The sequence below is a fragment of the Miscanthus floridulus genome, chromosome 9, assembly GCF_019320115.1.
Source record: "Miscanthus floridulus cultivar M001 chromosome 9, ASM1932011v1, whole genome shotgun sequence".
Lineage (NCBI taxonomy): Eukaryota > Viridiplantae > Streptophyta > Magnoliopsida > Poales > Poaceae > Miscanthus > Miscanthus floridulus.
Genome location: NC_089588.1, coordinates 70,455,790 through 70,599,968, shown reverse-complemented (window position 1 = coordinate 70,599,968; position 144,179 = coordinate 70,455,790).

The following is a 144,179-nucleotide window of genomic DNA, read 5'->3' as shown; positions in this document are numbered from 1 at the left end:
ATGTCAGTGTGCTGTATATTGAGGTTTGTGACCCAGGCAGGGCCGAGTGGACTCATTGATGTTGTATTGGCCCTGCCTTTGGGAGGGTCTTGATTTCCTCAACCTCACACAGGCATCTGACATTGGCCATGACCTCCCATAGTTTGCCATGCGACGCGAGGATCCAAGGCTGTTTGGTCCGCCCTTGGGCCTATAAGTAAGGGCTTTCCTACAGTTCGAACCACTCTTTGTTATAAGTACAAATCGTTCCCTGTTCCCCTATTGAAGGGATGGGAGAGAGATTTGGCAAGAACCATGTGGTTTCATGCATGCAACCTTGGGGGTCATTTTCTTCTACCCATTCCAAAAGATGGTGCCAGTTGGGGACTTGCGGGCGAAGGAGGAAGGGATGGCGTGCCTCCCGTGTAGGGGGTAGTGCAGCCTTTGTGACATGGTTGTACTTTGGCCTCCCTTTTGTTCCATCTTGGCACCAAAGTGGTTGCCAAGGTGCTTGTTGGAGGTAGGCAGTCCTGCCGCTCTGTTCTTCCCCGTGTTCTATTCCCTAGGGGTTGTGACACCGTGGGAGGGCCTGCAAGCTCATTTTTTGCTTTGTCTCTCCTCCCCCTATGGTGTTGCTCCCTGAGGGTTTTTTTAGTGGTACTACCACTAGGGTGTGGTGGTATCAATTCTGTATTCCTTGTGTGTGGATCAACTGCACATCGCTTTGTAATCATGAGATATGAATAAAAGCTCAAGGAATCCTCCTTCTAGAGTTGTTGTCTCTCTTTTGCAAGGCCATAGTGAGCCCTCGGGCTAGTTGGCCAGATTTGGGCTTGTTGGTATTGAACCATGGTTTTATGAGTGGGTTATTGTCGATGTTTCACCACTGATAGCCTGCCATGGGGGTACCCGGGGTAGTATGTTTGGACTTCAGTGTATGCAGAACTCAACGGTTAACGCAAGAGATAGCCGATTTATCCTGGTTCGGACCCTCGATCGTTGATCGAGTAATAGCCCTACGTCCAATCGGCGTTAGCCTTTGCGTTGGATTGATTGTCAAGTGTTGTGTCATCAAAGAGTCCTGTCTCTAGGAACCCTTCCGTCCTTTATATAGTCAGGAGGTCAGAATCCTAGTCGGTTTACAATGAGAGTTCCTAGTAGGATTACAGAATAATACTACTACTAAGATTACAGGGGAAGAATCCTAGTTAGACTAGATCTTCTCCCTTCCTTGCAGGGTATCCTGTGGGTCCCGCACCGACAAGCCCCCGAGCACTTCATGGTTGAGCTCTGGAAGCCTCATCTTGTTCCTTTAGGTCTTGTCAAGCAGGAACAAGCATCGTCCGAGTGCTTTCCTAAGCAAAACCGTGTAGCGCTTCGTGAGATCTTCACATGGTGTGTACCTTTTTGAAGAAAAAAGTACTCCCATTTGGGTGTAGCCCCCAAGCCTTTTGCTATTTGGCACAAGGAGCTAGAGGTTCTTCTCTTGAATTTGCTCTGATTCTTCGTCGAAGGGCTCCTGAGCATATACCCGGGTTGTTTGTCAAGAAGAGCTTGGATATAGCTATGTCTGGGTTCTTTTTGTCGTGTGGCCTTGAAGTGGTCTATCTTGAAGAAGTCTTCTGAGTGATGTGCGCTTTTTTGAAGGAAAAAGTGCACTCACTGAGTGTAGCCCCTGAGCCTCTTGCTATTTGGAACAAAAAGTTGGAGGGTCTTGAATCTTATGTTATTTGAAAAACTGCTGTCTTGAGGAAGTCTTCTGTGTGATGTGCGCTTTTTTGAAGGAAAAAATGCACTCACTGAGTTTAGCCCCCGAGCCTCTTGCTGGGTTCTTTTATCCAAAAAGAACTTGGATATAGGTTCTTGGCATGTTCTCTGGTAGTCTGCTGTTGTCAGATGTAGTTGTATGGTGGTGGGTGATAGTAAATGTTGATTGTTCACAAGTTGTACAATGTTGGTATATTCTTCCGAATATGCTCGTTCTTGAGTACTACTCCTTCACGTCTGAGTCCTCTTTCATTGAATTCTATCTTTTCACTGTGTCCTTTGTTAGGTTTGTTCCATTGGTGCTCCTGGTCTAGGTGCACCGCTTCTTTGGCCTATAAATATCCTCCTTGTGTGCTATTTTGATTCATCGAGTATTTTGTTGCATGGTCTGAAATCTCCGTAGTCATGAATATGGTAGTTTGTGAAGTAGAGCAGCCTCTGGGCATATTTTGCATTTCTTGTGTAAGTTGCCGTAGCTAGAGGGAGTCTTGTGATTGGGATTAGAGGTAGGCTAATCCCGCAGCAGCATTGTACTTGGAAGTACATGGCGGTAGTCGGAGGGAGTCTTGTGATGTGGGATATGTTCCTTCATCTGGCAGTTCTAGGTTGATCCTCATCGTCTACCCTGAGACTATCTAGTGCAGATCAACACCATATCTAGCATCACATTAGACTTGGGTAGACAGATGCCTGCCGGCCTTCTCTGCTCCATGTTGTCCTGCCGTGCTACTGATTTCCGCCTTGGATGCACTACGTCCGTCCTTTGAAGAAAACAGTGTAGCTAAGGGCGGTTTGTTCTACCGAGTAGCAATTTGGAACATGTAGTCGTTCCAGAGCCTAGCTATGTCTGAGTTCCTCTTTGCTACCTTGCTTGTCGTAGTACCGAATTCGTTGGGTCTTGTAAGATGTGTAATCTTCTATTTTTTGAAACCATTTATAATGGAAAGAATCTTGTCTTCTGAGTTGTTATTCTTTATTCTCCTAAAGTCCCGGTTATTTATGAGATTCCCGAGTTCTTTCTATAAGGACCGGGTTGTTGCATTCCTTATGAGGTAACCCTTCTTTGCTTCATGATTGATGAGTTTTTTTTGTAGCAATATGATAACTCCGCCGTGGTGCTAGATGGATAAGTCTGAAATCTACTCATTGAACTGTACCGTTGTGTGGATTTGTGTCATCCGTCATTTTAGCTGTGTCAGTAAATGGACCGTTGCATCCTCATGCCATGTTAAAACGGGCCTGGTGGGCCGCGTTTTTACTGGTGTAAAATCTATTTAAGGGCCTTTCCTCTTCTTCTTCCTTACTGCCCTAATTTTCCTTTGAAACCCTAGTCTTCAAACTTCTGTCGCCGCCATTGTTGCCGTCATCTGAGCGCTGCCGTCTGAGCCTTCTAGATTCTTAGTGCCCCATTGCTTTTGCTAGTATATGGGTAGGAAGAAGTCAGCGAGTAAGTCCCAGGCGACCTTTGTCGACGAGGAAGCATTGCTCAACGTTATTGAAAATCAAGAATTCATGGCCATGAGGGCTGCTCAGAAGATCTGGCCGGCTCCAACAATGACTGAAGATCAGCTTCGCGAGCTCATTAGCGATGGTCTGATTCAGAGCAAGGATATTGCTGATTGGAGAGCTCCAGGAGAGCATCGGGTCCCTGCTCTAGGTCCTAGTGAGATTATACTTTTCGTCTCCTTTATCCATGCCGGACTCTGCCTTCCTGCTTCTGCCTTTCTTCACCAATTTCTCAGCTATTTTGGGATTAGCCAGAACCATCTTGCTCCCAATGTTGTCCTTCATCTTTCTGTTTTCGTTCATCTTTGTGAAACTTTCCTTGGAATTCCTCCTTCTCTTTCTCTCTTTCGTTACTTCTTTCTCCTAAAGCCACAACCCCACCACGATGACACCAATGTTCTTGGTGGCTGTGGGATTCAGTTTCGCTAGGGTCTTAAGAACAAATTCTTTGACTATGACCTGGTTGATTCTATGAGGGATTGGCGTGCTGACTGGTTTTATGCCGCCAACTTGATTCCTCCTCTTTCCATTCATTCTGGATCTGGTCCCTTGGTTAATGACCGATGGGAAAATAACCCTATGACGATGGCTGAGGTCTAGGCGATCAAGCCGTTTCTTGAGAGGATTTGTACTCTAAACAACAAGGCTTGACCGGCTTCAGGATTATTTCTAGTTTTCTTCGCCGCTGAGTTCAACCTCTGAAGGAGCGAGAAAACTACGGTTTCGAGTACTCTAGGGTGGAGGACCCTTCTCGTATGGTCCCTGCCCTTGAGTTGACTGATGAGGAGGTGCTCGAGCGTCTTCAGAAGATGCTGAAAGGAGTAAGCGTCAGTCCCGCTTGCTGTCCTTGAGTATAGTGCTAACAACCCGCCCCCTGCTGTGAGTTGTTCTTTTCTTATGCGGGTACTTTTGAATGTCTTTTGTCGTATCCACTTTTTGCTTAATCTTCCTTGTCTTGTTGTTTTACTCTTTTATAGGAATTGGGGCGTAATTTCCTGATCCAATTCCCCTTGATGATTTCCCTGCAAATGTGGAGGCTGGGGGTAGTCTTGCTGGGGCATCCTTGACCAGTAAGTTTTAGACCACCACAATATTTCCTGGCGTTTCTTCTGCAAACCTTGATGTATATGTAGAGTATGTTCCTCGTCCAGTTCCTCGAGCTCCTCGTACTTTCGGGAAGAGGGGGCGAGCGGATAGTTCTTCTTCTGCTCCATCTGCTGCCAAGAAGTCTCACTAGTCGAGTACTTCGTCCAGGTACTCCAGTTGTAGCTAGCATGCTCTTAGGTGAGCATATTAATACGCTCTGTCCTTTTGTTGTTTGTTTTTATCTTTGACCGAGTACTTTTGTCCTTTTTCAGCTAGTGCTATGGTGGCCTTGGTCGAGGGTGAGGAAGAAGAGGATGATGATGCCACCCTCGTTACTCATCGGTGAGTTCTTTTCTTGTTTTCCTGTTGTTGAACCCCTCTTTTTGTTTTGACTTTGGTCTTGTTCTCTTGTAGTAAGCGGTCATCAGGTTCGAGTTCTTCTAGGGCTCCAGTACCAGCCGCGCCGCTCCCGTCGTAAGGGTGGCAGGTGATGTTTTTGCTGCTATAGTTCCCCCTCTTAGGTCCTCTATTGGTTTTTTGAAGAAGAGGGTAGCTGAGTGAGTGATTCCTTGTCATACTTCTTCGCTTCTGTTTTCTTTTTCCTGACTCATATTCTTATCATTGAGTTTTCTTATCATCTTGTAGACCCTCGCCTTCTCTTATTCCTCAGCCGCCCTCTTGTCAGCCCTTTGGTGCGCCCCCATGTACTGAGTCAAAGGACTTAGAAAGTACGGTCGGTGAGGTGGCCGTGAGGGAGATAGGCCCCCCTGGTGATCATGCTACTTTGGATCTGCTAACTCCGGGGGTGACCATGGCCATGGGAGTGGATCCGTCTATGGAGGTAGCCGGGGCTTCCTAGGATATGGCCCTGGTTCTTCCTTCTTTGCCTGCACCGACTTCTCCTTCTACCTCTCTTGGTACCAGTGCTCCACGTTTGGACAATGATGTGTTGCATCAATTTGATGCTACTGATCGGTTGTCAGAGCTAACCACCGCCTGGGGAAGCTTGTCGACCCTTGCGACTTCTTTTAGGGAAAAGCTCTAGGTAAGTTTTTCTGAAGTTCCTTCTTTAGATGTTCATTTTTCTTCTATCCTTATGTCTTGTTTTTCTCCTCTCTTTTTGCTCAGTCTTTTTCTCATGATCATACCGGCTTCTTTTTCTCGTCTGAAACCGAGAAAAAGTTGTCTTCTAAGGTGAGTACCCTAAAGGCAGAGCTTGACCTCTATCGGGCCGAGTTGGAGACCGAGCGTCAGACGCATCAGAAGGAGGAGAAGGCTCTCCGTGCCTAGGTAATTGAGGCATAAAAGCAGAGGGATGCAGCTGCCTAGGAGGCCTTGAAAAATGTGGAGGCCATGAAGAAAGAGTGCACTAGGTATTGCGAGTTCTTTTTGTTTCTTTTGTATTCAAACTTGCCTTTCTAGCTGACTTGTTTTTTGTTGCCTGGCCTAGCTCTCCGAGTTGAAAAGCAGAAGCTCTCGGAGGGTATCGAGGAGATGAAGACACTTGTTCGTACTAACCACAATAAGGCTGAGGAGGTAATTACTCGAGCTGAAGAAGAACTCGCGCTTGCTAAGTTGATTAGGCGTGGAGCTGACAGGGATCTTGTGCAGGCCCTAAAAAACTAGTCGAAGCCTTGACTGGCAAGTTGGCGATGGCTACTGAGAACTAGAATGCTTTGTGGAAATCCTTTCGGTCAGTAGCCGGTCTTCTCCGGACTTCAGCGGATGATGGTCAATCTTGGGCTCAGTTTATTCCCCAAGTGCCGACCCATTTCTAGGAGTTCATGAAGAGGTGCGCCCAACTGTGTACCAGGAATGTTCTTGCCCAGGTCCGGGTTCTTTCTCTAGAGTTTCCTTTGTCTAAGGTTGCTGATGAAGCCGAGAGTCAAGAATACCTGGATGCTGTTGAGAAGGTGGAGCCCGAGGTCGAAGATTTAGCCAGGAGGATTGTTGATAATCTTAACATTGATATCTCTTCTCCTGATGACAATGCTTGATGTAATTGACCTTTGTGCTCCAGCTTCTGTAATAGAACACTAAACTTCTTTTTGAATGAAGATTGAATGAAGATTCTTTATTTTTTGTTGATGTCTTCTTGATCTGTCGAGTGCTTTTATGGCTTTTGTTTGTGTCGTGTAAGCAACTCGGTATATGTAGATCGTTGTTTTGATAGACTTTCTTGATTTGATGAGTGCTTGTCTAGCTTTCATCTGTGACTTGTAAGCAACTTTGCCTGTATTTCTTTATCTTGTAAACAATCTAGTTTAGGTACATCATTGTCTTGACAAACTTTCTGGATCTATCGAGTGCTTTTCTAGCTTTCATTTGTGCCGTGTAAACAGCTCGGTATAGATCTTTGTGTTCTTGTTAGTGCTGAAAAGACTTAGGACTGGCGATCTCAAGTATCTTTAGCTTCTTCTTTTTGGCTTAACTCGGGATGTGGTCATCATTTGGTCCTTTCCCTAGTTGCAAAAACATCCTAGGATCGACAATCAGCCCCCGAGCACTTCATGGTTGAGTTCTGGAAGCCTCATCTTGTTCCTTTAGGTTCTGCCGAGTAGGTACAAACGTTGTCTGAGTGCTTTCCTGAGCAAAACCATGTAGCGCTTTTTGGGATCTTATGAGTGTGGCCCCCGAGCCTCTTGCTATTTGGAACAAGGAGCTGGAGGGTCTTGCTCTGGCTTAATTTTAGTCGTTTTGTTTTTTTGGTTCGGGTGTCAGCTTATTAGCTTCCCTCATTAGCGGGCTCAAGCATCTTTTTAGCTCTTTTGCTCTCGGCCGGTATGCTCAAACGTATTTTCAGCCATTTTGCTTTTTGGTTCGGGTGTTAGCTTATTAGCTACCCTCATTGGCAGGCTCAAGCATCTTTTCAGCTCTTTTGCTCTCAGTCGGTATGCTTAGGTGTATTTTCAGCTATTTTGCTTTTTGGTTCGGGTGTTATCTTATTAGCTACCCTCATCGGTGGGTTCAAGCATATTTTCAGCTCTTTTGCTCTCGGCCGGTATGCTCAAGCGTATTTTCAGCCATTTTGCTTTTTGGTTTGGGTGTTAGCTTATTAGCTACCCTCATCGGTAGGCTCAAGCATCTTTTTAGCTCTTTTGCTCTCGGCCGGTATGCTCAGGCGTATTTTTAGCCATTTTGCTTTTTGGTTCGGGTGTTAGCTTATTATCTACCCTCATCGGCGGGCTCAAGCATCTTTTTAGCTCTTTTGCTCTCGGCCGGTATGCTCAGGCGTATTTTTAGCCATTTTACTTTTTTGGTTCGGGTGTTAGCTTATTAGCTACCCTCATCGGCAGGCTCAAGCATCTTTTCAGCTCTTTTGCTCTTGGCCGGTACGCTCAGGCGTATTTTTAGCCATTTTGCTTTTTGGTTCTGGTGTTAGCTTATTAGCTACCCTCATTGGCGGGCTGAAGCATCTTTTAGCTCTTTTGCTCTCGGCTAGTATGCTTATTGGAAACAACTCGGGAAAAGCCATAATAAGACATATGTTGTCGAGAAAGAACCATCTTTATTGATCAAGAACATTGATAAGTCATAATAGTACATATGTTGTCGAGGAGCACCATCTTTATTGATCATAAACATTGATCTCTTGTGGCTTGTATATATATTCTTCCTTGAGTTGTTTTCATGTGTAGAATCTTCTTAGCTGGCTGATGTGCCATGTATTGTTGACTTCTTTCCGTCTTCAGTTATCAACTTGTATGTGCCTGGTCCGGTGACTTTTGTGACGATAAAAGGACCTTCCCATGGACTGAGTAGTTTATGGCGTCCGTCAGTTTTTTGTATTCTTCTTAGTACTAGGTCTCCGACTTGTAATGATCGAGACTGGGTATTCTTGTTGTAGTGGCGTCTTAATCCTTGGAGGTATCTTGCTGATTGAAGGGTAGCGTTTACTCTGACTTCTTCTATACTGTCGAGCTCTAATCTTCGGGTGTGTTCTGCTTCTCCTTCGTCATATTGTTCTATCCTTGGTGACGTCCAGATCAAGTCGGCAGGTAGTACGGCTTCTGATCCATAAACTAGGAAGAAAGGTGAGTATCCGGTGGCTCTGCTTATTTGAGTCCGTAGCCCCCATACGACCTTGGGTAATTCTTCAATCCATTTTGATCCATAGTCCACTAGTTCTTCATACAATCTTGGTTTTAATCCTGGCTAGTATGAGTCCATTAGCCCTTTCTACCTGTCCGTTGGCCTCTAGATGTGCGACTGATGCGTAATCTATTCTGAAGCCGTAGTCCTGTGCCCAACTTTGGAATTCTGTGGCTGTGAAGGGAGAACCCAAATCTGTGATGATTCGATTGGGCATGCCGAAGCGGTGCATAATGTCTTGGATGAACTCGACTGCTTTGGCTAGCGCTGTATTTTGCGAGTGGTTTGTATTCAATCCACTTGGTGAACTTGTCAATTGCTACGAAGATGTACTCGAAACCGCCTTTTGCTTTCTTGAGAGGTCCTACTTGATCCAGCCCCCAGCAGGAGAAAGGCCAAGCGGGTGGGATGCAGATGAGATTGTGAGCTGGCACATGAGCTTGTCTTGCGAACATTTGACAACCTTTGCATCTTCTGACAAGTTCTTCTATGTCTTTCAAAGCGGTTGGCCAGTAGAATCCGGTGCGGAATGCTTTGCCGACTAGTGTTCTTGAAGCGGCGTGATTTCCACAGCAACCTGAGTGTATTTCGTCTAGGATCTCTTTGCCCTCTTCAAATGAGACACATTTTAGGAGTACTCCTGATGATGCTGGCTCTTCTATAGAGTTTGTTTCCCACTAGGACGTAGTTCTTGCTTCTGCGAACAACTCGGGTAGCTTCCTCTTTTTCCGCTGGCAACTTATTCTCTTTGATGTAATCAATAAAAACCTGGGTCCATGAAGTGGTGATTACCAAAATCTGGGTACCTTTAGCTGAGATTTAGGGGTTATCTCACCGGGTTGTTTGATAGAGGGAGCTGATAACTCCTCTATGAATACACCAGGTGGGACCTTCGCCCTGTCTGATCCAAGCTTGGCGAGGACGTCTGCCGCAATATTAGAATCACGCAGGACGTGTAGAATTTCTAATCCTTGAAAATGTTTTTTGAGCTTTCGTATTTCAGCACAGTAAGCGCCCATGTTTTCTTTGGTGCAGTCCCAATCTTTGTTGACTTGATTGATGACTACTGCTGAATCGCCGTAAACGAGTAAACGCTTGATTCCGAGGGTAATTGCCACTCGTAGCCCGTGGATGAGGGCTTCGTATTCTGCTTCATTGTTTGTAGCTTGCCATAATATCTGAAGGACGTACTTGAGTTGTTTTCCATCTGGAGAAATGAGGAGAACGCCTGCACCGGCTCCGCCTAGCTTGAGTGATCCATCAAAGTACATCTTCCAATGATCAAGGATGGTATTTGACATAGGTTGTTGAATTTCTATCCACTCGGCAATAAAATCAGCCAGGGCTTGAGATTTAATTGCCTTCCGTGGGGTGAAATGGATATTGAGAGCACCAAGTTCAACTGCCCACTTAGATATGCGCCCTGTTGCGTCTCTGTTGTGTAGGATGTCTCCGAGTGGGAAATCTGTCACCACGGTAATCTTGTGGCTTTCAAAATAGTGGCGAAGCTTGCGTGAAGTGATCAGGAGGGCGTAGAGTAGTTTTTGCACATGCGGGTACCAGATTTTTGATTCTGACAGTACTTCGCTGATGTAGTATACGGGGCAGTTGTACTTTATATACACGCCCTTCTTCTTCTCTTTCTACGACAATCGCTGTGCTGATCACAGTAGAAGTTGCCGCAATGTACAGCATCATGTCTTCGTATTTCTTTGGAGGTGTGAGAACGGGCGAGGAAGTTAGGTATGCCTTGAGCTTCTTGAAAGCTTCGTTGGCTTCTTCTGTCCACTCGAATTTGTCTGTCTTCTTTAGCAGTTTAAAGAAAGGTAACCCTTTTTCGCCGAGTCTTGATATGAAATGATTTAGGGCCGCCATGCAGCCTGTTAGCTTCTGCACATCTTTGACACTTCGAGGAGGGCCCATCTCTGTTATGGCTCGAATTTGCTTGGCGCTTGCTTCGATTCCGCGATGACTGACCAAGAATCCGAGTAGTTGTCCTGAAGGAACTCCGAATACACACTTGTTTGGGTTCAATTTCCACCTCCATCTTTTCAGGTTTTCGAAGGTTTGCTTTAAGTCTTCAATTAGTGTATCCGGGTTCTTTGTCTTTACTACTACGTCATCCACGTATGCCTCTACGTTTTCGCCGATCTGATCACCAAGGCACTGTTTGGATAGCTCTTTGGTAAGTGGCACCAGCATTCTTGAGTCCAAATGACATGGTTTTGTAGCAGTAGGCACCGAATGGAGTGATGAAAGATGTCTTGCTCTGGTCTTGTTCCTTTAATGCGATCTGGTGATATCCTGAATAGCAATCAAGGAAGGATAATAGGGCAGATCCTGCTGTTGAATCAACTATCTGATCAATGCGTGGTAGCCCGAACGGATCTTTCGGGCAGTGTTTGTTGAGATCTGTGTAGTCGACACACATGCGCCACTCGTCCGTATTCTTTTTCTGTACTAGAACTGGGTTTGCTAGCCAATCTGGATGGAGGATTTCTCTGATGAATCCGGCTGCCATTAGTTTTGTGATTTCTTTTTTAATTGCTGCCTTCTTGTCGGGTGAGAATCATCGTAGTCGTTGCTTCACAGGCTTGGAGCCTTCATTGATATCAATTCTGTGCTCAGCCAACTCTCTTGGGACCCCTGGCATGTCGGCCGGCTTCCAAGCGAAGATATCTTTGTTGTCCCAAAGAAAGTTGGTGAGCGCGAGTTCCTATTTTGCCGAGAGGTGGGCGCTGATGGTTGCCGTTTTGGAGGGATCACCGGTGCCCAGGTCGATTTGCTTGACGTCGGCTTCTTTTGGTGGTGCTAGGATGCTGGGTTTTTTAGCCGGTATCTCTAGCTCTTCTGGGCTCATTTCTGCTGCAACAGTGGCTATTTCTTTTCTTCCATCGGCGGCCTATGCTTTTGCTGCAATTTGGATTGCCTGAACATCGCAGTCAAAAGCGCGCTTCAAATCACTCCGAAGAGAAAGGACACCGTTAGGCCCTGGCATCTTAAGCAACAGGTACGGATAATGTGGTATCGCCATGAATTTTGCTAGTGCTGGGCGCCCGAGGATTGCGTGATATGATGAATCGAAGTCCGCAACTTCAAACTTGATGAACTCTGTACGGTAGTTCGAGGGAGTCCCAAAAGTAACCGGTAGAGTGATTTGTCCAAGTGGCATTGCTGCCTTGCCGGGTACTATGCCATAAAAAGGCGTGCTTGTTGGTGTAATCATCCCAGCGAGTTGTAGTCCCATCTTCCTTAGAGTTTCTAAAAAATGATGTTGAGTCCGGCTCCCCCAGTCGATTAGTACTTTCGTGACAGTCATACCGGCAATAGTTGGATCTAGAACCAGTGGGTAATGGCCTGCGTTTCCTACGCTAGTCCATTGGTCTTCTCTTGAAAATTGGATTGGATACTGTGACCAATTGAGATATCTTGGTGTAGCCGGTTCTGCTGCCATGATGGTTCGTAACGCTAGCTTTTCTTGATGTTTGCTTCTGGAATCTGGAACCCCGGCAAAGATTACTGCTACTGTCCCCCTGGATTTTTGGAATCCCTTGTCTTCGTGGTTGTCTTCTTCTTTTTTCTGATTGCCTTCTTTGGTATTCTCCTTACTATCTTTTCTTGTGTATCGATCTTTGAAGGTGTAGCAATCTCCGATGGTGTGATTTCCTTTGGGGTGCAAGATGCAACGCATGTTTTCAATGTCGTCATACCTTCTAGGCTTGGAAAACTTCCTTGATTTGTCAGTCACTGCTATGGTGTTGTCTGGTCCACGTTTTCTTTCCTGATGTCTGTTGTTTCGATGATTTTGCTTGTCCGGGTTGTCTCGGTTGTTTCTATCCGGGAATCTTTCTCGTGTCTTTTCCTCTGCGGTAATCATCTTTTCCACTGTTCATCTGAATTCTTCATTGTTTCTTGGGTTTTCTTTGCAGAAGTCTTGAAATTGCCACCTAGCCATGATTCCAGTGAGAGAAAGCTTCGATTACTTCTCGTTGGGTGATGTCATGTACTTGAGCTCGTAGTTCGCCAAATCAGTCGATAGTAATTTCTGAGACTTTCACCTCCTTTCTGCTTGAGTCCTTTTAACTCTGCGTGGGTGATTGGGTGTGTAATGATACCCGTGAAATTTTCATAGAAAGCTCTTTGCAAGTCCTCCCAATTTCTGATTGATCCTGGATTCAATTTGTCAAACCATTGAAGGGGCATGGTTTCTAGGGCCATGGGAAAGAACAAGGTCTTGATGTCATCGTCTCCTCCTGGCCAATTCAATCGATTGCGAGTAAATCCTGAGCCACTGCTTTGGTTCGGTCTTGCCATCATACTTGGAGTGGTTGGACGGCTTGAACTTGTGAGGCAGTCGTATTGAAGCAAGTCTAGTTTGCAAAACAGGGGAATCTATCGTGCGTTCTGGCTTCTGTGTATTCTGATTCAGCGCCCCCTTCTTGCCAACTGTTGTCTTGGTGAGAGTAGTTTTGCGTGGCTGTCCGAGTAGGTGCTTTGCTTCTGGCCTTTCTTGGTTGTTCGACTCGGTCGTTTTGACTATGGTTTCTTCTACTTTCTCTGTTGTGACTTCCACTTGGTCCAAGTCTCTCGAAAGCAGACTTCCTTTGATTTTGATCTTCCTGCTCATGAGATGTTGACCTGTCAGGTAGTCTTGAGCGGGCCCTTCCGTCGTGCGTCCTTAGGACTATTGATCGGAGGAAGTCCTCGAGCTGTTCTTGTTTTTCACTGGGATGTGAAGTCGCCCTGAGTTCTTCTAGTGCTTCTCGGATCTTATCGTAGGGTGTATTCGCCGCTCAGTCCTTCTTCGACCTCTCGCTCTAATTTTCTTCTATTGTACTAGCTAGGTCTGACTCATATCTGATCCAAGCTTCCTTGCGCTGCTTAGCACGGCATTGACGTCCTTGTTTCAATTTGTTCTTTCTCTCTCTGGCTTGCCTCTGACTCTCGGTCTCACCATCGTGCCCCTAGGGTAAATGGTGATATGTTGGACTCAGATTCATCTGAAGACCTGACGTCGGGCGCTTCTAGGGGGACCAATGGTGATCGAGGATGGCGAATCATGAATACTTCTCGAGCGTGAGTTGTTCTGTCATCGGCGTTGGTTTCCGTACTAGTCAGAGTTGTTGATAACTTCAGTAGAGGCTTCAAGGTCGCAGATCGAGTCTCCTTCTTGGTAGGGTAGAGCTGTTGTCGTTGTTGTGTCAACTAGCCGGGTACTGCTATCCTCAGGAATAGAACCTGGCCTAGTGGATAATGCAGTCTTGAGATGTTACGGTTAGTACGAGACCTTCTTGAGCTCCTGTCAGTGGTATCCCAAGCACTGGATTAAGAGATCTTTCGAGCTATGCCCGATAAGACGTTGCCATGTTGCCGAGACCAAACGAAAAGGACCCGTCTTCTTTAAAGTACTCTGAGTGTACTCCGAGTTGTATTCTTGATAGGTTGATGTCGTGTTCTGGAGCCTTGTCGGAAAAGAACTCGGTTTTCCGAAAGAACTCGGATAAGACTCCATCTCGGAAGCGGAACCTGAGTTTGAATCGGATGCGTGAAGCCGTGAAATCTGAGTTGGATCGGACATCGCGAGCTGCGTGAATCTTCCAGCAAGTTGATCTATCGTAGTCACCGAAATAGAATGGTCTTCATGGTGATCCGAATTTTCGAGGAGACGGCTTTGGAGCTTGCCATTGTCACCTGCCTCGTAGATCCATGAACCGAAGATGAAGGTTGATCCTGTCGAGAAGATCATGTTGTCGAGGTCCATCGAGCTCTCGGATGCAAAGTCACCGAAAGCCCCTACCTGGCGCGCCAGCTGTCGATGTTTGACCACCGATAGCCTGCCACGGGGGTACCCGAGGGTAGTATGTTCGGGCTTCAGCGTATGCGGAACTCGACGGTTAACGCAAGAGACAGTCGATTTATCCTGGTTCGGACCCTCGATCGTTGATCGAGTAATAGCCCTACGTCCAGTCGGCGTTAGCCTTTGCGTTGGATTGATTGTCAAGTGTTGTGTTGTCAAGTCCTGTCTCTAGGAACCCTGCCCTCCTTTATATAGTCAGGAGGTAGAATCCTAGTCGGTTTACAATGAGAGTTCCTAGTAGGATTACAGAATAATACTACTACTAAGATTACAGGGGAAGAATCCTAGTTAGACTAGATCTTCTCCCTTCCTTGTGGGGTATCCCATGGGTCCCACACCGATAGTTATAGACCTCTCACCATGTAGGGTGGTGAGGTTGCGGGGCAACCTTGGGCCTTTTCATTTGAGTCCCTTGGTTGAGGTTGGTCGGGTACTTGGTCCTCTTTTGTGTTCGTGAGCTCGAGGATGTAGGCTTCAAGCGAGTCATTGCCCTCTCACTGCACACAGCGACGAGGTCATCGAGCGATCTTGGACTTCTCCTAGATGTCTACGAGCCTGAGGATGTAGGCTTTGGGTGACTCATTGGCCTCTTGCTGCTAGGGCGATGAGGTCGTCGAGTGACCTTGGACCTCTCTTCCTAGATGTCTGCGTGCTTGAGGATGCAGGCTTTGGGTGAGCATTGGCCTCTTGCTACAAAGGGTGGTGAGGTCATCGAGCGACCTTGGACCTCTCCTCCCATGTGTCTGTAGGCTTGAGGGTGTAGGTTTTGGGTGAGTCATTGGCCTCTTGCTGCATAGGGCGACAAGGTCGTCGAGCGACCTTGGACCTCCCCTCCTGAGTGTTGGTAAGCTCGAGGATGTAGGCTTCGAGTGAGTCATTGGCCTCTCAATGCGTAGGGTGGTGAAGTCATCGAGCGACCTTAGACCTCTCCTGCTGAGTGTCTACGATCTTGAGGGTGTAGGTTTTAGGTGAGTCATTGGCCTCTCACCGTGTAGGGCAATGAGGTCATCGAGCGACCTTGGACCTCCCCTCCCTAGTGTCGGTGAGCTCAAGCATGTAGGCTTCGAGTGAGTCATTGGCCTCTCGCCGCATAGGGCAATGAGGTCGTCGAGCGACCTTGGACCTCTCTTATTGAGTGTCTATGAGCTTGAGGGTGTAGGTTTTGGGTGAGTCATTGGCCTCTCTCACCATGTAGGGCGACAAGGTCATCGAGCGACCATGGACCTCCCCTCCCGAGTGTCGGTGAGCTCAAGGATGCAGGCTTCGAGTGAGTCATTGGCCTCTCGCCTTGCAGGGTGGTGAGGTTGTCGAGTGACCTTGGACCTCTCATCCCATATGTCACTTCACAAGGAAGGCATTGTTGTGTGACCTTTAGCAGCCCATGGTGATGATCCCTCCTAAAAGGGTCGCCCGCTCTCATGGCTATGAGAGGCTTCACAGTCTGGCTTCAACTCATGGTTTTAGGACATGGGGAGGAATCATCTGCAGCTTGGTTCTAGTTCCACTCGGGCCTGGCTCAAGCTTCCTCCCGCTTCCCTTTCTCAACCCTGAAGGGTCGTACTGCCTTGTTACATGTAGGTTTCAGTTTTTGCCCCATGTGAGGAGAGGCTTGTCCACCGTTACCATGCGGTCGGAGCAGTGTGCCTCGTCGGGGTCGATGGGTAATTCGAGTAGGATCCAATATCCTCCCCAATCAACCTATAGTTCGGCTATGCCTCATCAAGAGACATCCCATAAATCATCGGCCATCAAGCCCATTGGTCCCCGACTGTGTCCACAGCAGCCAGAGGGCAAGATGCCTCCCCCAAAGGGGGTCAACCTAGGTGACTTCGAAGCAGACGACTCGAACACAGGGTGAGATAGTCATGTGGCTTTGCACCACCAATTAGAGTTGCGGGGGGCCATATCATCCTACTCCTATCCCTTTGTGGCATCAAGCCCATCTAAGGACCGACCCAAGAGTTGGTTTCCTAAGCATGACACGGGGTCACGTTCATGATGGGTCACTCTTGCATGCTGATTTAGGGGTGCGTGACCTCCTAGATCATGTGGCATTGAGGATGTCCACTACAGTCATTTCTAAACGCAATCACCAAGTATGGTGATAGAATCCATCCCTAGCAATGGCGCTAGAAATGCTTGTCGGTATTTCTTAGCGTCATCACTAATGATTAGCAGTGCCACTAAGTAATAGCCTTGATAGGTCCTTAACAATTTTAGATATTTATCCACAAGCGCACGGAGCTATCATTGTAGCATTTCACCCAGAAGTATTAAGGGTATCGATATTTATATTTTCCCAAAGGAAGGCATTTGATTAAGAGTCTAGTATGGATATGAACTTGAATAATAATGCTTGCAAGTACACCAATTGTTTATACCAAGGGTAAAAACTGTGAATTCAAGATAGTGGACACAAACTTGACATTCCTCAAAGGATAAAATAGAAAATAAAGAATAAAAGAATAATCTAAGTCGAGCAAGCATTGGTCTAGTATAGTCATACAAAGATTAGTTAATGATCATACAAGTTACATAATTAGTTTTAGGGCTAAGTGTGAAGTAGGTCAGGAGGCTAGCGAGTACTGGTCTACCAGCAACCTCATGTGACAATTTTGACTCCTACACCCCAGTCGAACGTGGGGGATTATACGGGATGAATAGGGATGTCACCATCTGTCACCTACCCCTCAACCGTGGAAAGGGACAATGCATTCACCTATCTCTCCATACCCAAGCACCACGCTTGTGTATAGAAACTACCCAAATCCCCCTGGGTCCCCGACCCTATGGATCGACAGGTAAAGAACTTGGGCACACCTAACAGCACAATGAACAACCATCTTATATGAGAGTTTAAGCATAAAGTCATGTGTGCTACTTTCATGACATACAAACTATAGACTAGTTCATATATCAAGATTATAACACGATAACTATACTCTAGTTCATAAGTATGACTATAAATATCATATGAGAGCATAACTTTGGAAGAACTCATATCTCTATTCCTACCCAAAGGTCTCTTCTTCCAAGGAGCCAAGGTCTCCAAGGTAGCTTTGCCTTGCTCTAAAGCTACTAAAAATCAAAGCTACTACTACTAGAGACTGAGGTGTGTGAGGTGATGCTCAAGGTGAGTGTGTTGAGAGAGGCGGGGGAACCCTCTATTTATATAGGAACTTAAGCGGTGCTTCGTCAATTCTTGGCGCGAAACTCTAGGCTGCACCGCCTTAGCATGGTGGCATGCCACCACCTATCAAAGGAGGGGCTGAGCAGCACCGGCAAGGGGTCGGGCGCCCCATGACCGTGGCCTCTCACCACCGCCTTCGCCTGGCAGGGGTTTTGCCCCATTTGAATTGATTTGATGGGCATCTCCCTTGTTTCTTTGCGCAAATCAGTGTCGAAAAGCGCCTTTTGGTGAATTATTCCATGTATTTGTGTTTGTGACCTGCAAAATAATGTTCTAAAAATGCATATGGAACTTGGTTAGTTGTAAATGCATATGTGATCAAGATTGCTTATTTCTCCTCTTTTTGTGTCTTAATTGGTGGTCGGATTTGAACGGTTAAGACTGCCAACAAGATTCCCCAAGCATAACCTTTACTCGTCCCGAGCAAATAGCTAAGTTATTGGTTATTGATCAGTAGTTACTACGATGATGAATATAATTTACAGGTGCCATGCCTATAAAAAAGTATTCTTCCTCAATTTAAATAAGTTGGCATTCTATCTACCCTTTTAATGTAATCCATGTGGGGCTTATTGCGTTTTCAAGTCTTAGGTGGTTGCAAGATAGAACGGTTTTAAAAGAATTACCAATCATTCAATCTTTGATCAACCTTCTATCTAGAGTTTTTATGAGTTTTGCAAAATAAAACATAAGTTCCTCAAAGTATTCACTTGATCGCTCAATGTGTATGATCCTCATCAAGGCATTTGATTGTTTTGCCTTCTTTTCATTCTATCTCTAAAAGCTTTGAGTGGAGTTTTAGGTAGGTACGAATGAGAGGCATACTTACATCATATATATTGCTAAGTCAAAAACCAGATCCAAGGAGATTCAAGTCATACACTTTGATCAAAATGTGTAAGTGTGTGGAATATTTTCCTAATCCTAATATTTTTTGTACTCCTTTGATGATGACTTTCTCTCTTTTGATAATTGCCTTGGAAGTATGGGCTATATTTCTCTTTTTTCAATACTTTGGAACCTTCATGTGCTCCTTTCTTTTTCTTCTTTTCTTTTACTATTTTGAGAGCTTCATGTGTCTCTCTTCTTTTTTTAGCATAGCCCCATACTTTTTGTTGGCATATGAAAACTTTGGAGAGAAAGACTAATGACAAATGAATGGAGTTTTTATTTTAGGTGGATGGAAAACATGTTTTTGCGTAACTCTCAGTGTAATAGTTAGCATTTTTATATGTGGTTGTACGTGAATCTTGATCATGGGTGCATGACGAGAATCTCAACAAGGGTCATAACAATTTGACAAAACTCAATGTGAATATAAGTAGCATATGACTAAGGTTTTAAATTTGAATCATGTCATATGGTCGTGGTAGGAATTCATAATCATTGAGGAACTTTTGATTTTAGCATTTTTAAAAGAAACTCCAGATGTCAAGTTTCTCTTAGAACAAAGTCATAGCATATCCTATTTACCATATTATAACTTGCAACAAGTTAGAAAAGGATCATGCTTTTGCATCCCACAAGTTCTAAGTTTTTAGGATGAGATATTTTTAGCCATCCAACTTAAATCTTGGAGAATACTAAGTTACAGCCTAGGCACAGATGAATTATAGACAGAGCAACTATTCATTATTTCAACAAAGGAGAAACTAAACATTCTTAAGTCACATATGAGAGTGAAAATCATTTTTGAGTCATATCTCATCATTTTTAAGATAATAAAATAACTAAAAGAAATGTTAGATACAAGTTATCTCTATGGGAGTCCTCCACTAAGCTAGCTCCTAACTTATGGTTTGTGGTTTAGCAAGGAACACTGGTAGTTGGTGGACACTGTGGCCCGATTTGTGATTCATGGCCTCCTTTTGAGCGTGCTAGGAGGCTCTCCCCCAAGCTTGTCTTATGGTGCCATCAAGATAACAAGACAACCATACTTGGGGTCAAAAGTTTTTATTATTATTATCATCATTATTGTCTTAATTATTATTATTATTATAATTTTAATCCCAAACAAGTTTTCCTCTCAGTTGTCATCTCAAAGACTTACCCTCATGAAGTTGATAAATTCCTGCAAGGGTCAGTCCATATGATCAACCAAACTCTACACTAGCAGTTTTGGTTCAATGAGCAAACTAGAAGCCATGTCTAATTTGATTAAGGCAGGCATATTAACCTAAGCACCATGCTTAATTCAAAAGATGTATGACCAATCCCCAAACCAAAACATACCAGTGTAGAGAAAGGAAGCATGAGAAGATAAACAAGATTCATCCAACGGAGGCGAAGACATTGAATGGTGAATAAGAGAACTAAAGAATTTTTTTTAATTATTATTATAGTTTTATTTTCTAATAATTTTAGGCCACTTTTAAATCAGAAATACGAAGGATACCTACCGATTTACCATTAGCAAGGACTCACCATTTTAAAGTCCAATAAGCAGGACCCTTCTCCTTTCACTTTTTGCTTGATGGAGGTTCATCCGTGTTAGAAGAAGTAGATGTGGATGTTGATGCTTCTACCTGCCATACCTGTTTGATCCCTTTACATGGTTGTTTCTTGGGCTAGTTTGTTTTAAAATGTTTATGCATTTTAAACCCATTAAATGCAGAAAATAAATAATGTGAAAATTAAAATGCTGAAAATAAAAGATACTACTTACCTCTGCGGGGGGTCCTCCCCCAAGCTTGCTCATTGCCAGATGATGACTTCAAGGTAGGTTATTTTATTTTGATTTAGTGTATCGACTAATGTTCATACTAAGTATTTTTGGTTCAATAATTAATTATCTAATCAACATAGGCTGAATAACCTAAGCACCCTGCTTAATTTTAAAAAGCCTACGAAGACACGATCCTATACTAACCATGCCTCAAACTAAAGTATACTTTGTATAGAACAAGCGGGATTTATTTAATGGAAATAGAGGTAAAGAGGTAAACTTTATTATTATCATTTTCATTTATTAATATATAAACTAGAAATTCAAAATTTTAGTATGATTATAAAGATAACTATCAATTTACCTTTGGTAAGGACTCACCTTTTCAGGCCCAATGAGTAGGACCATTCTCCGTTCATTTCTTGCTTGTTGATGGAGCGCCCGATCCCGGAGAAGTGGATGTGGAGGGCTGCTCTTTCTTTGGCCTCCACACCATCTTGTTTGTTCTTGGTGGTGTGATGGTGGCCTTCAGAGCATCTTTGGGTTTCCACACCGGCTTGTTCTTCTTTGGTGGTGTGGGAACGACTTTTGGGATCTTTTCTTTTGTCATTTTTTAACTTTTTTCTTCTCTAGCTTCTTTTTTATTTCTTTTTTGTTTTTCATAGGCCTTTCCACCATTTTAGGTTGGATATGGACCTCCCTTAGGCCTTGTGGGTTTGGCCCGTATTTGATATAGATCATGGAGCATTGCTCCTTCCTGGGCCTGAATGTGAATTTTTCTTCGTTACCATGGATATTGAAGTAGATTTCTCCAGCTCCAACATCAATTTGAGCTCCTGCAGTGCTTAAGAAGGATCGCCCAAGGATGACGGTTGATTCTTTAGTGACCTCCATGTTGAGCACCACAAAGTCGATAGGGATGTAGCAATCCTAGATTTTCACCAGAATATGTTCAGCTATCCCTACCGGGTAGCGGACCGTTGAATCGGCCAGCTAAAGTATCATTGGTGTTGGCGTCAATTGCAAGAGGTTTAGCTTGTCGAAGATAGCTTTAGGCATAACACTTACGCTAGCCCCAAGGTTGCAAAAGGCATGGTCGAAGTACTAGATCCTGATGGAACATGAGATTGTGGGGCACCCAGGATCCTTTTTCTTTTCAGGAAAGTTGAGTAAAGCAGTGCTACACTCTTCTGTCAGCTTGATGACCTCCTTGGATGGTAGTGGTCGCTTGTTATTCATGATATCCTTGATGTACTTTGTGTAGGAAGGTACATGCAACATGTCCATTAGGGGGACGCTTACATGTATCTTCTCGATCATCTCAACAAAATGAGTGAGCTTTAGGCATAAGGCTTACGCTAGCCCCAAGGTTACACAAGGCATGGTCCAAGTACTAGATCCCAATGGAACATGAGATTGTGGGGCACCTAGGATCCTTTTTCTTTTCAGGAAAGTCGAGTAAAGCAGTGCTACACTCTTCTATCAGCTTGACGACCTCCTTGGATTTTAGTGGTCGCTTGTTGTTGATGATCTCCTTGATGTACTTGGTGTAGGAAGGTACATGCAACACGTCCATTAGGGGGACACTTTCATGTATCTTCTCGATCATCTGAACAAAACAAGCGAATTGCTCGTCCACTGCTTGCTTGCGGTTCCTTGTGGGAGATGACAGGTAGTTGGTGTCAACAAAGTCCTTTGGTGTCGTCTCCTCTTCTTGTTCTTTTTCTTTTGTCAAAGGTTCGGCCTCCTAGGCGCTCTTTTGCCTTTCCTATAGATTGGTTAGGGTTTGGTGGATCATGAGTGGTCTTACCACCCCTCGTGGTCATTGCTTTTACATTTTCACGAGAATTTTTAGGTTGAGCAGGAATTTTTCCATGACTATCTACAAGAATTGCAGAAGCTATTTGAGCTAGTTGTGTTTCTATCATTTTATTAAAACTCAATTGTTTTTTAACAGCAGAAGTTAAGCCATCAATTTGAAAATTTATATTTTCAAGAATTTTATCATTGGTTGTAAGCTTTTTAGTTAGACTTTCATTTATTTTGGCTTGGCCAAATACCAAGTCTTTTAGTGAAGGCTTGTAACACCCTAAATTTTTGCATATTTTTGGAAATAGGAGAAAGTGATTAATTCTGCATATTGTGGGAATTTGAATTTAGGAAATAATAATTATATAAAAAAAATAAAACCAAATATAAGGTCAACATCAATGAGTGTGCATTCATGCTATTGCATGATATTTTATATTGCTTGATTTGAAGTCGGATTTCGAATTGAGTTGAAATTGTATTTTGAATTGCTTTGGGAAAAATTGAAAAGAAATAAATTTTCTTTTCCTTTTCTTTCCCTTGCTTTTGGCCCACTAGTCTTCTCCCTCCCACTGGCCATGTTGGCTGCTGGCCCAACACCTCCGTGCCAGCTAGCACAGCCTTCTCCCTTGCTCACCGCGACGGCCTGCTTCCCAGGCCCGCTCGCCTCCTCCCGTTCCCTTCTCCGTTTTTCCTTCCTAGGCCAGCCCACTCGGGTGGGCTAACAACCACCACTGCCGCGCCCCTTTCCCCTCCTGCTTTGCCGCTGACCTCTCGGGCCCACGTGTCAGCGCCATCCCCAACCTCCCGCACCGCACGCGTCAGGCCGCAACCGTCGCTCCGCGCCCACGTCGCACGTCATGGGAGCGTCCCCCCGTGCCCGGCCTCTACAAAAGGGAGCCAAGACTCTCCGCCATCCTCCCTGCTGCCTCCCCGCTCCAGTTTCACACTCGCTGAGTGCTGTGGAAGCCGAAAATCACCGCACAGACGAGCCAAGGTCCACCATTCGCCCCTCCGCGTGGGCAGCCGTCCCCGAGATGCCTCCGCCTCCATTTTCCCCGCGATGAGAACCCCTTTGCTTCCCTCTTTCTTCCCATGCCATTTATTTCTTGTTTCTTGGCCTCTAGGGCCCTACACGAGAGCGCCTGGAGCTCCTTGCCGCCGGCCATGGCGACCTCCGCCTCAGCCGCGTCCACCGGCCGCTCTCTCGGCCTAGACGAGTTGGCCTGCACCCCCTCTCTCCCCCGGTGCTCTCGGATGTGCAAACCGAGGCTCGTAGGCCAAGTTACCCGCTCGCCGGTGACCTCCTTGCCGCCAGCCATGGTGCTCCGCTGCCGAAGCACTGTTCCCGGCCGCTACCTCCTCTCTCTCCCTCCTAGATCTAATCCGAGCCGTTCATTTCCAATCCAACGGCCTAGAGTGGTCGATACCCCTTCATGGGTCCTTTTGCAAAAGAGACCCTCAGGTTTTGTGATTTAGAACCCATAGTCCTCAGCTGTTTAATTATTCCGAAATTGATTTATTTAATCTGAAAATAGTTCATCCTATTTACAAAAATGCCACTGGATTTGTTTTGCTCATAAAAACTTCATTTTAGCTCCGAATCAACCCGTTTAAATTGCGTTAGTTTTGTAATTGCATAATCTATGTGTTAGTACCACTGTTAATCATGTTTGCAACTTTTAAATTTCATGGTTAGGTTTACTTAATTAATTTGCTATAGGAAATCATGTTTAAATTATAACTTGCGTTTTAGCTCTGATTTTCGTGAACTTCGCGTTGACGTGATCGTAGCGAGACATAGATTCTTTTCATAAACATTTTATCTTGTTTTCTATACTGCTGGTGTACTATTCTGATTATAGGATTGTTTGCTTTGCATGAATGCCTTTGGAATGTTGTATGTTGTCGTGTTGGTCACGTTTAGACGGTGAGGAGAACGTTGGAGACCAAGAGTTCTTCGACGGCCAGCAGGACTAGCAGGAGTTTGCTAACCAAGGCAAGTATAGTAGGGGATCTACCTTGATGCCTATTCACATTTATTAATTACTCATTTGCATGTGTCTAATTTTGATACCCGTAAGGACATCCTAGTGTTTGATTATCCTGTTCCTTGTTCTCCTATGGGTTATATGCATATGGGTAGTTTGCTAGCGCTCAAAGTAACTATACATGATCTACATAATGAAATAATGGTCCTATGGAATGAAAGGGTAAAATTGACTTTTAAACAACTGAATTATAGGGCTAAGGAGAAAATGACTTTCGATCATGATGCTCTCGGCCCTCCATAAGGACTTATCTATCGGCAAAAGCTGGGACGGATAGTGCAACCATGAGGGTCATATGACTCTGACATTAGCTTAGTAATAGGACCTTTTCTAGCTTGTTAGAGGTTACCTTTATGGCACAAAAAGGGCTTGCCACGTTCGGTATAGGACTGCCCCTATTCTTATGTGTATAGCCGCAAAGGATTTGTGCCATAGGAAAGGGGGGGGTTCCTACATCTGCCTACCAAGGAAACCTAGTGGCCCTAACTTGTTAGAGAAACCTAAGAAATGACTTCATAATGTACCCCACCCGCTCACCTTGGCAGTGATATGGGAGTAATTAACCCGGACATATGGGAATCACGACTCGCAATGAATGTGCACAACCTCTGCAGAGGGTTACAAACTGTTATAACAGTCGTTCTCACGGTCATGAGCGGCCCGGAAAACTTACAGAATAATTGGTTATTTATTGTTGTTCATTTATGATGTTCTATGATGATAATATGATACAATTGATACTGATATCTGATTATGTGGGTTTAAATGGGAGCTTAAGCATAACTTGATAATAGTTGATGATAAAATCTTGACCTACTAAAAGTGCTAACTGTAGTAAGCCAGTGTCATCCTTTTTGAGTTTTCATAACCCCATGTTAACTTGTTAAGTATGGGAAGTACTTACGCTTGTTTACTTTCTATATTTGGATAAAAACCCTGGATGGGTAATAGATGACAACGTGTATGAGGAGTTTCCTGAGGACTATTAGGCTTGTGGTCAACTAGTTGACCGTCCCTATGTTGGAGCTACCACGAGAGAGCTATCTTTTTACTTTCCGCTGTGTTGTGTAGGACTATGTGATGTTATTAATCGTGATGTAAGATACACCGTGATGATACTTCTTATAATTTGTCAACTTGTGTGTGTGACTGATCCCTGGGCACACATGAGTTTAGTGCATTCAATTTTATCCTTAAAATTGGGTGTGACAAATTGGTATCAGAGACGTGTTGACTATAGGACACAAGCCTAGTTAGAAATGGTCGTTTTAGCATCTTTGCTCCACTGGTTTCCTGCTTACTGTCTCATTCTTGTTATTTTATTAAAGTATTTATGCTATTCATACCTTAATCTATTATATAAAATTTTTTATTCTAATTCTATCTTACTCTAAATCTATAGATGTCTCGTAACCCGAAGACCACCCGCCTCAGCACTGCAGGCTACCATGCCATGTTCGCCCCCCGTGCTCCATAGGCGGAGAAGGAGATTGTGATCATCTCCGATGATGAGGTGGAACCCTTGATCGAGGATGAGGAGGAGTGGATGGCTACCCCGACACCTGCACCTGCTCCTACTCTAGCTATTGCACCTGTCTATGCTACTGTAGCTACCCCAGCGGAGTCATCAGCTACTTCACCTACGCCTGTGCCATCCCTAGTTGTCCCTGTGGTGGATGACGAGATAGGCTGGAAGTGCAAATACTACTTCAAGCCAGCCCCGGAGACGACCTACTACCACACCCTCCTTACTCATGTGCTGGATGACTACTACCCTGATCTGCATGCCTCCATCAACTATCACTGTGTAGAGTACCAGCATCCTTTGGAGGCAACCTTTTGGAAGGTAGAGCTAGTTGTCACCGCCTGGTATGACATAAAGAATGGACATGAGGTGGAGACTGTTCATCGTGCCACTGCCAGACGGGCCCATGCATTGGATGGCATGGAAGATGCAGCGCAGGACGCCTACATCTACTACCATGGTCGTCGTTTTGAGGCCATGAAGGAGGATCGTTTTAGGTTCCTTCCTCGCAATGATCATGAGGGTAATTGGTAGGTCCTGGCACCACCAGAAGGTGATCCAACTCTGGAAGCTACTGTGCAACATGTCCATGCCATGCAGGGGTAGATGAAGAGTTCAAGGGAGAGCTGCGAGCATCGTAGAGGCCCAAGAGGGGCCTCCAGAAGCAAGTTGATGAACTGCGTGCTCAACTTGGGCTGCCACTGATCTACAAGAAGAAGCGCCGGTCATTCATCATGATTGACACCGCCCCGTAGGTGTTAGGTTCCTTGTTTAAAGTTACTACGTTGTTAGTTCGTGTGTCATGTCTAGTCTTGTTTCGTCTTTGTGAACTTTAGTGCTTGGATGTTTTAATTGTGAACTTCGATGATTTGGAGTTTGTTTGATTGCTGGAGGTTTGTGGGTATGTCCACAAAATTCCATAGATTTGAACCTTAAGTTTAGATGAAGTCTTAATGCAGATGGGTTTGCTTTATCTTATCTCTGCTGTGCTGTTTTCTAGAGCAGCCTGTGTTCTTTATCTTGTATCTCAAAATCTGGGCTGCCAAAAATTCTGAAATTTTTGTGGAGATAACTAGACTTCTGTATCTTTCAAATGTTTCTAGAATCACGTCAATATCTGTTCAGGTTTGTGAGATCTAGTTATCACAAGTTGATATTTCTGCGCACACTGGAAACCAGAACAGATTCGGTTTAGCTCTGTTTTTGACCATGTATACACTAGAATCTGTAAAAGTGTTCTAAATAAAGGTTGTAGCTAATCCCCTAAGCTTTCCAACCTTTCTTGGTACACCTCTGTGGGATCTCTAAAACTCAAGTTATGACAGATTTACCGAACTGCTGCAATTGAATCTTGTCCAGAAAGTTTTCAGCATTGTTCATTATCTTTTATAAGCTCTCTATAATTTGGAAATCTCTAAAATTTTGCCCATTTGTTGGAAAACAGATGGCCGCAAGAGGAGGAAGAGGCAGAGGCCATGGTCATGGACGTGATGCTCTCATAAATCCACCACCACCGCCACCAGTGACTATGGAACAATTGATGGGAATGCAAGCGCAGTTGATGCAAGCCATGATGCAACGCTTGGATAATGAACCTACAAGAGGACCACCGCCTGTTCAGGTCAGAGACAAGCGTGGAGAATTCATGAAGGGTTGCCCTCCGGTGTTCACTCACGCCTTAGACCCCTTGGAGGCAGACGATTGGTTGCGTGCTATGGAAAAGCAACATAACATAGCACAATGCAATGATCTTGAGAAGGTGTTGTATGCTTCTGGTCAACTCCAGGGAGTAGCTCAGGATTGGTGGGATTCTTTCCAGTATGGACGCCCCAACGATGCTCCTGCTATCACCTGGCGGGAATTCAGGGATAATTTCTGGTCTTATCATATCCCTGATGGACTCGTGGAATTGAAGCAGGAGGAATTCAGGTCCCTTAAGCAAGGATCCATGACTATGGCGGAGTATCGTGACAAGTTTGCTCAATTATCACACTATGCTCCAAATGATGTAGCTAAGGACAAGGAGAAGCAATGCCATTTCCTCAAGGGACTTTATGATGGATTGCAGCTCCAGCTGATGTCCAACACCTACCCTAACTTTTCAGTCCTTGGTGAACCGCGCTATTGTGATTGACGATAAGCACAAAGAGATGGAAACCAAGAAGAGGAGACTTCAAGGGCAAGCTTCTGGAAGCAACACCCGCCCGCATGCCTATCCCTAGCAGGGTTTTCAGCAAAGGAATCAAGGACCATCTAACCATGGAAACTGTGGTCAGTATCCTCAGCGTAATCAGTTCCAGCAGCGCCCTCAGTACCAGCAACAATTTGGTAATTAGCACCCCCAGCAACAGACCGACAATTTGGCATCACGCCAGGGAATGCCCAACAATGCTCCTATGAAGAGTGGTGCAACCAATAACCCCAATGCATGCTACCACTATGGAGAAGTAGGTCACTATGCTCATCAGTGTCCAAAGAAGTAGAACCAGCAAGCTCCTCAGAACCAGAATGACAATCCGAAGTTCAACGCCCGACCACCTCACACTACTAAAGTGAACTATGTGTAATCTGATGTAGCTCAGGAGACACTGGAGGTCATGTTGGGTACGTTCAGTGTCAACTATATCTCTGCTACAATACTTTTTGATTCTGGTGCTTCACATTCTTTTATTTCCCAAGCTTTTGTTAGAATGCATAGCATACCTTTATGTGCCATGAAAATCCCCATACTAGTAAATTCATCGGGAGGTAGCATGCCAGCTTCTTATTGGAGTCCCTCAACTAGCATTTCCTTAAGGGGGGTAGACTTCAAAGTGAAACCTATTGTGTTGAGAACAGCGGGAATTGATCTTATTCTAGGAATGGATTGGATGAAACAACACCGAGCAGTGATTCAATGTTAGGAGAGATCTATTGTTGTGACATCACCCAATGGAGATAGGACCTGTGTAGAACTGGTAGTGCAAGCTCAGCCAACAGCCACTGTGAACCAGCTGGATGGTGATGCTAATAAACAAGATCGTGTTGTGGAGGAGTTCCTAGATGTCTTCCTTGATAACTTGTCAGGTATGCCACCTGACCGTGACATTGAATTCATTATTGAATTATTACCTGGAACTACACTAATAGCTAAACGTCCATATAGAGTGGGGGTTAATGAATTAGAAGAGCTTAAGAAACAACTAAAAGAGTTGCAAGAAAAAGGTTTCATACGCCCTAGTTCTTCCCCATGGGGAGCACCTATGATCTTTGTGGATAAAAAGGATGGTAGCCAACGGATGTGTGTATATTACCATTCACTTAATGAGGTTACTATCAAGAATAAATACACTTTGCCTAGGATTGATGATTTGTTTGATCAGTTGAGAGGAGCCTATGTGTTCTCCAAGATTGATCTCCGCTCAGGTTACCACCAGCTTAAGATTCAAAACTCGGACATACCCAAGACAACATTCACTACACGGTATGGCTTGTATGAGTATACCGTTATGTCTTTTGGATTGACCAATGCACCTACATACTTCATGTATCTGATGAATAAGGTGTTCATGGAGTTTCTTGATAAATTTGTGGTGGTATTCATTGATGACATACTGATATTCTCCAAGACTGAAGAAGAACATGTTGAACATATAAGGTTGGTCTTGCAAAAGCTTAGAGAACATAAGTTGTACGCTAAGCAGAGCAAGTGTGAGTTTTTGTTGAAGCATGTCTCTTTTCTGGGTCATGTTGTCTCCAATGGTGGAATAGCAGTGGATCCAGGCAAAGTGCAAGATGTATTGAAATAGAAACCACCAACCAATGTAAGTGAGATTCATAGCTTTTTGGGATTGGCTGGATACTATAGGAGATTCATGAAGGTTTTTCCAAGCTTGCTAAGCCTATGACAGATTTATTGGAAAAGAATGCTAAATTTGTATGGTCTAATAAATGCCAGGCAAACTTTAATGAGCTAAAGAAGAGATTGACTATAGCTCCAGTATTGATTTTGCCTGACTTAAGCAAGAACTTCTCTATATATTGTGATGCATCCTATTTGGGCCTTAGATGTGTGCTTATGCAAGAAGGAAGAGTAGTGGCATATGCATCTAGACAATTGAGGAAGCATGAGTTGAACTACCCTACTCATGACTTGGAATTGGTAGCTGTGGTTCATGCTTTGAAAATCTAGAGACATTATCTAATTGGCCATATGAGTGATATTTATAAAGATCACAAGAGTATGAAGTATATCTTTACCTAGTCAGATCTAAATCTGAGACAATGTCGTTGGTTAGAATTGATGAAAGAATATGATTTGGAAGTGCATTATCATCCAGGAAAAGCAAGTGTCGTAGCTAATGCACTTAGTAGGAACAGTTATGTCAATGGGCTTCGAATGACATTTTTGTCAGTAGAGTTGTGTGCTGAAATGGAGTATCTCAACCTGAGTTTTGTCACTAATGCAATGGAATTGGTGATAGAGCATACATTGGAGCAAGAGATATGCAAAGGTCAATTGGAGGATGAAAAACTTAAGGAGATAGCAGAGAATGTAGTGCTTGGAAAGGCACCAGGATTCAAGATGGATGAGAATGGTACTCTTTGTTTCGGGAAAAGGATATGTGTACCTGAAGTGAAGGCTATCCATGATGCAATTCTACAAGAGGCACATGAGTCTGCTTATTCTATACATCCCGAAAGTACCAAGATGTATTTGGATTTCAAAGAGAAGTATTGATGGTATGGTTTGAAGAGAGATGTGGCAGAGTATGTGGCTTTGTGTGACATTTGTCAAAGAGTGAAAGCTGAGCATCAAAGACCTATAGGGTTGCTACAACTAATGAAGATTCCTGAATGGAAATGGGAAGAAGTTGGTATGGATTTTATCGTAGGTTTGCCCTGCACTCAAAGAGGTTATGATTCAATATGGGTAATAGTGGATCGACTCACCAAGGTTGTTCACTTTCTACCAGTCAAGACTACCTATATAGGTGCAAGGCTAGCAGAGTTGTACATGGAAAGGATAGTGTGCTTACATGGTGTTACCAAGAAAATTGCGTCTAATAGAGGCACTCAGTTTACGTCGCAATTCTAGTAGAAAGTACATAGATCTTTGGGGACAAAGTTGAATTTCAGTTCTGCTTACCACCCACAAACTGATGGACAGACTGAAAGGATCAACCATATTTTGGAAGTTATGTTGAGAGCTTGTGCACTACAGTATGGTACTAGTTGGGACAAGAGTTTACCATATGCTGAGTTCTCGTACAACAACAGTTACCAGAAGAGTTTCAAGATGGCACCTTTTGAGGCGTTGTATGGACGTAAATGTAGAACACCTTTGTTATGGAATCAGACTAGTGGAACTCAAGTGTTTGGACCCGATGTCCTTAGAGACGTAGAAGAACAAGTGAGAATGATTAGAGACAACTTGAGAGTGGCTCAGTCCCAACAGAATAGTTACGCTGATACTCACAGAATAGAGCTAACTTTCGAAGTTGGAGTGCCGTGAAATCTCGATAGATTTCCCGCTCTTCTTTTCCTCTGATTTACACATTGGGAAGTGTGTTCGTAGTCTTTAACTCTTTTTATGACAGCGGTAGCTTTCTCGCTGAGGATGGAGTCTAGGGTTTTCCTCATATGCTTCCAAGGGAACAGCTTCAACCGTTGATTTAGGCACTAGCTCAACAATGCACAAGCATTGGACTGGTGGGCTATTTTTATAGGGCACAATGCATACTTCACGTGGAGGGGCAATCCTACAAAGATAAGGGACCATTGCTAACTACCCTTCTATGCTTTATCCAATAGAGTCCTAAACAAATCCTTTGATAGCACCATATACATAATGATGCGGACCAAGACTAGGGACGTGCTTTCTCTAGCTCTTTACCTAGCCAATATAGTATCTTGCATTACTTGTGTGATTGTCCAAGATGGAATTGACTTGATGACATAGGGCTTGGAGAAGAAAGTAGTACTGGCATCGCTGACCGGCTTTGCTGTTTCTTTGCTTAACATTGTTCTGTGAGATCTAGCCTTCGGATCTACCAAAGAGTTATTACCTAGCTATAACTTAACTTTCCTATTGGTAACTAATTAGTTGTCTCTCAACATTAAAAGCTCCAAAAGTTCCTTTTTGACGGCAACAATTGTATTTGATGTGCAAACAGACAGTCACCATGGAAGTCAGCAGAAAAGGGGTCACTTAAGAAAGTCGGTTTTGACTGCAAAATCACATTGCACATAAAGATCAAGACTTGGATAGAAAGTTCATGAGCACTAGGTGACCTATTACAGCACATAATATCCTAGTCCATTTATCATCCAACTGATAACTTGTTCAACCTTAAGTGTGGTGCACCTTTCTGATCCAATGGAGATGACATAAGTTGCTTACTAGATGACCGACATCATTACAGGGATAGTAGAGTAGAGTCACTTGTCTGCCACCTCTTGCAGTCTATTAATGTTTATGTGAGTGACCTGTTCTTCAAGGTTATCCTCTGGACATCTTCAGAAGGAAGCTTTACTACTTTTGGTCCGATATAAGGATCTTCTGATAAGATATGGGGATCTTCTAATAGGATCAGGAGAGATAATGGAGGAAAAGCTCACGATGAGATGACACATCGGCATAGTTCCATAATGGATCATGATTAGAAACCTCGATACTAGCGCGCACCCAGTAGCACAACCATGTGCCGGCTAGCCACAAGGAGGCCCTAGGTTCCACCACGGCACCGTTAGTCATTAACCAAGACACCATTACCCAACATACAACCTACAAGAAATCTCACATGGCACAAATTGGTTTGCATAGGAGCAAGCACTATGCGAAGGAGGGATAGCAAGCAAAGGTAGTCACAAGGTTAGGAGTCAACAAGGGGGCGATCCAAAGATTAAAACACAATGCAAGAGAACATAGCTTAATTGCCAAAGACAACTGAGTAGGGGACTCTTGCTTAATTTCCATATACGCCTTGTGTCCACAAAGGGGATTGCTAGATAAAGATTAACATGAGATTTGGTCTTGCTGAGCAACAACATGAGATCAAGACTGATAAACATCTAGAGACTTAAAAGGGTTGGAGACAAAACCAGCAAGATTCGAGGAACAGAACTGATACAATGACTAGGGATTGAGTTGATAAAGCAATGACATGATCTATGAGGTAAAGGTTCCAAAGCCAGGGCAGATAGAGATTAGCATTGCACCAGATCATCTATAGGAGAAGGAGCAATGAGGTCCGACAAAGATTTTTGAGCAGGGTCTTCACACATAGGAGCAAGACATCCACGACACATGCAAGCATTCAAGGGAACTAAGCTTGGGCTTAAGGTCAAGCAGAGGCATGGATATAGGTCTTTGTAGTGCAATGTTCAAGGGCTAGCAACCACGTGTACAGGCTCAGGCTCCTAAGAGAGAACTTAATTGGAGACAACAACCATGAGATTATCCAAACTTGGACGCTGTTCTAGGATAGCACTCTTCAACACTCGTATGCTTACCGAGGACCAAAGGGGTGACAGCTATGGCACTACCTAGATAATGAGCATCCACACATCTAAAGAACTAATGTGAAGATAACTTGAAAGGAAGAACCTAACATTATATTTAAAAGAAAAGCATGTGCAGGCTTCTAACAAGGTATCACTACCTGTTTTAGTTTTCAAAGGAGTGAAGTTTTTGCTAACTACTAACTTGTCATCTATTTCCTTTGGAAGCAAACATACAAGGCAAAGCTAATCACACACTATCTTCAAGCATAGCTATTCAAGCGGCATGGAACAAGGCATTTTACCTAGCTTCACACAAGGAAGATAGTAACATCACATTGATCACAAGTTACTTAGTATTAGGACAAAGTGAGGGAAGCATATTTATACATAAGCACAATCATGATGCATGACTGTCCTATTCACCCTCACAAAATTGCTAGCCTAAGGTGGCAATCACGTTCTATGTTGGTGGCATAACACATACTCTCTCGATATATAGCTAGTCGTCAGCTACATTCAATCTACGCATTCATGGTTAGCGTACCTGCAGAAGGATTTCATTTCAGCCCAACCCCACAATTATATATGTAGAAATGAAAGTCTAGGCTCTAGGTTGCAAGCTAAATACTTCCATATATATATATATACCCATATATATACTTCCGTATCAAAGCTACCCAAAAGTAAATACGTCTATACATACATATAGAATATGCATATATAGTTGTACGAAAGCAAACCCACAATTAAATACTTCTGTATATATATGAGATATATATACTTAAGTATCAAAACTACCTCTCCCCTTTGACCGCATGCTCACATCTTGCCGTCATGCCACTCACCATCTTACCTGGGTGTAGAGGTATATTGATCCATACATTACCACTCAAGCGAATGGCATCCATACAATAGCATGTCGTATGGACGATGAAATAAAAATTACAATTAAGTAAATCTCCCATAGTTTGTATCAGTTTACTTAGCCACCTAGTAGTCCTTAATTGGGCTTAACTAGAGGTTGTCGCTAGCATAGTTTTGCAAATTAGTTTTGACAAGTTTGCCTGTAGCTAAAGTTTTAGTCAAAATAGGCTTTTTAAAACCAAAACTTTGTTTTTAAAACTATGTACATGACAATATTATGCTTAATCTTGCTCTGATGCTAGGTGTGACAGAACCACCCAATTTATACAAGATCAAGTATGGTTGTCCCCGCTAACACATTGACACACGCATACTTTCACTTATATAAACCCGGTAGTCCACCGAGTGTCACGAAGGACGTCGGTAAATCAACATCATAACCAAGATCACATGATTAAGCAAACACACATCACATATATAGAGTTGCAACGCAAATAATATTACAAATGGGTTCACAAATAATAGTGCAAGTTTGGGTTTCAAAACCGGTTAATGGAAAACAACATAGCTTTCAAATGATTACATTAATATAAGTTCCAAATACATTGCTAGCATAACTGACATCCTCTAATAAAAGCATATAGATGAGAAATAAATTTAGAGTCACTGAGCCCATCGGCAATTAGCCACCATCTTCAGCAAGCCGAGAACTTCACCTGCAACATGGTGGGATAAACCCTGAGTACTCAAATGTACTCAGCTAGACTTACCCATCATAAACCAGAAATAAATTGACTCCAAGGAGTATGCAAGGTTTTATAGGTGTAGTTAGCTTGACAAAATTTGCATAAAAGCCACTAGTTGAGCTATACATTTTATAATTCGGTAACCAAATTAATTATATATATTCATCTCTAGATTAGCAACTAACCTATACCAAACATGTGGAATATCATTTAGTATCATGCAATAGTAACCATAGCCAGTGTAATATTTCTATATTCATCATAACCATCAAGTTCGATCAATTAATGCTATGTTACCGCTGCTCAGTCAAGTTCTCACTATCCGAGAGAGACGGTGACTTGAATCGATTCCAACCAGCTAGGGAGTTATTCCAAACACAAACCTAGACATACCTATGCCAAGGTAGTCTTAGGTCACCTTCGGTACAACTCAGGTATAGTCAAGGGCCCGATCAGCGCCACACCCTTAGAGATTCTACCAGTCTACCAAGAAGTTCAGGCTTGGCCTGCCCTTAGACTCATGCCACTAGCTCCCCTCACATCCTTACTGCCCCTAGTGTGCACACTTTCACTTACTAGGTCTCGGCTTGAGTTGAGCTACTTGGCTTCGTGGTCGGAATGACTTATCTGGCCAACTAAGTGTTAGCCATGCGTGCAACATGACATGAGGAAGTACAACAAATCGGTCCTTAATCAACATAGACGAGGATAAATAGGCACCAAGACCTTCATGCCTTGTTGCTTCTCTATCACAATCCCGCCTGGTCTCCTTTTACTTATCAACACATGGTTATTTCCACGATAGCAAATATAGCCAACCGTGCTTTGGTATCCACCTATATCTCGCAGATGATAGGAAATCACCCAACTTCTATCAGTCTAAGCATTGCTAAGCATATATTCGATCCTAGACCTACATAGGGTTCAAGGTATATTTCTGGACAAGGTAGTTCTATGCATCAAGTCGTTCCAATCAACTCTTATATCCTAATGCATCAAACATAAAGGACTCAAGTGATATTTGTAAAAGAGTAATATGCATCATAGGCCCTTGAACTTGTCTTGGGGTGCCACTTAGGTCCACAAACTCTCAAATCGTACTTTCTGGCACCCTAATGTTGTTTAAGTATGCCACTTAGGTCCATAACTCATCGGAACAACGTTTTGGCCGACATGGCATGGACAGCGTGGCACTAACTGTGTCCAAGCACACGTGAGCCACGTGTGAGCCTAGTTTGGGGCGTGAGCCTAGTTTTTAACTGGCTTGTACGGCGGTGGCCATTGCCGAAGGCAAAACCTCGCTGGTGGACACAGAGAAGGGCATACAGGCCATGATTCATCTTGGTAAAATCACGGGATGAAAGAGGAGATGAAAGCGAGCTCACCATGGGACTTCTCGTGGCCGAAGGCAGCTTCAAATATGGCGTACGGCTTGGCGAGCGGATGACAACTCACGCCCTGTACTTTTCTCCTGTACTTTTCAAAGACGGCGGATGGCGTATGGCTCGACGAGTGTCCGAGCGCCATTATGGCATGTGCTCGCACTGCTGCTACTGCACTTGTCTCGCTACGCGCTACCGCTATGTCGCTGGCTCGCTGCCGCACTACTGCCCTACCGTCCGCCACGACTTTGCTGAGCTATGCCATGCGTGCGTTCACACCCGCCTGAGGTAGTGCCCTTTGTCCAACTGAGTCACGATGAACCATCAATGCCTAGCTCGCCTGCTCGTAAGTGGATGCCCTGCTCCAGCCATTATTGGCCTTAACCGAGCCAGAGTAGTTGACGCTGTCTCCACCGGGTGTAGCTTAGAAAAACCGCACCTCTTCGCATTTCAAATTCACGCTGCCCCAAGCCTCCCGGTCCAATTCCTCGCACTAGAGAGTATCCATGAAAGTTGCCTAGCCATCCAAACCACGTCAAGCCTCAACCGTTCACTATCCCCAGCCAATTTCGGAGTTTCCAAGCTACCGGTCATCTCGCTGCCAAAATAGAGCATCCTTGGGGGTAAGCCTCTACGGTGGGAGTTAGCTCGATTCCTTGGACCAGTCGATTGATCCTAACCATATAGTGTTGCTAGGGCCAAGCTCGCCCGGCTGTGCAGCCACTAGGGGTGCCGAGCTCGAACATAGACAATGAGGGTGCAGCTAGTGAGGGCCACGACCGCAAGCAGTGGGAGGCGTGCATGTCGCTGCCCCATGCTGAGCGCGTGCGGGCACCATACATCGACTTCCTCAAGCCTGCATCGTCATGATGTGATCCGGCAATGGGGTGCGCGACATCCACCAAAGCACGGCGTGACATGGTGTGGGTCGGTGTTGACGCCCACGCATGGTGGAGCTTCTCGTTGCCCTCCATTGACCGTCAGCATCTGTGGCTGAGGGCCATGTTGATGCTCGACACCCTCAGCCTCACCAGAAGCGCCCGTCACTCCGGCTCGTGCAGGCATGCGATGCTGTCGGTGGAGGAGATGATGAAGGGTGACAATGACCACGCCCATGAAGCTCCGCACGCCGATGCTAATGCCACCCAATGAGCTCAAGGTGATCAACATGTGGGAGCTCATGCCAGGGCTCGAGGACGATGTGCCAACACTGCGCACCATGTACAAGAGTCTACCACTCAATGAGTTGCCCACAAGAGTTTGCCTTAGAGGCGCCGCTGTTGCTGTAGTGGATGCAGGCCGACATGGACATGCCCATCACCTTGGTGTCACCCTTGTGGCCACCAGGAGGTGAGTGGAAGGCTGTGGTGTACTTCATGAGCCTCCACAGCATGCGCAAGACATTCATGGACTGCTGCGTCGTGCATAGCTACGGCGTGCGCCTAGACGAGCGCGATGTCTCCATGCACGCCGTCTTCAAGGCCAAGCTCATGGAGCTCCTCGGGCCTAGCTTCGTAGGCGTCATGCTCCCGTGCATGTTCATCAACGACCAGTACCTCAATGGCTAGTGCCGAGGACATGCACTTCCTGAATGAGGTGGGTGAGCTTAGGCGCACCCTAGAGGGGTGCGAGGCCACGCCCTCGTGGAAGCTCGGGTACATGGAGGCATGCACCGCCTACGGCGACGTCCGGTTCATGCCATGCAGTTCATGCCGTGAGAGAGAAGGAAAGGTCTATTTCTTTAATAAGAAAACGCACGGTTCACGTGCGCTTGCGCCACGTTGTCTAAGTCAAGTCGGCCAAAACATTGTTCCGATGAGTTATGGACCTAAGTGGCATACTTAAACAACATTAAGGTGCCAGAAATAGGATTTGAGAGTTTGTGGACCTAAGTGGCACCCTAAGACAAGTTCAAGGGCCTATGATGCATATTACTCTTTGTAAAAACATAGGAGGCTTAGAATGCTTCGGGGCTTGCCTAGGATCCAACACTAGGTTAGTGTTTGTTAGACGACACTCGCTTGGTGATCATCTCCTATTCAGGCATGTACTCTAGGGGTCCTTCCATCGTTAGGATAGGTCCTCCAACATCGTCTTCTGGTTCGATTCCATCATCACATCCTTCACATGGTGCATCTAGCGTACCTAGATGAGATGCAACAATGCAAGTGCATGAATGGGAAGAATGGCAATATGAGATGCCTCACATAAAAGTATTCAAGATGAGCACAAGGTTACACCGAACATATATAAGCACTCCACGTTACTTAATTAAACATCCCACAACCTATCATGCTAGGATAGCAAGGAAGGTAGCACCAATCATGACACAAGTTTCACAAGGTTTTTGGTATATTAACTTAATACCATCAAAGGCATGAGCCACACTTAGCAACACACAAAGCAAAGCAAGGTGAAGCAAACAATTTTAGGTACAAACACCGATTTTGAACAGCAGCACCATAGTCACTTGTTTTAATCATACCCAAAGTTATATTCATGCAAAAAGTGTGATTCAAGACTTTATGGAAAGATAATGAAATTATCTAAAACTTTGTTATTAACACCAAAAGCTGATTCAACAAATAACAAGGTCAAAATACATCATGAAGAAGAGCTTATATAACTATGGACAAAAACTGATATTAAATTTAGAAATGCATAACTGGAGTTCTAGACAATCAGCAAACATGATTATTAACTTTATGGAAAGCTTATTAAGTTATCTATAATATTCTCATTATCATTTTAAGATGATTCTACAGCTAACAAGGTCAAACAACACCAAGAAGGCATCTCTGTCTAGATTTGGACAGAAATCTATCATTCCACTTTGAATAGCTATAACTGGAGTTCTAGATCACCAAAAGTAGTGATCTCAGACATTTTAGAAATCTGAGAAAAACACTACAACTCTCCTATCATCACAACAGATAATGTATATGTGGCCATTTCAGAATGTAACAATTTGATGTTTCACTTGTTTTGCTAACAAAGAGCATGCACACATGAGCCATTCAAGAATCTCAACCACCACTAACATACTTAGCAACACTTTATTGAACAGCAATCACTCAAAGCATCACCAAATACAATTACAAGCTTTATCTACAATTATGCTTTTATTAATCTTTTGTTCTAATAAACATATATATAAATTTTAGTGATGTATGAGAACAACTAATTTGGGGCTGATATTTTTATGAGTGGTATATGTTATTAAAACATGTCCACTGCACAAATTTCACGTACTCAGATTTTATAATTTAATTACTATGAAAAAGACAAATTGCTATTGCAAGAAAACATGTAAAAGCAAGATAAATCTAAAGATCATCATTTTCTATAAACACATAGACATATTATATATTATTATGGTATCACAACATCATACAAAGGTAGTGGAACCACATTTTCCAATTTTTACACCTACATAAAAATTATAACTTATTTAAAACCATTTATCAAGCATTAAACTAGTAAAATCAATAACTCAATCATACTACATCCAATGAACATGAAATTTTTTCCATAGCACACATATAGTATCAGTAGCCTACTATAAAAATTTCACAACAATTGGAGTACCACAACTTTAGATATGAGAATAGCAATCAAAACATGCTCAAATGGCCTATTTAAAAAGATTAAATCAAAACATTATAAAAATAGTACACAACTAGCTGCTTAATATTTTTATTACATAGAGCATGTCATCACAAGATTAACACAACTGGAATTACCATTTTTTAACTTCTATAACTCAAGATATGCATCTGTCCAACTTAAAAGCATTTTCAAAAGCACTTTATAAGAATAAATAAAAACATCAGAAACCTTCTACTAACACATATTATATTATGACTCTAATGTGTAGATATACTCACAAGGATTCCAAAAAGTCCTCATTTTCTATTTTATGATTTTTCTACAATTTATTTTGATTTTCCAAAGTTTCAGCCATAAATTAAAATATATTTGCATCGAGGACCCTGAACTTCCTTCAAATGCTGATTATAGTGAACAGGTCAATATAGGCACTATTCATATGAGTCTATGGTTCATAGTTAGGTCCTTCCCTTTTATCAAATTCCTACGCGAGGTCCCCCTTCGTCTTCTCCTCGTCGGGTAGAGTAGAGGAGGCCGACGGGCCAGCGACGGGGAAAGGTCACGGCCGCATAAGGGTGGGCCACGCCCATGGGTGGCCTCAGCCCAGACTGAGGCCGACCATGGCTCCCTGGCATGGGCATAGGTGGCAGCCTAGTGATGGCTCCGATGGACTAGCGCTGGAGGAGCTTCGGCTGCGGGAAAGAGGCGGTGGTGCACCACATCGACCGCGCGCATTCGTAGGGCTACTCAACATGGTCAGAGACGGACTAAGGCGGCTCGGTCACACACATGCATGGCATGCAGAGGTGTAGCTCCGGTGATGGTGGGGGAAACAACGGTGAGCGTCCATGGTGAGGAGCATGGAAGGCGAGGCACGGCAAGGGAAAGGAGGTGTGGCTGCTTGTTGGGTGGTGGGAAGTTGGAGGAGGCAGGAGCAGTGGCGGCAGCGAGCTTTGCCTGGCCGTCAATGGCAGACGCGGTCGCGCCCAGCCCATGCGAGCACTAGAGAGTGAGAGAGAGGGAACAGAGAGCGAGAGAGAGAGAGAGCGGAGGGTGAGCGTGAGTGGAGGGGAATGTGCCCGAGCTCTTCCCATCGATGCAGGGGCACAGGGACGTGCGACAGCAAGGTGGGGCGGTGTTTACACCAAAATTTGGGAAGAATTGCAGGAACTCGAAAGCTCCCAAGATCATGTCATCGAGGAATCAATTGCATAAAGGTCGGTATCAGCTGATTCGAATGCAGTACTAGAATTAGCTCTCTTCAGATAGCACCAGCAGATAATGATAAAAGTTGCGGTTGTCGTCAGGAAAAAACATGTTGGACTCTACAAAAAGGGAAAGATTAGGGTCCAAGTTATCTTAAATTAGGAATGTTTTCTCTTATGCCAAAGATTGTAATGAGTCATGCTTAAGTAGGATTCATGCATAGGTTCCAAGTATAAATATTGGACCCCGACTATTGTAAAACACATACAATCAATCAAATACAAGTTACTTACTTTTTTTGCTCTAGCCACCCTTAGGAGTAGAAGTAGAGTAGATCTCGGTGAGTTCTTCAGCGAGCAGGGCTGCATTAGTCCAGCTGACCTCCGGCTTGTCTATAAGTACCGTCATGGCTTATACTTCTGTTCATACGGCTGCATCGATCCGACCGACCTCCACTGTGACTCTGGTATAAGCTAGTTATCGACTCTTTTCTAGTTCAAGTACAGCTGCATCGATCCGGTCGACCTCCACTGCTCGAATTAGATTAAGGTCAAGTTATCAGCTCTACCTAAGAGTGGCAACCTTTGAGTAGATTCACTAAGTTATCGATCTTGTTGATGTTCTTATCATTATTAGTTTATAGCAACATCAACCTGCCCGGTCGAGATCAATTTAGATTGGCCTCATATCCTTTGGGTCCGTCGTTTGCTTTGTCACAACACGATACTTTTTACAATGAACGACGGGTTATGTTTTATCGGCTGTTCTATTTTGATCTTGGTCATGCATAGCATGCAGTTAAGGCATGTATGATCTTGGAGAGGTTTGCTGGTTAGTCAAATCTAGTCTATAGTTCACTATTATGGCTGTAACGATCCGGTCGATCCCCACTAATAGCACTATATATTGGAGGATGCTAGTCAGTAGATCTATTCTTGATTAGGCGCAACCTTAACTGTTTGTTATGCTGGCATCAGCTAAATAGCTGATCGCCTATGCATTAACGCCTACAACATGTTTACATGATTCTGTTGAACGTCAATAGATCTATTTACTTTAAAGGTTTGATTTATTGTCTTTATCACGGCTGCATCAATTCGGTCGAACCCCACTATTAGAGATAGCAGGTTAGGTATGATGAGTCCATAGGTCTATCCACATGAAATAGTCGATTGTTCACACGCTATAGTTCTCTTCACCTGAATCGGCTATTTTAGCGGATTCATCTGAGCCTTCACGTATAGCATGTCTTTCGGAAAGCCTATCGAAGTGTATATGGTTTTACGGATTCTTCAGTTTTAGTTTGTTATTATCATCATAGCTGCCCTCGATTCGGTCGAACCTCACTGTTGATGGTAACAGATTAGATTCAGAGCGTCTGTAGATCCGTTTGTATTAGATAGTCGATTTGTTCTCATGTTATATCCTTTCTCGTTAGATTCATTGGCTCAATGATTTATACTGGTAATATCCACCCAGCTGGTGATCTCATTTACATATACATGTATTGTACTTGTTAATATAAAATCAATCGCTACCCATGAGCTTTACAGTCCGTAACAGCCAATTTATGTGCGTATCGGCTATTTAATCATTCTTCCCGTATGGCTGCTCCCGAAGTGGCACACTTGGAACTGTCTGGGCATAGACTAACACATTCCACCTTAAATTACTAATAAACTTTCTCTCCTTGTCAATTGCAAGGTCAAATTGACTGGCATGTCTTGGGAGGAATATGTAGGATTGATTATCCCTACGTTGAAGCCAGGCAGATCTCCAGCGCCGTTGAGCAGACCCTTCCGACTTGCTCATGTGTTGACGCGTTTTCATGCCGACACATATTCTAGCATGCCCGGTTGGACCCCACAATCATCATGGTGGCTTACAACAACAACATCCTTATGGTACCTTATGAAGACCTACCTGATGGAGATAAAGATATCATCAGCAAAGCTATAGAAGAATTTCATAGCAAGTGTTTGTTGTCCTACACCAAGACACTTGATAATACAATTGTTCAGAAATATCCACTATCAAGGATTCTATTACATGTGCAGACAGATGCACATGAAGCTGAAGACATGCGTTTCTTCATAGAAGCTGTAAACAAGTCCGTTCATGATGCTATGTCGAATCATAATGAAGTTTTCTTAAACAAATTCCACAACACCATGAAAGAGGTGTTTCATAGGTTTCCAGTTGATTAGGTTGGGCTGGCTTATTACAACATTCCACATCCGTCGACTCAAGGGACTAATAAACCGGTACTAGCCATCAAGAAATAGCATCCGCTAGTAGTAATGATGTCCATGTGGTTCAGAGCTCATCTGAGCAAGTTCAGGGTGCTAATGCTAATCCAATACAGTATAATCCTGGATCGTCATAACAGCATGTGCAACAGTCGACAGGGCAAGCTCAGAATCAAATGGTCAATTTTGGCATATTAGGCTAGATACCATCATCGGCTCAAACAATAGCGTCATCAGTTCAAAGGATTCATAGAGATATAGATCCTAACATCTACAACCAGAGACTTCAAGCAGTAAACCAGCAGAGGACCCAGTAGATGGAGATTCCACAAGGGTATCATTATGGCATAGATTATAACACCCTTTGCATGATTCCAAATCCATGGTGTCAAGGTACTCGAAATTTTAATCCACAGATGGGTCAGCAATTGTAGAGAGATTCAAATTCAAATGCTGATGAGTTGTTGCTTAGAGCGACCGAGATGATGAAGAATCAGTTCGGTTTGAAGCCAAAAGGGCAGACCTTTTCATACAAACGCCCATATCTAGAATGATATGATTTGGTTGCTCTTCCTACAAATTATAGGCTCCTAGAGTTTACTAAGTTCACTGGCCAAGACAGCACAAGCACAATAGAACATCTCAGTTGATATCTTACACAGTTGGGTGAAGCATCCACTAAAGAGGCCCATCAAGTTCATTTCTTCTTCTTGTCTCTATCAGGGCCAGCCTTTACTTGGTTTTCACCACTGCCAGATAACTCCATTACTAATTGGGCTGACCTAGAGAAGAAATTTCATACATATTTTTATACTGGGACTAGAAAAAAGAAGGTTACCAATTTGATGACCATAAGGCAGAGAACTAATGAATCGGGCATCGAGTTTCTTCAGAGGTTCGGAGAGACTAGAAATATGTGCTTCTCACTGAACTTGACTGATGATCAACTAGCTACTTTGGCCGTTCAAGGAATGTTGGCAACATGGAGAGAGAAGCTGCTAGGACAAGAATTTGACAACTTGGGTCAGTTAGCTCGATGAGTGGCAGCGCTCAATAGCCAATTCTAGAATATGCGCAGATATACCCGATTCTAAAAAAGTACCACAATGGTCGAAGCCTATAATCCATATTCAGTCGATGATGGTTATGAAGACGATGAAGAAGAAGAGGTTGCTGCGGCCGAATGGAATTGGGGTAAGAAGGCAGTAATGGTGCCAAATCCTTGGGGAAGAGGAAACGAAGAGAGCTATAACTTCGATATCACAAAATCAGACAAGCTCTTCAATTTCTTGCTTGAGAAAGGACAAATCAAGTTACCCGACAATCATGTTATGTTGCCTCCTGATCAGTTGAAGATTAAGAAGTTCTGCAAGTTTCATAATGCTATATCTCATTCTACTAATGAATGCAGAGTTTTCTGGTAGCATATATAGAGGGTTATCCAGCAAGGAAGGCTCAAATTTGATACACCTCAAAAGATAAAATTGACGATAATCCTTTCCCAGGAGATCAATACATGGTCGATGCTAGGCTGCTCAAGGGGAAGACTAAAGTCCTAACATTAGTTAGATCAAGAGAAACTAGAACAGTCAATCCCAAGATGCAAATATCAGCAGATGAATATAGAAAGATTAGAAGGCATCGTGATGAGCAAAAGAGATGATATGAGCGCAGAGGGACATCAAAGGATGGGGCGATAAAGCCGCGTGTCACATCTTGAATTCTGTTGAACAAATGGCAGCAGCGGAAGGAAAAGGATTATTAGCGTTGGTTAGAAGAGAAAGAAAACCAGCGTCAGCATGAAAAAGAGAGGTATGAAAGAAAGCAAGCTGAGTCACATTAGAATTGTCCTTTCTTTAGACATTGCTAGAATGAAGGTTTGAAATTGCCTACCAAAAATAACTGTCTGGAATGCAGCAAGCAATATTGGGAGTTTAGGCAATCTCAAGACAACCGCTGGTCTATCCATGCTCAAGATGCGTATCATCATAATAACATGGATCAGCGCTTAAAAAATAGAAGTGTTCATGATCGGTTAGGAAAGCGAGTTGTTGATCAAAACTAGGCTGATCATGGAGAAGAGAGTAATGAGGAAGAATATGTTTGGCAGGAAGGCCAATGGTGTCCAGGGGGTCTGACAAGAAGCCAGAAAAGAAGAGTACAATGGCTAAGGAATAGAGAACTAGAACATGTTCAAGCATCTAGTAAACCTCAAGTGTGGCGTGCTAAGTAAACAACCGATAGAAGGCAACCATCAGCTAATATTCAAATGACTTTTCTGTTGCCATCAAAATTTAGAGCTCCAGCAGATCAAGAAGTTTATTCAGATTTCAATGAATCAGAGTATGAAGAAATAGTTGCCAAGTTGATAGTTATACAGCAGGCTATATTCGATAAGCCAGTCAAGCATCGACACTTAAAGGCTTTATATGTAAGAGGTTTTATTGATGGGAAGCCGATGAACAAGATGTTGGTGGATGGAGGTGCTTCTATCAATCTTATGCCTTACACCACTTTTTGTAAACTTGGCAAGGGACTAGGAGATTTGATTGAGACTGACATGTTGCTTAAGGATTTTGGGGGTAATGCGTCTAAGACCCGGGGGGCAATGAACATCGAACTGACAATCGGGAGTAAGACTCTGCTCACCACGTTCTACGTCATCAATGGAAAAGGGTCATACAGTTTACTCCTTGGTTGTGATTGGATTCATGCAAACTATTGTGTGCCATCAACCATGCATCAGTGTTTGATTCAATGGCATGGAGATGATGTTGAGCTAGTTTGCGCTGATGAGTCTATGAGTATCGCAATAGCCGATCTAGTATTTTGAGAGCTAGAAAACTTTGAGTGCTTTTCTGGCAAGTTATGGGAATGAGGCTTCATTAGAATCAATAATGAAAGCCAACAGTTGATCCAAGCAGTTGGCTTTGAAAATTCATTTTAGTGGATAATCCAATAGATGGTACAGATGGCAAACTAGGACATGGCTTTACGTTGGCCGATGAATTAGAAGAGGAGATATTGGTTCTGGAGATAGGCCTAGGCCGATGTATGTAAGTGCCAAGTTGGATCCTGAGTATAAGCAAGAGTTAGTCAATTTATTAAAGGAATTTAAAGACTATTTTGCTTGGGAATACTATACTATGCCTGGTCTAGACCGATCGATTGTTGAACATCAATTGCCAATCAAACCTGGATATTGGCCATTTAAACAAGCTCCGAGGAGATTCAACCCAAACGTACTTGATGATATCAAAAAGGAGACTAAAAGGTTACTAGAAGCAAAGTTTATTCGATCGTGCTGATATGTAGAGTGGATATCGAATGTTGTTCCTGTGTATAAAAAGAATGGAAAGTTAAGAGTTTGCATCAATTTCAGAGATCTGGACAAAGCCACACCCATGGATGGTTATCCGATGCCAATAGCCGATATGTTGGTAGATGCAGCAGCCAGGCACAAGGTTATTAGCTTCATGGACAACAATGCAGGATATAACCAAAATTTCATGGCTGAGGAAGACATAGCAAAGACCGCTTTTAGATGCCCTGGTGCAATCGGTTTATTTGAGTGGGCTATGATGACCTTTGGTCCGAAGAATGTCGGTGCAACTTATCAGAGGGCAATGAATTATATTTTTCATAAGTTTATCAATAGGATTGTTGAAATCTATATTGATGATGTGATGATAAAATCTAAGGGGTACAAGGAGCATCTAGCTGATTGGTGGGAGACTCTAGAATGCACAAGAAAACATGGTCTAAAGATGAATCCTAATAAGTGTGCCTTTGGAGTATTAGCTAGACAATTCTTGGGTTTCATGGTCCACAAGAGAGGAATCAAAGTTGGTCAAAAAAGCATGAAAGCAGTTGATGAGGCAGTGCCCCCAACTACTAAAATAGAGTAATAATCTTTGCTTGGCAAAATTAATTTTATCAGGAGGTTTATTTTGAATTTATCGAAGAGAGTTCTATTGTTTTCTCCCTTGTTTAAGTTGAAAATGATCAAGAATTTAATTGGGGTGATGTACAACAAAAGGCGTTTGAGGTGATAAAAGAATATATGAAATGTCGCTCATGCTGGTCCCTCCTTAGCAAGGTAAGCCTTTTAAGTTGTACATATCGGCCGATAACCTGACAACTAGATCGGCCCTGATGCAAGAGTTCGAAGGGAAAGAGCGAGTTGTTTTCTATCTCAGTAGGAGGCTTCTGGATCCAGAGACAAGATATTCTCCCATCGAGAAATTATGCTTATGCTTATATTTCTCTTGCACTAAGTTATGGCATTACTTGTTGTCGGCTGAGTGTATAGTTGTCTCCAAGACTGATGTGATCAAGCACATGCTATCAATGACAATATTAAATGGAAGAATGGGAAAGTGGATTCTTGTGTTGTCAGAATTTGACTTGAGGTATGAATCGGCTAAAGCGGTCAAAGGGAAAGTAATAGCCGATTTTTTCACCCAGCATCATAAGCCAATTGTTGGCTATGACGAGCCGATACCCTGGATGTTGTTCTTTGATGGGTCATCATGCAAGCAAGGTGGTGGCATTGGTATTGTTATTATTTCACCTCGGGGGGCAACTTTCGAGTTTGCTCTTCCAACTGAACCAATGATTACCAACAACCAAGCAGAATATGAGACTATTCTTTAGGGGCTTCAACTTCTTCATGAAGTAAAGGTTGAGGAAATTGAAGTATTTGGAGATTCATAGATAATTATTAATCAGTTGATCGACCTATATGAGTGCAAAGAAGATACTCTGAGGGGATATTATGATGAGTGCCAAAGGTTGCTCAAGGAATTTCCTTATGTCTCTTTTCAACATATTCCAAGAGCATAGAATCAAGAGGCTAATCGTTTAGCTTAAAGTGCGTTAGGTTGTCGGGTGTTTAAGAAGTCTTAAGTAGGGAAACCTTGAATAATGATTGGAGAGTTGAAATAGCCGATTACCTTAGGAAACCGTCATAGGGAGTTACTAGGAAGCTAAGGTATAAATTCACTAAGTATGTTTTACTGGATGATCAGCTATATTACAAGATAGTCGATGGGGTGTTGCTCAAATGCTTAAATCAAGAGGAAGCTAAAGTGTTGATGGGCGAAGTGCATGAAGGGATATGTGGAGCTCATCAATCGGCTTATAAGATGAAATGGATTATTCACGGGACTGGATATTTCTGGCCAACAATACTAAAAGACTGTTTTGAATATTATAAGGGATGCCAGGACTGTCAACCTTTTGGTAATGTCTAGGAATCGCTTGCATCGACTATGAATCCAATAATCAAACCATGGCCGTTTCGAGGTTGGGGAATTGATTTAATTGGCTAGATTTTTCCGCCCTCAAGTAAAGGACATAAGTTCATATTGGTAGCAATGGATTACTTCACTAAATGGGTTGAGACAATTCCTTTGAAGATGGTAACCTCAAAGAACATGGTTGATTTTGTCAAGGAGCATATTGTGTATCATTTTGGGATTCCTCAAACTATCACTACCGATCAAGGGACAATGTTCACATTAGAAGAATTCAGAGATTTTGCTGCCAGTATGGGAATTAAGTTGTTAAATTCTTCTCCTTAATATGCCTAGGCTAATGGCTAGGCAGAGGCATCCAATCAGATTATGATTAAGCTGATCAAGAAAAAGATTGAGGAACAGCCAAGGAAGTGGCATTCGACGCTTAATGAGGCACTATGGGCATGTAGGATGACCTGTCATGTATCGATTAAAACATCCCCTTATGAACTTGTGTATGGTCACAATGCAGTCCTTCCTTGGGAGATTCAAACTGGATTGAGGCGTGTCACGTTGCAAAATGATTTGTCAGCCGAAGTCTACAAGAATCTTATGATAGATGACTTAGAGGACTTGAGTTGCCATCGGCTGCGTGCTCTTGAGAATAACAAAGCCAATAAACTGAGGATTGCAAAATATTACAATAAAAAGGTCAAGGGTCAGCAATTTTCTAAAGGAGACTTAGTCTAGAAAGTAAAATTGCCAATCGGGTCAAAGGACAGTAAGTTTGGCAAATGGTCACCTAATTGGGAAGGACCTTATCGGATTAAACATTGTGCGCCTAGCAATGCTTATATTTTGGAAACACTAGGAGGAGAAGAAGAGTTTGGCAAAGCAATCAATGAAAAACATGTAAATAAATATTATCCTAGCATTTGGATTAATACTTTATAGCTGATTAGTTCGATCATCGGTTCTAATAGCCGATACCAGAAGGCTATCGCCTCTAGTTCAAAAAATGAACCTGAAGGGGGAAAAGTCGGTACAATATGTATCGCCTATAAGAGCAAAGCAATCATGGATAAATTGATGCATGAAACATGAAGTACGAAGCAAAAGAAAAATCACTTAAGACAAAGAAATTGTCTGCTAATGTCACCTATTACAAGCTATAGGCCAGAAAACACTTTGTTTACTGGCATTGAAGAAATCCTCGACCAGGCGCTCATGATCCCTAGGGTGTGCCATGGCTAGAAAACCATGGGGAAGAAGCCAAAGCTCGTGGCGAGAACGGGCTTGGGTAATAGCCAATGCCATGGCAGCACCATGATGAACGCCGTGAAGAGAAACCTCGCTAACATGGTTCGGGATATCGTGCAAGCAAACCATCGGAACGGCGCCTCTGGCATTGACAAATCCCACCGTGTACTCCATAGCTGATTGGAGGCTTTCTAGCTGAGCCGATAGATCTAAAAGATTCAAGGGAGGGATGATTAAGATCTTGAAGATAGAATTAAGAAGAGACATAAAGTTGTGGTAGGCATCTTACCCATGATTCTAGCCTCGGCCTTGGCCAACCTATCCTCCACCGGTTCGACCTTGGAAGGCGATCGGTATCAAACCATGAACAGAGCCAATTCTACGAGGGAGAGGCAGTCGGCGAGATTCTGGCTAGCCTGATCTATGGAGGGAAGTAGATCATCATTGTCGATCTACCTCCTCGGATAGCAGGGGAGCTGGCGGTGAGCTATTGATGAGGATGGCACCGAAGGCTAAGTGGAGTCGGCCCTATGCTCCGGGACAGTGGGGGCATCCTGAGTTGCACCCTCCTAATGATGAAGGCGCTGGCATGATGATGCAAATCCATGGAGGGCCTCCTCAGTAGTTCTCTTGCTGTTCTCCATGATCTCAAACCTATGTGAAATCAGAAATCACACCAAAGACACGAAAGATTTGGGACGAAGCAGGTTGTTTTCCGATCCACAGCCATGGCCCGTATATATAGCCCAGGAAGGTGAGAGGATAGACTTCACCAGGGTTATGGAATTGAAGTCAGATATGGAAATGGATCGACACTCAAGAAATTCAGGGGACGGATCATGAAGAGATAACAGATTCAGACTTATTGCTTTCCATAATCACAAAATATCATGGGATGGATATGAAAGATTTACATTGACCAGCAATCAACCCACCAAGGCTTCTTTGGATTGAAGGGAGTCTAGATCCCCACAAGGCTAAAGGTCGTCATGAACCAAGTAACATTGGCCCATTGATAAAATTGCATCAGGAGAAGGGGAAAGGCCGCCTGCTTAAAAAAGCCCAACCAATTTCTCGGTGACTGGGAAACAATGGGAAAGAAAGCCGCCTACTAAAAGATGCCTATTTCTCGGTGGCTGGGAAACTGTGGGAAAGAAATCTATGGTTTTCCCGATGGATATTTGATGAAGCAAACAAGGGGAAGGTGTCCACACATTTTAGCCCTTGCAAACACTAGAATAGCTCTGTGATCATGGAGAGAAGACTCGGTGATATCACAAGAATTCTTCTAACTGTAGTAGCTGATCCTCTTGCTCGACAAGGCGCTAAGATGAGCGACATAATTACCCTATGCACAAGAATTCTTCTAACCACTCAAGATCCTCATAGCAAGGAATTAGACCATGGAGGGTCCGACAAAGCCAGAGGCACTCGAGAAAGTAGGCAAAAGAGAAACATAACTGAGTTGTTGAATTGCTCTGGCTAGAGTTAGATAGACATTTTATGGTCGGCCTAAAAGATGGATCCAAGCGCCCGTGAAGCAATGATGCTCTTGTAAAGTTTTGTAGCATGGGCTCATAAGCTGGCAAGGACGGTGACAGATAGTAGACCCCAAATCAAGATTCTCTACCCATAAGCACGGACCTATCGGGGGTACAGGCATGATAATTTTGGAATAAAATTACTTTTATCCCAAAATTAGGGGGCATGTGTTTACACCAAAATTTGGGAAGAAGAATTGTAGGAACTCGAAAGCTCCCAAGATCATGTCATCGAGGAATCAATTGCATAAAGGTTGGTATCAGCTGATTCAAATGCAGTACTAGAATTGGCTCTCTTCAGATAGCGCCAGTAGATAATGATAAAAGCTGCGGTTGGTGTCAGGAAAAAACATGTTGGACTCTACAAAAAGAGAAAGATTAGGGTCCAAGTTATCTTAAATTAGGAATGTTTCCTCTTATGCCAAAGATTGTAATGAGTTGTGCTTAAGTAGGATTCATGCATAGGTTTTGGGTACAAACATTGGACCCTAGCTATTGTAAAACACACATAATCAATCAAATACAAGTTACTTACTTTTTTAGCTCCGGCCACCCTTAGGAGTAGGAGTATAGTAGATCTCGGCGAGTTCTTCAGCGAGTAGGGCTGCATCGGTCCGGCCGACCTTCGGCTTGTCTGTAAGTACCATCATGGCTTATACTTTTGTTCGTACGGTTGCATCGATCCAGTCGACCTCCACTAGGACTCTGGCATAAGGTAGTTATCGACTCTTGTCTAGTTCAAGTATGGCTGCATCAATCTGGTCGACCTCCATTGCTCGAATTAGATTAAGGTCAAGTTATCGGCTCTACCTAAGAGTGGCAACCTTTGGGTAGATTCATTAAGTTATCGATCTTGCTAATGTTCTTATCGTCATTAGTTTGCAGCAGCATCAACCTGCCTGGTCGAGATCGATTTAGATCGGCCTCATATCCTTTGGGTCCATCGTTTGCTTTGTCATAATACGGTACTTCTTACAATGAACGACGGGTTATATTTTATTGGCTATTGTATTTTGATCTTGGTCGCGCATAGCAGGCGGTTAAGGCACGTATGATTTTGGAGAGGTTTGCTGGTTAGTTAAATCTAGTCTACGGTTCACTATTATGGCTGTAACGATCTGGTTGATCCCCACTGATAGCACTATAGATGGGAGGATGCTAGGTAGTAGATCAGTTCTTGATTAGGCGCAACCTTAACTGTTTGCTATGTCTACATCGGCTAAATAGCCGATCGCCTATGCGTTAACGCCTATAGCATGTTTACATGATTCTGTTGAACGTGAATAGATCTGTTTACTTTAAAGGTTTGATTTGTTGTCTTTATCATGGCTACATTGATCCGGTCGAACCCCACTGTTAGAGATAGCAGGTTAGGTCTGATGAGTCCATAGGTCTGTCCACATGAAATAGTCGATTGTTCACACGCTGTAGTTCTCTTCACCTGAATCGGCTATTTTAGCTGATTCATCTGAGCCTTCACGTATAGCATGTCTTTCAAAAAGCCCATCGAAGTGTAGATGGTTTTACAAATTCTTTGGTTTTAGTTTGTTATTATCATCATAGCTGTCATCGATCCGGTCGAACCTCACTATTGATGGTAACAGATTAGATTCAGAGCGTTTGTAGATCCGTTGGTATTAGATAGTCGATTTATTCATATGTTATATCCTTTCTCATTAGATTCATGGGCTCAATGATTTATACTGGTAATATCCACCTAGTTGATGATCTCATTTACATAGCTTACCACAAAAATTTCATAATTTTTGGAGCACAGGAACTCTAGATATAAAATAAACAAGTTTGCATGCATTCAAAAACACATTTCAAATCTCCATTTAAATCTCCCAAATTTTCGACTATAAATGTCAAGAATATATTTTTCTTAAATACTACACTTCCTAAGGAACACTACCAAATTTATTGCACAATTTCTAAAGCTACCAAACTGGAGATCTAAAAATTACAAAACCCACTCAAATCTGAATTCAAAATGAACTAGCTTTCAAATACAGAGTCGCTGACCGGTGGGACCCACTGACAGAGGACCCCACATGTCATCGAGACAAGAACAGAGTAGGCGGCGCTACTCTACTGGCGCGGCCAGAGCTCACCGACGGCGAACTTGCCGGCGGTGACATCATCACACGATGATCTACTCGACCTTGCGCACACATTGCACTACTTGGTGGGACCTCTTGTCAGAGCTAGAGACTACGGCGGCGCCAATGGCGGGGCGGAGGTGCGGGTCGACGGTGAGACGCTGGTGGAAGCTATGGCGACTCAATCAAACGCTACGCCGAGCATCACAGAGCTATGGCGAACCTAGCTAGCGTTCTAGCGTGGCCTGGGGTGGTCTGGTTAGATGGGACCACAGCGACGGAGGTGGCGGCGGAGCTCCAGCGAGGCTGTGTGCGGGGCTAGAGCTTACCGAGCTCAATCAGTGGGCACGGGCTGGCGTAGGGAGTCGCTAGGATGGCGGTGGTGCTGTTGTGGTGATGGAGAAGCAGCTAGGCTAGCCGGTGACTGGCATGGCAATGGCGGCGAGTGGCGCTGCTGCTGCGGGTGCTGCCAGCGATGAAGGAGAAGGCAAAATGTGAAACTGGAGGCGTGGCTGAGTACGGGCGGGTGCTAGGGTGGTAATGCCGTGCTTAGGCGCGTCGTGGCCTGCGTGGTCAGGGCAACGGCGACTCACGGCCATCGTGACGTCCATGCGGTGGCTCCATCCTGGCGATGGTCAGCCACTGAACCGGCATTCAGTTCGTTCAGTTAACACCGAAGTCGAGCCTGACAGCGAGTTTACACGGCGAATTATCTGCTAAACCAAAGCTCCAAAGTGCAAACAATCTACACGACTTGTGTAATCCTATGTACTAGCTACAACTTTTGTTAAGGGAGCCTGCTCTAATTCGCAACCAACACTGAGTAATGTCATCCCCAATGTCGACCTATCAGTCTGTCAATGAACAACGACTTAGAAAAATTCATTAGTGTTGAAATGTTTATTTTACTAATTTTTGTGATCCCACTTCAAACATGTTAGGAGCTGAATCATTCAATGACCCAAAAATAAAAATTGTTCCTTATAGCAAATACTACAACTTTGCTTTAGTGACCACCTCCATGCAAGGTCTCTAACACCTAGTTCAAATTTGGTCAAACATGTCACATTTAAATAATGATACACTTCAAAGCATGGCTTAATGACCTAATTACCCTTAACCATGAATATCAAAGTTGTTCATAATGATACTCTAAACATGTTTAGGCTAATTGCAAGGTCATACAATTATTTCATGTATTAGTCACTCAGAGCTATTTAATGTAATCACATGAAACATGACTTAAGGGCTTGGTCATGGGAAGTGACATTCATGAACCATGTTCCATTGGCTAACCTAAGTATTGCCAATATATTTTTGTGACTCATATCAACCATCTACATGTATACACTCATGATCATATGCATAGACACATGGAGTCATGAAATAATGAGAAAAGTTGCATATGTTCAAAGAAACATGCGATAACAAGCAAATGTTGCAGATGTTTCAATTGTAAATGCTTGTTTATGAATGCTTGATGATCATGCTCATGTTATGCAAGTCAAGTTATGCAAGGCTAACACCCAAGGTGTTACAGCCCCTCCCCCTTATAAAAATCTCGTCCTGAGATTTGCAAGACCTACCATTCTTGGAAAAAGGCGGGATAAACTTCTTATAAATAATCTTCTCTTTCCCACGTAGCATCTTGTTCACTATGATTGTTCCACACCACCTTATAGAACTTAATAATCTTACTCCGTGTTACTCTTTCCAACTCTTCTAACACTCGAATTGGCTTTTCCTCATAGGTCAAATCCGATTGAAGCTGTACGTTGGTGGGTGCAATAGCTTCTTCAGGTACTCGAAGACATTTCTTCAACTGAGAAACATGGAAGACATCAAATATTGCACTCATCCCAGGTGGAAGTTGTAACTTATATGCAACATTTCCTTTCCATTCCAAAATCTTGTATGGCCCTACATATCTTGGTGAAAGCTTCTTTTTCATCCCAAATCTCTTCACACCTTTCATGGGCGATACTTTCAAGTATACATAGTCACCCACTTCAAAAGTCAGTGGTCTTCTTCTTCTATCGGCATAACTCTTTTGTCTTGATTGAGCTGCCTTCATATGTTGTTGGATGATACGTACTTGCTCTTAGGCTTCATTAACAAAGTCAATACCAAAGTATCTCCTTTCACCGGGCTCAATCCAATTCAATCGAGTTCTACATTTTCTGCCATACAATGCTTCAAATGGAGCCATTTTGATACTCGCTTGATAACTATTGTTATAGGAGAACTCAGCTAAAGGTAACCATTTCTCCCATGAACCTTTTGAAGATATAACACAAGCTCTAAGCAAATTTTCTAGGATTTGGTTCACTCGCTCCGTCTGTCCTGAAGTTTGCGGATGGTATGCCAAACTTTGGATTAGCTTGGTTCCCAAAGCCTGGTGTAAGTGCTCCCAGAAACGAGGTATGAACTGTGGTCCTTGATCTGAGATTATAGTCCTGGGTACTCCATGCAGTCTCACGATCTGGGAAACATATATCTCAGCGTATTTCCCAACTATATACCGTGTGTTCACGGGTATAAAGTGTGCTGACTTGGTGAGACGATCAACAATAACCCATATTGAATCGTGACCTTGTGGCGTCATTGGAAGGCCTATGATAAAGTCCATGCTGATTTCCTCCCATTTCTAACCTGGAATAGGCAATGGCTGAAGTAATCCAGCGGATTTCATATGAATAGCTTTTACTCTACTATAGTTATCACACCTAGCAACATAGGCCACGATCTCTTTCTTCATCTTAGTCCACCAAAAACGGGTTTTCAAATCTTGATACATCTTACTACTACCCGGATGGATAGATAATTTGGATGAGTGAGCTTCATCTAAAATTTGATTCCTTAGCTCGCAGTCTTTTGGTACCACAAGTCGGTCCTCAAACCATAATACACCTCTTTCGTCCAATCTAAAATGTTTGGTTTCTTGCTCTTGCATTTTTCTCCTGATGTGCCTTATTCCTACATCCATCTGCTGTAGCTCTATGATTTTGCTCTCAAGTGAACAACTGATCGTGATATTGTGTAATACAGCAGGGTGTAATAAGTTGAATCCATCTTCCAATAATGCTTCTGTAGTGTTGCAATGAGACTTTCGACTGAGTGCATCTGCTACTACATTAGCTTTACCCGAATGGTAATGCACTTCTAAATTGTAGTCCTTAATTAGCTCTAACCATCTTCTTTGTCTCATGTTCAGCTCTGGTTGGGTAAAGATATACTTGAGACTTTTGTGGTTAGTATATATATGACATACATTGCCCAACAAATAATGTCTCCATATCTTTAATGCATGAACAACTGCTGCAAGTTCTAAATCATGCGTAGGGTAGTTGACTTCATGCTTTCTCAATTGCCGAGAAGCATATGCAATAACTCTTCCTTCTTGCATAGGCACACATCCCAAACCTATTCCTGATGCATCACAAAATACATCGAAAGGCTTTTCAATGTCTAGTTGTGCTAGCACAGGTGCTGTAGTCAACAAAGTTCTGAGGGTGTGAAAAGCTGCTTCACATTCTAGTGTCCATTTGTACTTCTCATCTTTCTAAAGTAGTCTGGTCATAGGCTTAGCTATCTTTGAGAAATTTGGAATGAAACGACGATAATATCCTGCTAACCCTAGAAAACTCCAAACTTCATGAACCGAAGTTGGGGCTTTCCAATCCATGACCTCTTGTACTTTTGATGGGTCTACAGAGATTCCATCCCTTGATAAGATGTGACCTAAGAAAGGTACTTTGCTCAACCAGAATTCACACTTGCTAAATTTCGCATATAGCTTATGCTCCCTCAATCTGGATAAAACAATCCTTAGATGCTCTTCATGATTTGACTTATTTTCCGAATAAATCAATATATCATCGATAAACACGACCACGAACTTGTCGAGCTTGGGCATGAATACCGAGTTCATCAGGTACATGAAGTAGGCTGGAGCATTTGTTAGTTCGAAAGACATAACCAAATACTTGTATAAGCTGTACCTAGTAGAGAAAGCAATTTTAGGTATATCCTCCGGTCTGATCTTTATCTAATGGTAGCCCGATCTCAAGTCAATTTTGGAGAATACCTTTGCCTTCGCTAGCTGATCGAACAAGATGTCGATGCGAGGCAATGGATATTTGTTCTTGATTGTCACAACATTGAGTGGTCTGTAATCTACACACATTCTCAGTGATTTGTCCTTCTTTTTCACAAACAAGGCTGGACATCCCCACAGAGATGAGCTAGGTTGGATAAGACCCTTGTCCAATAGATCTTGCAATTGAACCTTAAGTTCTACTAACTCATTGGGTGGCATTCTATAGGGCCTTCTGGATATGGGTGCCGTACCTGGTACTAACTCAATCTTAAATTCCACATCCCTATCCGGTGGTAGACCTGGTAATTCCTCTAGAAATACATCCGGAAACTCACAAACTACTAGGATATCACAAAGTGTGGTGGTTTGGATAGCACAAGCTAAATGTTGGAGTTCAAAATTGCAGGAGAGTGGTACTAGAAAAGTATTCCCTCCTGTGGGTTCCCTCAACATAATAGTACGGGTGCTAGTGTCAATAAGAACACCATGATACTTCATCCAATTCATGCCTAAGATTACACTTATCGATAACCCGGGCAATATTATCAAATCCGTTGTGTACTCCCTCCCTTGTATAGAGATGAGTACATTTTTTACTATATTTTTGTCGCACCCAATTTTGCAAAGCAAAACCAGGTACTCATATATGTGCGCCCAGGATGTCCAAACACACACATATATCACAAATTACAGTAGTATCAAAGTAAAGTACTTATTACATCGTATATCTCATCATAAAGTTAAATACAAAGTTTGCTCGAAGGCAATATTATTACAAACACAGCGGAAAAACTAGCCCAACTGCCACAGGGACTCCAACTGGTGAACGTCTTCCTAGTAGTCCTGGACATCCTCTGGAAACTCTTCATATCCATTATCTGTTACCCATCCGGGATTTTCATTTGATGTAAAGCAAGTGTAAGCTCACCATGCTTAGCAAGTATAACAAAGGGATCTATGAGGCTCAAATAGGCTTGACACTGTTTGACTGCGGTTCGCAATTTTAATTGATTAATTTTTAGCAACCTGAATTACTACTTTAATGGACAGTCCCAAATCCCAAGTGGTATTAAAGTATCATCCAGCTTTGTCTCAATTCCCAACCATCCATCATCCACAGTAACCACTAATCTCAAAGGATCCAGACCGCTCGTATCCGTGAGCACGGCTGTTATAACAGGTTAATTATTTCTGCAGAAATTGTACATCTTTACCCACCGAGCCGTGATTCCCAATGCCGGGGTTCGCGAGACCCACTACACCTCTTCCCAGGAAGTGTGGCAGAGTTTCACTATGAAACCCTTAGCTAGTTGCACTAACAAATCGTAGCTACAAAGGAATGACACATGTGGGCATCGCAGCACGGTGCACACCCTAACAGAAAAAGGAAAGATACCCTCTTACCCCTTACTGGAGCTACAGACGAGCTAGTACAAACTAGATAATAGGTTAAAGTCAGAGCCATTTGACACTCGGGGTTGTACGGTCCCTCCTGGGTTGCCGCTTCAGGATAAAGTCCTTATGGAGAGGCACTAGAGTACTCAACCCCGTACTCCAGCCCCCTATCTGTTGCTAAAAAGCTCCATTTTATCACATTGCATATAGTCTTTAAATATGTTTAACAATTACTTCATGTTAAGCGCTGCAGCATCTATCCAAAATGCCTACCCAATAAACCCAGGTTTCAAGGATATGTGGTACAATGAATCATCTAGGTAAAGTCCTTAAAGGCAATTCAATTTAAACTCATGCATGAATGTAAGTGGTAGTAGTTCATAGGTAACAAGGGGCCTTTGATACACTTGCCTTCCTCAAAGTCGTCCTGGGAGTACTGCTGATCCTGCTAGGGGTCCTCAGTCACCTCGAATGGCTCACCCTCTAATCATGATCCAATCATCAATCAAGCATCATTCCAATCATTACATGCATACAAGATAGAACTCTATTAGAACAGTACACCAAACAGTGAAAACATATGTTGAAAAACTTACAGATCTGTTCTACGCATTCCTACGAACACATGAGCGAAAGAATCACTCAAATCGGACTTAAAACGTGAAAGTTATGCATGAAATAAGATGAAATGGCAATTCTGTAAATAAACTAACCTATTTTCGAATTAAAATAATTAAAAATCTGAATTTAAAAGAAATCTGGACCGGGCTTACTATTTCTGGAAACTTCAGGGACTTGAATGAATAAAAACAGGACTAAATAAAAATTAGTTTGAACTGGACTGGACCGCGGGTTGATTTTTGGAAAAAGCGGGGGCTTTTCTGCAAAACGCGCTCGGTTGACTGGGGTTTGACCCGACGGCTGACCGGGCTGCTGACTCATTGACACGTGGCGGCTATTCATTGGGCGCGGTGCACCACGCGGGCGTGGGCGCGCTGACGTGGGCGCTGACGCGGCCACGGTGGACTGAGTCCACGGTCCGTTGTGGACCGAACCGGTACCAGTTGATCTGGACCGTTCCTTGATGATCGGACGGCACAGGGTGAGATCCGGGCGATGGCTCGCTGGGGAAGAAAGAAGGGCCGGCGGCGCCATGGCCGATGCGTCGGGACCTCGGGCTACGGCTTCCTAGGGCGCCAAAACGAAAGCTGAGAGCACGGGAAGGTGGAGGGGCTCACCGTGAGTCACCGGGAAGGGAACGCGGCGTTCGGGACGAGCTCCAGACGCGGTGTCGACGGCGGCGGGGCTCTGGAGAGAGAAAGAGAGCGCGGGTGAGGGCGTAGCCGGGCAAAACAGCACCAACATGCGAAATGGAATGTACCTACGGGCGCGGGAAGGTCCGGCGAAGCTTCGGTTGGCCTTGGCGTCGGCGTTTGCGCTCGGAAGGGGAAGGCTCTCACCGGCGGCGGTGGCTCGGTAGCGGGCAAAGGTGGGGAGAGAAGGCGGGGTCGGCTCGGGGTTTTATAGGCCGGGTGTGCGCAGAAATAAGGAAGGGAAGCAGGGAGGGGCTCGGCACCTTCCTAATGGCGCCGGTGATTTCCATTGGGGACGCGCCATCGGTGGCCGAAGAAAGGAAAACGCCGGGGGAGAAAAAGGAAGCTCGGGGAAGAAGAAAGGAAAGAAGGAAGGGTGCTGACCGGTGGGGCCAGAGCGCAGCGAGAGAGAAAGGGAGAGGGCGAGCGTCGCGGTGAAGCCAAGCAGGCCGCACGGTGCAGTGGCGCGAAGCGGGCCGCAGCGAAGTGGCAGTTGGGCCGCCGAGTTGGTGCGTGCGCGCGGGTGGCCAGCTGGGCCGCGTGCGTTGCGGGCCGGCGCGGGAAGGAGGCAGCGGGCCTAAGCGAGCGGGCCGCGCGGGCAGGCCACCGGGACAGGCCAGCGGGAGGAGGAGGGGAAAAAGGCCGGGCTAGCTGGGCCAGAAGGTGTCCTTCTCTTTTTTTTTCAAATCAAATGTTTATCAAATTCTATTTTTCTCCATTTTCATTTTTAAGCCAAATTCAAATAAGTTTGAATACAAATTTCAAATCTTCTAACTCTACACTCAATCAAAACCCATATGACTCGGCATGAATGCAACAAACAAGTTTCTAAACTTATAGTTTATTTTATTTATTCAATATTTATTATTTGGCCTAAGTTAAAAATACCTAGAAAATGTAATAAATGCTAAGAATTAATTGCTAATTTGTGGTAAAAATTTTGGGTGTTACAAACCTACCCCCCTTAGAATGAATCTCGTCCTCGAGATTCGGATGGTTCAAAGAGATTGGGATAGTCAGTTCTCAGATCTTCCTCTCTTTCCCACGTTGCCTCATCCACTGAGTGTCTGTTCCACTGAACCTTGCACATTCTTATTATTTTGCTCCTTGTGATTCTCTCCGCTGTTTCCAGGATTCTCACTGGATACTCTTTGTATGATAGATCCCCTCGGATATCTAGTTCTTCCAAGGGTAGTTGTTCCTCAGGTACTCTCAAACATTTCTTAAGTTGCGACACATGGAAGACATCATGAACACCTGAGAGCTGCTCTGGTAACTCTAGCTGGTAAGCAACTTCTCCTCTCCTGTTAATGATCTTGAATGGTCCCACATACCTAGGTGATAACTTTCCTTTGGTATGAAATCTCGTTACTCCTTTCATGGGTGAAACTTTGAGATAGACAAAATCACCAGTTTCAAATGCCAAATCTCTTCTTCTCGTGTCTGCATAGCTTTTCTGTCGGGACTGTGCAACTTTTAGGTTTTGCCTTATTGTTTGCACTTGTTTTTCTGCCAGTTGCAAAACATCTGGTCCAAAGACTTGGCTTTCCCCCATTTGATTCCAAAACAATGGTGTTCTGCACTTTCTGCCATACAATGCCTCAAACGGTGCCATTCTAAGACTCTTTTGGTAGCTATTATTGTAGGAGAATTCGGCATAAGGTAAACTCTTATCCCAACTTGTCCCATACTGCAGAGCACAAGCTCTTAGCATATCCTCTAAGATCTGATTTGTCCTTTTGGTCTGTCCATCTGTTTGAGGATGGTAAGCTGAGCTGAAGTTCAACTTCGTATCCATTGACTCATGCAATTTCTGCCAAAAATGTGATGTGAACTGTGTACCCCTATCCGAAACAATCTTCTTTGGTACACCATGTAAACATACAATCCTTTCCATATATAACTCTGCTAACTTTGCACTCGAATAAGTTACCTTGACCGGAATGAAATGGGCCACTTTTGTCAATCGGTCAACAATCACCCAGATAGAGTCAAATCCTTTCTGTGTACGGGGTAATCCAACTATAAAGTCCATTCCAACTTCTTCCCATTTCCACTCGGGTATCTTCATAGGCTGTAGTAAACCTGCTGGCCTCTGATGTTCTGCTTTCACTCTTTGGCACGTGTCACATATAGCCACATGTTCTGCTACGTCTCTTTTTAGTCCATACCACCAGTACCTCTCTTTAAGATCAAGATACATTTTAGTACTTCCTGGGTGTATGGAATAGGCTGAGTCATGAGCTTCCCTCAAGATGGACTCCCTAATAGATTTTACTTCTGGCACACAAATCCTTTTACCGAACCATACTGTCCCTTGATCATCCATATGGAATCCTGGGGCTTTACCAATCACTATACGCTCTGCAATATCCTTGATCCTCTCATCACCCATCTGTCCTTTACGAATCTCTTGTTCCAGAGTGGATTCTACCTCTAACTCTATGGTGTTGGCCACAATACCCAAATTCAAGTATTTGAACTCCTCACACAACTCTTCAGGTAGTTGAGTTGTATAGACCATGTTCACATAACTCCTACTCAAGGCATCTGCTACAACGTTAGCCTTTCCTGGGTGATAGTGAATATCCAAATCATAATCCTTAATTAACTCGAGCCATCTTCGTTGCCTCAGATTCAGATCTGACTGTGTGAATATATACTTTAGACGCTTATGGTCCGTATAAATCTCACACTTATGACCAATCAGGTAGTGCCTCCATATCTTAAGAGCATGCACCACAGCTGCCAATTCTAGATCATGAGTCAGATAATTTAGCTCATGTTTTCTCAGCTGTCTAGATGCGTAGGCAACAACTCTGCCTTCTTGCATAAGAACACCTCCTAGACCTTGCCGTGAGGCATCACAATAGATGGAGAAACTTTTGGTGAGATCAGGTAAGATGAGCACTGGAGCAGAAGTCAGTCTCTTCTTCAACTCCTCAAAACTGTCCTGGCATTGTTTAGTCCATACAAATTTGGCATTCTTCTCCAACAACGCAGTCATGGGCTTGGCTAACTTAGAGAATCCCTCGATGAATCTCCTATAATACCCAGCCATACCCAGGAAACTCCGAATCTCACTAACATCCTTAGGTGGCTTCCAACTCAACACATCTCTAACCTTCTTGGGATCTACTGCTACTCCTCCATTAGAGATTATGTGACCAAGGAAAGATACTTCTTTTAACCAGAATTCACATTTGCTGAACTTGGCATAAAGTTGATGTTCTCTAAGCTTTTGCAACACCAATCTCAAATGCCCTTCATGTTCTTCTTCATTCTTAGAATACACTAGTATGTCATCAATAAACATGACGACAAACTTATCAAGGTACTCCATGAATACTTTGTTCATCAAATACATGAAGTAGGCAGGTGCATTAGTCAGACCAAAAGACATAACTGTGAACTCATATAGTCCATAGCGGGTCACAAAGGCGGTCTTGGGGATGTCAGTACGCCTTATCCTCAACTGATGGTATCCAGATCGAAGATCAATCTTGGAAAACACACAAGCCCCTTTCAATTGGTCAAATAGGTCATCAATTCTAGGCAATGGGTACTTGTTCTTAATTGTGACTTCATTAAGTGACCTGTAGTCTATGCACATCCTTTGTGTACCATCCTTCTTTTCTACGAACAGTACTGGTGCACCCCATGGTGATGAACTAGGTTGAACATAACCCTTATCTAGCAATTCCCTTAGTTGTTTCTTAAGTTCTGTTAATTCATTCACTCCCATTCTATAGGGTCTCTTAGCTATGGGTGCAGTTCCAGGTAAAAGTTCAATTATAAACTTGATGTCTCGGTTAGGTGGCATACCTGGCAATTCCTCGGGAAAGACATCCGGGTACTCATTTGCTATCCTTATATCTTCTAAGGTTGTGCCCTCCAACTGATTAACCCGACAGATTTCTGTAGCAGACTGAGTTGCCACAAACACCACTTCTTCTCCAGTTGAAGTGATAAGATTCACCGAGCTATTACCACAATTAATAACTGCTTTCTGCAACCTTAGCCAATCCATACCCAAGATGACATCGATACCGATGGAATTTATGACTACAAGATTTGCTTGAAATTCTACCCCCCTTATGCTGAGACTAGCAGCTAAGCATATCCACTCTGCTTTCATTACCCCACCAGGTGAGCTTACTAACATGTGTTTCTTCATAACACTTACTGGAATACTATGCTTCTTTATGAATGTGTATGTTATGAAGGAATGTGAAGCACCAGAATCAAAAAGTACTGTAGCTGAGTTTGAGTTGACCGGAAACGTACCGATCACCACATCCGGTGCCTCCTGAGCTGTTTCAGCAGTAACATGGTTCACCTTTCCCCGAACGTAGTTCTGCTGTGAGTTAGTCTTCTTGGGGCATCTATTAGAGTAATGTCCCGGCTCTCCACAATTGAAGCACTTGTTGTCATTAACTGCATTTGGCGCTTTTGGTGCGCCATTCCTTTGCGGAGCATTGGGGGCATTATTCCTCACTGGTATATTATTGGGTTGCTACTGGCGCTGAGCTGGTGCCTTGAACTGCTGTTGCTGCTGCTGTGCACGCTGCTGCTACTGGTTGCAGTTGAGACCTGTCTGACCTTGATAGCGCTGCTGAGGTTGAGTTTGTTGAGGGTTGGTACGGAAGCGAGAGTTGCTCCCAGATTGCTGTCCTTGAAATTTTCTCTTCTTGTCCTCCATCTGGCGGCGCTTGTTCTCAATCACTAAAGCTTTGTCCACCAGCTGCTGGAAGTTAGCAAAGGTATGGGACAACAGCTGGTACTGGAGACCATCATTCAAGCCCTCCATAAACAGCTCCTGCCTCTTTCCATCCTCGTCTACCTCAGTAGGTGCATACCATGACAATTGTATAAACTTGTCACGATATTCAGCAACAGTCATGCCCCCCTGCTTGAGAGCCAAGAACTCCTTATTCTTCAGCTTCATCAGTCCCGCAGGCACGTGATGAGTGCGAAAGGCACTGCGGAACTCAGCCCAAGTGATGGGATTAGCTTCGGTGCGGCCGAAGCGGAATGAGTCCCACCAATCCTGTGCAGCTCCCTGCAACTGTCCAGAAGCATATAAAACTTTCTCCCTATCATCACATTGGGCAATCTCCAGTTGCCTCTCTATGGCACGTAGCCAGTCATCAGCTTGGAGTGGATCGGCAGAGTGCTTGAATACAGGTGGGTGTCCTTTCAGAAACTCTCCCCTCTTATCCCTGACATGAGGGGGTGTATTTCCATTCCCTTGCCCCATGTTCTGCATGTTCTGGGCCATCTGCTGAAGCAACTGGGTTTGCATTATCATCAGCTGCTCCATGGAGACTGGGGGTGGTGGTGGCAGTTCCTCGCCTCCCTGGTTGTTTCTCCTGGTGTTCACCATCTGTAGAGGCATCATATAAGTCTCACATGTCCAAGCATATAACTCTTACAAGATACTGGCGTAACAAGAGTAGGTGTAGACAAGAGATATATGTAGGGTATGCAAGAAGATATTTGTTCTGAATTTTTCTAGCGAGTTGGATAGCAGCAGTGCTGTAAAACGAGCATATCTCAGTCTCTGTTTATCATATGATTGCGTAGCATACCTTTCTGGAAAGCTTATGAAATTCTCTACAACTTTCGTTTAGAATACTTTTTCAGATTCCAACGTTTACTTAGTCAAATTCAGACGATAAGAAGTACTGTTCCGGAATCCTGACAGCACAGAAACCTCGACTTACAACAGTTGTATCTCACAATTTATAATAGCTATTGAGGTGATTCCAGAGCCAGAAGAAAGATATTGAAGTCTACTTATCTCCATAAAAATTTCATGACCTTTGAGTATCTAGATTATGAGATATGAACTGATAAAGACAGACTGTTCCGAAAGATACAGAATGGACAGCATGATAAAACGAAACCCAACTATTTATTCATAATATCCCTAAACCTTAACCTTAACTAAATGACCGTGGACATGCCCACAAGTCATCACAATCATATCAAAGATCCAAATCAAACATTATTCATAATGATAAACATCCAACCATGCAACTAACACTTGTCCAACCATTAAAAGAAAGAAACTAAATACTCTCTCGCATAGCTACGCGTGCTTATTACATATTTTTAAGACTCTCCTATGGGTACGGGTCGATGGTGGTGCTGGTGCTGGGGTCTCCAGACTCTCCTCTGGTCCTCGGGGGTGACTGAGCGGGTACTCCTGAATCTTCCACATCTGGACCTCCCAGCTGTTGCTTCAGTGTAGCGTTCTCACGAGCCAGCTGCATGTAGGCCCTCCCCATGACATCGAGCTCGTCTAGGGCCTGATCCAAGTCAGTGTGGGTCTCAGCCAAGCACAACAGGGTAGGCCTCAGCCTCAAGTTTGCCTCTCCAAGTGGTGTAGCAATGTTGCACGTAGACTGTCCGCTCCGACGGCGGGGAAGATAGCGGTCATCCTCCCAAGCGATGTCGTCGAAGTGACGGTCGCGGTTGACCATCAACGCCTGTCGAGCTGCATCCCTGATGACGGCCGCACGTGTGAGCCGTGTAGTGGTGGCGCGGTGGATGTAGCGCACCCGAGTCCCCTCTCGGATGTACACTTCTGTCTCCCAGACTCCGGTGTAGTCGGGGTGGGTCCAATGCTCCGTCCTGTACTGAACAGTGCCTCCAGGGTGGTAGCGATGCACAAGTGCGAGAAGTCTAGGGTGGTAGTAGCCATCACCCTCCAAGTCATAGTGGATCTCCGCAGTCCATCCCTGATCCAACGGTGCATTGTGATCATCATCATGGTCATCATCCCCATCGTCTCCACTGTCTCCATCGTCTCCACCATCTCCACCGTCTCCACCATTACCCTCATCACCATCAGAATCATCAGAACCATCTCCATCATCGGGGTCACCTGCTCCCTCATGGCCACCTTGTTCCTATACTTCCTCAGGATCTTCCTCAGACTCCTCTATCTCAATGGGTCCCTCAAACATGGGTCCCTCCTCTGTTTCTTCATCCATCGGATCCTCCAACAAGTCCTCCAGAGGTTTCCCCATGGGTACCTCCACAGGTGGTTCCTCCTCCTGGTTCCTCAGAGCTTCCACCAGATGTGCCGAGACACGCTTGCCCAAAGTGAACCTGGTCCTCCTGGTGGGCATCGGAATGGTCCTCTTGCGCGCGGTCAGCTTGGTACGAGCCATCTATAAGAATGAAAAGGTTGAGTATTAGAACAAAATAATTTTTGGCAATAGATAAAGAACAGAATATAAGCAAAAATTTTATAGCAAATTAAAGTAGTAAAATAAAGATAATATGATCCTAGAAACGTCCATTTCTAACTAGGTTGTTCGTCCTACAGTCAGTTATAGCTCTGATACCAATTTGTCGCACCTAATTTTGCAAAGCAAAACCAGGTACTCTTATATGTGCGCCCAGGATGTCCAAACACACACATATATCACAAATTACAGTAGTATCAAAGTAAAGTACTTATTACATCGTATATCTCATCATAAAGTTAAATACAAAGTTTGCTCGAAGGCAATATTATTACAAACACAGCGGAAAAACTAGCCCAACTGCCACAGGGACTCCAACTGGTGAACGTCTTCCTAGTAGTCCTGGACATCCTCTGGAAACTCTTCATATCCATTATCTGTTACCCATCCGGGATTTTCATTTGATGTAAAGCAAGTGTAAGCTCACCATGCTTAGCAAGTATAACAAAGGGATCTATGAGGCTCAAATAGGCTTGACACTGTTTGACTGCGGTTCGCAATTTTAATTGATTAATTTTTAGCAACCTGAATTACTACTTTAATGGACAGTCCCAAATCCCAAGTGGTATTAAAATATCATCCAGCTTTGTCTCAATTCCCAACCATCCATCATCCACAGTAACCACTAATCTCGAAGGATCCAGACCGCTCGTATCCGTGAGCACGGCTGTTATAACAGGTTAATTATTTCTGCAGAAATTGTACATCTTTACCCACCGAGCCATGATTCCCAATGCTGGGGTTCGCGAGACCCACTACACCTCTTCCCAGGAAGTGTGGCAGAGTTTCACTATGAAACCCTTAGCTAGTTGCACTAACAAATCGTAGCTACAAAGGAATGGCACACGTGGGCATCGCAGCACGGTGCACACCCTAACAGAAAAAGGAAAGATACCCTCTTACCCCTTACTGGAGCTACAGACGAGCTAGTACAAACTAGATAATAGGTTAAAGTCAGAGCCATTTGACACTCGGGGTTGTACGGTCCCTCCTGGGTTGCCGCTTCAAGATAAAGTCCTTATGGAGAGGCACTAGAGTACTCAACCCCGTACTCCAGCCCCCTATCTGTTGCTAAAAAGCTCCATTTTATCACATTGCATATAGTCTTTAAATATGTTTAACAATTACTTCATGTTAAGCGCTGCAGCATCTATCCAAAATGCCTACCCAATAAACCCAGGTTTCAAGGATATGTGGTACAATGAATCATCTAGGTAAAGTCCTTAAAGGCAATTCAATTTAAACTCATGCATGAATGTAAGTGGTAGTAGTTCATAGGTAACAAGGGGCCTTTGATACACTTGCCTTCCTCAAAGTCGTCCCGGGAGTACTGCTGATCCTGCTGGGGGTCCTCAGTCACCTCGAATGGCTCACCCTCTAATCATGATCCAATCATCAATCAAGCATCATTCCAATCATTACATGCATACAAGATAGAACTCTATTAGAACAGTACACCAAACAGTGAAAACATATGTTGAAAAACTTACAGATCTGTTCTACGCATTCCTACGAACACATGAGCGAAAGAATCACTCAAATCGGACTTAAAACGTGAAAGTTATGCATGAAATAAGATGAAATGGCAATTCTGTAAATAAACTAACCTATTTTCGAATTAAAATAATTAAAAATTTGAATTTAAAAGAAATCTAGACCGGGCTTACTATTTCTGGAAACTTTAGGGACTTGAATGAATAAAAACAGGACTAAATAAAAATTAGTTTGAACTAGACTGGACCGCGGGTTGATTTCTAGAAAAAGCGGGGGCTTTTCTGCAAAACGCGCTTGGTTGACTGGGGTTTGACCCGACAGCTGACCGGGCTGCTGACTCATCGACACATGGCGGCTGTTCATTGGGCGCGGTGCACCACGCGGGCGTGGGCGCGCTGACGCTGCCACGGTGGACTGAGTCCACGGTCCGCTGTGGACCGAACCGGTACCAGTTGATCTGGACCGTTCCTTGATGATCGGATGGCACAGGGTGAGATCCGGGCGATGGCTCGCCGAGGAAGAAAGAAGGGCCGGCGGCGCCATGGCCGGTGCGCCAGGACCTCGGGCTACGGCTTCCTAGGGCGCCAAAACGAAAGCTGAGAGCACGGGAAGGTGGAGGGGCTCACCGTGAGTCGCCGGGAAGGGAACGCGGCATTCGGGATGAGCTCCAGACGCGGTGTCGACGGCGGCGGGGCTCTGGAGAGAGAAAGAGAGCGCGGGTGAGGGCGTAGCCGGGCAAAACAGCGCCAACATGCGAAATGGAATGTACCTACGGGCGCGGGAAGGTCCAGCGAAGCTTCGGGTGGCCTTGGCGTCGGCGTTTGCGCTCGGAAGGGGAAGGCTCTCACCGGCGGCGGTGGCTCGGTAGCGGGCAAAGGTGGGGAGAGAAGGCGGGGTCGGCTCAGGGTTTTATAGGCCGGGTGTGCACGGAAATAAGGAAGGGAAGCAGGGAGGGGCTCGGCACCTTCCTAACGGCGCCGGTGATTTCCATCGGGGATGCGCCATCGGTGGCCGAAGAAAGGAAAACGCCAGGGGAGAAAAAGGAAGCTCGGGGAAGAAGAAAGGAAAGAAGGAAGGGTGCTGACCGGTGGGGCCGGAGCGCAGTGAGAGAGAAAGGGAGAGGGCGAGCGTCGCGGTGAAGCCATGCAGGCCGCACGGTGCAGTCGCGCGAAGCGGGCCGCAGCGAAGTGGCAGCTGGGCCGCCGAGTTGGTGCGTGCGTGCGGGTGGCCAGCTGGGCCGTGTGCATTGTGGGCCGGCGCGGGAAGGAGGCAGCAGGCCCAAGCGAGCGGGCCGCGCGGGCAGGCCGCCGGGACAGGCCAGCGGGAGGAGGAGGGGAAAAAGGCCGGGCTAGCTGGGCCAGAAGGTGTCCTTCTCTTTTTTTTCAAATCAAATGTTTATCAAATTCTATTTTTCTCCATTTTCATTTTTAAGCCAAATTCAAATAAGTTTGAATACAAATTTCAAATCTTCTAACCCTACACTCAATCAAAACCCATATGACTCGGCATGAATGCAACAAACAAGTTTCTAAACTTATAGTTTATTTTATTTATTCAATATTTATTATTTGGCCTAAGTTAAAAATACCTAGAAAATGTAATAAATGCTAAGAATTAATTGCTAATTTGTGGTAAAAATTTTGGGTGTTACAATTTTGGTAGTAACAGTACCCCCTGCTGAACTTATGTTATAACCCCCTTTGCTTACTTTAATTATTTCTTGATCATGTCTAGATGCAAATGCTTGACTCATAAATGAATGAGAAGCTCCCGAATCAAATAAAACAACAGCAGGATGCTTGTTGACGAGAAACATACCAGCCGTGACAACTTCTCCAGCGGGCACTTCCTCAACAGCGGTATAATGCACATATCCCGGACGTGCCCTTGCGTTCGCCTGCCTCTGATTGTTCTGATTTGGGTTGCCATTCTTCTTGGGGTGGGGCATTCCTTGGCCCAATGACCCATTTGGTTGTAGTTGAAACATGGCTGATTATTCCTAGGTCATGTGGAGCTTCCCTGACTGCCAGTCCCTTTTGGTAAGGCAATAGTGAATGCCTTATGGAATGGTTTTTGTGGCTTGTTATTCTGAGCTTTAGGTGGTGGAGGCCTAAACTTGGGTGTAGGTGGATGGAATTGTGGCCTAGCTGTGATAGGCGCTTTTGACTGGGAAGATCCGGAGGCACCTGCCTCATATGCCCTCTTGCGACCCTTAGCAACGGCATGCATGTTATTGTGGTTTTCTTGGGTCAAGGCATCACTAATAAACTCATTGTACGTGGCACATCTAGAATTGGCCATGGTCTTCATCAGTTTGGTACCCAGACCCTGTTTGAAGCTCTCTATCTTTTTCTCTTCCATATCAACAAAACCTAGAGCATATCTGGATAGGTTGTTGAATGCGTGCATATATTCTGTGAGAGTCTTTGTCCCTTGAGTGAGCCTCATAAATTCAGCTGCTTTCATGCGCATTAGGCCTGAGGGAATATGATGTCCCCTAAAAGCCAGCTTGAACTGTTCCCAAGTCACTCGCGCATTAGCAGGCAGAGACAACAAGAAATGTGTCCACTAGATTCCTGCTGGTCCTTGCAGCTGATGAGAAGCATACTCAGCTTTTAGATGCTTGGTGACCCTCAGCAGACGAAATTTCTGCTCAATGGTGTTGAGCCACTCGTCAGCCTGCAGTGGTTCCTCAGCCACCTTGAAGATTGGAGGCTTCATATCCAGAAATTCCTTGAATGTATTGTGCTGATTTGGCTCGGCCCCTGGTTAATGTGGGTGGCCATGAGCGGTGTTTTGCGTGATGAGGTGCAAAGCTTCTTCCATTGTCCTTTGGCTCCCCAAGAACTGGGTAAAGAACTCCTGAGCAGACGGCGGCGGTGGGGGTGGCAAGTCATCATTATTGCCATCCTGGCTGCCACCAGCTCTAGCACGGGTGCGCGTCATCTGCGAAGTTGCAACAATAAGCGATTATTGGTTGATGTCAAGAGATTGCAGATGAATTATGTACTCATGCCAAACTGAAATTACTGGGGAGAAAATTCTCAAATTCACAATAAAAACAGAGGCATAACAATTCATTCTCGCAACATGACACCACCAATTTGACCACTTATCGCGCTCATATCGCATACAAATTTAAATCGTGATCACCAACAAAGGACTGGAATTGCATTGATGTTTAACCAATCATGCGATAGTCGTGCGATTAACAATATTACATGATAGTCGGATTACCAATACCAAATTTGAACTATAGGTCCATTACATGAATAAAGGTGATACATTAGCCCTTCCACTAAGTACTAAGCGATCTAATCCTCATCATGATCACTATCGAGGTCAGAGATAGGATCCTCTCCTCCCTTAGGCTCCACTTCTTCCTCCTCCTCGTCCTCCTCTAGATCCATCTCTGCGGCTCTAGGCAGAACATAAGGGTGGAGCTGGTTATTCAGCTAATGAACCTCCTCATGTAGGTTGTCATTGTATTATTCTGCATTGGCCAGCTGCTGCTCTAGCTCAAACTATCGAGCTCTCAGAACATCTTCCCTGGACCAGGCTTCATTCCTCTGGTGAGTTAACTGAGCCATCTCTACATTGAGCCTCTCAATCTCGGCATCGTGCTCCCTCTAAAGCTGACATCAGTCCTCACGGGCATGACCAAGAGCACCAGACACACGTCTTAGGCTACCTTCTACTCCATCTAACACCTTCATCACTGCGAACATGGCGCTCATGGTAGGGTTATCACTGTTCTACCCTTCTGCTGCACTAATCTCCAAAGATCTTCCTCTTGCCTGCTGCCATGAGTCAGTGGAGGGGTTGCCCCTTGGAAAGACTCCAACCAAAGCGGCTGCCAGCTCCTGAGGAAAATGATCCATGATATCCCTCAGTATCCCAAGGGCTGCCCTGCCAGCTGCTTCTTCAGCAGTCCTGCCAGTTGACTCATAACACCAACCTATCCACTCAGAACCATCACCTCGAGGAGAAACAATGGCCTCCACAGTAACCAAGAGACCCTCCCCCAACTTCTCATTCGCCCAGAAGTAGTGGGGCTCCATTCCATTAGGATAGCCTACATAGCTGAGCACTCTCCACAAGAGTGTAGGCATCCCAAACTCTCCAAGAAACATGTGGCGTTGACGGGTACATGGAGCAAGCTGACGGCGGGGAGCTCTGCCTCTGGTGGACTTGCGAGCGGTCTGCTTTGTGCGTGCCATCTGCACCATGAACATGTACCACTTGGTGAGAGACTAGGCCATAATGGAGAAGAGTTACATATCCGAGTAAGAAATTTATAAGGGAGGAACAATTCAATTATGTGAATGGTAATTATCATGATGCAAGCTCGTTCCGTACATCCTCACAAACTTAGGAAAAATTTGTTTCTAACAGTAGACACGGTGCCATACATACGTTCTCTCATATATAGCGTAACTAGTCGAGCTACACGTTTCGTTGTTAGTGTACCTGCATAAAATTTCATTTCAGCCCTAAACCCATAATGAAATATGCAGAATGTAATTGTAACTACTTCCATATATGTATACCCATACATATACTTCCGTATCAATCTACCCGACAATAATTTAAACCCACAATTAAATACGTACCATATACACATGCAAGCATGCATACATAGCCGTACCAAAACTATCTCTCCCCGACCGCACGCTCACATCTTGCGGTCATGTCACTTATCATCTTACCTTGGCGTAGAGGCATTTGATCCATACATTACCACTCAAGTGAATGGCACCCATACAATAGCACGCCGTATGGATGACGAAGTAAAAACCTCCATGTTAGTACTTAAATAGCCACCTAATAGTCCTTAATTCGGGCATAAGGAAAGTGATCATTGGCACACTTTAGATTTCAAATACTATAATGTAACTATTAGTTGCTAGAGAAGGGTTTTTTTGGAAACAAAAACTTTTGTTTTAAATACACATGTGATAATTAACGTTGAATCTTGCTCTGATACCAGCTATCACAGAACCGACCAATTTATAAGAGTACAAGTACAATGGCAGCCCGCAAGCGGTCGCACTGTCATACTTGAACCCATATAAACCCGGTAGTCCGTCGAGTACCATGACGGGTCTCGATAAACAATTTACAACAACCAAGATCGTACATGATTCAACATACATGCCACATATTACCTAAAGTTCACAGATACATTTCATCATCAGAGTACGAATAAAAGTTATTACAAACCGAGTTTGATAGATAAAGCGGAAGCAATTAAGTTTGAAAATAAAGTTTCCAACATAGTTTGATACAGTGCCAAGTAGGATCACGGTCCACAAAAGCAAAGATAGGGATTAATAAAGAAGCCTGCCCAAGGCTTACTCCTCATCCATGGTGGGATAGAAGCAACTCTTGCAATAACCATGATACATAGTGCCATCTGCAACAATGGGAAATAAAACCCTGAGTACGAGAAGGTACTACGCTAGACTTACCCGTCATAAACCAGAAATAAAATGACTCCAAGGATTATGCAAGGCTGTATAAGTGGGGATAACTTGACAACATTTTGCATAAAGGCAATTGACTTAGTTGTACAATTAGGATTCCTTTATCAATTAATTATGACTATCCATCTCTAGATTAGCAACTATCCTATGCCAAACATGTGGTATATCAATTTAAAAGCATACAATAGTAACCATAGCAGGTATTGTAATTCCATATTCATCCAAACCATCATGTTCCATAACACAGTTACTACGATGTTGGGACAAGCCAAGTTTCTCACTATCCGGGAGAGACGGCGATTCGAATCGATTTCAACCAGCTGGGAATTTATTCCTAACACAAACCCAGGCATACCACGTGAAGGCAGCCATAGGTCACCTTTGGTACAACTTAAGTCTACATTTCATGGGTCCATACTGTGCCGCACAATCTGGGACACCAGATGCCAGGATGTTCAGGCCTAGCCTGCCCTTGGACTCAGTCTGATCGCCCCCCCCTGCAAGGAGCACACAACAAAATGGGTCCCGGCCTAAGTTGAGCTACTGGGCTTCACGGTCGGAACGAGTTATCCGGCCAGCTAAGTGAGAGGCATACATTCAATCTTGTTAGAAGCGCCAACAATGGTACGGTCCTTAATCGACACAGACGGGGATAGATCCACACCCAAGACCTCCATGTCTTGTTGCTCCTCTATCGACATCCCGCCTGGTCTCGATTTTCTTTTACCCCATGGTTCTGTTCCACGATAGCAAATATAGCCAACCGTGCTCTGGTATCCACCTATATCTTGCAGGTGATAGGACATCACCTGACTTCTACCGGTCTAAGCATGGCTGAGCATATATTCAATCCTGGACCTATACCAGTTAATGGTGTAATATTTGGACAAGGAATGTATATGCATCAAGTGGTTCCATTCAACTCTTATAACCTAATGCATCAATCATAAGTACTTAAGTAATCATTTGTAAAATACTGGGAGACTTAGAATGCTCCGGGGCTTGCCTCGTAGAAAGGAAGTGGGGCGGTGGTCAGGACACTCCGGAAGCTCTTCAAGATTCTGCTCCACACCTTTGGAAGCTGCGACTTGAGGATTCTCCTGCTGGTCCCCTTCCTCTGCTTCTTTGAAGTCCAGCAACGTTATCTCTTCCTCTGATCCTAGATGCATGAATATGGCATAAGGTATTGTGAATGCATACATGCGTACAAGTATAGCATGATGACACATGATAAATGCATTCATATAAGTATTCGTAACAACATGGTGTTAACAAGTGCATCATGTTTATTGAGTAGGTGCATATCTCTTCTCGATTATTTAATTAACTACTTCCACAATGCATCACAAAATAGTAGCTACTTGTTTCACTCATAACTGGAGTTCTATTAATCCAAATGTAGTGATCCTAGACTTTCTGGAAAGCTTATCAAATTATCTACAACTTTGTTATTAACCATTTTTACAGCAAACATCATCCCTATCATGCAACTTATCAAACTATAGAATCTGTCCGGAATCCTTTTAAATTTGCATTTTAAAGCAACAATACTTCTACTTCATGTAATCACTCAAAGTTTGACAACATAAAGCCTACCAACAGTTTAAGCATACCAAATACATTCAAGACAATATAAAGGTGAAGCCCAAACTATTTATTTAAATGCCTTTATTATTTTATTTAGATATTTAGGTTAAATAATAAACATATACCAGATGTACTTCATAAATTCTCAAAACTTTACAGTGCTTTACTAAGGTTACTAAAAGACTACTGTAAAAGTTTCATGCCATTTTATATAGTAAAACATTCTATACAAAAATGACAAGACAGAAAGGCTTAAAGTAGCATAAATAGAAAACCCTAGTGAAAAGTGTCAAGCAACAGATTTCCTATTTTTCTTATCATCCTTATGGTACTAGGATATCCCCCAACAAATTTCAAGAATAATGGATTCACAAATAATTTATAAAAATTCATATAAGGATTCACTATTTATAAAAGAAAAATCTATAACTACAAATCTACACATGCACTGATCCTCAAATTCTTACCAGAGCTCATATATGTTAAGACTAGCTTACCACAAAAAATTCATAATTTTTGGAGCACAGGAACTCTAGATATAAAATAAACAAGTTTGCATGCATTCAAAAACACATTTCAAATCTCCATTTCAATCTCCCAAATTTTCTACTATAAATGTCAAGAATATATTTTTCTTAAATACTACACTTCCTAAGGAACACTACCAAATTTATTGCACAATTTTTGAAGCTACCAAACTGGAGATCTAAAAATTACAAAACCCACTCAAATCTGAATTCAAAATGAACTAGCTTTCAAATATAGAGTCGCTGACCGGTGGGACCCGCTGACAGAGGACCCCACATGTCATCGAGACAAGAACAGAGCAGGCGGCGCTACTCTACTAGCGCGGCCAGAGCTCGCCGATGACGAACTTGCCGGTGGTGACATCATCACACGATGATCTACTCGACCTTGCGCACACGTTGCACTACTTGGCGGGACCTCTTGTCAGAGCTAGAGACTACGGCGGCGCTAATGGCGGGGCGGAGGTGCGGGTCAACGGTGAGACGCCGGTGGAAGCTACGGCGACTCAATCAAACGCTACGCTGAGCATCATAGAGCTACGGCGAACCTAGCTAGCGCTCTAGCGTGGCCTAGGGTGGTCTGGTTAGGTGGGACCATGGCGACGGAGGTGGCGACGGAGCTTCGGCGAGGCTGTGTGTGGGGCTAGAGCTTACCGAGCTCAATCAGTGGGCATGGGCTAGCGCAGGGAGTCGCTGGGATGGCAGTGGTGCTGTTGCGGTGATGGAGAAGCGGCTAGGCTAGCCGATGACTGGCACAGCGATGGCGGCAAGCGGCGCTGCTGCTGTGGGCGCTGCCAGCGACGAAGGAGAAGGCGAAATGCGAAACTGGAGGCGCGGCTGAGTGTGGGCGGGTGCTGGGGTGGTAATGCCATGCTCAGGCGCATCGTGCCCTGCGCGGTCAGGGCAACGGCGACGCACGGCCATCACGACGTCCATGCGGCGGCTCCGTCCTAGCGACGGTCGGCCACTAAACTGGCGTTTAGTTCGTTCAGTTAACCCCGAAGTCGAGCCTGACAGCGAGTTTACACGGCGAATTATCTGCTAAACCAAAGCTCCAAAGTGCAAACGATCTACATGACTTGTGTATTCCTATGTACTAGCTACAACTTTTGTTAAGGGAGCCTGCTCTAATTCACAACCAACACTGAGTAATGTCATCCCCAATGTCGGCCTGTCAGTCTGTCAATGAACAACGACTTAGAAAAATTCATGTGTTGAAATGTTGATTTTACTAATTTTTGTGATCCCAATTCAAACATGTTAGGAGTTGAATCATTCAATGACCCAAAAATAAAAGTTGTTCCTTATAGCAAATACTACAACTTTGCTTTAGTGACCACCTCCATGCAAAGTCTCTAACACCTAGTTCAAATTTGGTCAAACATGTCACATTTAAATGATGATACACTTTAAAGCATGGCTTAATGACCTAATTACCCTTAACCATGAATATCAAAGTTGTTCATAATGATACTCTAAACATGTTTAGGCTAATTGCAAGGTCATACAATCATTTCATGTATTAGTCACTCAAAGAGCTATTTAATGTAATCACATGAAACATGACTTAAGGACTTGGTCATGGGAAGTGACATTCATGAACCATGTTCCATTGGCTAACCTAAGTATTGCCAATATATTTTTGTGACTCATATCAACCATCTACATGTATACACTCATGATCATATGCATAGACACATGGAGTCATGAAATAATGAGAAAAGTTGCATATGTTCAAAGAAACATGCGATAACAAGCAAATGTTGCAGATGTTTCAATCCAATGTTTCAATTGTAAATGCTTGTTTATGAATGCTTGATGATCATGCTCATGTTATGCAAGTCAAGTTATGCAAGGCTAACACCTGAGGTGTTATAGGTATGTCCAATGATTTATCATGCAACATTTAAATACATCCATCCAAACTTGATTTTTCTACAAAATTCAAGCTTGGGGATAGACTTCTCTAAAAACATCTCTTGCCATGTTGCTAAATTATTTTGGTTGTCTCTACCTTTAAGCCACGCTCAGTTTGCTAAATAACAATCATGCTCTTCATCTCTATTTGAATAAATCTCTATAATGTTTTCATGCTACCTTTGTTTGCTTTGGTATGCTTAAGGTTTGGAGTATGTTCATACATTTTTTAAATTAAGTATGGTGCTTAGTTTAGCAGTGCTGATCCTACTTCAGAAGGCTTTTTAAATTAAGCGTGGTGCTTAGGTTAAAATGCTTTCCTAGATTAAATTAGACAAGGTGTCTAGTTTGATTTTTGAACCAAGAATATGCTATAGTAGATACTAATCATTTTGTTGGACTAACCCCATGCAGGAAACTCTTAATTCAATATTGGTAAGTCACGAGAAGAATTCAAATCGGAAAAGAAGCAAGGCACATGATGAACCTCAATAACTTGCACAAAAAGACACAGCTCATTAATCATAGATGTAAGAACTACACATCATTCAACATGGATGAAAGAACTATAAGTACCAATGTTCATTCACTTTGTCTTTTGCTGCAAGTTACCTTTGCCTTGAGCCATGTTTGTATAAAACATGATCTTTGTACTAAAGTAATACCAAAACCATCTTTTCATTAGCATAGAGGGAAATTACAAAATTCTAGACAAACAACACATGTTTAAAAATTGTATAGTCCTTTGGGTATGTGTTGAGGCGAAAGGTCTAACAAGGAGTCAAAAGATCGAAGAGTAGAAAGATGACATGACAAAAGGATGAGAAAGAAAGGGTGCAACTTAGGAGACAAGAAGCTTATGAATAGCTCAAGCTACAAGGCTAGCCGAACAAGGAAAACTTTGAGCAAAAGGGAAAGACCATCATAAGTCATCTATCCTTCCTCATATGGTGTCATCACGCTCCAATGATAAAGGTAACATCCTAAAGTAAATGGTCATTATTTAAAAAGTTTTTCCTTGATTCTGGTAGGCTCACAAATAAGAAACAAACATGTAAGGGTTACAACTCCATTACTTGATCCAACCTGACTAACTCAACATGTTCTTTAAATTTATTCCTAGCACACTTCTTTGACCTCATAGTTTTAACCAAATGAGCTAAAAATTTACACACCTTATCTCTGGAAGATGATAGTCATAATCATGTAAAGATTGATACATTATGTAAATATAGACGTTCTTTCCATAGGTTAAGCAACTCAATCTTTTCTGCCAAATGTACTTAAATGCTACATTCATGTTCATTCTTCTGATCTTACCACCCATGTCACAATGAAACAAGCACATAACATCAACTTCGACTTGTTTAATACAACCAAGGATAGAGAAGAATGAATAAATTTTTGGTTCTGTTGGTGTTTTCCCACCAACAGAGCCCATGCACTTGATCTCTACCTTGTCTTTATGAGTAGGACATGCTTCAAGCAAAGTATGGGAGAGTCAGTTGATTCTCCAAATTTCTATAAGTATTCTGAACCTATCAAACCAAAGTCCAAACTCAAAACCAAGAGGGTTTGGCGAAAGGAGGTGACATCACCATTAAAGGCGTCATCACAAGAATCCTTCTCTTTACAGCAAACCAAGGTATTTGGTTAATAAACTTCATAAGGAGAAGTCCAATTTGAATAACTTACAACACCAAACCCTCACCGAAAGAGTCAGCTTGGGGGAGAAGCACTCTTGTGTATCCAGGTAAGTATTCTTTCCCCTTTTGTTTTAGTTTTGGTTTCTTTTAATAGTTAAAAGAATAATAAATGAAAAAAATAACCTTTGCTTTAGTCATAATGTGTGATCTAGTAAAATTAAAAAAAAACATGTGTCTTGTAACACCCTAGGTGTTAGGCTTGCATGTTTGCACTTGCATTGCATGAGCATAAGCATCATTCATTCATATATGAGCATACACATATGAAACATATGAAACATACCCTTTGTTATTCTATGTTGCAACATGTGTATGCTTTATGGTCTTGCTTGTTAATGCAAGTGGTTGACGTTGATCGCTAAAACACCTTAGACACATTAAGGATGGTACATGGAACTAGTTTTGTATTCATGACATGGACCCAAACAGCCCCCAAGTCATAGTTATTCTAGAAACTCTAATTTTCATGATCCTACTTTGACCAAAGTTGAACTATAGCATAGAGTGTTTGTATGGTAGTGCAACCTTAATAAAAGTTGTAGCTTTTCTTATGTGTAACAAACTTTATTTAAGGGTCATGAGCTAATTTAGTCCCTAACATGGTTAAATAGGGCTCACAAGAATCAACAAAATGTTGTTTTCAAACAGAAAAATTTGCTAAGTCACAAGCTGATTTTAGTTTTGATGTGACCTACTTTGGAGTTTTTCATTTTGATAACCATGATGAATTAGTGTTACACCCTAAAGCAAAGTTGGAGTTTACATGTACCTCTACAACATTTGTTAATGAAGTTTTTGCAAACGACGAACAAATTAGGAGATAGAGGTGGCAGAAGTCGCACTGTCAATCCATTCTTCAGAGCCTAATGGTCATGAATGCGCATAGCGTCAGTGGTCGACCACACCAGGCCACGGCCGCCACATGGTGGCCATATGTCGGCGACGGCTAGGCCGGTCGAGCCAGCGCATGGCTAAGAGGGCCATGTCCCTGCTGCTCCACTCCCACTCACACTCACTCTTTCTCTGCCTCACCTCGTGCTTGTTCCCTCCCACAGCCGAGTAGCGCCATCATTGCCGTGAGCTTCGCTGAGCTCGCGCGTAGCCCTCACCGCTCCATTTTCAAATTGCCCATGCCAATAGCTCCACCTTGCTCCGCTCTACCACCTCGACCCAGTAGAGCCACCGTTTGAGCCCAAGGTAAAGGCCTACGGCCGTTTTCACCGCTGCAACATCACCGGAGCACCGTCGCGCTCTCCACTCACCATGGCCAAGCCGCCCCACTACATCTCCTGCCTTCCTATCATCCCGTCGGTAGTTGCCTTAGGTCACTGTTGCTCAGGCTGGAGCTAGGATCGATGCTACTGCACCATCACATGGGAACACACCGCCACTCCTGCCATGCCTACCATGGTTGCAAGCTCGAGCTCACCGCAGCCAGCAGCCCCTAGGTCTCATCATCCCCCGCTCGAAGGTGTTTATGCATAGCGACGAACACTAGCTCCTACCACGAAGATGGAGGCCCACCTATTGCCACCGGTTAGCCAAAAAGGAGAACTCCACCATGTGCCCTGGGCACCACCATGCACGCAGTCAGGCTTCCCTATGGCTTCGCCGTGGCCTAGACCTAACCTAAGAGCTCCGCTAAAGTCTGTGTAAGCCGTAGCCATGCTTACCTGGCCGTGTCATCATTGGAGATGGTCGATGCACCACCGTGCGACCACCAATGTCCGCCATGCTCGCCGGTGAGCTTGTTTCGGTGAGCCGCCGACCCAACCTAGGGGTAGCCTTAGGTGCGGGTTGATGAGAGAAACATGATGGTGCCTAGGGTTTCACTGGAGACCTCGCCGTCGGTGAGCTTTCACCGGTCAGCGCCGTCCTCTATTTCTTTTTCACTAACTTGTGGGACCGTTGACCTATGGGGCCCAGTAGTTAGTCGCAGCGGGTGTATGAGCTGGGTGCACGTAGCGATTTTAGTTTTCAATGTTTCCTTTATTTTTTTAGAAATTGATTCAAACTTCAAAAATTCATATCTAGAGCTAGGAGTGTCCAAATTGAGTGAACCAAATTTTATTGGATTCATCATGAAGTGTACTATTTGATAAAAATATGAAACCTACTGTTTGGGATATTTTTCTAGGAGAATTAAATTAAGCTAGATAAGTGCTTTTAAAATAGTTTATATCTTATAAAATGCATAACTTGAGCCAGGAAAGTGATAAATTGTGATTCCAATTTTGCTGATCTTGTGTTGACATGCTCTAGCTAATAAAAATACTAAAACTATAGTAAGCATATTTAGAATATGGTCTTCATATTTAATCTTAAATAATTGCTAGTTTCTAGTGAAAATAGATGTCTATACTTATCCAAATGGCATGAAATTTGTACAGTAGACTTTTGAGATCATATGTAGGCTAATATAATTTTCTTAAAATTTACTATACACTTTTGATATATGTTCCTTATTTCACCTTAGTGTCCTAATAAATTAATAAAGGCATTTAAATAATTTATTTGGGTTTGACCATTATGTTTTTTAAAGTGTATAGGACGTCTATGAACTTTTGGTACCATTGGTTGTGCCCCAAATTTGATTGCTTGTATGCAGTGAAATATTAACTGCTCTATAATTCAATTTTAGTGACCATTTTGGACAGTTTCTATTGTTAAGTAAATTGCATGGGTAAAATGATGTTTGTTGTGAATATTGTCAATAACAAAGTTGTAGATAACTTACTTATCTAATAAAAATAGGCTAAATGGTTTGAGAGTTATAGCTGTTGGAAGTTGGTATCTAGAAATGCTTATTCTCTCTAGAATTTCTAGATAGATCTAGGGAATTGCTTTGTTTGACCTTGATAGCTATTGAATCATCTTGAGATGACTATAAGAAAGTTGTAGGCAGTTTTATAAGATTTCTAGAAAATCCAATATCATAGTATTTGGTTGAGTAGAACTTGGTGAGTGTTTGTTTCTTGTACTATAGAAGAGATATGCACCTACTCAGTAAGGATCAACTAGAAGAAAGTTATACATCTACTTGGTCAATGAATGTTAAACATATCATGCATCTTGCGGATAACCATGCTCATGCATATATAATTTATCATGTCATCTTATCTCTTATGCATTCATGATACTCATTTGTGCATATGCATGCAATAGGTTCCCTAGATGGAGTGACGCTACTCGAGTTCGAACCTGAGTGTCAGGAGGAGGAGCAGGCAGCCCAGGATCAGGAATTTCAGGTGGAAGGAGGAGTCAATGTGGAAGATCTTCCTAAGTTTCCTAACCACCAACCTTCATCATTCCTGAAAGGCAAACCCTGGAGCATTATAAGCCTCCTATGTTTTTACAAATATCACTTGTGTCAGTTATGTTTGATGCATTAGGTTATAGGAGTTGATTGGAAACACTTGCTGCATATATTTTCCTTATCTAGACAAATATATCTTGAATCCTTTGTAGGTCCAGGATCGAATATATACTTAGCCATGCTTAGTTTGGTAGAAGTCAAGTGATTTCTTGTCACCTGCAAGATATAGGTAGATATCTGGTCATAGTTGGCTATAATTGCTATCGTAGAAATAACCATGTGTTGATGAATAAAAAGGAGACCGGGTGGGATTGTGATAGAGAAGCAACAAGGCATGGAGGTCTTGGTGCCTATTTATCCCCATCTATGTCGGTTAAGGACCGATTCACTGTACGTCCTAATGTCATGTTGAACGCATGCCTAGCACTTAGTTGGCCGGATAAGTCATTCCAACCATGAAGCCGAGTAGCTCAACTCAGGTCGGGACCCAGTAAGTGAAAGTGCGCACAATAGAGGAAGTAAGGATGTGCAAGGAGCCAGTGGCATGAGTCCAAGGGCAAGCCATGCCTGAACTTCCTAATGGACTGGTAGTATTCCTGAGGGTGCAGCGTTGATCAGACCCGTGATTGTACCTAAATTGTACCAAAGGTGACACAACATGACCCCGATGGGGGAAGTATGGGTTTGTGTTAGGAATAACTCCCCAGCAGATTGGAATCGATTCGAGTCACCGTCTCTCTTGGATAGTGAGAACTTGACTAAGCAGTGGCAATGTAGCAATAATTGATGGAACTTGATGGTTATGATGATGCTCAAATTAGTACACCGGATATGGTTACTAATGCTTGTTAGCTTAATCACATGATTGCTCTAGTACAGGTGCCAATCTAGAGATGCTTAATTGAATAGGTATTCAAATTGATATTAAAGATATTAAATCTCCAAGTTTTGTTACTTAAGCTTTTATGCAAAATGTTGTTAAGCTAACTCCACCAATAAAGCCTTGCATACTCCTTGGTGTCATATTATTTCTAGTTTATGACGGGTAAGTCTAGCTGAGTACATTCGTGTACTTAGGGTTTATTCCCTCTTGTTGCAGATGATATGATGTATCATGGGTACTGTAAGAAATGCCTTCATCCTATCGTGGATGAGGACTAAACCATGGGGCATGGTGCTCCTAAGATATCCTCTCTGTTCTGTTTTTGCTAGAAATGACTGTGGTACTAGCATGTATTTGAACTAAGTGTGAGGTTGATGTCAAACTACTTTGCTTCTGCTATTTGAATTTGGTTTGCAATAACTATGTGAACTCCGATGTATGTGAGATACTTATGAACTATTTGTGAACTATGATGTAACATGTGACTTGTTATGTTGAATCATGTATGATCTTGCTTTGTATGTTGGGTTGTTTGTGATCCTTCGTGATTTCATCAGACTACCAGGTTTATATGGGCTCAAGTATGATAGTTTGATCGCTTCGGTGATTGCTATTGTACTTGTGCTCTTATAAATTGGACGGTTCAGTTACAGCTGGCATCGGAGCAAGGTTCAACACTAAACTTGTAATATGTGTATTTAAAACAAAGGTTTTGTTTTAAAAAATCAGTTTGACAACTTATACCTATATATATAGGTGTGTTAAAAATCTGAATTTTAAATTTAGAGTGTGCCAGTGGTCATATCCTTTATGCCCAGTTAAGGACTATTAGGTGGCTAAATAAGTACTAACATTTGAGTTTTTACTTTCATCGTCCATACGGCGTGCTATTGTATGGATGCCATTCACTTGAGTGGTAATGTATGGATCAATTGCTTCTACGCCCAAGGTAAGAGTGGCAAGACCGCAAGGGTGAGCGTGCGGTCTAAGGGGAGAGGTAGCTTTGGTACTGCGGTATATATATGTCGCATATATATATACTAAGATATTTAATTGTGGGTTACCTTTGATATGTTTATAGATGCATATTTATATGTATGTATGGTACGTATTTACTTTCGGGTAGCATTGAAATGGAAGTATATGTATGGGTATATATATGAAATTATTTAGGCTAGATTTACATTTTGATATACATAATTGTTGGGTTGGGCTGAAATAAAATTCTTGTGTAGGTACACTAACAGTGAAATGTGTATCCTGATTAGTTACGTATATTGAGAGAACGTATGTATGCCACCACGTACATCATTAGAATTTTATATTATTCCTAAGATTCGTGAGGACATACGGAACATGCATGCATCATGTTCACTCATGCATTTACATTTTTGCTTTCCTCCCTCACTTATAATTGCTTACCATTCATTAAATTTCTTCTCACATATGACACCCTCTCACCAGAGTTGCACACTTTGCTATAGATGGTAGCACTAGGAACCCCGCCTTGTAGTGACACGTTCTTGGCTATGTTTGGCACTCCTACCTTGCTATGGAGGGTGCTAAACTCAGTTGGGTATGCTAAGCGACCCCACTACTTCTGGAGGGAAGTGGCAGCTGAGGGGCAGCCATGGTATGATGTGCGGGTGACCATTCCAGCATGTATAGACAATCCACTCTGGCAGGGTTGGAGTATTGAGTTAGATGGGCAGTCTCCTTAGGAAGGTGCCCAAGTGGTAGCTTTGGAGGCATTGAGTGAGATCTGTTTAGAGTTCGGTGATGACCTCATCAACGGTGCAGCCAGAACCTTTCACCGGGTGGATCCATTGGTGATCACTTGGATGTAGCCGGGTGATAATGCACTAGTGAGAGACCGGGATGAGCGAGCAGAGAGCTCTATTGCTGCTATGAGCGCTTTGTTTGCTGTCCTAAAGATGTTCTACTTTCGCCAAGACAGCTACATCAGCTGCATGCTAGAGCTCCAGCGAGCATAGGCCGTGCAACGCCAGCTATGAGGGCGTGTGCACAGGCAATGAAGGGCAGCTAGAGAGGCTCAGCGGGAAATTGATAATGCTATTATAGCTTTAGAAGCTCGCCGGGTTTAGTTGGTGAATGCTGTTGTAGAAAGAGATGTAGCTAGGGCAGAGATACAGGATGTCCGTGCTAAGAGGGATGAGGTCATTCGCCTTGCTGAGGCTAGGGAGGTAGCTAGAATCCAGACTGTGTTTCAGGCTCCTAGGCAGGCAATGGAGTTTGATCGCAGAGAGCAGGAACTCATATGCTAGATTGAGAAGCTTCAGCTGGATGTTCATCATCTCAACAACATAGCGAACCCAATTCTTCCTCTAGCTCCAGTAGTGGAAGAAGATCCCAATGTGTTGATTGCTGAGGATGATGGCATGGAGGTGGATGCCGAGGCTAAGCCTGAGAGGAGGTTGATCCTTTTGAGGATGACCACAGTGATGATGCGTCTAACATCAATAGCAACCACTCTAAGGAGTAGCTTTGCTATAGTACCTAGCTAGATGCGCTAGCTCTCTATATTTGATCCTTTATGTAATGAACTCGTAATTTAGGTTTTGATCTCATGATGTACTCCTTTGATGTAATCTCGGAACCTTGCATGTTTAATCTATGTCATTGTTGAACCTTAATAAATGTCCAGTTGTGTGCTGGCAAGTAATTAGCATGTACGGGAATGCATTGCGTGACCGCTAAGTAATATAATTGGTGATGTTGTGTTGTGGAAATGAATTATTATGCCCCTATTTTATTGTATGAATATAAATTCTCTCCAGTAAATTAAGTTTGGAATAATTATATAATTCCTCTACAATTTTTCTAACATCATCAATAATTACTTGTGGTTGCAATTCTACAGATGATGCGCACTCGTAGGGGAGCTAGTGGAGATGATGCGGGTGGTAGTGGTTCACATGGCAATGACAATGAGGACCCCCACCACAACCGCATCCCACACCAGCAGAGATGATGGCCCAACTCATGGAAACCCAACATTCCATGGGAGAAGTGCTGCGTGGTCTTGCGCAAAATGTTGACAACGGAAGGGGAAGGGACCAACACCAATGGCCTGAACCTAACTAGTTTAGCAATTTTAAGGACTTTCTAGACACCAAACCTCCTATTTTTAAGGAAGTAGAGGAGCCATTGCATGCAGATGAATGGCTAAATACAATTGAACAGAAGTTCCATCTCTTAAGGGTCATAGAGCACCTGAAGGCAGAATATGCCACACACCAGCTGCAGGGGCCTGTAGGCATTTGGTGGAGTCCTCATCGATCCACTTTGCCTGAGGATGCTCAAATTACCTGAAACAAGTTTAAGGCTACATTTAGGGGACATTATATTCCCCCAGGTCTTATGAGCATGAAACATACAGAATTCATGAAGCTGACCAGGATACCAAGAGCCTAATTGAGTATCTACATGCCTTTAACAATTTATCAAGGTATGCCACAGAGTTTGTTAACACTAATGCAAAGAAGATTGCTAGTTTCAAAAGGGGGCTTAGTCCGAAGCTGATGAAGACTCTAGCTAACAGCAAGTGTGCCACTTTCAATGAGTTGTTAGTGATGCTTTAACTCAGGAGAATCACAACAACATCTATTTAGGATCTAAGAGTCGTAAGAGAGCTTATGAAGTAGGTGATCTCAGTCAAAAGCTCCTATTGCTGCAAGACCTCAGTTCCACCCACCTGCTCCAAAGTATAGACCACCTCAGAAGAAGGTACAAACTAGTGAGACCCAAAAGGTGTATCCAAAGGGTAGCATAGGACAAGGACGCTCTAGCATTTCACCTAGAAACATGCCATGCTAGAACTACAACAAGCCTAGCCATTGGGCAAGAAATGGCCCCTATCCCAAGTAGAACAACAACTAGAAGCAGGGTAATCCAAATGCACGATAGGGACACATGCACTATACCACCCTATAAGAGATCCCTTCAGGTGAAGTTGTTACTGCGAGTAGGTTTCTTTTGAACCAACACCCCATAGTTGTTTTGTTTGATTCTAGAGCTTCATATTCATTTATGAGTCAAACATTTGCATCCAAGCATGATAAGGGGGTAGTTACTATAGATAAGGGTGGTTATTCTATAAGTGTAGCTGGAAATAATATCTCTACCAACTAGATAGTTAGAGATGTGCACATCTCATTAAGCAATTGAGGGTATACCCTAGATCTTTTAGTATTGCTAGGGTTGGGGATAGATGTAATCTTGGGTATAAAATGGATGAGTGGCCGTGGAGTTCTCATTGACACTTCGACTATAACCATCATGTTGAGGGAACCCTAGAGTAATAATGCTTTCCTAGTGCCACTTCCTAGGAGTTTTGATCTCCAAAACTTAGCCTGTGCTATTCAAACAATGACCCTCCTTGATATTCTAGTGGTATGTGAGTTTCTGGATGTGTTTCTAGATGAATTGCCCGAGTTGCCACCCGACAGGGATATAGAGTTTAAGATTGAGTTATAACCAGGTACAACACCCATCTCTCGGAGGCCATATAGAATGCCACTAAATGAGCTAGCAAAGCTTAAGGATCAATTGCAAGATCTTTTATAGAATGGTCTCATTTGACTTAGCTCATCTCCGTGGGGTTGTCCCGCCTTATTTGTGAAGAAGAAAGACAAATCCTTGTGGATGTGTGTGGACTACCGACCACTTAACACCGTAATGGTCAAGAACAAGTATCCTTTGCCTCAAATTGATATCTTGTTTGATCAGTTGTCAAGGGCTAAGGTGTTCTCCAAGATCGATTTGAGATCTGGTTACCATCCGATTAAAATTAGGCTAGAAGACATACCTAAAACTACTTTCTCCACTAGGCATGGCATGTATGAATATTTGGTCATGTCCTTTGGGCTGACAAATGCTCCTACATATTTTATGTATCTGATGAATTCGGTGTTCATGCCCGAGCTAGATAAGTTCATGGTTGTGTTCATCGATGACATTCTAATCTATTCAGAAAATGAGGAGGATCACGCAGAGCACCTGAGAGTTATTCTAACTAGGCTAAGAGAACATAAGTTGTATGCTAAGTTTAGCAAGTGTGAGTTTTGGCTTTGGAAGGTACCTTTTTCTAGGGCCCATGCTGTCAGAAAATGGGATCTTTGTAGACCCCTCTAAGGCACAAGAAGTTATGGATTGGAAGGCCCCGACTTTAGTTTACAAAGTTTGGAGTTTTCTTGGTTTAGCAGATTACTACAGTCGGTTCATTCTGGACTTCTCCAAAATTGCCAAGCCAATGACAAGATTGCTTTAGAAAGATGAGAAGTGTGTATGGACTCCAGAGTGTGATGCTACTTTTCACACTTTACGGACTTTGTTGACTTCATCTCCTATTTTGGCACAACCTGATATCGAGAAACCTTTTGATGTGTTGTGTGATGCATCAGATACCAGTTTGGGATGTGTTCTTATGCAGGAAGGCTGGGTCATTGCTTATGCCTCACATCAGCTGAAGAAGCATGAAGTCAATTACCCAACCCATGACTTGGAATTAGCAGCGGTTGTCCATGCATTGAAGATTTGGAGACACTATTTACTTAGCAATGGGTGCCATATTTACATAGAACAAAAGAGTCTTAAGTATATCTTCACTCAACCTGAATTGAATATGAGACAGAGAAGATGGCTAGAATTGATCAAATATTACAATTTAGAAGTACATTATCGTCTTGGCAAAGCAAATGTTGTTGTAGACGCTTTGAGCAAAAAGTCTAATTGCAATTCTCTGTTAGAAGATGGCTTCAACTTGTTACATCCTGCTGTGTTGCTCAATATTATGATCACTTGTTCTCTTGAGAGCAAGATCATCGAGCTTCAGAAGACTGATTTGGGTGTGTTCCACATCAAAAGAAAAATGAAAGAGCAAGAGACTAAGCATTTCAGGATAGATGAGAATGGTGTTCTATAGTTTAAAGATAGACTAGTAGTGCCGAAAGATAAGGAACTTAGAAACCAGATCTTAGGTGAGGCTCACTCTTCTAAACTGTCCATTCATTTGGGTAGTAGTAAAATGTATCAGGACTTGAAGACCCATTTTTGGTGGACCAAAATGAAGAAGGAAATTGCAGCTTATGTTGCTAAATGTGATAATTGTTGCCATGTTAAGGCTGTTCATTTGAAACCTGATGGACTGCTTCAACCACTATCTATTCTAGGTTGGAAGTGGGAAGAAGTTAGCATGAATTTTATTGTTGGACTTCCACCTACTCATAAGAATTTTGATTCCATATGGGTGATTATGGATCGCCTAACCAAGTCTACACATTTCATTCCAGTCAGAACCAACTATCGACCGCATGAGTATGCTGAGTTGTATTTCTCCCACATAGTACATCTACATGGTGTGCTAAGAACCATTGTGTCTCATAGAGGGCCTTAGTTCATTGCTCATTTGTGGGAACATTTACACAAGATGTTAGGCACTAACTTAGTCAGAAGTTCTGCCTATCACCCTCAGACCTTTGGGCAAACTGAACATTAAATCAAATATTGGAAGACATGTTGAGAGCTTGTGTCATCTCTTCAAAGGAATAACTCCCTAGCTGGTTGGCATCAATTTGAGTCACCGTCTCTCCTGGATAGTGAGAACTTGACTGAGCAGCGACAATGTAGCATTAATTGATGGAACTTGATGGTTATGATGATGCTCAAATTAATACACCGGATATGGTTACTAATGCTTGTTAGCTTAATCATGTGATTGCTCTAATACATGTGCCAATCTAGAGATGCTTAATTGAATAGGTATTCAAATTGATGTTAAAGATATTAAATCTCCAAGTTATGTTACTGAAGCTTTTATGCAAAATGTTGTCAAGCTAACTCCACTAATAAAGCCTTGCATACTCCTTGGTGTCATATTATTTCTGGTTTATGACGGGTAAGTCTAGCTAAGTACATTCTCGTACTCAGGGTTTATTCCCTGTTGTTGCAGATGATATGATGTATCATGGGTACTGTAAGAACTGCCTTCATCCTACCGTGGAAGAGGACTAAACCATGGGGCATGGTACTACTAAGATATCCTCTCTGTTCTGCTTTTGCTGGAAATGATCTTGGTACAGGCATGTATTTGAACTAAGTGTGAGGTTGATGTCAAACTACTTTGCTTCCACTATCTGAACTTGGTTTGTAATAACTATGTGAACTCCGATGTAAAAAACTCAACCTACGGGGGCTATGACGGCCCCCAGGTTTTTCCCTTTAAGAAGAAGATCTTCTCACACAGATCGAGAATGTGAGGTACTTGTGAACTATTTGTGAACTGTGATGTAACATGTGACTTGTTATGTTGAATCATGTATGATCTTGTTTTGTATGTTGGTTTGTTTGTGGTCCTTCATGATTTCATCGGACTACCGGGTTTATACGGGCTCAAGTATGATAGTTTGATCACTTTGGTGATTGCTATTGTACTTGTGCTCTTATAAATTGGATGGTTCTGTTACAGCTGGCATCGGAGCAAGGTTTAACACTAAACTTGTCATATGGGTATTTAAAACAAAGGTTTTGTTTTAAAAAAATCAGTTTGACAACTTATAGCTATATATATAGGTGTGTTAAAAATCTGAATTTTAAATTTAGAGTGTTTCAGTGGTCATATCCTTTATGCCCAGTTAAGAACTATCAGGTGGCTAAATAAGTACTAACATGGGGGTTTTTACTTTCGTCGTCCATACGGCGTGCTATTGTATGGATGCCATTCACTTGAGTGGTAATGTATGGATCAATTGCTTCTACGCCCAAGGTAAGAGTGGCAAGACCGCAAGGGTGAGCATGCGGTCTAAGTGGAGAGGTAGCTTTGGTACTATGGTATATATATAATGTCCCATATATATATACTAAGGTATTTAATTATGGGTTAGCTTTGATACGGCTATAGATGCATATTTATATGTATGTATGACATGAATTTACTTTCGGATAGCTTTGCTTTCGGGTTGCTTTGATACAGAAGTATATTATGGGTATATATATATGGAAGTATTTAGTTGCAACCTAAAGACTAGATTTACATTTTGATATATATAATTGTTGGGTTGGGCTAAAATGGAATTCTTGTGCAGGTACACTAACAGTGAAATGTGTAGCCCGATTAGCTACATATATTGAGAGAACATATGTATACCACCGTGTACATCGTTAGAATTTTAAAATATTCATAAGATTCGTGAGGACGTACGAAACATGCATGCATCATGTTCCCTCATGCATTTACATTTTTGCATTCCTCCCTCACTTATAATTGCCTACCCCATTCATTAAATTTCTTCTCACGTATGATATCCTCTCACAAGAGTTGCACACTTTGCTAGAGATGGTAGCACCAGGAGCCCCGTCTCGTAGTGACATGTTCCTGGCTATGTTTGGCACTCCTACCTTGTTGTGGAGGGTGCTAAACTCAGTTGGGTACGCTGAGCCACCCCACTACTTCTAGAGGGAAGTGGTAGCTGAGGGGCAGCCATGGTATGATGTGCGGGTGACCATTCCAGCCCATACAGACAATCCACAGTGGCAATGTTGGAGTATTGAGTTAGATGGGAAGTCTCCTTAGGAAGGTTGCTTTGGAGGCACTGAGTGAGATCTATCAGGAGTTTGGTGATGAGCTCGTCAACGGTCTAGCCAGAACCTTTCCCTAGGTGGATCCATCGGTGACTACTTGGATGCAGTCGAGTGGTAATGCATTGGTGAGAGACTATGATGAGCGAGTAGAGAGCTCGAGTGCTGCTATGAGTGCTATGTTCGCCGTCCTAAAGATGTTCTACTCCCACCAAGATAGCTATGTCAGCTGCATGCTAGAGCTCCAGCGAGCACAAGCCATGCAATGCTAGCTATGAGGGTGTGTGCGTAGGCATCGAATGGCAGCTAGAGAGGCTCAGTGGGAAACCGATAATGCTTTTACAGCTTTAGAAGCTCATAGGGTTCAGTTGGTGAATGTTGTTGCAGAAAGAGATGTAGCTAGCGTAGAGATACAGGAGGTCCATGCTGAGAGGGACGAGATCATTTGCCTTGCTGAGGCCAAGGAGGCAGCTAGAATCTGAACTGTGTTTCAAGCTACTAGGCAGGCAATGGAGTTTGATCGCAGAGAGTAGGAACTCATATACCAGATTGAGGAGCTTCAGCTAGATGTTCATCGTCTCAACAACATGGTGAACCCAATTCTTCCTCTAGCTCCAACAGTGGAAGAAGATCCCAATGTGTTCATTGCTGAGGGTGATGGCATGGAGGTGGACGTCGAGGCTGAGCCTGCGGAGGAGGTCAAGCCTTTTGAGGACAACCATGGTGATTATGCGTCCGACATCAATAGCGACCACTCGGAGGAGTAGCTTAGCTATAGTACCTAGCTAGATGCACTAGCTCTCTATCTTCGATCTTTTATGTAATGAACTCATAATTTAGGTTTTGTCTCATGATGTACTCCTTTGATGTAATCTCATAACCTTGCTAAATCTATATCATTGTTGAACATTAATAAATGTCCAGTTGTGTGCTGGCAAGTAATTGGCATGTACGGGAATGCATTGCATGATTGCTAAGTAATATAATTGGTGATGTTGTGTTGTGGAAATGAATTATTATGCCCCTATTTTATTGTATGAATGTAAATTCTCTCTAGTAAATTCAGTTTGGCATAATTATATAATTCCTCTACAATTTTTCTAACATCATCAATAATTACTTGTCGTTGCAATTCTACAGATGACACGCACTCGTAGGGGAGCTAGTGGAGATGATGCAGGTGGTAGTGGTTCCCATGGCAATGATAATGTGGACCTCCCACCACCATCGCATCCCACGCTAGCGTAGATGATGGTCCAGCTCATGGAAACCCAACGTTCCATGGGAATAGTGCTACGCGGTCTTGCGTAGAATGCCGGCCATGGATGGGGAAGGGACCAATGCCAAGGTCCTGAACCTAACCAGTTCAGCAATTTTAAGGACTTTCTGAACACCAAACCTCCTATCTTTAAGGAAGTAGAGGAGCCATTGTAGGCATATGAATGGCTAAATACAATTGAACATAAGTTCCATCTCTTAAGGGTCATAGAGCACCACAAGGCAGAATACGCTACACACCAGCTACAGGGGCCTGCATGCATTTGGTGGAGTCCTCATCGATCTACTTTGCCTGAGGATGCTCAAATTACCTGGAACTAGTTTAACGCTGCATTTAGGGGACATTATATTCCCTAGGGTCTTATGAGCATGAAACATACATAATTCATGAAGCTGACACATGGTACCAAGAGCCTAACTGAGTATCTGCATGCCTTTAACAATTTGTCAAGGTATGCCACAGAGTTTGTTGACACTGATGCAAAGAAGATTGCTAGTTTCAAAAGGGGGCTTAGTCCGAAGACTCTAGCTAACAGCAAGTGTGCCACATTCAATGAGTTTGTTAGTGATGCTTTAACTCAGGAGAATCAGAACAACATCTATTCAGCATCTAAGACTCATAAGAGAGCTTATGAAGTAGGTGCATCTCAGTCAAAAGCTCCTATTGCTGTGAGACCTCACTTCTGCCCACCAGCTCCAAAGTATAGAATACCTCAAAACAAGGTACATACCAGTCAGACCCAGAAGGTGTATCACAAGGCCTTTTCTGTTGCCTTACAAAATGGTAGCATAGGACAAGGAAGCTCTAGTGTTCCACCTAGCAACATGCCATGCTGAAACTACAACAAGCCTAGCCATTAGGCAAGAAATTGCCCCTATCCCAAGAAGAACAACAACTAGAAGCAGGGTAATCCAAATGCACAATAGGTACACATGCACTATACCACCCTAGAAGAGATCCCTTCAGGTGAAGTGTTACTACGGGTACATTTCTTGTGAACCAACACCCCATAGTTGTTTTGTTTGATTCTAGAGCTTCACATTCATTTATGAGTCAAACATTTGCATCCAAGCATGATCAGGGGGGTAGTTACTGTAGATAAGGGTGGTTATTGCATAAGTGCAGCCGGAAATAATATCTCTACCAACCATATAGTCAAAGATGTGCGCATCTCAATAAGCAGCTAAGAGTATACCTTGGATCTTGTAGTATTGCCGGGGTTGGGGATAGATGTAATCTTGGATATGCAATGGATGAGTAGCCATGGAGTTCTCATTGACACTTTGACTAGAACCATCATGTTGAGGGAACCCTAGAGTAACAATGCTTTCCTAGGCCACTTCCTAGGTGTTTTGATCTGCAAAACTTAGCGTGTGCTATTCAGACCACGCCCCTGCTTGATATTCTAGTGGTATGTGAGTTTTCAGATGTATTTCTAGATGAATTGCCTGGGTTGCCACCAGACAAGGATGTAGAGTTTAATATTGAGTTATTACCAGGTACAACACCCATCTCTCGGAGGCCGTATAGAATGACACCAAATGAGCTAGCCAAGCTTAAGGTTCAATTGCAAGAGCTTTTAGAGAAAGGTCTCATTCGACCTAGCTCATCTCTGTGGGGTTGTCCTGCCTTATTTGTGAAGAAGAAAGACAAACCCTTATGGATGTGTGTGGACTACTGACCACTTAACACCGTAACAGTTGAGAACAAGTATCCTTTGCCTTGAATTGATATCTTGTTTGATCAGTTGTCAAGGGCTAAGGTGTTCTCCCAGATCGATTTTCAATCTGATTACCATCAGATTAAAATAAGGCTAGACGACATACCTAAAACTACTTTCTCCACTAGGTATGGCCTATGCGAGTATTTGGCCATGTCCTTTGGGCTGACAAATGCTCCTGCATATTTCATGTATTTGATGAATTCGGTGTTCATGCCCAAGCTGGATAAGTTCGTGGTTGTGTTCATCGATGACATTCTGATCTATTCAGAAAACAAGGAGGATCACACAGAGCACCTGAGAGTTGTTCTAACTAGGCTAAGAGAACATAAGTTGTATGCTAAGTTTAGCAAGTGTGAGTTTTGGCTTCGAAAGGTACCTTTTTCTAGGGCACGTGCTATTAGAAAATGGGACCTCCATAGACCCCTCTAAGGCACAAGAAGTTATGGATTGGAAGGCCCAGACTTCAGTTTACGAAGTTTGGAGTTTTCTTGGTTTAGCAGGTTACTACCGTCGATTCATTCTGGACTTCTCCAAAATCATCAAGCCAATGACAAGATTGCTTTAGAAAGATGGGAAGTTTGTATGGACTCGAGAGTGTGAAGTTGCTTTTCACACTTTACAGACTTTGTTTACTTTAGCTCCTGTTTTGGCACAACCTGATATCGAGAAACCTTTTGATGTGTTTTGTGATGCATCAGGTACTGGTTTGGGATGTGTTCTTATGTAGAAAGGCCGAGTCATTGCTTATGCCACACATCAGCTAAAGAAGCATGAAGTCAATTACCCAAACCATGACATGGAACTAGCAGCGGTTGTCCATGCATTGAAGATTTGGAGACACTATTTGCTTAGCAATGGGTGTCATATTTACATAGATCATAAGACTCTTAAGTATATGTTCACTCAACTCGAATTGAATATGAGACAGAGAAGATGGCTAGAATTGATCAAAGATTACAATTTAGAAGTACATTATCATCCTGACAAAGCGAATGTTTTTGCAGACGCTTTGAGCAGAAAGTGTACCACCCTAAAATTTGCCTCTTTCGAAAATAGGATTTAAAATGATTTATTTGTGAATTTTTGGGCACATGAGATATTAGAAAATAAAAAAAATCATTAAATTAAAATTCATCATAAGGTAGCAACATTTTTGTGCATACATGTCGGTGCATTTGTTGCTTTGAATTGTGTGGATTTGATTCAAATTGAAAATATGATAAAATGTTTTTGAAGTTGGCTTTGAAGTAAAAGAAAAGAAAATTAGGAAATCAAAGCATTTTAAAAGTTGTAAAATTTTATTTTTAAAAACTAACCAAAATTTCTCATTTTAATTTGAATTGAAAATCATATTCAAAATTTTATTTGAATTTGATGAAGGATCATATTTGCATTTGGATTGAAAAAGAAAAATGAGCAAAAGAGTTTCTTTACTCCTCTCTCCTTCTCTCTTTTTCAGCCCAGGCTCCAAGGCAGCCGGCCTTTCCTCTGTTCCTGAGCCCAGCACCCTAGCCCTCTCCCTATCTCCCTCTTCCTCTCACCCGCGTGGGCTAGCAGCCCAGCGATCTCCTCTCATACCCCGCTGACGAGCTGGGCCCACCTATCCGATGCGTCTTCTCCCTCTATGTCGTGTCTGCTCCAAATATGACTGCACCGATGCCACCCGTGTCTGACCCCGCCACGCCTTGGTGCCATGTCGCCCAAGTCCCCATGCCCCTATAAATATTGTCCGAGCCTACGTTGCCTCTCTATCCCGCCTTGCCGCATGTATTCCGCCTTGCCTCCGAGCCGCAGCTGCCAAAGGGGATCGCGTCGCCGTTCGCCATCGCCCAGCCAAGCACAGCACCATCTCCTCTTGCTCCACACCACCAAAATTCCCCTAGGTGCGTTCGCCATCTCCTCCTCTCTTCTCCCATGTCTTCCCCGTCGGAAACTGTGGTCCTAAGGCCATTTTTGAGTTTTGCCGCTGATCTTCCTTTGTCGGCCATGGCGCCACCGCCGGCTCACCTCGTCGCTGGCCTCACCAGTCCTCCCTCGTCAGCCAATTCAATTTCGTTGATCTGATTCAAGACCAAGAGCCAGGATTAGATCGTACCCCTTCGCTGGTGTTTTTGTCAAAAGGCCATTACAACTAATTGAGTCTCAACCCGCCGTCCCTATTTTTTTTAAAAAAAGAGCCCTCCAGTTTTATGTTTTCAAACCTGTAGTCCAAAGCACTTTTTTAGAATCCGTTTTCTTCTTTGGAAAGCGTAGTTTCTTCGGTTTAGATCCAAAATACGTTTTCACTTATTTACAGATTTGCCACTAATTTTGTTTTAACCATAACTTCTCCGTTTTAACTCTGATTTGACCCGTTCAACTTGTGTTAGATTCATAATTTCATAATCTACATGTTCATAGTATTGTTAGATATGTTTTAAACTTTTGAAATTCGAGGTTAGATTTAATCTATTATTTTAATAAAGGAAATCTTGTTTATTTCATATCTTCTGCGTTTTAGCTCCATTTTGACCCATTCAAGTTGTGTTAGATTCATAGCGATGAGATCTACACGTTAGTCATAGTGGTTACCATGTCACTATTTCCAGAATTTCATGGTTTAAACTCTAATTTGAATAATAATTATGCAACTGGGTTTTATAAATAAAATAGGGTTATTTGGATTGCTACCATTGTAATTTTTAAAGTTTCGAGAACTGCCATTACTATTCACCAATTCTGAATCTTACCATTATAATTCTTCCCCTCTTTGAAATAAGCCACGGTATACACTTGGAAAGGATTTAGGCCCACTTGCAGACATACACTACATCATCATATTTTTATATGGACAAAACTACACCTCCACCTTCCTTTCTCTATAAATCATTGACGTGTGGACCCCACTAGTCATCTCCTTCCTCCTTTCCCGTCTCCTCTAGAATAGCTTCTTCCCCACCCATGCTGCCATTGGCCATGCCTTGCACGCACACCGCTGCTAGCTGGCTTAGCCCCCGTGCGCCACCGCTGGACATCATGGCAAGCACGAGCGGCGACAGCTAGATTCATGGTGGCAGCGGGTTCGGCGAGCGACATGGCAAGCATGACCTCACCTACTCCATGGCAAGCACGAGCACCGAACAGGGATAGAGGCAGGAGGTGTCGCACGCCCTCAACCGATCCCATGCCTCATGCTGCATGCCCGCGCCTATGTTCGCCAGCACCTGAGCTCGCCGTCCCGAGTTTAGCCGCGGCAGCACAGGTCGGAATGCGCTCGGCCGTCAGCCTGCCTAGATCTGCTTCTTTGGCAACAGGGCTAGGAACATGGTAGTGAGCTTGTGCATGATGGGGAAGAAGGCTATTGTGGTGGAGGTGCCCACTCTGGCTTTCGTGGCGCCGGCAGCCACAGCATGCTCCCCTCCGACGTCATGGGCTCTACCTTCACCTCTTGCACCTGGGCCTCCGATCTGGCCTCCCCCTACACATGGCGTCAAGCATCGATGAGCTTGAGAGCAGCCCTAGTCGCCTTGGTGAACCTACAAGCGGGCGGTGCCCTGTGTAGCCAAGCACCAGTGGATGGTGGAAGAATGGAGTAGGATGACACGTGGGCCCTCTAGGTCAGTGGGTGGACAGAGAAAAAAATGACAAGGGCATTTTAGGTCATATGAAAATACAGTGTGGTCCCATTATGGTTTCAAACCTAGAAATGGCACAAATGAGGTAGAGACAAAATTGTAATGGTAAGTTTTCAAATAGACGAATAATAATGGTATATTTTAGAAACGCAAAAATTGTAATGGTATGGATCAAAATAACCCAATAAAATATGATTTGTTTTACTTTAGTATTATATTTCAAACTTAAATTTGACTTAATTTATATTATTTATAAAATATCTTATATATGTTTTGATATAATTAAAACACATGAAGCTAATGGTTTTATGATTAGATCTCTCGGTAGTTGTATCTTTTCAACGGTAGCTCCGATTAGTGTGCTTTTCGCATCTATGTGTTCGTAGCGAGATGTAGATTCATTTTACAAATCTTCCACCTTGGTTTTATGTTTGGTCTATTGTTCTAATTTAGATCTATTGTTTGCTTCATGTATGATTGCATGAATGCTTGTGTGGTGCTTTATGATTTCATCTAGTCGGTGAGATATACGTGGTGATCAAGAAGAAGAAGAACAACGTTGAAGATTAAAGCTTACCGAAGGATCGGTGTTTAAGGCAAGTATAGCATGGGATCTTCCTTGCCCTATACACCTTTAATCATTTAATTCATGTTGCATGTGTCTACCTTGACTGCCATTAAGGATTTTCTAGTACTTTGTTACCCTGTACCTTGATGCCTTTGGGTTATTGCATTGGGTAGAATGATGCTAGTGCTCAATTAAAGACCATGATCTTGTAACTTGGCTAATGGTATATGCAATAAACACTAAAAGATGTTTTTAGCAACATGGAACAAGGGGGCTAGAGCATTGGGCTATTTATGGTGCTCTAGATTCCTCTCCCTAAGGACTTATCTGTAAGTGATCATCCATGACTTATAGTACAACTGTGAGGGCTATGTGGCTCTGGCTTTAGCTCAGTATGAGGACCTTTTCTAGCTTGTTAGTGGTTACATTTATTGGTGGTAAGAATGGCTTGCCGAATTAGGTATAGGACAGCCTCTACTCTTATGTGTATAGCCATGATGGAATTGTGCCATTCGACAAAGGGGTTCCTATATCTATTTGCCAAGTGAATCTAATGGCCCTAACTTGTTAGACAAACCTTTGAAAGGCTTCATAGTGAACCCTACCGACCTTCCTTGGTAGTGGGTCAAAAGGTTGGCCGCCTCGGGCAAAAGGGTAAATCACGACTCATAATGAAAGTGTACAACCTCTGTAGAGTGTAAAACTAGTATATCAGCCGAGCTCACGGTCACGAGTGGCCTTGGAACATTTACGGAATAGATGATGAACACTAATGATATGAATGATGAAGATGCTCACTAATGGTTAACTATTTATGCTATTCATTCTTCATGATTACCTGATCATGTGTTTATATGGGCTTATGATAAACTTGTTGCTACTCAATTGCTAAAATCATGATTCATTAAAAGCTAACCATAGTTAAACCAGTGTCAGCCTTTTGAGCCTCATGAATACAAATGTTATATTTGTTGAGTATGGCATGCACTTACGCTTGCTTTATTTTTCAATTATTTGGAAAAATCCCGGATGGGTACCAGATTGCTAGAGTTTGGAGGAATTAGGCTTGTGGTGAACCATTCAGTTGTCCCTATGGAATTGGAGTCTTCACTTGAAGATCAGAGTTGTCTTTTCACTGTCTATACTCTGAGGTTATAATATTTATAATAATACGCTATGTATTTAAGCATTGTCTTTTGATATTACCCTTATTTGTAGCTATAGGTGAGATTTGACTTCCTAGGCTAACATATGGTGTGTATCTGGTTTTATCCTTAAAACCGGGTGCTACAGAAAGTCTCATTGCAATTCTCCATTAGAAGGTGGCTTCAACTTGTTACATCCTGCTATGCTGCACAATATTATGATCAGTTGTTCTCTTGAGAGCAAGATCATCAAGCTTCAGAAGACCGATCCGGGTGTGTTCCATATCAAAAGAAAGATGAAAGAGCAAGAGACTAAGCATTTTAGGATAGATGAGAACAGTGTTCTATGGTTTAAAGATACACTAGTAGTGCCAAAAGATAAAGAACTTAGAAACTAGATCTTAGGTGTGGCTCACTCTTCTAAACTGTCCATTCATCCAGGTAGCAGTAAAATGTATCAGGACTTAAAGACTCATTTTTGGTGGACCAAAATGATGAAGGAAATTGCAACTTATGTTGCTAAATGTGATAATTGTGTCCGAGTTAAGGCTGCTCATTTGAAACCTGCTGGATTGCTTCAACCACTGTCTATTCAAGGTTGGAAGTGGGAAAAGTTAGCATGGATTTTATTGTTGGACTTCCACCTACTCATAAGAATTTTGATTCCACATGGGTGATTGTGGATCGCCTAACCAAGTCTGCACATTTCATTCCAGTCAGAACCAACTATCGATCGCATGAGTATGCTGAGTTGTATTTCTCCCATATAGTACATCTACATGGTGTGCTAAGAACCATTGTGTTTGACAGAGGTCTTCAGTTCACTGCTCGTTTTTTGGAACATTTGCTCAAGATGTTAGGCACCAACTTAGTCAGAAGTTCTGCCTATGACCCTAAGACCTCCGGGCAAACGAAACTTGTAAATCAAATATTGGAAGACATATTGAGAGCTTGTGCCATCTCTTCAAAGGGTTAATGGGAAAAGTGGCTACCTTGAGCTGAGTTTTCCTACAACAATAGTTATCAAGAGAGTATTAAGATGGCTCCTTTTGAAGCTTTGTATGGATATAAATGTAGAACTCCTTTGAATTGGGTTGAACCTAGAGAAAGAAGATACTATGGTATTGATTTTGTCAAAGAGGCTAAAGAGAAGGTGCATATCATTCAACAACATATAGAAGCCGGTCAACCAAGGCAGAAGAGTTATGTGGACAAGAGAAGAAGACCCATTGAATTTGAAGTAGGTGATTATGTAAACCTAAAAGTGTCACCAATGAAAAAGGTAAAACGGTTTGGGGTAAAAAGAAAGCTTGCACCCAGATATGTAGGTCCATATCCAATCATTGAGAAAAGCGGAAGAGTAGCCCACAAGATCTAGTTACCTCTAGAAATGAGGGATATCTTCAATGTTTTTCATGTATCCTAATTAAAGAAATGCTTACGTGTTCTAGAAGAAAGAGTGGAGGTTAGAGATATCAAGTTAAAATTGGATCTAGCCTATGAAGAGAAGCTGGTGCAAATTATAGATAGCAAGGATAGAGTAACTCAAAACCATGTGATCAAGTTTCACAAAGTGATGTGGAATAATCATAGTGAGCAAGATGCTATGTGGGAACGGCAAGATTATTTACGTGAGGTTTATCCCGCCTTTTATGAAAAAATGGTAGGTCTTTTGAATCTCGGGACGAGATTTCTATAAGGGGGAGGGGCTGTAACACCCTAGGTGTTAGGCTTGCACTTTTGCACTTGCATTTCATGAGCATAAGCATCATTCATTCATATATGAGCATAAACATATGAAAGATTCATATGAAACATACCCTTTGTTATTCTATGTTGCAACATGTGTATGCTTTCTGGTCATGCTTGTTAATGCAAGTGCTTAATGTTGATCACTAAAACACCTTAGGCACACTAAGGATGGTAAATGGAACAAGTTTGGTATTCATGACATGGACCAAAATAGCCCCCAAGTCATAGTTAATCTAGAAACTCCTATTTTCATGATCCTACTTTGACCAAAGTTGAACTATAGCTTAGACTATTTGCATGGCAGTGCACCCTTAATAAAAGTTGTAGATTATCTTATGTGGAACAAACTTTATTTAAGGGTCATGAGGTAATTCAGTGCCTAACATGGTCAAATAGGGCTCACAAGAATCAAACCAATGTTGTTTTCAAACTTAGAAAAATTTGCTATCACAAGCTAATTTCAGTTTCGATGTGACCTACTTTGGAGCTTTGCATTTTGATAACCATGACAAATTAGAGGTTACTCCCTAAAGAAAAGTTGGAGTTTACATGTAGCTCTAAAACTTTTGTTAATGAAGTTTTTCAAAGGACGAATGGATTAGGAGATAGAGGTGGAGGAAGTCGCGTTATGAGTCGATTCTTCAGAGCCTGATGGCCATGAACGCACACGGTGCCAGTGGCCGACCGCGCCAGGCCACGACCACCACGTGGTGGACGTATGCCTGCGATGGCCGAGGCGGTTAGGCCAGCACGTGGACAAGAGGGCAACATCCCTGTGCTCCACTCCACTTGCGCTCACTCTTTCTCTGCCTTGCCTTATGATTGTTCTCTCCCATAGCCGAGCAGTGCCATCATTGCTGTGAGCTTCGCTGAGCTCACGTGCAGCCCTTACCGCTCCATTTTCAAATTGGCCACGCCAATACCTCCGCCTTGCACCACTCTACCACCTTGACCCCGTAAAGCCGCCATTCAAGCCCAAGGTAAAGGCCTACAGCTGTTTCCACCGCCGCGACATCATCAGAGCGCTGCCACGCTCTCAGCTCGCCATGGCCGGGCCACTCAACTGCATCTCTTGCCTTCCTATCATCCCATCTATAGCTGCCTTAGGTCACTGTTGCTCTAGTCAAAGCTTGGATCGAAGCTACCACACCATCACACGAGAACGCACCACCGTGCCCACCATGGCTGTAAGCTCAAACTCACCACGGCCAGCAGCCCCTAGGTCTCGTCATCCCCCGCTTGAAGGTGTTTATGCATAGCCATGAATGCTAGCTCCTACACGAAGACAGGGACCCACGTCTCGCCACCAGTTAGCCAGAATGAAGAGCTCCACCATGTGCGCTGGGCGCAGCCATGCACGCGGTTAGGCTTCTCCACTGCTCCGCTATGGCCTAGACCTAACCCGAGAGCTCTACTAGAGTCCGTGGAAGCCGTAGATGTGCTTCCTTGGCTGTGTCATCGCTAGAGACAGCTGGCACACCATCGTGCGACCACCACCATCCGCCATGCTCATCGGTGAGCTTGCTCCGGTGAGCCACCGACCCAACCTGGGGTACCCTTGGGTGCGGGTTGACGAGAGAACACGATGGTGCCCGAGGTTTCACCGGAGACCTGATCATTGGTGAGCTTTCACCGGTCAGTGTCGTCCTCTGTTTCTGTGTCGCTAACGGGTGGGACCATTGACCTGCGGGGCCTAGTAGTCAGTCGCCGCGGGTGTATGAGCCGGGTGCACATAGCGATTTCAGTTTTAAATGTTTCCTTTATTTATTCAGAAATTGATTCAAGTTTCAAAAATTCATATCTAGAACTAGGTGTGTCCAAATTGAGTGAACTAAATTTTGTTGGATTAATCATGAAGTGTACTATTTGATAAAAATATGAAATCTACTGTTTGGGATATTTTCTAGGAGAATTAAATTGATCTAGATAAGTGCTTTTAAAGTAGTTTATATCTTGTAAAAAGCATAACTTGAGCTAGGAAAGCAATAAAATTGTGATTCCATTTTTGTTGATCTTTTATTGACATGATCTAGCGAATAAAAATACTAAACCTACTGTAAGCATACTTGGAATATGGTCTTCTATTTAATCTTAAATAATTGCTAGTTTCTAGTAAAAATAAATGGGGTAAAAATACATAACTAATGATCATGCAAATTTTAACATAGTGTTATGGTGCTAGGATGAAAGTAAGAAAAATGTGAAATCTGTTGTTTGATACTTTTCACTAGGCTAAACTATTTTTGCTAAAATAAGCCAATGCAACTTGTCATTTTTGTAGAGATGGCTGTACTTATCCAAATGGCATGAAATTTGTACAGTAGAGTGTTGGGGTCATATGTAGGTTACTTTAATTTTCTTAGAATTTACTGTGTAATTTTGATATATGTTCCTTATTTTCACCTTAGTGTCCAAATAAATTAATAAAGGCATTTAAATAATTTATTTGGGCTTGGCCATTATGTTTTCTAAAGTGTATAGGATGTCTATGAACTGTTGGTACCATTGGTTATGCCCCAAATTTGATTGCTTGTATGTAGTGAAATATTAATTGCTCTATAATTCAATTTTAGTGACAGATTTGGACAGTTTCTGTTGTTAAGTAAATTGCATGGGTAAAATTATGTTTTCTGTGAATCTTATAAATAACAAAGTTGTAGATAATTTACTTATATTGCTTGTGTCAAGTTTTCATGGCAATAGGCTAAATGGTTTGAGAGTTATAGCTGTTGGAAGTTTGTATCCAGAAATGCTTATTCTCTAGAATTTCTGGATAGATCTGGGAAATTGCTTTGTTTGACCTTGATAGCATTGAATCATCTTGAGATGACTATAAGAAAGTTGTAGGCAGTTTTATAATCTTTCTAGAAAGTCCAAGATCATAGTATTTGGTTAAGTAGAACTCCAGATATGGCCAAAATAAGTAGTTGCTGTTTACAGTCCAGGAAATGACTAAGTCAAATTGTAATTGTTTGTCTTATGTGATGCTTGTGTAGATGCTTAGGCTAATTGAGATTACTTGTTAGATATAGGTTCTAAGCCTCTTACTAATGATGAACAACTTTACCTTAGGTTACTAGAAATTGGTGAGTGTATGTTTCTTGTACTAGAGAAGCAATATGCACCTACTCAGTAAAGATCAACTAGAAGAAAGTTATACATCTACTTGGTCAATGAATGTTAAACATATCATACATCTTGCAGATAACCATGCTCATGTGTATATAATTTATCATGTCATCTCATCTCTTATGCATTCATTATATTCATTTGTCCATATGCATGCAATAGGTTCACCGTTAGGAGTGACGCTACTTGAGTTCGAACTCGAGCATCAGGAGCAGTAGCAGGCAGCCCAGGAGTAGGAGGTTCAGGTGGAAGGAGGAGTCAATGTGGAAGATCTTCTTGAGTGTCCTGACCACCAGCCTTCCTCGTTCATGAAAGGCAAGCCCTAGAGCATTATAAGCATCCTATGTTTTTACAAATATCACTTGCGTCCGTTATGTTTGATGCATTAGATTATAGGAGTTGATTGGAAACACTTGCTGCATATATTTTCCTTATCCAAACAAATATATCTTGTATCCTTCGTAGGTCCAGGATCGAATATATGCTTAGCCACGCTTAGTCCAATAGAAGTTGGGTGATTTCCTATCACCTACAAGATATAGGTAGATATCTGATCACGGTTGGCTATAATTGCTATCGTGGAAATAACCATGTGTTGATGAATAAAAAGGAGACCGGGTGGGATTGTGATAGAGAAGCAACAAGGCATGGAGGTCTTGGTGCCTATTTATCCCCGTCTATGTTGGTTAAGGACCGATTCACTGTACATCCTCATGTCATGTTGAACACATGCCTAGCACTTAGTTGGCCGGATAAGTCATTCCGACCGTGAAGCTGAGTAGCTCAACTAAGGCTAGGACCTAGTAAGTGAAAGTGCAAACAATGGAGGAAGTAAGGATGTGTGGAGAGCCAGTGGCATGAGTCCAAGGGCAAGCCAGGCCTAAACTTCCTAGCGGACATGTAGTATCCCTGAGGGTGCAGCGCTGATTAGACCCGCGACTGTACCTGAATTGTACCAAATGTGACCCGACGCGACCCCGACAAGGGATGTATGGGTTTGTGTTAGGAATAACTCCCCAACTAGTTGGAATCGATTCGAGTCGCCATCTCTCTCGGATAGTGAGAACTTGACTGAGCAACGGCAATGTACCATTAATTGATGGAACTTGATGGTTATGATGATGCTCAAATTAATACACCAGATACAGTTACTAATTCTTGTTAGCTTAATCACATCATTGCTCTAGTATAGGTGCCAATCTAGAGCAGTGTTATCCTAAACACTAAACGGTAAACAGTCGGTCACCTACCATTCAGCCTATTATTCAGGCAAAACAGGTGTTTAAATGGGATAAACGGCCATTTAAATGGTCAAACAACCGATTAAACGAAAATGGTGTACCATTGTGTAGCGTTTAAACTGTGTGTAAACGGGCTAAACGGCTGTTTAGGCGAACAGTGATCAAGAGATGATTAATTGAATAGGTATTCAAATTGATGTTAAAGATATTAAATCTCCAAGTTATGTTACTTAAGCTTTTATGCAAAATGTTGTCAAGCTAACTACACTAATAAAGCCTTACATACTCCTTGGTGTCATATTATTTTTGGTTTATGACGGGTAAGTCTAGCTGAGTACATTCTCATACTCAGGGTTTATTCCCTCTTGTTGCAGATGATATGATGTATCATGGGTACTGTAAGAACTGCCTTCATCCTATCATGGATGAGGACTAAACCATGGGGGCATGGTACTCCTAAGATATCCTCTCTATTCTGCTTTTGCTAGAAATGACCGTGGTACTGGCATGTATTTGAACTAAGTGTGAGGTTGATGTCAAACTAGTTTGCTTCCGCTATTTGAACTTGGTTTGTAATAACTATGTGAACTCTGATGTATGTAAGATACTTGTGAACTATTTGTGAACTGTGATATAACATGTGACTTGTTATGTTGAATCATGTACGATTTTGTTTTGTATGTTGGTTTGTTTAAGATCCTTCATGATTCATCGGACTACCAGTTTTATATGGGCTCAAGTATGATAGTTTGATCGCTTCGGTGATTGCTATTGTACTTGTGCTCTTATAAATTAGACGGTTCTGTTACATGTCTAGTTTGCTCTAATTTGTTTTTAAGAGATGAATAAAATAAAGAGGACTCAGAATAAACTCTTAAATAGAAATGATGAATAGTTTCTCTATTGTAATTCCTTTCAAGTACCTAGCTTTCAGCCTCGAATTCTCCCAAGTTTTGGATAAGATTATTTTGACATAAGGATTTACTGTCAACTTGAAACTTGTGGGTAGCATATGCTTGATCTAGGTCTAGTTAATTGATGGATATGATATGAGAAGGTCTGAGCTACTGTTTATCTTGTTCCAAGTGACACTAAAGTTCTACAGAATTATCTTTTAAAAAACAAAAATGCTAGATGATGATTTTCTGTGTGATAAAGCTTGAATCCCCACTAGAGCCTCACATATTATTTAGGCTAGGAAAACTTCCGCATATATGCTGCTTGCTTTTGCATTGAGTTTTGTCAAGCTTTGTCGACCCTTATGAGAGATTTGTCATGCTCTTAAAATCAAGATCACATACACACCACCCACATATGCACTACTCCTACACTGGGGGTAGGCGCAAAAACATGCCTTCCATCTAGATCCACCCAAAAATGTTCTACTCCTACACTGGGAGTGAACAACAAAAACATGCTTGATAGGTTTTCCATTCACCAAATAAGTGCTCTAAGTTTTTGTTACTATCTCTCAAAAGTTTTGTTGCGGAAAAGAGGCACGGGGCTATGCAAAAGTTATTCATAAAAAAGGAGAGAGTTGAAAAAAAGGACACAAAAGTGTTCGAGATATTTAAAACAATAGATACTTAGATGCCCGCCTAAAAAAAGAGAGATGAATAAGATAGCCCCTGCTCTCTCACAAAAATGTTTCCAAGTTTCAAGAAGAGATATGTTTTTAAGGAACATAGTAGAATTATGTCAGCCACCATATATGTATCCACCATATATCCACACACATGCACATCTTGATTTAATTGTATGAGTCAACTCTCTTTGGATCCATCATTTGACTTTACAATATATGCATTGCAAGTATGCTCTAGCTTTCTCCCTACCTATGAACTCCACAAAAGCCCTAGTAGTAGGAAGAGAAAAGGCATAACATCTTTATTGCTTGGTGAGGATCCACAAATACCACATATATTGAGAGACTTCAGAGTATCATACAATGGAATCTTTGAGTTTTATTTTGAAAACTTATAAAAACTCTGAAACAATGGTGGAACAATGAACTTGAGACATAGTGCTTGACTTGATCATTCTGTCTTTAAATTGCACTAGACCTAAGTGAAGGTTAAGAAGCCCCATAGTGGAAGGTAGTATAGGTAAGTTTGAAAGTTAGATCAGTTTATTCTAATTCGGAGGAGAATTCTTGATTGAATGCATGTGTACTTTTGAGGCGTGAAAATATTATAGCAACTCCTGATCCATTTGCTGAGTTTAGCTTTGCTCAGGGACTAGAAAAGGTTAAGCTTGGGAGAACTTGTTGACGGTCACTAACATCAATTATAAACCATCAACATAATCTATATTTATACTTAATTCCATCACTAAACATAGGTATAGGGGTTTAAACTAATAAATTTCACAAGTTTTGGTGAATCTGTGTTTTCAACAGGGTTTATCTAGAAAACCGCCAAGGGGGACCTATTCGTCGAAGGACATCGCGTAATTCCACAACGAAACCAATGTGGGAAGACTCTAGAAGACTCCAGGATGCTCTCCACCGAAGCAGAGCCGGAGACACTGACAGGTGGGGCCACTCAGCCCCACATGCAGGCCACCTGGCCCCTAGGGTCCACTAGTCAGCCCCACATTGCTAAGTCAGTTCTCCACTGCCTCCTAGGTTGCATCAATGCCATTCTTTAAGTTAGTTTGATCCAAGGGCTCACGTTAGATGCTTCAGGCTTTATATACCAGCCCTTGCCACCCTCCCTAGAGCCATCCTGAAACCCTAATTCATATTCTCCTCATCAGGATCAGAGCCAGCTATCAAGAGAAGATTAGTCCTCTATAGGATTTAGTCTTATAATAGAAATAGTGAGATAGAGAGTGAGGGAAGAGTTTGGAGGAAGTGCCGGCCTATCGGTGCTCTCTCTACGGCTTGTACCTTGGTGGATTTAAGTTCTACCTGAGCTTGCTTCTGAGATTTCTCTAGTAATCAACTTCTGATTCAAGTAAGCATCTTGTTTATATTGTTCATCAGGTTTGTGACTCTTTTGAGTGCTTTATTCTCTACATAGGGGAAGTAAAGTATTAATCGTAAGTGTAAGCGTGGTGCTTAGACTTGGGTTAATCATATGCACCCCGCATTTCAGAAGGTGGTAGATCATGTGAGTGACATAAGTTCTATATAGCCTATACTATATAGCTCCATTGATCCTTTTTAGTGCATTGCCCGTCTGTAGGTGCACGTAGGACGCAGTTACAAAGGAAAGCATCCTCTGCTGGTGTCTTTTCCTAGTAATGTCCCTAGTTGAATAGTAGAAGACATAAGCTTACCCAAGTCAAAACTAGAGAATTTTAGGTATCCTCTCTATGCTCCTATTTATCCTAACCTTGTTGCTACCCTTAGTTAAGTGAGACCATAGTTAGTCTCACATGTTTCCCTATGGATACGATACTTGGAATACCTCCAGGTGAAAGCTACAGCGGTATCCGTGCACTTGTGGATTTATCTGTGTGCATTAAATATACCAACAGTCGACCCTATCGCCACAACCTTGCTCTAGTGGGTTGTTGGCTAGGCCTGCATGGCTCCCATGCTGGTGTTCTGGCCCAAGTGTGGAGTTTGGATGGGCTTTCTTGTTGTTTTGCTTGAATGTGCCTTCTTGATTGCGCATTTTGGTGTATTTTCATGTATTTCCCTACAAAACATATACATACCAAAACTCATGGAAAATGTGAGCTGTAAATCTTAATTCTATGTTTCGGTATTCAAATTTGTTTTATTTTGTTTAAATGTTGATAGTAGTAATATGAGTTAAGCACTGCCAACAAGGTCCCCCACACTTAGTCCTTTGCTCGTCCTTGAGTAAAGTTCTAAGGACTAAGCGGGTTCATCTCATTGATTTTAAAACTCTGCATACAGGTTATTCCAAGCTTCACCTGCACTTGTGAACTTCCAAGTGTCTATTGAAGTATCTTGGGTAATTAAAAAATGGCATAGCTTGGATTCAAATCTCCTCACTCTATTCATGATCAGAAACTTGGATTTTTGTATGTTTTTTAAAACATAAAGATAGCTTTTGTTCCTTGAATGATTCTCTTGGGTAACTCAAATTTGTAAGTGGTTCCTCACCAAGGCGTATTTTGAAATTTTGCCTTCTCTTTTAATCATCCTACTTCTAATAAGCTTATATGGAGCTTTAGGTAGGGATGAAAATTTGTGAGGCACTCTTACCTTGCATTTGTTGTAAAGTCAAATCCCAGACCGCACCAGAGAGAAGTGTCATACTCTTAAATCAAAATAGTACAAGTGTGTGGAATTTTTGGTGGAATTATACTCCTCTATTTGATAAGATATCTTCCTCTAGCTTTTGTTTTAAGACATGGCTATCTTATTCTGCTATGAGCCTTGACTCGCATGGGTGGCCGCGAATGTCAGGGACCTTGACTGTTGCCTTCCCTGTCGCGTCTTGAGGTGGGGCTATTAAAGGCAAGGTAAGGGGAGCCTCTCTAGCAAACTCCAATCCTTCTTCCTCCCTAAGCATTAGAAAAACTAGAGGAAAACTTGAGTTGCACGTAGTCTCACGTCGCCATGGCCTCGCTCGTTCCATCGACTCTAGTGCTGCTAAGGGATGGCCTTCTAGATCAGCGTCCGCCAACACTTACGCACGGCTATATGTCCGCTCATCCTAGGTGTTAGTGGAAGTTTCACAAAGATAGGGAGGAATGCTACCATGGCACGGTGCCCTGCTCAAGCATGGTATCATGCTTCACTTGTGTGATCTGTGGCAGCTTCGTACGTGATGGCAAATCAACCACACCATGGCTGAGTGCCTCCATGCATGTAAGTTCCACCTCATACCCGTAGTTGACCTCAGCGAGTGGGGTAGTCCATGGGGTTCTAAAATATCATAAACCCATGCCCTACGTGGCCCCGTTTATCAATTCGATGACTTGGGTCTTGTTTGGATATAGTCGAATTCGCATCAATCCATATATGTTGGGGTGGATTAGAGTGGAACTTAAACTAAATTCCACCCTAATCCACCCTAACTCATGTTGATTGAGGTGAATCTGGCAACATCTAAACAAGGCCTTGGTCGTCCATCGACACTGGGTGTCCTCTGTCCTGTGGAGTTGGGTATGGCTAAACCCCAAACTTGAAAGGTCTTTGTTATTGTACATCTAGTAGTATTCGATAGGCCTTTGTTATTGTACACATATCAAAATATCGAAAGTAATAGAGTTTATCAATAAAAATTTCCTTTACTAACTTTATTGTTGTATGTTTGATGCGGTTATGTCAAATGACACTGGTTTCCAAAGTAACAAACAATGATCAGTTTAGGTAAATAGCCATATCAAACGGTGAACATGTGTGATATTAGATCAAACACCATTGGTTCTCTTACTACTAAGTAGCAATAACATGTGCAAGGGAATCTGAACCGCATTGTTTTCTCTGCTCTGTCGTTCTATAGTAGTGATATATTAACCGCCACGATCTTGTCTGCAACTCTGCTTGTTTTCCTATCTTCCCGGAGCTCTCCCATTCCCACTACAGATCTAAAATCACTAGGAATGTGCAGTTGCCTTCTCCAAACCTACTTCACTCTTAGCCACCACCAGGGTGAAGGGCGAGCCTTCTGCGAAGTGCACATGGGAGGGGGATGACATCATGCCTATGGTGAAGGAGGATGATGTTGTGCCCATAGTCAAGGAGCATGACATCGTGCCCGTGGTGAATCGAGATGAAGCTCCATTGGATTCCTTTGGAGATAGAGACAATTCGGCTATTGGCATCCTGAGTAAGGGTTTCCTAAAGATTAGGTGTGTGGTACATAATACCAATCTGGGCACCCTCACCTACCTCAGGAGGAAAAGGTGAGTAGTTACATCTTTATTTTTCACCAACTCATTGATGTCCTGGAAGAACTATCAACCTACCTAAACAAGAGTCGCATAGACAACGTGGAGTACATCCTCGCCTGCTACTAGAGCTAGATAGATGGCTTCAACACTAGCATCATGACATAGGGAATCAACATCGTCAACAACATCAAGAAGCACCAGCATAGCCTAGTTCATGCTATTGCTAAGTAGGTGTCCAACCACATCACCACTGATGAGCAAGAGGGCCTCCTAGCTATAGAGGATGATGACGACGATGTTGATACCAAAGACGAGGATGAGCATGGTGATACCGATGATAAGGAGTAGAGGTAATTTGTTATTTGTTCAATGATTTGTGTCAATAGTGATTCATGAGATAGAGTGACACTGCTTAATTGTTGTGCTACTTTGTAAGTAACAGTGATACATGTGCGCTATTAGGTCAAACGACACTGGTTCTCATAGTAAGTAACAGTGATTTGATTTGAAAAATCATCATACCATATGTTGTACACGTGTGAGGGTATTTGAATCTTCCCTGTGGACTCTGACTTCCCATGTACGCATGCGCGCATCCTTTAGTTTGCTAGGTATTGCACGCCATTAAGTCATGTTTTAAATGAGGATGAAATGTGGTAGGGAATCAAATGTGCCAGTGAGTCTGGACCGCATTGTTTTCTCTACTCCGTCACCTATGACTCGCGTGGGTTGCCGCAGAAGTCACCCACTATGACTATTGCTTTCCCCACTTGCATCTTGAGGTGGGGCTATTTAAGACAAGGTAAGGGGAGCCTCTCTAGCAAACTCCAATCATTCTTCCTCCCTTAGCATTAGAAAAACTAGAGAAAACCTTGAGTTGCATGTAGTCTCACGTTGCCATGGCCTCCCTCCTCCTGCATCGACTCTAGCGCCGCTAGGAGAAGGCCTTCAAGATCAGCTTCCACCAACACCTACACACCCCTATATGTCCACTCATCCTAGGTGTTAGTGGAAGTTTCACAGAAATTGAGAGGAATACAGCCATCAAACGACCCTCTATCGGGACTCCGGTTGTAGCATTACAGCCAGAGCACCGGTGGTGGACCTCGGCGACTGGGATATTTTGCAATGGTGTGTTCCTCTCTTCCACTTGGTTTCCTGCATAGGTTAGTCTCCTTGCGAGGCTCCTTATGCTCCCAGGGGGTGTTAGTGGAAGTTTTGAGCGACCCCTGGCCGCACCGCCTGCCTCCAACTTGCATGTGGGGCCTCCTCATAACTCTCCCAAGGCGATTGTGCGTGGATCCTTGGAATATTCCTTTGTCAACAAACCATTCCACTATTATAAGTAGAGGAAGATGCTCCCCCACTCACACACACCGCACTTGAAGCCTCTCTCCCTCTCTACTCTTGTAATTTTCCTTTGTAGTATTTGGAGCTAGGCTAGAGCTTTGTTGGAGAGCTTAGACATCTCAAAGTTGCTTGGTATGACAAATATCATTTGCTCCCTTATGGCCTTGTCCTCAATCTATCATTGTTATGCTTATGGTTTGGAGCTTAGTTCATTTGCTATTAGGTTAGAACATGAGTCTCTATGCTCAATCGGTTATGCAACATACATGTTTAGGCTAGTCAATCTAAGCTACGATGGCAATTCATCATCCATTCTTGTAACTAGGGATGAAAACGGTACGGATCTTTTCTGACCGTATTCGAAACCGAATCCGTTTAGAGGGGTTGAGATCTGTTTGTATCCGAGTCCGGATATCCAACATCCGATACCGTATCCATATCCGAATACTCAAATCGCATATTTATGATGTCGATATCCAATCGTATCCTATCCAACATAGTTGACACTATCCATATTCGAATCTGAATTCAGACAGAAATATGAAAACAAATGTAATATCAGTGATATCCGTCCGTATCAGATCCGTTTTCATCCCTACTTGTAATGGGTCCTCTAGTAGAGGACTCCTAATGAAGACGAAAGTTCCTGGTTGACGCTAGTGTAGTAATTGGTAGCATAGACGTGGTGTCTAAGCAAAATGTTACCTTCGAATATGACTATGCTCCATGGTAGAGGGGTAGGCAGCCGATGGTGATCGATAGCCCTGTTTGTCCCTTGTAATCCCCCATGTTTCGGTATAGTGTAGGAGTCTAAATTGCCTTCCATGCTTGTTGGTAGACTAGTGCTTGATTGGACTCCCTGGGTGTATGGGTGCTTACAACTAAGTCCTAGTCATGTGTTTGTATGATTATCTGCTAATCTTTGCATAGCAACACTAGGATTCTTGTATGTCTGCTCTTGTTTAGGTTTTATTCTTTATTTCTTTATTCTTTAGTTCATTCATGATACTGGCTTGTGTGTGTCACACTATCCCTATTTTTATGGTTTACCCCTACTATGAACTTTGGTATATTATAGAGTATGTTATCTTTTTCATGTACCTAATTGAGACTTTTACTCCTATGCCTTCCCTTGGGAAAATATAAATCACGATACCCTGAATACTTCCAGGTGAAATGCTACAAACGACATATCAGTGTGCTTGTGGATTATTCTATAAATGTTAAGAAATACCAACACTTATCAAGCTCATCAAAATCATAAATAGCTTCACATGCATCAGTCTTAGAAGATCGATACTGCTCAACACGATGTTTCAACCACTCTAAGTTAGCATCCATTGATAATTTGATAGCTACATGATGATATTGAGTCAATTATCAATTGGCTCTAAAGGATAGCTACAAAACCATCCTTATTGACACTAATAAATTAAAATTAGCAAGATCACATTCGATAAGCAAGCAATACCATCATGCCCCCCAAGCAAAGGAGCATTGGTCGTGGCAACTTGGGCTGATGAGTCTGCGTGGACAATCTCTACTTCATCATCCACCCAGTGAATGAGGAGCTGGTGCAAGCTAGAAGGCACACACCAATTGGCATGGATCCAATTGCATCCAATAATCTAGTAATAACTCTCTTGCACTTCCAAAACAAAGAAAACGGAAGCCAAGCTCTTGCTTCCAATAGTAAGCTCCATCAATGCAATGCTCTTCGCCAAAATTGGCTGACCTCCTCCAATGCCACTGATCATCATATTAGTCTTGATTAGCTCCTCATCCATGCCACCAAGCTTCTTGTAAAGTGGATATGGCATCAAGTACATAGTTGCTCCACTATCCACCAACATGTTATGGACCGGTGTGTTGTTGATGTGACCCTTTGCATGCAGTGTCTTGAGATGTTCATCTAATATTTTGGCTTGTCAAAGATGGCACTCTGCATAGCAAAATTGAATCAAGCAATCATCTCCAATAAAATCACCCTCGGATGAAAAATAGACCACATTGACATACAAGCATTTTAGGGATGGCTCATACTCAACCATCTCATCATATTGGCCCTCTTGGAGCTCCTCAAAAACTGCAAAAACAACAAGAGAAATAGTAGGGGTGGAACCACTTGGAGGTGTGTCAGCCACTGCTAGAGGTAGTAAAATCGGCCTGGCTAGTCCAGACCTGGTCTAGCTGGTTCCAGGCAGTGGAACAGAGGGGGCCAGAGAAACTGGCCTGGCCAGTTCATGTTGCACCGACGACCTTTGCTACATTCTTCGATGTTGGTGGAAAAGAGGATGTGTTGCATTGAAAAATTCCTCCCTCATCTTCTCTAGCCTTTCTTTCTTTTGTTGGTGATGTCTGGCATGTTTTAATTTGCACCTTTTCATCTTTGCCAAACTTGGCGGACACTTGGGTTGGCAATACTTGGAGTCCCTCTTACTACTCTTGGCCTCTTGATTATTAGCAGTAGCAGCCATGGGGACTTCCTTCATCACCACTAGAGTCGGATACTCAATCATAATCGGATCATTGATTTTGTCAATGGGCACCTTCATGGAGCTGAATGTGATGGATGTGGGAGGACTTACTTCTTCTATAGGGGTAGCGTAAACCTCTTCCTTCTTTTTAGGCACATACACTTGCATGACTGGTGCCTTCCTCTTCTCTTGATCCAACAATGTTCTTGATGTAATTAATTGTTGTTGCCCCGCATTAGAGCTTGATTGACTGAACTTCAATCGGCTAAACACCGAAGGACATGCATTAAGACCATCAACACCTCCTTGCATTGTTTGCACCATAGGTACCATTGGTGGATATGGCACCCATACTCCATAGGCCCTCCACATGGGATATGTGGAAGGTTGCATGAGAGGACCCCAAGGAGACACATGAAGAGCTTTCCTCTACTCGTCTAGAGCCAAAGCTAACACAATTTTTATGATGATTCATCTTGCTTTCGAGGCGAAAGCTCTCTTTTTAAGGGCTGATTCATGGAATGGGTGAAAGCCCTAGTTTGGATTTGGATAATTGATGAAACCTAATTGTACTAACCTTGCGATCTTAGTGATGTGTGAGATAGGTTGGTACACCCAAGGTGTGGAGCAAGAAGGCGCATGAAATGATGATGATGGTCACATTTAAATGATGAATTGACCAATGTGATGATGATCTAGTGCTCCAACTTGGAAAAGAATAAAGAGAAAAACAAAACCCTATGTAGATCAAGGCAAAGGTATAAATAGGGACTTTTGTTTTGCCAGTCAAGACACTATAGAGAGTGTGATCGGGTTTAGGATAAATGGTCATACTATTAAGAGGGGATCTCTACTAGACAATTTAGTCATCTAGTACCACTAGCTGTTGGACTCCATGCATTACATTTGGACCTACTGCACATCAGAGAGCAAGTGAAAATATTCACCAAAAATGTTTTTGAGAAATGCTAACTTGGCTCTAACATGCACTACTAGAAATATCCACTTCTATGACGAACAACTTTCATCATTGAAGGAGCCAAATTCGTCATAATTTTAGTTTTATGATGAATTTATGATGAAAAACGTTTCATCATAGAAGTTGCGTCATTCTTGCAATTCTATGACGATTCTAGAAATTCGTCATAGAATTTAATAGATCTTATCACACCCAATTTTGTATAGCAAAACCAAGTACTCATATATGTGTGCCTAGGATGTCCAAACACACATATAATCTCAAATTGCAGTAATATCAAAGTAAAGTACTTTATTACATCGCATATCTCATCACAAAGTGATCACATAGTCTTGCTCATCAGCAACATTATTACATAAAGCAGAAAAACTAAGCCCAATGCTGGGGTTTGCAAAGCCCACACTGCCTCTACCAAGGAAGCGTGGCAGAGTTTCACTACATAACCCTTCGCTAGTCGCACTAACAAGTTGTAGCTGCTAAGGTTTTAGTTGTCTAGCCATATGTGACCCTCCTCCAGGAGTGGCACTCATGGCTGTGGCATAGTACACACCCTGGTAGGAAAAGAAACATACCAAGTAGTGCTCCCCTTTTGCCCTTACGGAAAGCTACAGACAAGCTAGTACAACCTAGTTACCCAGCTAAAGTCAGAGCCATTTGACACTTGGGGGTGTACGAAACCTCTTGGGTGGCCGCTTCAGGATTGAGTCCTTATGGAGAGGAACTAGAGCACTCAACCCAGTACTCTAGCCCCCTAAAGTGTTGCTAAAAAGTACAATTTTAACATGTTGCATATATCTTTAGTCATGTTTAATTTTTATTTTGGGTCATGCGATGCAGCAATTATCCAACATGCATCCCAAACCAGGATATGTTGTACAAGAAATAATCTAGGTAAAGTCCTTAAAGGTGATTCAAATTTAAACACAAGCATATGTATGAATTATAGAGTTCATAGGTACAAGGGGCCTCTGTTACACTTGCCTTCCTCAAAGGGACCTTCTTGATATTGGTTAATAACTTGCTACTCAGCAACCTCGAACTAATCACCCTCTAAACATGATCCAAATCAACAATCAAGCATCCATTCCAATCATCACATGCATACAAATATACTTCTATTAGAACTATACACCAAATAGTAAAACAAAGACTGAAAAGCTTATAAAACTAATCTATGTATTACTATGAATACATGAGCAAAAGAATCACTCTAATCAGATTTAAAACGCAAAAGTTATGCATAAAACAAGATTCAATGACAATTCTATAAATAAAACGAACTCAAATTTGAATTTAAACGAATTAAATCTGAATTCTAACAAAATTTGGATGGCGCGTCTAATTTTCCAAATCTACAGGGGCTAAAACAGAATAAAATAGGGTTGAAAATAAATACTTTTGAACTGAAGTTGGACTACGGGTTGATTTAAAAAAATGAGGGGCTAAATCACAAATAGGGTTGGCGGTGTTGGCCACGTCGCCGCTGATTGGGCAGCCACGTGGCGGCCGCTGGTTGGTGTGGTGCACCACTGTGCTATGAGCTAGTGGTGCTCCGGCCATGCACCGAGTCCACGGTCCCCACAGTGGACCGGTTACATAACCCCAAAGGGGTATCTAATCTGCGCCGCTCGTTGAAGATCTGATGGCACAGGATGAAAGGGGGTGTTTTCCCCCGTCAGCGCACAATGCAACGGTAGCAGCGCCATGAATGGCGGCATGCCAAGCATAGTGGTGGTTACCATGATGATGATTCTAGCCACGCTGTTCCAAACCGAGAGCACTAGAACGATGCGCACGGCCTTGTGAACTCGATACAACACAAAGAGAGGCAGGGAAACACGTCGATGCGATGTCCATGCGGCGGCACCATGGCTGACGTGATTCGGAGCTCACCAAAACGGTGCTGTGGTGCACTAAACTCAAAGCCAATGGGACAAAGAAGTCGAGGGGTATACCGTGAGTCTGAAGCGGGGGTCCTTGTTGTCTAGGCGAGCTCCTAGGAGACCGATGATGTGCGTTGGTGGACCAGAGTGAGAAACGGCCACCAGTGAGCTCCAATTCAGACAAAAACATGATGAAATCGAGGAATGAGGTCACCTACAGTCGTGTCATTACCTAGCAAAGCTTCTGGGCATGCTCGCGATGGTGACCAAGCTCTAGAACAGAGAGATTGCGAGTGGGGTGTGCAAGCTTGGAACAGTGAACGGAAGGGAGAGAGGGAGGGCTCGGCGTGGGGATTTATAGGCGGGCGGGGGCAGTAGAAGCTAAAACGGGCGCTGGTGTCACTGCAGGGCTTATAGGTGCCCCCTTGATGGCCTCCATCAATCGGGTTTTCATAGAAGGATTGAAGACGGCGATGAAGGCCATCGTGTGATTCCTAGCGCGAGGAAGAAGGGTGGGTGGCTGACAAGCGGGTCCTAGCAGCCAGGGAAAGAAGAGGAAGGGAGGGCGTGGACATCGTGCGGCTGACAGGTGGGTCCTGCTACGCAGTGAGGTAGAGAGAGTGTAGGTTGGAGCGGGTCGCGCCAGACGCCACTCGGGTCACCAAGCAGGCCACGGTATCGGTCGGGGCGGTGGATGCCGAGCTGGGCCATGCACGTGAGAAAGGCAAAGGAGAGGAGGAGTGCGGGAGCAGGCCACCAATGGCCCAAGGCCAATTCCAGGCATGGTGAAAGAAAAAGAGAAGGTGGGCTCGCTCTATTGTTGGGCTAGAAATGGGGAGACAGGGAAAAGAGAAAAGAAAAACCTTTTTCATTTTTTACAACTTGCTTCGAATTCAAACTAGGTTTGAATTCAAAGCCACTCAACTCTAACCCTACACTCAAACAAAAACTTTGCACCAGCATGAATGCAACAAACATGTTTCTGAACCTTATAATTGATTTTAATTAGCCAAAAGTTATTACTTAACCTAGGTTAAAATGAGCAAAAATTAATTAAATGCTCAAATTTAATTACTAAATTATAAATAATTTTTTAGGGTGTTATAGATCTATGATGAAAACTAATCACCATCGAACTACTTTGGCATGCATGGTAGGGAGCAACCATGCTGGCGAGTGCTTCCGTTGGAGATGCTTTCCACATTGTTGACACTAGACATGCAAACAGATAAATATGCAAGCGCATGGATGTCAATATAGCTTTCACCTGGGAGTATTCCAAGGTATTGTATTTCCATGGGGAACGAGAAGTGGACTAGTTAAGAACTAAGAGTGTCCAAGGGTAAAAGTAATAGGTAGAGAGGATATGTAGTTTCTCTGAACTAAGGCAAGATTAAGGAATACTATATCACGGTTGTTTACTTCGGGGCGTACCTACCCTAACCTCACCTAGAGGGTTGACTAGGCACAACAGCACCACAAGCCCTACGATTTAATAACTGGACCTATCATGGTGGAATACAAAGGATGGACAGGGCTGTTACCACCTGCCACCTACCATAATCTATCTGGAGGCCTAGCCATAAACACAGGCAAGCTATAGCCTAAGCACCATGCTTAATCTATAGACTCATTACTCAAATCCTGTACACGATGAAATGAGACTAGAGTCCTCTAACCAAGCGTTGAAACCAATAAACACAGTAATATAAATAATACTTAAGTAATGCAAAAGAGCAGAGTAACCACATAGAAAATGTCGAACTTCACTCGAAGAAGAGCATCATCCACCGAAGCACAAGTGGAGAGGATGCCGACAACCCTATCCCTTCTCCAAGCTTCTCCTCACTCTCTCCCTATCTTCTACTTCTAAGTAGTAGAGCTACAGAGCTTCACCTAGCTACTACTCATCACTTGGAGTGATGCAATGAGATGGTGCCCTTTAAAAATGGCGCCTCACACCATGATTTATAGCTCTCCAAGGTCAGTTGCTGTAGGGGGTACTTATAGACATCAAGTAAGGCGATGGAGGTAACTTGGGAGCCAGGCCGTGTTGTAGGGGCGCCGACCGATGTTGGATTGCACTGCCTTTAGATCATAGAGACTTGGTTGGCTCCCAAAGGCGGTTGTGAAGGCAGCATGTGTGAAGATTTGGCCGGTAAGGCAGTTCCATGGTCGGTTGGAGGGCTCCAAGTCTATGACAGTGGACCCATTGATCCAAGACCACTCCATCATGACCATCGGTGCAAACCGACTTAAGATCAACGCTGGAGATGGCTTGGAGGACCTCTCCCTGAGTCAATGACGTGGAATGGACACGTGGGACACCAGGCAGCGCCATGGTGGGGCCGACAGGCATGGCATGTGGGCCCCTAGCCTCCCTACCATGCCTAGTTTCTTGACCATTTTGCACAATTTTTGCTAAAATTCCTGCATACAAATAAATCTCCATGTACCAGTGGAACTATGTGAATTATAAAGCAAATCCTACACATGTGATGATGATTTTCCTAACTTTATCTTGCTTTTAGGTGAAATGTTGATGGTCAAAATAGGTGTTAGTGATCGTCAACAAGCTCCCCCACATCGAACCTTTGCTCGTCCTAAGTAAAGGATTCAAACAAGAAAGAGGACCGAGCTAAGATTCAAGTGGATTTGATACACAACTTCCTTAGGATATTATGCAAGCATAAAAGATATTCCATGTCACATACTCATACCTATGGGTTTTGAAGTGGCTAGAACATCACCTTGGGTGGTTGAGAAATGGAATAGTTCTGACTTGAAGACATAAATCACTTCTCCTTCTCAAGTGAGATTGGAGTTTTTTTACAATATTATTTTTTTTCAAAACAAAACATAGCTCATGTTACTCGTCATATGGTTATCTCAAATCACTCAATGGTATTTGTGTATGTGTAATCATCAAGATCTTACTTTGCCTCAAGGCCCTACAACTATAGCTTATGTGGAGTTTTGGGTAGGAGAACTTCAAAGGCATACTTAGAATGTTTATATTGTAAAGTCAAAGTGTGCAAGTGTGTGGATATGAGTGGAAGGTTAACTCCTTAAAGATGCTCTCTCCAAATCTAGATGATTGAGATCATGGGCTATCTTTGATGTTTATTCTCTTTTTTTGCTCTACATTTTTTCACTCATCTCTCTCTCTCTCTTTCATCATCTTTTCCAGCTCTCTTTTTTTCAACTTTCTCTCTCTCTTTTTTTCATCATATAATATATAGCCCATGTCTCTTTTTTAGACTTGAATGGAGAATGGAGAATCTTGAATACATGGAGTCTATATTTTGTGGAAAGGCATGTTTGTGGAGGAATGTTTGTGCTAGCTCTCAGTGTAAGAGCATAGCATAAGTGTGGCAAACACATTTTTGCTTACTCTCAGTGTAAGTGTAAAGCATATATGGGTGGAGTGTATGTGATCTTGATCATGTAAGCATGGTGCATCACTCACTAGGGTCACACAATTTGACAAAACTCAAAACAAAATCTAAGCAACAAGAAATTATAGGTTTGTCAAGATATTGCCTATGGCTCTAGTAGGACATTTATACCATAGAGGAGTTATGAAGCCATGGTTTCAAATTTTGTTCAAAACAAAAGTCTCCAAAACACCTGATTAGAAAGAAGGATTTGTCTTGTCATCACTATATCACACTTCACAACAACTTAGGTAATGTTATCCTCATTGAGTAAGGTTCCCACAAGCATTAAGTGAAAGACAGGGAATAAAGATTATGCAAGCCAATCTCATAAGATAAGTCATGATCAAATCTTGGGGTCATCTTCTAGAGTTCATGAAGTTTTAATAACATGGACAAATTGGCTTTTTATGCATTTAGTTTCAAGGAGATAAATGTAGGAGAGGAGTACCAAGATACAAACCAATATCTCATAATGAGATGAAGTCTAGTGAGTTGATGTTGATGTGTGAAGTGCTTCTGTGTGTAGCCTTGGTGTTTTTCATCAGAGGAGAAGTTGCTTAAGTAGGGGTTGGGTTGCCCAACCCCCACACCTGTTCCTTCGGCATCTATGCATATTCAAAGACACAAAGAGTGAAAGTAACAGGGTTCTACTAGTACAAATGTACTAGTGAAACAAACTATATTCCTCTTATTAAAAGGCAAACAGAGGAGCATAGCATGATTGGTAATGAAACAATAGCGCCTAGACACTTATCATGCCAAAGGGGAGATCAAGGTGACGGAGAAACATACATATGCTATGTATATTGTTAAGTTAAACAGTGAAAGTTGTGACACTTCTAAAGCAAACCAATGTGGTGAGACGATCTCCTCATGATTGACCCCCACCAGATAACAGTTCAGATCATAGAGCTATTACTTTTTTATACAAAAAATACTTTTAATATACTTGGACCTTCATGTGCCCATATTTTTTGGTTTTTATTTTACTTGGACCTTCATGTGCCCAACTTTTTTTGTAGCTCCATGTCTCTTCACAAAAAGGCAAAAAGGGGTATTTATGAAGGAGATAGTTCAAATCTTTGAAGTTCCACTAGTTCATAAGGTCACAAAATTTATCTAAACTCAACATGACAACATGTTGCATAAGACGAGGTTCATATTTAAGCATTTGCTTTAGAGTTGAGGATGTAAAAACAGAACAAGATCATTCAATTTTAACATCTCAATCTACACTCTTTCTATGTTGGATTCAGACAAGACAAGATAGAAGAACATATGCACAATCATTTTGGGCATACTTCTACTGCTCAATGTGATAAGAGTTTAAAAGAGTTGGCTATGATTATAAACAAAAAGAAGGCATGATTGAAAAGCTAAGCTTTAACATTGTGTTAGCAAAACTAAACAAGTTCAATCATATCAAATATTCATGCTTATCGGGTCAAAGGTAATAATTTAAACATTAACCACATACCTTAGAGATGTTACCCTTGTTGTTTTGAAGTGTGATGGCTCATCATGATGACTTTGAATGGACCATCACATTTGCTTCCAAGCTCTCCATGCATGATTAGCTTTGCTCTTGAATTGCATAATTGTACCTTGTCCTTCACTTGAATTCCTTCTTCTTAATGTCACTTATGATGCTTGCACAAAAAGTCTTGATTCATGATTTTGATATCTACAACAAAGACTAGTGCAAGGTGATACTACAAACCCGACCGACAAATGCTGTGATCTTGGACTTTCTGGAAAGCTTATAAAATTCCCTACTACTCTTATTTAATCACCAAAAGCTAATTCATAATCTATCCTAACCAAAATCGGCAATCAATACAGTGCTGTCCAGAAATTCCAGAGAGCAAGCACTTCAGAATACTAACTTTAAACAGCTATAACTCCTAAACCCTTTGGCCTATTGCCCTAAAATTTTAACACAAGATAGATGAATAAGTTACCTACAACTTTGTTATTAACCATTTTTATAGCAAACATCACTTTGACTATGCAACATACCAAACCACAGAATCTATCCAAAAACCCTTCTCACCCGAATTATAAAGCAACAATATTTTTACTGCATACAAACATTCCAAATTTGACCTCACCAAGCATACCAGCAGTTCAAGGATATAAAAAACACTCAAGAAAACATAATGTCCAATCCCAAACTATTTATTTACATGCCTTTATCAATTTACTAAGATACCTAGGTTAAATAATAAACATATACCAAATATGCATAATAAATTCTTAGAAAATTATAGTGGCTTACAAGTGCTACCAATAGACTACTGTAAAAGTTTCATGTCATTTTACCAAGTATAACATTCTTTACAAAAATGATAAGCTAACAAGGTCTATTTTAGTGAAAATAGTAAACCCTATAGAAAAGTGTCAAACAACAGATTATATATTTTTTCTAGCATCATATTAGTGCCATAATACTGTACAAAAATTTGCATGTTAATATGTTGCATATTTTTATCCCTACAATTTTCCTTAGAAAATACCATTTATTACTAGATAAATAGAAAGGTCATATTTCAAACAAGTTTACAGCAAGTTTAATATTTTTCCTAGCTAGATAATGTCAACACAAAACCCACAAAATTGGAATCACAATTTTAAAACATTTCTAGCTCAAGATATCTATTTTACAAGCTTACTAACATACAAAAAAACACTTATTTAAATACATTTTAATCACCGTGAAAAATACAAGAAACTGTACATTTCATATTTTTATAAAAAACTACACTTCATGATGAACACTTGAGCATTTGGTTCACAAAAATTGGACCTCTAAAACTCCACCTATGATTTTCCAAAGTTGCAGGAAAAAACTGAAATAAATGAACTATCTTTCAATCCTTAACCAACTGACAGCCGGGACCCTCCAAACAGTCAGGCCCACATGTCATCCGCACCAAAACAGGGGAGCAGCGTGGGACGGCGCGGAATCGGCGGAGCTCACCGACGGCGAGCCTCACCGGCGATGGCATCGGTACTACAAGCTTCCACAAGACATCGCGCACATATAGAGCTACCTATCAAAACCTATCGTCGGAGCTAACAACGATGGCGGCATTCATGGCGGGGCAACGGAGCGGCTCGACGGCGATACGCCGGAGCTAGCCACAAAAGCACAAACTAGGGCTACGCCGAGCATCTACACATGACTATGAAGCTAACACACCCACTACCATGGCTAGAGGCAGTCAGAAACGGTGTGGCCACGGTGACGGAGCTCGACGGCGGAACTCCGGCGAGTCTATGCGCGGCGCTAGGGCCTTACCAAGCGTGGCTAGTGAGCAATGGAGGCGCGGTGATGTGGTAGGGTCATTGAGGAGCTGCTACAGCAATGGAGGAGGGACGTAGTGTGAGCTAGGCTAGCAATGGCGTCGGCGGAGCGGCGCGGAGCTGCTGCGGAGCATTGCGGGTGAGCGCAAAGGCGAAGGAGAAGCAGGCAGTGGAACTGAGGGCGCAGAGCGGTCACGGCGAGCGCGTGCTTGAGTTAGCGAGCTGCGGCCCAACGTGGACTAGCGGTTCAGGACATTATCGACGCGCGGCATCCATGCGGTGTTCAAACGCTGCCGCGGTCAGCCACTGTCGCACGATGGAGTTCAGCCATCAGAGCACCGATTTCTGGCCTAACAACGCAAGTTTACAGGGTTCTATCTCCTAAACCATGAAGCATAAGCACAAACAATCTAAACCAAAGTTATAGACCTATATACCCTCTCCAATTTCTATTAAAAGACCAAGGCCTAATTCTCACTGGTTAAGGAGTAAAATCAATTCAAAGTTGAGCCAGTGCAACTAAAAATCAGGAAAAGACTTAGAAAATTCTAAGTGCTAGAAAACAGTGAATTGTTGATTTTTGAAAGCTCAAAAAGACTAAGCTATACACATAATTAGCTAATGACCCAAAAATAAAAGTTGTTGCTCTACTCAAATACTACAACTTTGCTTAAAGGTTCACTACCATGCAAAGTTTCTATGACATAGTTCAAACTAGGTCAAACATACAACTTAAAATGATGTCATACACCATATCAATGACTTAGAGACTAAACTAGACTTAATAATGAATACCAAAGTTGTTCCTTATGCTATTCTAAACATGTTTAAAGCATTCACAAGGTTCCACACACATTTCATACATTGGTTGCATGTAAACCCTAATCTAAGTAAGGCAATTAAGTAATATCATATGCAATATAAGCCAACAAAGATGGAATACATGATATGCTTATGATCATGAATGCTCAATGATGATTATGATCATGCAATGTCAAGATTAAGTGCTTGCTTAACACCGAGGGTGTTACAGCCCTTCCCCCCTAAAAGAAATCTCGTCCCGAGATTGCATGACCTACCATTCCACGTAGAAACTCAGATAAACCTCATGAAGATAGTCCTCACGTTCTCACGTAGCGTCTTGTTCACTATGATTATTCCAAACCACCTTGTAGAACTTGGTGACTTTGCTACGGGTCACTCTTTCCATTTCTTCAAGCACTCTAATGGGTCTTTCTTCATAGGTCAAATCCGACTGAATCTTGATACTAGTCGGTTCCATAGCTTCTTCGGGCACACGAAGACATTTCTTGAGTTGGGAGACATGAAAAACACTGAATAATGCTTTCATTTCCAGAGGTAACTGGAGTTGGTAGGCTACTAGCCCTTTTTGTGCAATGATCTTGTAAGGTCCAATATACCTAGGATCAAGTTTTCACTTAACTCCAAACCTTCATACTCTCCTCATTAGGGATACCATCAGATACACATAATCTCCAACTTGGAATATAATAGGACTTCTCCTCTTATCTGCATAACTCTTCTGTCTTGATTGAGCGGCTTCTATATGTTGTTGAATGATTTGAACTCGTTCTTCAGCTTCTTTGACAAAGTCAATTCCATAATATCTTCTTTCACCAGGCTCAATACAATTTAGAGGGGTCCTACACTTGCGACCATATAAAGCTTCAAATGGGGCCATCTTGATACTCTCTTGATAACTATTATTGTAGGAGAATTCAACCAAAGCTAACCAATCCTCCCATGAACCCTTGGAAGAAATCACACATGCTCTCAACATATCTTCCAAGATTTGATTTACACGCTCAGTTTGACCTACGGTCTGAGGGTGATAAGCAGAGCTGTGAATCAATGTGGTACCTAAGTACTTGTGTAGATGTTCCAAAAAATGATTAACAAATTAGGGCCATCGATCTGATACAATACTCTTAGGTACACCATGCAATCTAACAATTTGTTTAATGTATAGCTTTGCATATTGATGAGGTCGATACTGGACATTGACAGGAATAAAATGTGCAGACTTGGTAAGACGGTCAACAATTACCCATATAGAATCATGACCCTTTTGGGTGTTCGGAAGCCCGACAATGAAATCCATACTAACGTCATCCCATTTCCAACTTGGAATTGATAGTGGTTGAAGTAACCCTGCTGGTTTCATATGAATGGCCTTAACTCGGCAACAGTTATCACATCTTGCCACATATGCCGCAATTTCTTTCTTCATTTTAGTCCACCACAACCTAGTTTTCAAATCTTGGTACATCTTTGCTGCTACCCGGGTGAATGGATAGCTTGGAAGAATGAGCTTCCTCTAGGATTTGGTTCCTCAACTCCCTATCTTTTGGCACTACAAGCCGATCTTTAAACCACAGAACACCATTCTCATCCAATCGGAAATGCTTGCTTTCTTCTTCTTTCAATTTTCTCTTGATATGGAATATACCAACATCAGTCTTTTGCAGCTCAATGATCCTTGACTCTAAAGGACAACTAACTGTGATATTATGTAGGACTGCCGGATGCAATAAGTTGAACCCATCTTCCAACAAAGAATTACCATGATAGTTCTGACTTAAGGCATTGGCAACTACATTAGCTTTCCCCAGATGATAATGTACTTCTAGGTTATAATCTTTGATCAACTCTAACCATCTGCGCTACCACATGTTCAACTCCGGTTGAGTGAAGATGTACTTAAGGCTCTTGTGATCAGTGTAGATATGGCAAACATTACCAAGCAAGTAATGTCTCCAAATCTTCAAAGCATGGACAACTGCTACAAGCTCTAAATCATGTGTTGGATAGTTGACTTCATGCTTTCTCAACTGGCGTGAGGCATAAGCAATGACTCGGCCTTCCTACATTAACACACATCCTAAACCAGTACCTGAGGCATCACAAAATACATCAAATGGTTTCTCAATGTCAGGCTGTGCCAATATAGGAGCAGTAGTTAACAAAGTCTATAAAGTGTGAAAAGTTGCTTCACACTCTGGTGTCCATACAAATTTCTCATCCTTCTAAAGTAACCTCGTCATAGGCTTGGATATCTTGGAGAAATCCAGGATAAACCAACGATAATATCCAGCTAGACCAAGAAAACTTCGAACTTCATGAACTAAGGTTGGGGCTTTCCAATCCATCACTTCTTGCACTTTGGATGGGTCTACAGAAATTCCATTCTCCGATAAGACGTGACCTAGGAAAGGTACCTTCTTCAACCAAAACTCACATTTACTAAACTTTGCATACAACTTATGCTCTCTTCGTATCGACAATACGACTCTCAAGTGCTCTTCATGTTCTTCTACCATCTCAGAATAAATCAAGATATCATCGATGAACACAACCATGAACTTATCAAGTTCAGGCATGAGCACCGAGTTCATCAAATACATGAAGTAGGCAGGAGCATTAGTCAATCCAAAGGACATGACTAAATACTCATAAAGGCCATACCTAGTGGAAAAAGCCATCTTAGGTACATCTTCTGGCCTAATCTTGATTTGGTGATAACCTGACCTCAAATCAATCTTAGAGAACACTTTTGCTTTTGATAATTGATCAAACAAGATATCAATGCGAGGCAAAGGATACTTGTTCTTGATAGTAACAGCATTGAGTGGTTGATAGTCCACACACATCCGTAAAGACTTGTCCTTCTTTTTCACAAATATGGTGGGACAACCCCAAGGTGACGAACTGGGGCGAATGAGACCCTTCTCTAAAAGTTCTTGCAATTGAATCTTCAATTCTGCTAACTCATTGGGAGGCATTCTATAAGGTCTTTGGGAAATAGGTGCGGTACCAGGCAATAATTCTATCTTGAACTCTATCTCTCTATCCGGTGGTAACCCTAGCAATTCCTTAGGAAAGACATCCAGAAATTCACATACTACCGAAATATCAGGAAGGGCCATAGACTGGATAGTATTGGCCACATTATGGAGATTAAACTCCCTAGGAAGGGGTATTAGAAAAGCCTCATTATTCTTAGGGTCTCTCAATATAACAGTTCTAGTCGAGGTATCAATAAGAACACCATGGTTCTTCATCCAATTCATCCCCAAGATCACATCAATACCCAATCCCGGTAATATCACTAAGTTGGCAGTATACTCCCTTTCACTTATTTGGATGCATACATCTCTAACTATCTGGTTGGTAGAAATGTTACTCCTAGCAGCACTTATACAATAACCACCCTTGTCAACTACAACTATTTTCTGATCATACTTGGATGCAAAAGTTGGACTCATGAATGAATGCGAAGCTCCAGAATCAAATAAAACAACTGCAGGATGATGATTCACGAGAAACATACCAGTAGTGACTACTTCACCAGAGGGAATCTCTTCCATGGTGGTATAGTGCACATGTCCCTGACGTCCATTGGAGTTGCCTTACTTCTGGTTGTTGTTCTTTTTGGGGTAAGGGCAATTCCTCGCCCAATGGCCCATCTTGTTACAGTTCCAGCATGGCATACCGTTAGGTGGAACATTGGAGCTGCTTTGTCCAGTGCTACTCTTAGGTAGAGCAATAGAATAAGCCTTGTGATACACCTGCTGGTTCTGACTGGGCTATGCCTTCTTCTGTGATGGTCTATACTTTGGAGTGGGAGGGCGGAACTGGGGTCTCACATTGGTAGGAGCTTTGGACTGAGATACTCCTACTTCAAAAGCTCGCTTGCGATTCTTGTATGCTGTATAGATGTTGTTCTGATTCTCTTGGGTTAATGCAACACTAACAAACTCATTGAATGTAGCACTCTTGTTGTTAGCTAGCGTCTTCATCAGCTTTGGGCTAAGGCCCCACTTGAAACTAGCAATCTTTTTGGCATCTGTATCCACAAACTCTATGGCATACTTGGATAGATTCTTAAAGGCATGCAGATACTCTATCAAACTCTTAGTTCCCTACGTTAGCCTCATAAATTCCGTATGCTTCATGCTCATCAAACCTAGGGGAATATAATGTCCCCTAAATGCAGCCTTGAATTGATTCCATGTGATTTGTGCATCTTCAGGCAAGGTGGATCGACGGTGACTCCACCATATGCACACCGATCCATGCAACTGGTGTGATGCATACTCGGTCTTTAAGTGCTCGGTGAGCCTCAAAAGACGGAACTTCTGTTCAATAGTATTCAGCCACTCATCTGACTAAAGTGGTTCTTCTGCTTCCTTGAAGACAGGAGGCTTGTTTCGAGAAAGTCCTTGAAAGTACTAAACTGGTTAGGTTTAGGTCCTTGATGCTGATCCCTTCCATGCCCTTTTCCAGCATTCTGTGCAAGACCGCGCAATACTTCACCCATAGAACGTTGAGTCTCCATGAGCTGAGCCATCATCTTAGCTGGGGTAGGATGCGGTGGGGGGGGGGGAAGATCCTCATGACCATTGCCATGGCCATTGCTACCACTCGCATCATCACCAAAAGTTCCCCTACGAGTGCGCGTTATCTGCGAAATTGCAACAACAAGTGATTATTGGATGATGTCAAGAGATTGCAGAAAAATTGTATAATCATGCCATACTATAATTACTGGAGAGAATAGTAAATTCATACAATAACACAGAGGCACAATAATTCAATTCCACAGCATAACATCACCAAATGATCGCTTATTGTGCTCGCAACGCATTTCAAACATGCCAAATTTTCATTTCAAACACAACTGGAAACCCATTAAACAGTGCAACTGCCACAAGTAGTACATGCATAGTTCCAATACATCACAAGGGTGCATCATGTGATTGAGGCCTACGTTACGAGTTCGTTACATAATGATCAAGAATAAAGAGCTAAGACATCAAGCTCGCAACTACTACAACTAAGCTACTCCTGGGAGTGGTCGCTGTCGACGTCAAACACACCATCACTGTGGTCGTGCTCCCAAGGCTCCACCTCTTCCTCTTCGAGCTCTTCTTCCTCGACATCCATCTCTATGCCACCATCTTTGGCAATCAACACATTAGGCTCTTCTACCATCACTAGGGCAGGAGGAATAATTGGGTTGATTATGCCATTGAGGCGATGAACATCAATCTGAAGCTCCTCGATCTGGCAAACGAGCTCCTGCTCCCTTTGCTCAAACTCTGTGGCCTGCCTAGCAGCCTGGAATACTGTCCTGATCCTAGCGGCATCCCTATTTTCAGCAAGATAAATAACCTCATCCCTCTCAGCACGGACGCCATGTAATTCATCCTACACCACATCTCTTTCTCTCACTGCAAGGTCAAACTATCTCCGGTGAGCTTCTAAGCCTACCGTGAAGTTATCAATCTCATGCTAAGCTGCCCTAAGTGCCCTTCAGTGCTTGCGCACACGTGCTCTCATCCTGCGCTGTGCGGCCTGTGCTCTTTGGAGCTCTAGCATGCAGTTGACGTAGCTATCTTGGCGTGAACAAAACATCCTCATGACTGCATACATAGCACTCATAGCAGCACTGCTACTTCCAGCTCTTTCATCCCTGTCTCTAACTAAAGCGTTACCACCTGGCTAGGTCCAAGTGGGTTGTGATCGATCGACACAGGGAAAACATCCAACTGGCCCATTCACAAGTTCATCCCCAAATTCCTTACAAATCTCACTTAAAACCTCAAATGCTGCCACTTGGGCACCTTCCCACGGGGTCTGTCCATCAGACTCAACACACCACCCCTACCACTGAGGATTGTCCTCACGGGCTATGACAATGACTCGCACATCATACCACCTCTGTCCTTCGGTTCCCACTTCTCTCCAAAAGTATTGAGGCGGTTCCACATATCTGACAGAGTTCAGCACTCGCCATAGTAAGGTGGGAGTCCCAAACTGATGAGGACATCGCCACGCTGGACACACCGACGCCATGGTCTTCCCCAAGTTGCAATTCGTTTCCAACTCAGCTGCCACGTCGTCCTCGGATTCAGCAGACACGTCGTCACTGTTTTGGTCATAACTTCCTCATACGACATCGAAACGGGCCGTTCTTGGATGCGTTGGAAAGGGGACGACGATGCCGTCGTTTTGGATCTGGTCCCAGCTCCAGAAGGTCCGTGGATCATTCTGTGTGACCACGGCAAGGTGCTATGTCACCTATTTGGGCCAACTTGGCCATGTATCGTGTCGGGCCTTAAGCCCAAGTTGTGGGCGCCCAACCCCTGGCCGTCCCCAACCCTAGGTCGAGTCTTAGACTATAAACACAGCCGCCGCCGCTGCTATACAATTGGGTTTTATTTAGAGTTTAGTTTTCCCTCGAGAAACTGAATCGTTCATTGTAACTGTGGTGATAAATCCTTTTACAGTGATCCAGGGACCCTGTTCTTGATCTCCTCCACTGTGTCGATTAGTCCTTTGGAACCGAGTTCTTGAACCCTCTATTGATTTTCGCGTCATTCATATTTGCAATTTCAGATTGCGTGTTTTACCTTCTTGCTTGTGCTCTTCGATTTGCTTGCAGGAAAAGCCTTCTTGGCGAGGTCAATCAAGTTGTGCTTGGTTGATAACCAACGGAGCGGTGGTGTAACGGTTGCAGGGTTCGAATCGTGTCTGATTTGAAGCCGGATCGCCAACGTCGAGATCTCCACAAATCGAACTTACCAGCTACCTCTCGGAAGATCGGGCCTGTACTCATCAATTGGTATCAGAGATTTCAGGTTTACCATGAGGTATAATCTCGTTTGCCTTAGATTCATATTTGTTCATTACCTAGAGTCCACAAAAAGCCTAAAAATATTTCAATTTCCACTGTCCTATCGCCCTTTGTGCCTTTGCAATTTCGTTTCAGATTCGTGTTGTTGAGTTTGTGTCCGTGGTCGAGTCTTGTTGCTGGTTTAGGATTGTGTTCGTGGTCGTAGTTCAATCGCCCGTTGCTGTGATTTTGTTTTCCGCCGCTATCCCATCCACCGTTCCCAAACAACAAGTCGAAGCCACCACATTACTCGACTTGCCCCGCTAGCCGCCTTGTGTAACTTCTCGCCGCCGCGCAAACCCTAGATAGGTTGCCAGCCGCTCTTATTTTGCCTGCATCGCAGCCCTCCTTACATCATCAGGCGAATACCTACTGCTATGATCGGTGTTAGAGTTTAGGGACGCTTTGCCCTAACTGCCGCCGCCGTGTTGTGCCTCCCGGAAAACATACCTTGACATACCTTCGGTAAAACAGGCATAACTTTTCGCTCGTTTATCAGAAAAATCTGAAATTTTTTGTGCAGCTTCTTGACACCATTTGGACCCGACCCAAACTCGGCTTCGCCCTGTTTGGTTTCATCAGAATTGCCAAAAAAATTCGGGAAAATATAGAAAAAAAATTGTCAAAGTTTTTGCACGCTTTTCAGAGAACGTGCTGAATTTCTGTAGACCACATCCCACCTCAGTTGTAGGTGCCAATTTTTGTGGTTGCCTCTTTTGTGATCCTTATTCAGAGAAAAGTATAAAAAAATAGTAAAAAAAAAAGTTTGTTTCCTACTAGTGCCTTTTGGGAAAATCCAGGAAAAATTCAGGAAAAAGGAGAAATCCGGGCTATTTGCTTGTTCTGTGAGTTCTTTCGATCGTCCTTTGTTTTCACCTTGTTGCGCTACGTCTTGACACGTCTTAGCCAGCAACTGTGATTTGTACTTTGGATCTAGATTGAACAATCGCTACTCTGCACTCGTTAATTGCTAATCCTTGCTGTCATATTGTGTGCCTACCCATAGCTCCACATATTCTTCTATCAGCACAGGTTCATCTTGCAACTGTTACCCACGCTCAACAACAGATTGCTTCGCCACTTTGGTTTTGCTCCTGTTTGGCGTTGGTAAGAATACAGGCAAGACGGTGGTAAGCCGCTTGTGATTTTGCATTCCACTTTCACCACCACCACTTGTTGCCTTTTAGTTGATAGGGATAATACTTTGGTGTTGTCTTTTTCTATCTTCTAACCATGGCAGGAACTCCGACGGACTTCAATGAGTGCATGTCCAAGGGCGAGCTTGCAACGTTCATGACTGAACAACGCAATCTTATGACCGAGCTGACGCGCAACGTGAACAATCTGGTCACCCGCATTGAACAGCTTGAGCAACGCCCTCCACCTTATCATGCTGATGATGAAGATGCTGGTGATGAAGATGCGTATGCTGACGGTGGTGCCCGTCGCCGCCTCAACTTCAATCATCGCGGTATGGCAGGTAATAATCATGGTAATAATGATCCTTTTGCTAAGATTAAATTTAGTCTACCACCTTTTGCTGGTAATGTTGATCCAGAGGCATATTTAGATTGGGAGCTTTCTGTTCAACAAAAATTTGATTCTCATAATGTCCCTGCTGAGCATAGAGTTAGACTTGCTACCAGTGAGTTTACTAATTTTGCGTTGTTCTGGTGGAGTGATCTTTGCAATGCCAATAATGCTGCTGCTGTGCCTCAAACTTGGAATGTTTTAAAGCAACGTATGAAATCTCGTTTTGTTCCTCCTTATTACCAACGTGATTTACGTTTGAAACTACAAACTTTAAAACAAGGTGATAAAGGAGTAGAAGCATACTATCAAGAATTGATTATTGGTTTAGCACGTTGTGGTATAAATGAAGATGATGATGATGCTAGTGCTAGATTTTTTGGTGGTTTAAACCATGATATACAGAACATACTTGATTATAAAGAATGGCGCAATTTTTCCCAATTGTATCATCTTGCTATTAAGGCCGAACGAGAAGTACAGGGACGCAAACAACACCAGCCTTTCAGGTCTAACAATGGGAGGAATTTTCAGTAGCGTTCCGAGCCGGAGACGCCCAAGCTTCCTGTTGCACCACAGCCATCTACACCTCCATTTTCTTCCGGGGTAAGTAAATTGTCTAATGTGCAGTTTCCACAGCTGAAGAAAGGTGGCACTCCGGGTGCTTCTACTAGCTCCTCCTCGTCCAGCTCTAAAATCATTTGCCACCGATGCAAAGGCATGGGACATGTCATGAAGGAATGCCCCAGTCGTCGCGCTTTCATTGCTACCGAGGATGGATATGTAAGTGCTAGTGATGTTGAAGATGATTTAGCCCTTGCTGCTAACATTGATGCAGATCCCATCGAGGGCGATCATGACAAGGAGGCCATCACCATTGACTCTATCGCTGCTGCCGCGGACTACCCTAGCCTTCTTGTGCAGCGTGTGTTGAGTACACGTGTGGGTCATGAAGACGAGATGAAGATCCAACGCCACAATTTATTCCACATGTATCTCATTGTGCAGGGTTGTCGTGTTCTCACTATCATTGATAGCGGGAGTTGCAACAACTTGGTGAGTTCAGATTTGGTTGACAAGCTTGGTTTGACCACACGACAACATTCGTATCCATATAAACTTCAATGGTTCAATAATAGTGGTAAGACTAAGGTAACTAAATCAGCACGCATTAGCTTTTTCACAGGCTCTTATCATGATACTGCTGATTTTGATGTTGTCCCTATGCAAGCTTGTTCCATTTTGTTAGGTCGCCCATGGGAATTTGATAATGATGCCTTACATCATGGTAGAACTAATACATACACTATCATATATAAGGACAAGAAAATTACATTGCTGCCTTTGTCTCCTATGGATATTATTAAACATGCTAATGAGATCAAAAATAAACCTCCAACAGACATTGCTAAAAATAATGGGATTAAGTTAAAAGGAGGTGCTTTTCTTGCTACAACTCCTGCTACTGCTGAGTTATGTGATAATCCTGATGCACCATGTTATACTATATTTTGTCAACCTTTTATGTCTGGTGCATTGCTTGCTGTCACTAACCTTTTGCAGGAGTTCGCTGATGATGGGATGGAGTCGAGGACGACTCCAATTCTACAAGGAGGGGATAATGAGGACATCGCCAAGATGGAGTCGAGGATGACTCCAATTCGAGAAGGGGAGGATGATGAGGACATCGCCACGCTGGACACACCGACGCCATGGTCTTCCCCAAGTTGCAATTCGTGTCACCTATTTGGGCCAACTTGGCCATGTATCGTGTCGGGCCTTAAGCCCAAGTTGTGGGTGCCCAACCCCTGGCCGTCCCCAATCCTAGGTCGAGTCTTAGACTATAAACACAGCCACCGCCACTGCTATACAATTGGGTTTTGTTTAGAGTTTAGTTTTCCCTCGAGAAACTGAATCGTTCATTGTAACTATGGTGACAAATCCTTTTACAGTGATCCAGGGCCCCTGTTCTTGATCTCCTCCACTGTGTCGATTAGTCCTTTGGAACCGAGTTCTTGAACCCTCTATTGATTTTCGCGTCATTCATATTTGCAATTTCAGATTGCGTGTTTTACCTTCTTGCTTGTGCTCTTCGATTCGCTTGCAGGAAAAGCCTTCTTGGCGAGGTCAATCAAGTTGTGCTTGGTTGATAACCAACGGAGCGGTGGTGTAATGGTTGCAGGGTTCGAATCGTGTCTGATTTGAAGCCGGATCGCCAACGTCGAGATCTCCACAAATCGAACTTACCAGCTACCTCTCGGAAGATCGGGCCTGTACTCATCACAAACAGTGCTAGAAAGGTGTCACTAGCAACCGAGGCTCCTAGGGCTGCCATCTGTAACAAAAGGTTACACTAAAGTGAGGCACGCGCTATAGAAATGGTTTACTTAACAATAAGATCATTTAAGGGGGAAACCATGCAGGAACATGAATGAATAGTGCACCATGATGTATGCTCATTCCGTACGTCCTCACAAACTTAGAAAAATAATCCCTAACAACATACGCGGTGGCATACATATGTTCTCTCAATATATTCGTAACTAGACGAGCTACACATTTCGTTGTTAGTGTACCTATAGAAAATGCATTTTAGCCCAACCCAACAGATATAAGTACAGAAATGTAAATACAGGATCTAAGTTGCAACTAAATACTTCCATATATGTATACCCATACATATACTTCCGTATCAAAGCTACCCGATGACAATTTATACCCACAATTAAATACTCACCATACACACATGCAAGCATGCATATACAGTCATATCAAAACTAGCTCTTCCCGACCGCACGCTCACGTCTTGTGGTCATGCCACTCATCAACTTACCTTCTTACCTTGGCGTAGAGGCATTTGATCCATACATTACCATTCAAGTGAATGGCATCCATACAATAGCACGCCGTATGGACGACAAAAGTAAAAAACCCCCATGTTAGTACTTAAATAGCCACCTAAAAGTCCTTAACTGGGCATAAAGGAGATGACCACTGGCACACTTTAGATTTTTATAACACAAAACCTTTGTTTTTAAATACACATATGACAAGTTTTAATGTTGAATCCTTGCTCTGATGTCAGCTATCACAGAACCGTCCAATTTATAAGAACACAAGTACAATAGCAATCACCGAAGGGATCAAACCGTCATACTTGAGCCCATATAAACCCGGTAGTCCAACAAAATCGCAAAGGATCTCAAACAACCAACATACAAACCAAGATCGTAGAGATTCAACACAACTCATCACATGTTACATCACAAGTTCACAAATATGTCTCCAACATTAGAGTTTTAATAATTATTACAAACCGAGTTTGAAAGTAGCGGAAGCAAAGTAGTTTATCATCCACATCACACGTAGTTTAATACAAAGCTAGTGTCATAGTCATCTCCAACCAAAAGCACAAAGGTGAGATGAAATACAGAATGACCATTGCCCATGGTCCTAGTCCTCTCCACAGTAGAAGCAAGACAGTTCTTGCAGTAGCCATGATACATAACGTTATCTGCAACAATGGGAATAAAACCCTGAGTGCTAGAAGGTACTCAGCTAGACTTACCCGTCCAACTAATATACTAAGACACCAAGGAGTATGCAAGGCTTTATAAGTAGTGTTGGTAGACATTATTTGCAGAAAAAGCGTAAGTTACCCAACATCTCTTTAATTGTGAATCATCAGTTATTAATCCTATCTCATACTAGATTAGCAACTAGCCTATGCCAAACATGTTGGTACCATTAAGTCATCACAATAATAACCATATCCAGTTGAGTTCTTATATAATCTCATAACCATCATTTCCATAATTTACTACGATGAAAGGAACTCAAGTCAAGTTCTCACTATACGGGAGAGACAGCGATTCAAATCGATTCCTACCCAGTTGGAGAATTATTTCTAACACACACCCAAGCATACCTCACGAAGATAGTCTTAGGTCACCTTTGGTACAACTCAGGAACCAAATTTGCGGGTACGACCAGCGCCACACAATCAGAGAACCACTCTGCCAAGGGTGATCGGGGCTCTAACCCACCCTTGGGCTTCCGCCAATGGCTCTCCACACATCCTTACTACCACCCAGAGTGCGCACTTTTACTGCTCGTGGTCCCGGCCTAAATTGAGCTACTCGGCTTAGTGGTCGGAACGACTTATCCGACCAACTATGTGAGAGGCTGCGTTCAACATGACAAGATGACCTCCAACATCCGGTCCTTAAACGACATAGACAGAATCACTACAATACCACATATAAGACTCCGCACAGTCTCCATTTATTCCACATTACTAGGTTATGTTCCACGAGAGCACAATATAGCCAACCGTGATTAAGTTATCACCTATAGCTCGCAGGTGACAGGAAATCACCCGACTTATAATGCTCTGGGGCTTGCCTTTCACGAACATTGACGACTGGTGATCCGGGCACTCGAGAAGATGATCAACCTCAGGCTCTCCTTCTCCGGGAACCTCCAGGTGCTGAACTCCCTGATGCCCCTCCTGTAGCTCGGCGTCGAGCTCCACTAGTGTGATCCCCTCGGTGGCACCTATTACATGCATATGCATAAGTAAGTTCCACGAATGCATAAGAAGGATCACGGAGGATGTGATAGAGGAATGTACGTGCTGCAACAATGATGTTAAGTAGCCAATTGATAACAATGCTAACTCTTTACTAACTGAGTAGGTGCATATCTCTTCTCTATCTACTTACAAATTTCACACAATACAATATCTAAGCTACACATGACAGTTACAAGTTTACATTATAACTGAAGTTCTATTTATCCAAATGCTGTAATCTTGGACTTTCTAGAAAGTTTATAAAATTTCCTACTACTCTTATTTAACCACCAAAATCTAATTCACACTCTATCCTAACCAAAACAGGCAATCAATACAGTGTTATCCAGAAATTCTAGAGAGCAAGCACTTCGGAATACTAACTTTAAACAACTATAACTCCTAAACCCTTGGGCCTATTGCCCTGAAATTTTAACACAAGATAGATGAATAAGTTACCTACAACTTTGTTATTAACCATTTTTATAGCAAACATTTGACTATGCAACATACCAAACCACAGAATCTGTTCGAAAACCCTTCTCACCCGAATTATAAAGCAATGATATTTTTACTGCATACAAACATTCCAAATTTGACCTCACCAAGCATACCAATAGTTCAAGGATATAAAAAAACACTCAAGAAAACATAATATCCAATCCCAAACTATTTATTTACATGCCTTTATCAATTTACTAAGATACTTAGGTTAAATAATAAACATATACAAATGTGCATAATAAATTCTCAGAAAATTACAGTGGCTTACAAGTGCTACCAATAGACTACTGTAAAAGTTTCATGCCATTTTACCAAGTATAACATTCTTTACAAAAATGACAAGCTAACAAGGTCTATTTTAGCGAAAATAGTAAACCCTATAGCAAAGTGTCAAACAACAGATTATATATTTTTCCTAGCATCATATTAGTGCCATAATACTGTACAGAAATTTTCATGTCAATATGTTGCATATTTTTATCCCTACAATTTTCCTTACAAAATACCATTTATTACTAGATAAATAGAAAGATCATATTTCAAACAAGTTTACAGCAAGTTTAATATTTTTCCTAGCTAGATAATGTCAACACAAAACCCACAAAATTAGAATCACAATTTTATCACATTTCTAGCTCAAGATATCTATTTTACAAGCTTACTAACATACAAAAAGCACTTATTTAAATACATTTTAATCACCATGAAAAATACAAGAAACTGTACATTTCATATTTTTATAAAAAACAACACTTCATGATGAACACTTCAACATTTGGTTCACAAAAATTGGACCTCTAGAACTCCACCTATAATTTTCCAAAGTTGCATGCAAAAACTGAAATAAATGAACTATCTTTCAATCCTTAACCAACTGACAGCCGGGACCCTCCAAACAGTCGGGCCCACATGTCATCCGCACTAAAACAGGGGAGCAGCGTGGGACGGTGCGGAATCGGCGGAGCTCGCTGACGGCGAGTCTCACCGGCGACGGCATCGGTACTACAAGCTTCCACACGACATCGTGCACCTATAAAGCTACCTATCAAGACCTATCGTCGGAGCTAACAACGATGGTGGCGTTCATGGCGGGGCAGCAGAGCGGCTCGACGGCGATATGCTGGAGCTGGCCACAAAAGCAAAAACTAGGGCTACGCCGAGCATCTACACATGACTATGAAGCTAACCACCCACTACCACAGCTAGAGGCAGTCGAAAACGGTGTGGCCACGGTGACGGAGCTCGGCGGCGGAACTCCGGTGAGTCCGTGCGCGGTGTGGGGGCCTTACCAAGCGCGGCTAGTGAGCAATGGAGGCGCGGTGATGCGGTAGGGTCATAGAGGAGCTGCTACGGCGGTGGAGGAGGGACGTGGTGCAAGCTAGGCCGGCAATGGCATCGGCGGAGCGGCATGGAGCTACTGTGGAGCATTGCGAGTGAGCGCAAAGGTGAAGGAGAAGCAGGCAGTGGAACTAAGGGCGTGGAGAGGTCACAGCGAGCACGTGCTTGAGTTAGTGAGCTGCGGCCCAATGTGGAATGGCGGTTCAGGACATCGCCGACGCACGGCGTCCACGCGGTGTTCAAATGCTGCCGTGGTCGGCCACTGTCCGCGATGGAGTTCAGCCATCAGAGCACCGATTTCTGGCCTGACAGTGCAAGTTTACAGCGTTCTATCTCCTAAACCATGAAGCATAAGCACAAACAATCTAAACCAAAGTCATAGACCTATATACCCTCTCCAATTTCTATTAAAAGACCAAGGCCTAATTCTCACTGGTTAAGGAGTAAAATCAACTCAAAGTTGAGCCAGTGCAACTGAAAATCAGGAAAAGACAGAAAATTCTAAGTGCTAGAAAACAGTGAATTGTTGATTTTTGAAAGCTCAAAAAGACTAAGCTATACACATAATTAGCTCATGACCCAAAAATAAAAGTTGTTGCTCTACTCAAATACTACAACTTTGCTTAAAGGTTCACTGCCATGCAAGGTTTCTATGACATAGTTCAAACTAGGTCAAACATACAACTGAAAATGATGTCATACACCATATCAATGACTTAGAGACTAAACTAGACTTAGTCATGAATACCAAAGTTGTTCCTTATGTTATTCTAAACATGTTTAAAGCATTCACAAGGTTCCACACACATTTCATACATTGGTTGCATGTAAACCCTAATCTAAGTAAGGCAATTAAGTAATATCATGTGCAATATAAGCCAACAAAGATGGAATACATGATATGCTTATGATCATGAATGCTCAATGATGATTATGATCATGCAATGTCAAGGTTAAGTGCATGCTTAACACTGAGGGTGTTACAGTTCACGCGCTAATTGGCATCACACACCAAACCCTCAATAGGGTACCGCACAACCAACACAAGATGAGAACCACACAAGCCATGAGCAATTTACTAAAGTACCTTTTGGCTCTCCACTGGGAAAGGTTAAGACCCCTCACAATCACCACAATCGAAGCCGAAGACAATCCCCAACCTCCGCTCGACGATCCTCACTGCTCCAAGACGTCTAGGTGGCGGCAACCACCAAGAGTAACAAGCGAATCCCACAGCAAAACACGAACACCAAGTGCCTCTAGATACAAACACTCAAGCAATGCACTTGGATTCACTCCCAATCTCACAAAGATGATGAATCAATGATGGAGATGAGTGGGAGGGCTTTGGCTAAGCTCACAAGGTTGCTATGTCAATGTAAATGGCCAAGAGAGTGAGCTTGAGCTAGCCATGGGGCTTAAATAGAGAGCCTCCATGAATAGAGCCGTTGAGCTCCTCACTGCACTGAACATGGGGTGATCGGATGCGCTGATCGATGTGACCGGATGCAGGACCCCAGCGTCTGGTCACCCGATGCTTGGCACGTGTCATCGGTTTCAAACGCTGATCGCCCGATCTCAACAGTCATCAGTACTGTTTACACCAAAATTTGGAAAGAAAGTCACAGTAACTCAAAAAGCTCCCAAGATGATGTCATCAAGGAATCAATTACGTACAAATTGGAACTAGTCGATTCTGATGCAAGAATTAGAATCAGCTTTCTTCAGGTGGCGCCAAGCCGATAGGGACAAAGGCTACGATCAGCACCAGGACGGAATGTGATGGACTCTCAAAAAGGTAAAGATTAGAGCCCAAGTTATCTTAAATTAGGAATGTTTCCTTTATACCTAAGATTGTAGTGAATCGTGATCGAGTAGGTTTCATGTTTAGACTCTAGGTATAAATACCAAACCCTAGCTATTGTAAAAGGACAACAATCAATCAAATACAAGTCAATTACTTTTTTCGGCTCCGGCCACCACTTAGGAGTAGGAGTAGAGTAGATCTCGGTGAGTTCTCCAGCGAGTACGGCTGCATCAA